General features: G+C 37.3%; 1 protein-coding gene across 4 annotated transcripts; it reads left to right on the forward strand.

Moving 5' to 3' along the window:
* Positions 1-719: 719 nt before the first annotated feature.
* On the forward strand, positions 720-85,333 carry dzip1 (DAZ interacting zinc finger protein 1). 4 transcript variants are annotated; one of them, XM_051926777.1, is made up of 18 exons: positions 720-915; positions 4,258-4,836; positions 28,215-28,299; positions 31,572-31,702; positions 33,767-33,928; positions 39,324-39,473; positions 46,117-46,179; positions 46,351-46,479; positions 48,608-48,656; positions 51,515-51,571; positions 56,336-56,395; positions 58,762-58,907; positions 59,480-59,681; positions 70,733-70,862; positions 74,661-74,893; positions 75,761-75,891; positions 78,874-79,036; positions 84,893-85,333. In XM_051926777.1, exons 2-18 carry the CDS (start codon positions 4,357-4,359, stop codon positions 84,976-84,978), a joined length of 2,457 nt encoding a protein of 818 aa, XP_051782737.1. In that variant the 5' UTR covers positions 720-915; positions 4,258-4,356; the 3' UTR covers positions 84,979-85,333. The 4 variants fall into 4 exon arrangements, with proteins under 4 accessions (XP_051782737.1, XP_028655387.2, XP_051782738.1 ...); XM_051926778.1 differs by lacking the exon at positions 720-915 and adding an exon at positions 3,477-4,021; XM_051926779.1 differs by lacking the exon at positions 720-915 and adding an exon at positions 4,040-4,099.
* The last annotated feature ends 44,288 nt before the right edge of the window (positions 85,334-129,621 follow it).

Below are 129,621 nucleotides of genomic sequence, written 5' to 3' on the forward strand. Positions count from 1 at the left end.
CCTGCAAAAGCATGACATAAAGCTGCAGCATATGTAAAAACTAATAATTAAAAAATTTAAATCGATCTGAAATTTAAACAAATAAATAATTATTCGTGTAGTAAATAATGACTTGCAGAGGCTGCATGGACAGCGTGTATGTTCATGTACAGTATCTCTGTTTTCTGCCCTCAACGTAAATTTTAGCAAGCGCCAGAAAAACAAAAATCTCGCTACTTCCATATTCCGGCCCTACGCTGCTCCCTAGTGATTGGATCTATGCTGATAATATTCCCAAACTCTCACTTCTGATCAAAATTCCTCTATTATCCAGTGTATTTCAGAACCTTTTTGCGACTACAAAAAACAATAATGTGTTTTTTCAACAATGGGCACAAAGTTTTGAATGAGAACGTCACTTTTTTTAAACTGTTGCTGACCATAGGAACGTACACGTAAAAAAGGAAGAGCATGAAAGTCTCATACTGGAATCGTCTGTCTAAGACAACTATATTCTTCTCTTAAATTTAAACAATTGAAAGGAAAAAAAGTTTACAGAATTTTCTTGGGCTTTTGAAGAGTGCACTGAAAAACTGATCAGTTCAGGTCTACAGTCCTACTGCGTATAACTGCGCGAGTAAAGCCCACTCCTCCCCCACCTAGCAGGCTGCATTTTACAAGACGTTCAGGCAAAACAAATGAGCAGAGGGGAGCAGAGGGGAGCAGCGCCTCTAATCCTCCCCCTCTGCGCACGCCTCTCCCCCTCCTCCTCCTCCTCCCTCCCTCTGCGCTGATGTGCTGCTGATGAACAGGTTTTGGAATGTCTACGTCACCCGCTTTCTCTCTCGTTCTCTAAAAATACTCTCAAGAAAGAAAAGAAAAAAGTTTGAAAACTGCACCTACTAGAAACTTCAAAAAAGGCCTCAGTGGGATGGGGTAAGTACTATTGCCACCCCAGTTCACAGTTCTTCTCGTAGTGCTCGTATTTTTTTTAATGCATGCCTGCCTGGTGCTTTCCCGTTAGTCGAAGATTTCCTTTTTCTCAAAAGAGCTTGCCTTACCACGGTGAGAAGGAAAGAGCAGAAGTCCCGATCTGACGATCGTGTTTGCTCCACGCATGAAATCTCTTTAACCTGCGGAGCCCTGCAATACGAGAAGAGTTTGGCACAGCGGATGATTATTGGGGACAACGACACTTTGGACTTTTCATCATGTGGGGTTGTTTCAATTCTAGTCTTTTTGTAGGGGCTTGACCGGTCGCAGTAAACTAGTATTAACATTAAAATGGTTTGCACGACTGGCTCGCTTTGCGATGTTGCTGAAATGAGTCATCGAGTGTGAAATGATCTCTATAGCTAAGCATTTGGTAAAGTAGCTGTTTATTGGCGAAATGGCGTGGTCTCGTCCATTCCAATTTTTTCATGTTTTTGAATGTTTGAACTAAAACCTTGAGGGATACACACTGTGGGAGGTTAAATATCTGTTCTAGCTGTCCATAACTTGACTTTCTTTTTTATACCACAAGTCATGTTTTTCTTTTTTCTTTTTCTTAATTTATGGCCTGTTTTATTTGCAACCATCTGAACGCAATTGTTCTTCAGTGTTAGGAAGTGTACCGGTTATCTTTTTTATCCCTCAAGGCACTACAGTGTATTTTTTTCTGCCTTTTCCCACATTGGTTATGGGAGTGATCTTCATTTTTTAGATAACCGACTTCTCGTATGTGTCATGGGCTTTTTAATCAACATGCCCTTGGATATGTTCATGTGAAAACGCTTGAATGCGATGCTCAAAATGCCCAGTTGTGGACATATTCTATACTACAGGGTATGTTTTTGCTTTGCGCACGAAGCTGTTAGGATTGGCTCCGGCCACACTGTCTCCAAGAACTTTGGATCAGGAAAAAGGATCGCAAGACCTTAATAGTAAATTGCTTTGAGAAACATGTTTACTTTTGTTTAGGGTACAAGAAATGTCGTTAGTGTGTATTGAAAAGAGTCTCTTCTAGTCATTAAAATGTCCACGATAAAGTATATAATCATCCCTGAGTTAAACTACATTATTTAAAAGGATATACCAGAGTGACGAAATATTTAATTTAAAAATGCTAATTTTGCAAAATTATCATATATGATACAGTATTAATCCCAGAGAGGTATGCGAGGAATACGAGATGCGCGAAGGAAATGAAAGGAAACAATGCATACCAAGTATGCAATAGCGGATGTCAATACTAAAATCATTGCAGAATATCGGATGTAAGGGTAGATTTTTTTTTATTAGGCATCGTCAACTGTGCCCTTCAACAATTTTTACTGTGATACTTTTAAAATTATATTTGATGTCAAAGATGCTATATTAAAAAGACGTGTTTGTTATGCTTACTTGATGTGCATTTATACTAATCATTAAGATTTATTCAATTATCACTCTCTTGTTATATTCCCATAATACTAAAGCAATTGTGAAATTAAACAAAACATTACATAGCAAACATATTCCCCACATAATTCAATTCAGAATTCGGATCCCCTTCGGATGCAAGGCAGGAACCCACCGTAGACTGGGTGCCAATCCATTACAGGCCCTAAACAAACTAAGATGAACATCAACCTTTTGTATAGCGCCTTTCACACGGAGCTCCAGACGCAGTGCATACATGGGAAACGTTATGATTACATGGAAATGACGGGGAAAATAACAATTGGCATTCATTTGACAAGAGAAGACTAAGATATACTGTAGTTATACAAGATACAAGCACAAAAATAACGATATACAAGCAAGCACTTAGCAAAAACGTTTTGGTACTGTGCAGTTAATCTGTTTTGAGTGGCTTGCTACAGAGATAGATTACATTGGGACGAACACAATCTGAATAAAATAGAGGACACTCGATCTTGCAGTAGACATATTGCTAGAATGCATGTAAATAACAGCCTAAGTTTGCTGAACAAATTGCTGAATTGCAAATATTTTATATTGCTCAGCAAGCTAATATATACAGTATTTTCCTGTTACGGTACGTTAAACCTATTAAAGCAGTTCGTAGTACCGGTACTGATTGGTATGAGTTAGCATCTAAGAAGTTGTTTTTTTTAATCGAGAATAGTTCATTCATTCGTATCTGCGTCGTTATGGCGCCTTTAGCAGTTGATTCACACAGTTTCGTGTGTTTGCTCCATGAACTCTGATATTCCTTAAAAATCCACAAAGGTTAATAATTGTGCTCATATAAACAGCTGGCGTTCCATCCAGAGTCGATCCCTGCCTTTACACCAGGCGACCCTGAACTGGATTAAGTGGGCTGGAGAATGTTGCCCAATCCATTGTAACGTAATCCATCGTAAAACTGGCCTTCCGGCCAGGGTTTATCCAGTATCATTGGTTTCAGCCTAACTAATAATGAAAAAGACTTTTTTTTTCAGAAAACGGATGAAAGAAAGGGAATTAACTTCTGTTGTATTGAACACTCCCTACATGCAACTCCAACTAAATTGTCATGTAAATGTATAGATCCTTAGTGCAATCATAATTTAATGATGGCGATCTCTATTTAATTTCGCGAATTGACGTTTATCACGATTGCAGTACATTCCCGATTATGCTGTACAAATAAATAAAGTATAACATATAAAGTGTGTTGAGTTACTACGACGACGACGAAGGGAGAAACCCAATGCCCCCGAGTAACAGTGAGGCCCAGCACGTGTGACTCCAAGCTGCTTCGGTATTTTACAAAGAAGGCCTCCATATGTTAAATCCTTGGCCCTCCGGCGCGCGTGCTCTTAGTCCGGTGCCTAAGGCCTGTGAGCTTAGCCCCAAGACGTGACTTCACAGTACCCCCACCTACCGTTTCTAGCATGCACTTCAAAGGTTGCTGCTAACACCTTCTGCTGAAGCTCCGTGCTGGGATGCGGCGCGCGGTAACCATGGAGACTCTTGGGACGCCCCGATCGCTGCTGCAGTATAAAGCCAGAGGAGGAGACTCGGCTCTTGTTTAAATATCTGACCGAACGGCCCTTTTTTCAACACGGAGAAGGTAAGACGAGTTCCAAAAAAGAAAATGCAATGCGCGATGCGCCAGGAGCATGTCTAGACTGATCAGTAAGAGATGGTTGTCAGTGTCAAATCTACATGTTTCATCTTGCACATCATCATGTCCCTCAGAGAACGCGCATCATTAGTGCAATGGATATGGTAAATGTGTTGCTATGTTGTTTGTAAAGAGTCTTGTGGGCTTCGATTCTAATTTTCTTTGTTTTTGCTTAATTCCAGGACCTGTCTTATCCACCGTGCCATTTGACATACATGGAACTTGATTAGTGAATGATCCACCTTTCTGTTTAATTCCTCCATCTTTAGCCTGTAGCCTACATGCCAGAAGTCCCCACTGCTTCAGTGATGATGGGAGCACAGCTCCCAGCTTTCAAATTTCGCAGCCGGCGTGAGGGTGTGGATTACCGACGGATCAATTCAATTGATGTAGACAGGGTGGCCAGTGAACTAGACTTAAACACACTACAGGACAACATCATGTGTGTGACATTTTGCAACATGGATGGGGAGAAATGCGCATACTGCCACAATCCAGTTGATTCAGTTCTTCTAAAACTCTTCCGACTGGCACAGCTCATGCTGGAGTATCTGTTGCATTCCCAGGAATATCTTACTTGCAGTTTGCAGGTGGAGGAGGGGAAGGTGCATGCCCTAACCTGTGAGAAAGAGCAGATGATGAGGGAAATGGAGAAGCAAGCAGAGGAGATTAAATCCCTGAAGGAGGAATGCAGAAAGAGGAAGAAAATCATTAGCACTCAGCAGACAATGATCCAAGCTGGTGTTGCTAATTATCATAAGGTATGAGAAAACAAACATTGTCATTTGTATAAATGTTGAGTCCCTTATGCCCTACAGTTTCCTTTATGGAGCATTTTATAGGGTCATCTTTGGGTGGTTTTCAGGGCACACTGTTGCTTCATATAACTGTTACGTATGTTTACTCTTCATGTTTATTTAAAAATGGTTAATATACAGTTCATTAAGAAATATAAGTATATTTTTGTATCATCAAAGAAAAAATATATTGAAATGCTTTAGGAAGCATTTTCTATTTAAAATTGAACATTCTCTGTAACCCAATTTAATAGTTAATTCCTGGAAAATTAAACTTTCTATCCAGGATCCCCCATTTGTTGCCCTTTTTGAACTAATTATTTAAAACCACTATATATGTTCTGAGCCCACTTCATCCGGTGCAGAATGCATAGTTGGTGGTATGAGAGTGAGCCCATTTGGGTAGTTTTAAGTATAAAGCAGTAATAAACCCTGAACTGAACTGAAGTTCATAAGATACTTTTATTCGGACTAACACACATTCGAGGCCAATTTAATGTAACTAGTTAAAAATACAAATAAAAATAAAATCTAATTTTATTTGTTACATACAAATTTTACATAAAGTACAACACATAGTATAGTTGCTCAACTGCACATTTAAAAAATAATAAAGTGGCAATAATGCATGATTTTATAAATATAAATCATTAATAGAATTTTAAATATGTGATAGTAATAAATATTAACTAAATTAATAACTTAAACAACTTAATGTTAGAGTGTTAACAATAGGGCATCATGTAGATTCTTCTTCAAGATGAGGATGGACTGTGGGAACAAGCTCTCAGTCTTTCTGAAGTGGGCTGTAGGCAGTAGTAGAATTTACCTGAATCCATCCATCCATCCATTTTCCAACCCGCTGAATCTGAACACAGGGTCATGGGGGTCTGCTGGAACCAATCCCAGCCAACACAGGGCACAAGGCAGGAACCAATCCCGGGCAGGGTGCCAACCCACCGCAGGACACACACAAACACACCCACACACCATGCATACACTAGGGCCAATTTAGAATCGCCAATCCACCTAACCAGCATGTCTTTGGACTGTGGGAGGAAACCGGAGCACCCGGAGGAAGCCTACGCAGACACGGGGAGAACATGCAAACTCCACACAGGGAGGACCCGGGAAATGAACCCAGGTCCCCAGGTCTCCCAACTGCGAGGCAGCAGTGCTACCCACTGCGCCACCGTGCCACCCCATGGCTGGAATCATTGATTATTATTTGCTGTAGCCTTACATCATTGGTGTAAATGTCCTTGAAGTTAGAGAATGAACACCCAGTGATGTGTTCAGCTGATCACACCATGCTCTGCAAAGTCTTGCAGTCCTGCTGCATGCTGTTCCCAAACCTGTCAGAATACTTTCAGTGGTGGATGTGTAGAAGTTCTTTAGTAATTTGCAGGGCAGTTTGAAATCCCTGAGGCATCTGAGGTGGTAAAGATGTTGTGGTGCCTTCTTTACCAAGGTGTCAGTGTCTTTGGATTATGTTAGGTCCTTTGTGATGTGGACTCTAAGGCACATGAAAATTTTCACCCATTCCACCAGGGTGATGTTAATACCGTACTGAGGGAGTGGTAGTGCTTCTCATGTTTTCTCCACAATCAGCTCCTTTGTCTTCCTGAAATTCAGATGTAGACTGTTGTCCTGACACCAGTATGACAGACTGTCCACTTCATCCATGTAAGCCTGCTTATCTTTAAGATATAGCAATCAATTGGAGTCTCCATAGACAAATTATGTAAGCCACTTAGAAAGTACAAACTTCATACAGCTAGTGACCCTGGAAGTGAAAGGCAGAAATACTCGCAATGGTGCCAACTATGAATCATAAAATGTATATTCTCCAAGGAGAAAAAAGTTTTTTTTTTGATTAAATCTTTACTGAAGTTGTCAGCAAAGGAGAAGTTCAGGCAGAAGGTAGAAGAATTTTTGGCAAAAGGTAGCTGGTTTCACATCTGTGTGCAGCACTGATTTTAGGGCCTGGTTTCCTGTTTAGGACGAGTCTCCCTACTTTGAAGTTTCCTTCATGAGATGTTCAAAGCAGTTGCCCACAAGTCCTTAGCTGGATGCTGCATTGGTGTAACTTGTTTCTGTAGATGAGATAATGGCCTTATTGTGAGGGAAGAAATTTTTTACTATTGTTTGTATATATGTGCCTGTCAACTTTTAATAATAATAATAATACATTTTATTTTCATTTTGCCTTTCCCTGTTCATAGTATTCAGCTTTTAAAGAGAGAGTGAGTTTAGTACTTTGATAGGAACCACTCACCTTGTATTACTACAGAGATACGTCCTGATTTAATTATGAATGGTGAACTGGTATCCGATTCCTTTGCTCATCTGGATTATCAATAATAATCATAAGATTATTAATCAGTATACCTTTACCATAGGTTAATGATCAGATTTGCAATCATGTCGTTTAATCTGACCCCCTGTATTTTGGACACTAGACCCCATCTATTAAACAGCTTCTACTGCATCATGGGGAGTTCTGGGACTGTAGAGGGTCCAAGGGGAGCCTGTTCAAGACCCCAGTAATATGGCCAGCCACAAAGATCTATAGGCAAAAAATGATTGGGTCTTTTCAAAGCTGCAAACCTTACTCTTACAGGTTGGCAGTAGCAGTCAGTGAAACTGTCAATTTTAAGGAAAAAAGAAACCTCTTCATATAACGTTAACATGCAGGTCTCTGGATTTGATTCAGAGTTACCAACATGAAGGTCCATGTGTGGCAGGAGTTTAGTGAGGCCAAACAGAATTACTTTTAGTTGGCATCGAATATGTTAAACTATTCAGTGACTAAGGAAAGGTAAGTGGGACATCACCGACACTGTTTTCAGCAAAAGCGGGGAAAGTCAGTCTCATCTGGGGATGATATCAAGTAATGAAGGGAGTACCTCGAGGCTGTGCCGAACCCAGTAGATACACCCTTCTAGTAGGATGCGGTGTCAAAATCATCAGGTAAGTCCTCTTCTGTGCCTGAGCTACCTAAGTACAATGACAAAAAAAAAACAAACCATAGTTGCATCAGTGATCCTTATGGGGTGTATCAGATCCCTTAGAAAATGCAGGAAGCAGACACCACTAGATGTTGTCTGGGTGTCACCATTAGCACACATTTTTGAGACTTGGCAATTAGGACAGGCATCTATTTTTTTAAAAGAAGGGAACCAGAGTGTGTGTTCCAGTTACTGCAGGATTACAGCTCTCAATATCCATGAATTTGTTAAACAAATGTATAATTTTATACTTTGTGGCAACTTTTAAGTTTCTAAAATATAAAATGTTTCCAGAGCCATTGATATACCAATCATTCCCTGAAGTTGCAGAGTAAGAGTTATTTTTGCATTCTTGAACCTAATATAAGTCCAATAAATGTGGGCATTTGAAAATCTTTTTAAATATTATCAATGTTTCCACTTCAAATAATGACTCAGTAGTTTGCACTGATTCCAATGACTGTTGTAAGAAGTGCTTCTTGACTTCAGTCTTTGGGTTGGCTTATACTTCACACTCAGAACACTTATGCACATGCATCATGGCTGCCACGCTTTCCCAGCATTGTTTTGACACGGCCTCTGAGCACGTCATCAGAAAATAACACAACGCATGCGCAAGTGGCAGTACCACCAAAAATCTGGGTGGTGTGTTTGTTCATGTTTTGGTACATGACATCAGCATCGTTGTTTAACTATCAACATATGACAGCAAGCTGCATTGCAGCTCCAACAGGATTAATCTGCGTGCTTCGATGTCTGATGAATGGTTTGATGTGGTGAGTCAAATCATCACACTTAAATGCTGACATGTACAACAAGTATTCATGTCACTTTTCTTCATCCATTTCTCACATAGGCAATACAAGTGCCACATAGTCCCCATCGTAATTATACATTTAAAGGTCTCACATACCATCTTCTGTGTCGCAGTTGACATCTTTTTTTTTTTTTTGCACCCTCACAAAAGCATCATAGTGCAAAGAAATTTTATCTGTAACATCTTTCTTCACTCAGCTCACAACACAGTGAAAACAGATGTTGTTTTATCACTGTGATGACTTCTCACACTGCCATCTGGTGGAATCCTAGTGGGTTTACATAAAGTACGCAAGCAAATACAGTCAGTGCACTACTTTCGTAGCAGCAGCATCCGCAATCTCACATAGTATATCAAATGCATTTCCCCATGATTTCGAACAGTGCCTTTGAGTATATGACTTACTTTTTTAATTCTTTTGAATGACATTTATGGATCATACTGTCATATCCTCACGCAGTCTTCTCTGTTCAAGATTAAGACTCAGAGGCTGTCAGGGTAGGACATGCATTTTAGTGCCAGGATCCAGTAGGTTTTCTCTTCTTAGCACAGCTTCAAGAGCTGGTATGTCTTTTTTGTAGCATGACCAGAACTACAGTAATCCAGGTTTAGTACCACAAGCACATTATGCAGTTTGAGAATAAAGTCTCCTTATTTACAGTATATAACAGTTTGTAACAGTTTTAAATTGCTTCTGTGCAGTGCCTACACAATGAGAATGTTGTGTCAACATTAAACTCCAAAAAGAGTGGTTTGCTGTTTGCAGGCCGGTGCATGAATATCTGTCCCAGTTGGAGCAGTCCAGATGCTTTAGTGTCTTGGATGTGAGTGAGGGTGATTGTGAGACTGACCAGAACTGGAGTTGCAGATGTTGTATTAGTGGTTACAAAGTAGCAGCTCACTTCAGTCAGTCAACATCCCGTCCTCACCTTTATTTCCAGGCTCTGTGTAGAGACTGAACAACAACAACATTTATTTATATAGCACATTTTCATATAAACAGTAGCTCAAAGTGCTTTACATAATGAAGAGAAGAAAAATAAAAGACAAAATAAGAAATTAAAATAAGACAACATTAGTTAACATAGAAAAGGAGTAAGGTCCGATGGCCAGGGTGGACAGAAAAAACAAAAAAAAACTCCAGAAGGCTGGAGAAAAAAATAAAATCTGTAGGGGTTCCAGGCCACGAAACCGCCCAGTCCCCTCTGGGCATTCTACCTAACATAAATGAAATAATCCTCTTTGTAATTAAGGTTCTCACGGAAGGACTTGATGATGATGATCATGCAGACTTCTGCCTTTTAATCCATCACTATTGGAACATCGCGGTGCTTTGAGTAGATGGTAGAAGATGATAGAAACAGAAGAGAGAGTAGGGGTTAGTACAGATTTTAGAGCCACCATGAATAGTTATTATAATGAATTGGATATACAGTGTATCAGGATTAAATTACAGTGAAGTTATGAGAAGGCCATGTTAAAATAATGTGTTTTCAGCAGTTTTTTAAAGTGCTCCACTGTATTAGCCTGGCGAATTCCTATTGGCAGGCTATTCCAGATTTTAGGTGCATAACAGCAGAAGGCCGCCTCACCACTTCTTTTAAGTTTTGCTCTTGGAATTCTAAGGAGACACTCATTTGAGGATCTGAGGTTACAATTTGGAATATAAGATATCAGACATTCCAATAAATAAGATGGGGCGAGATTATTTAAGGCTTTATAAACCATAAGCAGAATTTTAAAGTCAATCCTGAATGACACAGGTAACCAGTGTAGTGACATCAAAACTGGAGAAATGTGCTTAGATTTTCTTTTCCTGGTTAGGATTCTAGCAGCTCCATTCTGCACTAGTTGCAAATGATTTATGTCTTTTTTGGGTATTCCTGAGAGGATTGCGTTACAGTAATCTAGGCGACTTGAAAACAAATGCATGAACTAATTTCTCAGCATCATGAAAGAATTATGTTGTGAGTACAAGTGATTGAAATCATTTTTCAAGATTCTGTGACTCAGTATTTTTGGTAGAGTTAAGACTTAAGCAATATGGGAGAACTTCAGAACTTCTACATCGCAGAATTGAGAGGAGTTATTTTAAATGTACTGAGGTGCCTACACTGGGAGGTATCCCAATGGGAAAGAGACAGCCTAGACATGCTGGAGATATTGCATTTATTGCATTCATTGGCTGACCTGTGAGTGTTTACTGTATAAATTTAATAGACAGAGCTGGAGATCAAATATCTGTGAAGGTTTGATCCAATAAATGCAAACATAATCCACACTAACACAGATAAATTTGAAAAGACATTTTTTTCAATGCGTTTTGACAACTTACATTCACACTGAAATGGTATTTTTAACCACAGAAAGTGTAGTGTTTAGAAAATGTTCTCCAAAATGAGTAAATTTGTAAGTACTAGGTCTTAACTGATGGATAGGAAAAACAAAGCTTTTTTAAAAATGCTAATGTATAATTGTCATATGATCAGGCACTAAGTTCAGTTTGTCCTGATAATTCTATCTGTGATCTTATTGTTACTGGGTAGGGTAGTCATTCCTTAAGTTCTATGCGTTAAATGATGGGTACTGTATCTTGAAACACTCAAATATTTTCCTTTATTTATTTCGACAGAACTCCCAGTTTATATTTTCCAAAGCTTTGGCAACCTTATACTCATTGGTAACCTTTAAAAGCAATTGTATTTAAAAGTTTGTCCACTGTCCAGACAAATACATCAATTTTGTATTTTCCTTGTTCTTTTAGCATTTCGATTTACTTCCAGTTTGGCTGACAAACTGCACATGCCCACTAGGCAAGACATACATGTTTTTGCCATTTCAGTGTTCATTAAAAACCTTTATAGAACCATCTGAAAATGTTTGTGTTGCCAGAATAACTTCAAAATGAAAATGAAGTTTTTAAATTTATCAGTGTTAGTGTGAAATGAGTTTGTTGCCATCGTGTCCTTTACCAGGAAAAGCAGACAAAATATTTGATGAAATAATCAGTTTTAATTTAGGATGAAGTGGTTTATTGCAGAGTTTGGCTCACAATTTATGTTTAGTTCTTAGAAAAGGGTTGGATTTGTTGTGGAGGGTGACTTTATAACATTTATAAAATCAATAATTATCCTGCATTATATCAAAAAGGATCTGAAGAGATTGTGAGTGTGCTCACCTTGGAAGCTCTGATTTGCTAGACTGTTGTAACTGGATCAGCATGGGTCACATTTAGGGAATGACGTAGGTGAGATTAAAATAAATATGGTCTTGTTAAATATAATGGGTTTCAGAAAGATAGAGGAAAAGGCACCCTGCAGGGAATGCTAATCTCATGAAGAAACTGGAATATCAGCAGATATGCTGCTCCATGGAGGCTGAACATAATCATAATCATGAGAGTGATGTACATTTAAGTCCAACTTTATAGGAATAGACAGCCATATGACATATTTGTAATTCAGACAGCAAGAGTTTTAGCACCATAAGAGCGGAGACTGTGAAGAGTGAGCTGTATGTTTAGCTTTGGATATAGAACACATCTGGATTTTGACAGGTTGCCCATGAAGCATATCCCTGTCAGTTCTCAGAAAACGTTTTAAAATTAACCTTAACACAGAGAAATATTTCAGTCTTGTGCTACATATGGACTAATTTTTTTTGAGTATAAAAAATAAAACATTCACATTTGATCTTCCATAGAGAGAGGCTGCATGGTGGCACCCTGCCGCCCCCTGAGCAGATGTGTTACCATTAGTCTTTAAGCCCTTCAGCTGCCTCGTATTCGCACGTGTGTGACACAGTTCTAATGCTGAAGTAATCAGAACTTGACATAGAGGATGCATTTTAGTAGCCACTAAATTGAAAATAAATGGGATGAGTTATTTTATGAAGATTCAAGTTGCATTTGTGTAATTATTTATTCTTTCAGGCCTTCAATTGGCTTGAGATATTGCAGTTTAAAGAGACCAAAGAAACTAATGCTGTGACTGTGAATTTATCTTTTGGCAACTGAAACCTCTTTTTCCTATCTGGGAGATGTGGTGGGAATTCAAATCTCAACTATGTCAGAGTTATGAGCTTTTGTGGCCCAAAACCAAACAAATGCAACACATGAGGAAATGCCATTGACATACTTACACAGGAGGTAATTACAACAAAATATCTGAGACTTTATTTTGAGTCCTACTCAGAAATTTGCAAAGCTCACAAACTGCAGCTGACCATGTTACCAAAGCCTACAGGCCTTCTAATAAGTAATCTATTGAATAATTGTCCCATTTTTTATGTCTCCATCTCTATTTCATTTCAGGGTGTGCGCAATAATAGCAAGCATAAAGTGAGATCCAGCAAAGAACTGAGAAACAGTTAATAGGAGGGGAACCTTACAAGCACTCACCCTGGGCCATTTTACAAATACTGACAAGTCAGTTATATACATGGTGCCTTTCAGATGTGAAAAGAAAGCCACAGAACCCAGAGGAATAACTGCTAAAGATACATAGTAATTGTAAAAAGTCACTAGCCAACTGTGGCTGGGCATGGAATCCAATCTGGCTCCTGGAGATGTGTGACAGAAGTGCTAACTACAGTGTCACTATGCTAATTTTCATCCATTTATTCATCTGTTTTTAAAAACTATTTAATTGATTTATCTGGTTTCAATCCAGGACAGGCCCAAGGCAGAAACCAGCCTTGGACTCAGCATTTTCACCATGTACCTAAGGTGTGAGCGATTGATTATCTGATGACTTTAAATTGACCTGGCATGAGCAAATGTGTATTTCTTGAGGGTGGCTTTAGCAAAAAAAAGTATGACCATGTTTCATTTTAATGGAGTTGTCCCACTTTACTCTAAGGATATTTTATTTTAAGGGACACTTGTACTGGCTTTCTCATCCTGCTACATTGTTGAAACTTCTTACTAGGGTTTGAAACCATTTTTGATCTTACTACATCAAGCACTACCTTTTTCACTTCTATCTTTTTCTTTGACTCTTTCTCATATTCTCACTGTCCTTGCATGGTAGTACTTGTCCTACTAATCTGCTACCTCAGTGGACCACTGACAGCATTTAAACCTCGCCCAGAGCTTACTTCTACTGCAATTTCAGGAATCACATTTGCTGTAGGAACACCTTTTGAATAACCTGGTCCTTCTCCTCAGCATTCCCTTTGGTGGCTTCAGGAATGCCTGAAGTCCTAAGCCTTAAACTATAATTAAAGAGCTGAACATCCTTTGTAACTCCCAAGTGGACTGCCTTCTATAATACTGTATAACGCAATGCTGTAAGTCCTATATCTGTTATTCTTGGGGGAATTCTCTGGGAACCATACCAGTACCCTATTTATCACATTATTGTTACTTCTAGAACACTATTTTAATATGTCACACAGCCCCCTGGCAGTTCTCTTTTAGCGCATTCATTCTTCTTTCTAGTAGGGTCTTGATTGACCATGTGTCCCCCTACTGTGACATCATCTTCCTGTAAGACAGAACAACTCACAATAATTTCCATCCCACCTATTCATTTACTAGGTCTTAGGGATCAGTGCCTATATTTATCAAGCATCTTGGAGTTGGAAAACAGTCCTATCTGGCTTTAAAATCTCAGAGTGATGTAAATCTGATCCTACTCTTAAGGAGCAGGAGTAAAAGCATTTTATCAGTTTACCTTATTTATGACACTGCTCGTAACTTAACCAGGATTTAGGTGAGTTCATGAACTAGGAACTGCCAGAAGATGGCTTTCGGGCAGAGACTGACACATCTCAAGAAAGGCGTAATGTTTTGGAAATGATGAACAACAATGAATTTTTAAAATGATATCAATTTGACAGAGATGGAATAATATTTGTAACAAACTTTGTACATTATGTGATTGCTCCATCTACACGGAGAAGCCATGTACTGTTTATTGAAATGACAGTGTTGGTAATGTTACATATAAAACGCAATATGCAGATTAATACATTTCGCCACCACACCATGTGAGGTGATGTTAACGCAAGCTGCATTCATGCAGATCACCCTGCTCTTAAAAATCATTGCCCCAGCTGTGGATTAGCACACATATGTGAATTCAAAAGCAATATCATAGTATCAGCACACAGGTGTTCATGGCTACAAACTATACTGTTCTAACCAGTGCAGCAAAATAACAGCAAAATCTCACACAGGTACACTGAGCTTTACATTCTACAAACCCTGGAGTGCTTGCATTACACTTTACTAGCCCAGGAAGGTTCAAGAAGACATATGGGGATTCCTGGGGCATTGGATATATAGATCTTCACAGAAGATAAAGGGGATCACGAAAGTAAACACAGCACACCACATTACGCTGTAAAAATGAACATGACTTATAGCCACGGCTAGTTTCAGTATAACTGCTACTTTATGAGACACTTCCCATGGTCATGACAGCGAGGAGGTGATTCTTCTGAAAGCATGGCTGTGGATTATTCATCATCAAATACACATGCCTATCATTAGGCTTCACTCTTATTCGGTACATGTGTCTCAGTCTTTCCATCTTGGCACTAGTTACAGTGTTACTCTTCATGTTTTTGCAAAGTGGTAACAGTTAGTTGCAGCTTACTGTAATATCCTACCTTAATATGTTTTCCTTATTCTTCTTATTTTATTATTATTATTATTATTATTATTATCTTTGTGCTGAAGTCATAGCGTTAGTGTCAGAAAACTAGAAAGAGACTTCATGATTTCCAGTGACACTACAAAACATCATCATGAGTGTCATTTTGGGGTTTGGGCTGCTGTAAAATTATGATGTTTTTCATTCTCAAATGTGAACTCCTACTCTTCACTGGGCATAGGTGTAGGGACACTTCATGAATACTTCTCTATTAGGAGTGGGAACTTTTCCCAAGAAAGGTGCTATAAAAATTACGTAGATATTGACCACCTTTTTTTTTTTGATCATTTGATAAATTACATTTTGAATGTTTCTAATACTGATAATTCTCAAATATTGCTAAATAAATATTTCCAACCTTATTACTTGTGATGATTCCTGTTCTACATACATTTAGATAAAGCAAACCCCTACTCAGAGGTAGAACAAAGTGTTTATCCTAGTACATGTTTTAGTGCAGTTCCTAGGAGCAGTTCTGAGATGCTTGATAAATATGGACCCATGAGACTATCTCAGCAGCATTGTGTGCAAGGCATGAGCAAGTCTAGGATGGTAAACCTTTTCCTCAGTGGCCAGATATTTAATATGTCAGCTTATCCTGGTACAGTTTAATTCTAGGTAGAGTGTATCAAATAAACATGAACAGATGGTGTCTGCTGTTGGTATTTGAAGGCTTAATCCAACAAAACATGCAAAGGCCATCCTGGCGGAGGTGGAATCAAGAGTATTTCAGCTAATAATGCAGCTAATCTGTGAGATCAAAATAGGTGATGTAACTCCTTGTAAGCCATAGTCACAGTGAACTGTACTGTTGCTGCCTTATTGGATCATTATAAAAAAAAAAAAACAGGAATACATTGTTTTGGGTATAAAGCTGCATCTGAAAAGGGTCCATTTATTAATTAGGTCTTTTATTAACCTTTAAGCATTGTAACCTTATTTTCCTTCTGGTACATTTTTTTCTTTTCATTAAAAGATTATTAAAAATAAGTAGAGGCTCGTTAAACCTTGCTTAAAAAATGTAATTATGTAGAAACTATTTAGATGTTATTTTCTATTATTGAGCTGCCATTCTGACTTTGTCTAGTGACCGTGAAGTGAGCAATTATAATTCAACTGGAGGTACTTTCCATTTTGTCACCTGGGAAACAGTGGGGCCTTTGACCAGTGGAGCTTTACCGTTGCCAAGAGCCGTGTGACAAGTGAGCAGATTCAAAAGGTGCCATTCTTTCCAGTGCGTATAAGGTGGCTGAATAATTAAAAGAATGTAATAATATATTCTGAGAATTAACACTGGATAGCACAAGGTGGAATGCCACAGCCCATCTTGTTATTGATTTTACTAGACGTAAAGGTCACTTTCTGGCAGAAATGAGTAACTAACACATTCGCTGCTCCTGCTGTAGTTTATCTAGCTGACTTGTTGGTATCCACAGTGACAAGAGCGCAGAGTGATAAGTTAATGCAAAACTAGGAATAAAGCAGCATGAATTGAGCAATGTTGCTAACAGTGTGGCCTGCATGGTTTGTCATAAAGAAAGGCTTACAAAACCTTCCATTTATTCAGAAGTTAACTGATGATTACTTCAAGCTATTGCTGCTAGAGACAGTTGTGAAAGCCACTGAGCCATGGGGTGAATGGCTGCCGCTTTTTATATTTTATTTTATTTTTGAAAAACAGAATAGTAGAATGGCATGTTACTCAATCAAACATATAATAATAACATAACAGATACAACCATTTAATAAGTGAAGGAAAAATAGACATACAAAGGGACAAAAATAGAAATAACCAAAGCAACAAAAGACAGAGCTTCTGCTTTTTAGCTTATCTTTCATTAAGTAAAAAGAGAAAAAATAAATAAATCTGCAATGTTTTGCTTCTTACCAGAGATTTGTTTTCTGATTTTAAAATTTGTTGAGGGCTACATGACTGTTAGTTACTTTCTGTTATGTATCGTTAAAGTAAATCCTTGATGCTTGCCTACAGAACAGGAGAAAGCAGGGTGAAATGACACCTTTTATTGGCTAACTAAATAGATTACAAATGCAAGCTTCCGAGGCAGCTAAGGCCCCTTCATCAGACAACCTTCTCCTGTATCAATCTATAGCTAACACAGTACAATACTCTACTGCTATGCCTACAGAACAGTCAGCACACTTATATATGGAGACACTTGTGGGGGTCGTATGCATCATCTTGTCCACTCATACCTGCCCATGGTGATGCCATCTCTGCGTGGTATCCAGTCTCTTTTCATGCGTAGCTCCTGGCTAATGGAGTGAGCTGCCCATCCTCATTCAAAACTCTGACTTTCTCAAAGTGTTCAAGAAGCATTTGAAAACTTTTGTTTGGTGAATTTCTATCTTACTGATAGCTGTTAGGTTTTGTAAATTTGGGAATTGTAACTAGCTTATATTTTGTTTTGAGCTTCTCACTTGTGGAAATCAATTTTGTAGCCTTGGCCTGTAACACATGTTCCCAAACAGTTCCCAGACTGATGTTACTCGATTATGTTGACCTCTTAAGCCACCTTGGATAAAAGCATCTGCTAATCAAGTAAATGAAAATTAATGGAAGAAAGATGCATGACTGTATATATTTCCCTTAAAAAGTTCTCAATTAAATTACACATTTTTACTAGAGTGAGAGTATCTTTTTATGTCTTTGTTTTAATATATTCTTTCCAAGTTGCAAACCCAATCATTCATACCACCTTCAACTCATTATCTTTTAGCACTTGAGGAAGGTAGAAAATAACTCGGTATGAACACAGCATGCTGAGCAGTTAGCTGGTGTCCTCATCAAAACACCCCAACATGTCACTTTGTAGAATTCAAAAACTTCTTTTACCCCAGCTACAACAGGACAGCCATTCTTCTACGCAAATGAGAAAGGAACAAACTGCACTACAATTCATTCAAACTTTCCTGGGGATCCTTTTCTAAATAAAATGATGATGCTGACGAATGTGGGCATAAGTAATATGAAAATGGTAACTTAAATTTGGCCTCATATGAGTCAGTGCAGTTATCAGTGAGCATGCTCAGTGATGAAAAAATGCCCCATCCAGAGTTGCTATCTGCCTTGTGCCTAATGTTGCTGGAAGAGACCTCGGACCCATGCTACTCAAGTGGACTAAGTGTGTTGGATATTGGTTAGATGATGAAATTAATAAATTCACACTTTGAAAGACAAATACAACTTTAATGGTGTGACTGGTTACCTAAATAACTTGGTTAGTTGAGATTATTCAACAGCTGTCTTGCTTGCTTTCTTACTTTCTGGAATGGAAAAGCTGGAAAATGAAAAAAGTTTTAAAAATGTCCTCAGCTGCACCAAATTTCCCAGAGTAACAGACACCCTGTAAGTTTCTTTATGATCAAGTTGCCTCCAAGTGCATTAAGATAGCTTGTTAACTGAAGTTTATTTTTAGCCTTCATGTTTAAATGTGTTCATTGAAGCGTACGACAGTGCAGTTCCCAAACGTTTATGATCATCTGCCTGGAACAGACTGCAGAAGCTAAGAAATACAATGATATAACTGTGAAGTATTTAGAGCTCACCGTAGCATTTTAGAGAATAAAATACATTTTTCATATTACTAGTGTAATTCACTGAAACATGCATGTTTTATAAGATGAGCGTATCAAAAGCAGATCAATTTTGAATGAAGCATTTGAGTCATGCCATTGGGTTGGCATATTGCGCGTGGAGCCTGCCTAAAAGAGCCAGCCTTCACTTGTGCTTGTCGCATCAGTTCAGCAGGGTGGCTTGATGAGCGGCCAAGGCTTTAAAACAATTCTGAAAACAGCTTTCTCATGAAACTCATACTATTACCCTAGGGTTTTTTTGTGTGTGCTGTCTATGGGAAGAATGTGCAATGAAATACTTGCGTGTAGGTTTGTTTTTTGGAGTGTAAAATTACAGTACGCATTCAGTTACTGTAAATGACATGGATACATGCCAGCATCTGTCATGATCTCCTTTCTTTCAGGATGCAAACCCACAAAAGTGCATTCATGAACTCTCCAGCATAAAGCAGTAACAAGCATATTGTCTACTTTGCTAAAAGGAAAATAATCAGTTGATTAATTAATCACTCATTCTGTCTATGAGGTTAAAATGTTTTATGAAGTTGTGCAATGCAGTGGTGAAGTTAATTGGCACCGCTGCCTCACAGATTCAGATTGTTGTTTTCATATCCCACACCTTGTTATTATCCATGAAGTGTCTGCAGATGTCTGTGTTTGTTTTCCTCCAGGTATTTCAGTTTTGCTCCCACATCTCCATTTTAGGTTAATTAATAATGCTAGGTTTTCCTGTGTGTTCATGAATGAGCCCTGAAATGGACTGGTGTTCTGTTCAGGACTGGCTTGTGCCCTGCGCCTGATCCTGCCAGTGTCGGATTGCCCATGGCAGCACTTAAAGGGGTTGGATAATATAAATATATAGAATAGAATATAAATAAATGTTACTTTATTGAACTGAAATGTTATTGAGTATAGTAAATATATGATAGCACGAGACAAAACCAGAATACCTGTAAGACAGCACCATGCCACCTATAACAGTCCTGTTATATACTGAGACAATCCTTCTAATATTGGGTGAGGCTTTTTGGAAATGACAGTCTCATATAGGTAGCACATAAAGCAATTGGCTACAAATTTACTTAACTTTTATTTCATTTTGTGGATTTTTCAACTTAACTGGGTAATGTGACTGCGGTGGGCTGGCGCCCTGCCTGGAGTTTGTTTCCTGCCTTGCACCCCGTGTTGGCTGGGATTGGCTCCAGCAGACCCCCGTGACCCTGTAGTAAAGATATAGTGGGTTGGATAATGGATGGATGGATGAGTAATGTGAGTAAGCTGGTCATATGGTTATCAACAAAGCAAAATGTCATAATAGTAGACAAAGAAAAAATCCAGGCAACACCATAAAGCCCTATGATAATTTAAAAACCTGTAAAACTTACTATAAATAATTATGAATGTGTTGTCACAGTGTTACTGCTGTCTCACAGCTCCAGAATCCATGATTTAAATGGTGGCCTGTTCATACCTGGCTGGCACATACCCCCTGTGTCTTTGTTGTTTTTTCTCAGAGATTTCTGGTTTTCTTGGCAACTCTAAATTGTCAAGGTAAGCAAGGGGCAACTCGTAAAGCTTTTTAGTGGAATGACCAGATAGGGCCAGTAAATATCATGGGGTGGTGCACAGCATAGACAAATTACAATGTATAATGGTTATTAATATAATTTTAGGATTATGTACAAGTAGTAGGGATGTTATATTAAAGACGGTAGAAATTAGTTCATTCATTGGCCTATTAAATACCAAAATGCCAAATTCCAATTTGTAAAAGTATCTTACTGGTGGTGAATACTTAATCATTATTATCTAACAGCGGTATGTATTCTGTACATAATTATTATATAATTAAGAGTGAGGCACCACAAAGGAGATTTTATTTTCAGTTTATTCCACAGTAAACTAATCCACTTCAATCCACTGTTGTGCAGTAAACTAAATTAGATACAGCTACATTGCATGCCGTGAAATAACAGACGCCAGTGACTTCCTACAGGGCACGTGTGCACTTTAGCACTCCAGTTTAGAGTCACTGAAATGATTTCTTTGTGCTTACGAATCCGTTCATATGACTCACTGAAAAGAGTTGTTCAAAAAGAACAAATCATTGGCTAATTGCCCATCACCAGTTCAAACTTTAGCAGCCAGTGGAGGGGCCAGTATTTTTGTATGTTGGCTGCAGCTACCCCGTGCCACCCCTTGGAGGTGCCATTGCATTCACTGAGGTTGTAGTTGTCTGCTTGAGTGTGCCCTATAATAGATTGGTGCCCTGTTTAGTGTTGCACACAATGCTGATGAATCAGGCCTCGGCTCTCTGTCAACTACTGTAGGATTATTTAACTTTAGAAAGTGATGAGACAGAAAAGTGCTGAATTATTACTCTCTATTAGGAGTGGGAGCTTTTCCCAAGAAAGGTGCTATATAAATTAGATACTGACCACCTTTTTTTTTGATCATTTGATAAATTACATTTTGAATGTTTCAAATACTGATAATTCTCAAATGTTGCTAAATAAATATTTCCAACCTTATTACTTGTGATGACTACTATTCTATGTAAATTCAGATAAAGCAAACCCCTAAGTATTTCTGCTTAGCCAATAATGTTATTTATATTGCCTTGTAAAGGATTCTCAAATTACCAGGAGTGGTTCACTGACTCTTACTGCTATTGTTTGTAATTCATTAATACAGTTTTAATCAAACTGAATGAAAATAATACTAATAATAATACATATTATTTATATTGCAGCATTCCCGTGTGCTTGACAAACACACCTTTTTTAATTAATTTTTATTGTAATATCTTTTCAAGCATTTTGAGTCTTTAGTAGGACTACTTCTTATTAAAAGCAATCTTTAGAAATGTTTTCCTTTTTTTTTTTCATAATATACTAGGGGGCTTCGCACCCTGCTTGCTTCGCTCGCCAACTTAAGGCCTGCTCTATGCCCTAGCCACTTCGCATCTCTACCACTCACGTATGTAGATTTCACTTTTCACCAAACAACAAATCTTTTAATTCTCGCCGATATGCCTCTTCATTGGGAAAAAACAATAGTTTTCCCTGATGGCAACACGAATTACACAATCTATAAGTCTCCGACATAAAGTTTAATTCCGAACAATATATTCAATCTCTTTTCGCTGTTCTGTTATTTCAACGAGTAATAATTTCAGTTTGGTTGTTTGCGTTAATGCGATCTTTACTATCATTTTTTTGAGACTTTAGAATTTTAGTACTTCCATTATCTCAAACCTGCTCTGCATGTGTATCGCGCCAACGTTTTTGAATTCTTTACAACGTTCTATTTTGTCGTCTACTCTTTGTCTTTTATTTCCAGCCCCGGGCGTGGTTAAATCTTTGGGCACAAAGTCTTGTCTCGCGGGACATGAAAGTATCTCTCTGAAAAAGTCACGTCTTGTCCCAGGCTAAAAAGTCTTGTCTCGTCCCAGGATTTTTTTTATTATAATAGATAAATATTTAAGCATTAAGTAATTAAATGCTTGGCAGCACAATGGCACAGTGGTTGGCACAGATTCAGTGTTCTCCCAGTGACACTGTGTAGGTTTTCTCTGGGCACTCTAGTTTTACTCCAGCATCACCAACGACATGTTTGTTAGGTTAGTTAGTGCTTCTAAACTGCCCCGATGTGGATATGTAACGGAGTTTGTCCTGCCATGGTAGGCCATCACTAGAAAGCTGTGTTCAGTTGTTTTAATAAAAGCGTCTACAGCATCAAACAATTAGTTAGCAGTGCCTAGCAACACTGATACTGAATTTCAGAAGTAGTAAAGTTGAGGTACAAACATTAGATGGACAAGTCAGTTGTCTGGGCATGTGGGACTACTAAACTATAGACTCGAAAAGCCCAGTGGAATACTGGATATTTCATGTCTTTGGGTCATGCAACATCTTCCTAATGAAAAACAATTTGATAAAAACAAAAGACCAAAATCTTCACATATGATCTTTAAGTGGATGTTGCTTTTAAAGGCAGCTTTATATACTCCACCCAAAAAATTATTTTTTAATATAGTTCTTTCCCTCATGTGTTTTGTTGTGATGACTGAGGAAAATTTTTAATGGTACGTTTTTATGGAGAACAAAGATAAAAAAAAGTTTATTATGTAATGGTGAACAATGGTGTACAAAAGCAAATGATATGAAAAATGTCTGTGAAAACAAATCTCACTTTACTCATATCACATAATCCAAATGTCAGTTATCCAGTATCCAAAAACTCTTAAAAATGATGGTTCTTTATTTGCACTGTATAGTTTTTTGCTGGGTTGTATGGTTCTTCATAGAGCCATTGCTTGACTAAGCACCACTTCTGGTAATGGTTCTTTGCATATGAAGTTGATTCTTCCCGTTTGGAAAAACTTTCTAAAATGTAGAAAAAATCTAAAGTCATTAATGTTTGGTAGGTTACCTAGCAGGACACTAACAGATTAAAAAACCCTGGACTTAGCTTGCGTTATTATATGCATGAGCTGTTTGTATTTCACATAATCTGTTCCCATCTATTCATGATTATTTACTGTATGGAGCAGGTTACGGATCTAAATAAATAAAAGGTTCTTTGTGGAACCTTCGTGAAGACAGGTTTTTTGGGAACCAAAAATGGTTCCCCGATGGCATCGCTCTGAAGAACCACTCTAACACCTTTTTTTTGTTTTAAGAGTGTAGATATCTCTGAACAGTCAGGATAAGCAGGAAACACTATTAACATAATGCTGTGCTTTTGACTTGAAGTCAGGACTCTTGGCCAGTGATTAAGGGGGAGAGGTGGACCTTCAATTCCAAAGCTCAGCAGTATATGATATGTGTTTCCTGTTCATGATGTGCACTGATTTTTTATTGTGCAGAAGTATCTAGTTAACCGTATTTTAGAAAAGCATTCATGTTTTGCATGTCCTTAGCAAACAAGTACAGTATATAACTCAAGAGAGTCAATGTTTTCTATTGAATAAACTGATCCTGACACTGGAGAAAAAAGATTTTAAATCCTTTTAGTAGAAGTCCACTCAGTAACAAGAGCCTAGAATATGGAAGTCCTTGCCAATTAATTGTATTCTGTATTTTTATTATTATTCCTTATTTAATTATTGCCTTTATCTGAGTCATACAATATGAGTGATTCAAAAGTATAACATTCACAAATTATTAGGCTGCACATATGAGATTGCCCACCAATCCTAAAAGATTAATTGACTATATCATTATTGTTTCTACTATATCGGTGACTTACTTACAGTGGTGTGAAAAACTATTTGCCCCCTTCCTGATTTCTTATTCTTTTGCATGTTTGTCACACAAAATGTTTCTGATCATCAAACACATTTAACCATTAGTCAAATATAACACAAGTAAACACAAAATGCAGTTTTTAAATGATGGTGTTTATTATTTAGGGAGAAAAAAAATCCAAACCTACATGGCCCTGTGTGAAAAAGTAATTGCCCCCTTGTTAAAAAATAACCTAACTGTGGTGTATCACACCTGAGTTCAATTTCCGTAGCCACCCCCAGGCCTGATTACTGCCACACCTGTTTCAATCAAGAAATCACTTAAATAGGAGCTGCCTGACACAGAGAAGTAGACCAAAAGCACCTCAAAAGCTAGACATCATGCCAAGATCCAAAGAAATTCAGGAACAAATGAGAACAGAAGTAATTGAGATCTATCAGTCTGGTAAAGGTTATAAAGCCATTTCTAAAGCTTTGGGACTCCAGCGAACCACAGTGAGAGCCATTATCCACAAATGGCAAAAACATGGAACAGTGGTGAACCTTCCCAGGAGTGGCCGGCCGACCAAAATTACCCCAAGAGCGCAGAGACGACTCATCCGAGAGGTCACAAAAGACCCCAGGACAACGTCTAAAGAACTGCAGGCCTCACTTGCCTCAATTAAGGTCAGTGTTCACGACTTCACCATAAGAAAGAGACTGGGCAAAAACGGCCTGCATGGCAGATTTCCAAGACGCAAACCACTGTTAAGCAAAAAGAACATTAGGGCTCGTCTCAATTTTGCTAAGAAACATCTCAATGATTGCCAAGACTTTTGGGAAAATACCTTGTGGACTGATGAGTCAAAAGTTGAACTTTTTGGAAGGCAAATGTCCCGTTACATCTGGCGTAAAAGGAACACAGCATTTCAGAAAAAGAACATCATACCAACAGTAAAATATGGTGGTGGTAGTGTGATGGTCTGGGGTTGTTTTGCTGCTTCAGTACCTAGAAGGCTTGCTGTGATAGATGGAACCATGAATTCTACTGTCTACCAAAAAATCCTGAAGGAGAATGTCCGGCCATCTGTTCGTCAACTCAAGCTGAAGCGATCTTGGGTGCTGCAACAGGACAATGACCCAAAACACGCCTGCAAATCCACCTCTGAATGGCTGAAGAAAAACAAAATGAAGACTTTGGAGTGGCCTAGTCAAAGTCCTGACCTGAATCCAATTGAGATGCTATGGCATGACCTTAAAAAGGCGGTTCATGCTAGAAAACCCTCAAATAAAGCTGAATTACAACAATTTTGCAAAGATGAGTGGGCCAAAATTCCTCCAGAGCGCTGTAAAAGACTCATTGCAAGTTATCGCAAACGCTTGATTGCAGTTATTGCTGCTAAGGGTGGCCCAACCAGTTATTATGTTCAGGGGGCAATTACTTTTTCACACAGGGCCATGTAGGTTTGGATTTTTTTTTCTCCCTAAATAATAAAAACCACCATTTACAAACTGCATTTTGTGTTTACTTGTGTTATATTTGACTAATGGTTAAATGTGTTTGATGATCAGAAACATTTTGTGTGACAAACATGCAAAAGAATAAGAAATCAGGAAGGGGGCAAATAGTTTTTCACACCACTGTATATGCTTTTTATTTGATATAGCACCATTCACAGAAAACTCTGGATGAAAAGCATACTTCTTCTTCTTCTTAAGCTTTTTCCACTTTTGTGAGGGGTCGCTATATTTGACCAACCCTTTCCATTCTTGTTTGTTGTACACTTCCTCACTCGATGCACCTTTGTCCCTTAGAACCCCTCACACAGTTCATCCAGTTTCACTTTGCTTGTCCTCTTCTCTTTCGTCTCAATACCTTCATATCCATGATGCTTCTCCCCACATTACATGTCTGCACCACATAAACCTACTTTCTTACAGATTTCCTCATCTTTAAGTGTACCTCTGATTCTCTCATTCCTGTTCTTATCACGCTTTGTTATTCCACATATCCATCTCAACATCTTCATTTCTATATCCAGTTTCCTTTCATGTGCCTTTTTAACTGCCCAGGTTTCTGATCTATACAATAGTGCTGGTCTGACCACTGTTTCATATACTTTACCCTCCATTCCTTACACTAATTCTTTGGTCACATAACACTCCTGATATCTTTTTCCAGTTTTTCCAACCTGATCGTATTCTGTGGTTTATTTCTGAAAGTAGCTCTCCATCCTCTGTTATTGTTCATCTTAGATATTTGAACTTTTCCACCCGTTTAAGCCTTTCTCCCTGGAGGTTAATTTTTCCATTTTGTTCTTATTCCTTAAATCTTAGACATCCTGTCTTTTTCCTACTAACCTTAAAGCCTCTATAGACCCTATGTACCAGCAGGAAGGACTTATGGAGCTAGCTGGTGGTCTAAGAACCAGTCTCAGATGTTTGATGCATGATAAAAAGCCTATAAACACCAAAAACAAAAAAAGCAATATCAAAACACAATGTTTGATAAGTGAGCCAATCAATACATGGATGGCACAACACTGAAAACAACTATAACATTAAAAAGTAAATTTAAGTGTAACAGTTTTCTGAGTGCAACACAAAAGGAACAGATTTCAAATCCTTCAGGTTTTTGGAAATGTCATGTTCTCCCTGTGTTTTACTCCGACAGGCCAATGAGTCACTGTCAGTAAGATGGACAACTATATATGGAACCAATGTGATTGGGTGAATGGATGTGCCATGAAATGTGTTTATGTCCAATCCAAAACTGATTCCTACCTTGCAGCCATTGTTATGGTATGCTGTAGGCTCCAGCTCCCTGGATTAGGATGATGTTAATATAGGAAACACAAAGGAGTATAGATAAAAAAGGAATGGGCAGGTGGCAAAGTGGTTAGAGGGACTGGAGTTGCAATCCAGGCTCTGTGAGACTTTGTGTTGGGTTGCATCTGTAGACATGTACTGGACATATTAGGATAGTTTATAGCAAGAAATTGACCCACTATGACCAAGTGGAGCGTTACCCTGTGCAGGGCTGGTTCTTGTAATGTGTCTCCACTCGTAAGGTGCATTGAAAGAATCCATGTGTGTAATATGTGTTTTGAGTCACACTTAGGACATTTTGTTAGCGAAATCGTTAGATCCTCATTATACTTAAAATGTGGATTGATTTCATAGAACCTGTGCAGATGTGAATCAGTTTTTATCCATCCGATCACATATGGCTATCTCAAATTTTGAAATTTTCATAAGAAATCCTGGTCAGCATTAAACAAGCATGCTAGACGAGGAAAGGGATGCCCATAAATCTTATATTACCAAATGTGACTGATTCTGTGGCTGTTCTCTGAGTACATACACAGGAGAAGGAGATATTTACTTAAGTCAAGAGTTCACTTCAAAGCAGTAATTAGCTGCTACTTAGAAGATTTGTTGCAATGAAAATCTGCAGCCACACAAGGGCTTCTGTACTGAAATAGAACACCCTTAGTTTAACTAATTTAGTAAGTTTAGTTTAGTAAATGCAGAAACTGTTAAATGAAAGTTAATTAAATATGTACTTACAGAAAAGAAGCAAACCATCTTCTGATTAATGATAATTTGATTGCAGTGAAAATACGTGCCCTTTACTGGAACTGACCCTCTTAGCTATATAAATGTAATGAATTATAATTATTATTATTAACATTAAGAACTTAAACTGCAATCTTAAAGTTTACCACTAGAGGGTAGTGTGCACTTTAAAAAAAGCAAGTTCCTTTCAGGAGAGACCTTTTTCATTTGCTAAATTTACTGGATCAGGTTTCAAATGCAATAATGCCTCATATCTAAAATAATTAAGTAATCTAAATAAAGGATATTTGTTTATATATCTTTTACTAAGCATTTAATATATCTTTTCTTAAGCAACTGAGCAAAAGCTGTTTCTGATATTTACATATAAAATCTATCAAAATCAGTGTCCTTTTTAATTAATGTGTGTTAAATTCCCATGAGTCACACATTCACTGTCTTATTTCCTACAGTGTCAGTGTTGTGAGAAGGCGTTTATGAACTACTCTTTTCTACAAAGTCATATACAGAGGCGCCACCCGGAGCAGTACATCAATGGTAAGGACTTGCCACCTTTAAACATACTACAAAGTGGAGTTGAAGCAAAACTGCTTTCTTTTATAGGACTAAGTATCATTTTATTTTCTTAATTCATTAATTTTTGGAATATTTGTTGTAAGGTTAAAGCTATTTTCTTCTTTTTTTAGCAATCTGGTTTTTAATAATTCACTTTAAAGAAACAAAGTAGGCAACCGCAGGTCAGCTAATTGAATATTAGTTAGACCTCTGTGAGTTCATCATGCAGTATCTTAATACACAGAATATTGAAATACAAGACAAAAAAGCATGTTTAAGGATTAAAAGGTTTTAATACAAATGTTGGATTATACAATCCACCAAAAACTATTGTTTTTACATAGTGAAATAAGTATGGCTTGAGATTTCTGTCCCAGTAGACTGAGGAAAGAAACAAGTAACCTTAGAAAGTGGCATTCTCGTTTACAGCCAATACAGTTCTTTTGATAATAATAAGGTCTGAACCAATGGAGGCAGGCTTTCAGCCACCCAGAACAACTCTGAGGAAGCTGATCAAGGTGATATGGTGGTGGAAGTACTGCATGGGAGGTGGAAGAGGCAAGGTGTACTGTCACCCCCATAAAATATGTGATTTGAGCAAGTGAGGCCCCATTGTCGGGGTTACACAGTTGGAAGAATATCAACAAAACCCCCAAAAGCTAGAATGCTGACAATAGAGATTACATTATAGCCAATTTAACAAGGATTGTACTTACATCATCATTATCATAGGGAAGTGGACACCTGAGAAGTATTTTCCAGTTTACATAAAGTATGTGATATTTTTTTAGACCAGTGCTGAGGATTCTAGACTTTACTGGAAGATTTTTCTGAAGTCTAAAAATGAAAACAAAGGAAATGGTGTTTAAAAGATGCAATACACCAACTTAACCTGGCCAATTTACTCATCCACACCAAACCCTTTTACCATGTACAATCCCAACTTGAAAAATGTAAATAAAAACAGTAAGCAGTGATTTCAAAATTCACTTTGACTTGTAATCCATCATAAACAGTAAATAAAGTTATTTAAAGCTTTGTCTTATCAGCTTCATTTTTTCATAAATATGCATCTATCCATCCATCCATTTTCCAACCCGCTGAATCCGAACACAGGGTCACGGGGGTCTGCTGGAGCCAATCCCAGCCAACACAGGGCGCAAGGCAGGGAACCAATCCCAGGCAGGGTGCCAACCCACCGCAGATATGCATCTATTCTTGTCATTTTAGTCCTGTAATAATTCCAAAAAAAGTTCTAATGGGACAATATAGGGTCAATAATATGTTAAAAAAATATAAAATAATGATGTGCATAGATACAGAAAATGTCCAACAGACAACTATATTCATGTTTTGGTATAATAGCTTCATCTAGGAAATGCCTAATCCTAATCATGAGCTAAGATGGGCAGAAAATCAACAATTTTCCCACAAATGCATGAGAAAATCATTCAAAAGTTTAAAAACAAAAGTTTCTCAAAGACAGATTAGAAGGTATTTGGGTATTTCACCCTCAACGATGTATAATATAATTAAAAGGTTCAAGAAATCTAGAGAAATTACAGTGCGTAAAGGGCAAGGGCACAAGCCTAAGCTTACTGCATGTGATTTCCGATCCTTCAGACGGCACTGCATCAAGAACCATCATCAATAAGTGATATTATCATGTGTGCTTATCATTACTTCGGCAAACCTTTATCAACTAATACAATACATGGTTACATCCACAAATGCCGATTACAACTGTACAGTGCAAAAAGGAAACTGTATGTTAATATGGAGGCATCTGGCATGGACCATCACACATTGTAAATGTGTATTGTGGTCAAACAAATCAATATTTCAGGTCTTTTTTGTAAAAAATGCACATTGTGTTCTCTGAACCAAATAAGGAAAGGACAATCTGAACTGTTACCAGCTACAAGTCCATAAGCCAGTGTCTGAGGTGATTGTGTCACTGCCCTGGAGAAGGATAATTTGCTGTGAATGCCAAAAATGACATGGATTTTAGAGCAACATATGCTGCCTTCAAGATAACATCTCTTCAATAGACATCCATGTATATTTCAGCAAGACGATATAAAACTACATTCTGTGTGCAATACAAAGGCATGGCTCCACACTACAAGGTGGTGGGTGATCATCTTCCCTGCCTGCAGTTCTGACTTGTCCCCAATTGTAAATGAGTGTCGGGGCTCATTTTGAAATGTAAAATGCAACAACAAAGACCACCTACTGTTGCACACCTTAAGGATTGTTTGCAAGAAGAATGGGACAGCATTACACCTGAAACACTCAATAAATGAGTTTCTTCAGTACCTAACGCTTTTTGATCTTGTTCCTTAAATTCAGTGTTGTGAGAATAAAAGGCACATTACAAAGAAGAAACTTGAATATGTTGTAATTACCAAATCATAATTAGTGTTTATTAAAAAAACAATAAAATACATTAGTTGTAACATCAAATATCAGGCTGTTAATTATTTTCAGGTTATTTACTTATTTAATAATTACTGCTTTCTCATTTTATTTGCATTTTCGATACTGTCCCAACATTTTCTGAAATGGATTTGCAGTACATGTGGTATATGTTGTTGTAAAGGAAATCTACCATATTAGCATCCATCCACTTTCAAAACCAGTTAAACTGTTTGGGGTCAGAATGTATATTAACATGTTTTTAAAGTTTATCTAACAATTTTTTTTTAAGTTATGCATTATTGAATCATGTGGGAATAACTTAATTAAACATATTTTAGCTAACCCAGATTAATGTGTAAATATTTAATAATATATGTAGATATTTAATTTACTGTAATTTATTTAATTTACTGTTTAGAATTTTAGTGTTATTCTGTATTGTTTTCTATATACCTGTACGCTGTAATATGTGTGGGTATTTGAATGATGTACTTACCCTTGGGGTTAATAAAGTATCAAACTATCTATCTTTCATAAAGTGTCTATCTATCTATCTATCTATCTATCTATCTATCTATCTATCTATCTATCTATCTATCTATCTATCTATCTATCTATCTATCTATCTATCTTAAGAATGTTGTGTTGCAATATACAGAACGCTTATGTATGCTGTTGTAGCCTACTTCAAATTAATTAGCCTTGATTCAGTAATAATTATTTATTTTATATAACTGTTCCTCTGACTCACTAATGTAAAATATTTTCTAGACAGTTTCTAGGTGTATATCTGTAATGCTGTTTGATGATGTTATTTTTGGTTTCATCCACAGCTGTAGAAAAGCAAAAAACGGGACAAAATAATAAGTTTCAAGAGGAGATTAACAAGCTCAAGGAACAATTAGAACTGACAAAATCCCAATTGGAAACTGAGCAACAGGTATACCGGACCCGGCTTTCACAGGTAAAGTTTTATTTTGCTACGTAGTTTCATGGGTCTGTTGTCATAGTAGTCTGAATATACATTACTTGTATGGGCAGGAGCATTAGTATAAATTCACATTAAAAAGCCCCACAACTATAAAACAAGTGTACATAAGCTTTTCAGGAATGCTTTAATACTGTACATGCCATGGCATATATGAGTATTATATACAGGGTCTATTATTTACTGGTGCATTGCTACTAAGGAATTGTAGTTTTTGCACAATACCGTAGTTACTGTGTATATTACTTGATGAAACAAAGTGCCATATTTTTTTTATAAACCAGTACTACCTATGAAAATATCAGTAAACATTTTAAAGAGTAGGTTGGCAATTTAATTAATATTTCTACCAAAGTGAAGAGCAAAAACGTAAAAATAAGAAAAATAAGACAAAGTATTCTCAGGTTATAAAGTAAATAATAAATGCAGAAATAATGAATTTTTTTTCTCAAGTATGAAAATGAGACATACAGTAAATACAACTATAAATATCACTGCAACGTGAGACAGTACCTTAAAGGTTATTCAAAAAACAGTTATACATACAAAATGTGCATAAGCATGTATTTAAAACCAATCATTTTAAAATGAATGGTGTCCTCTGTCCGCTCTTGATTTGCACCACCATGCTGCCAAAATAGGTCTAACCTGTTTAATGAATTTGTTTAAGTTGGTCCTGAAAACAGATGGACTGATGAGTGCTTGTATTATTGTATTAATGAGTTTTTTCATTGTTGTGAAAGACAACAAAATATTAAGACTTGAAGTTTATCATAAAAAGTGTTTAGCTTCCAGTTAGATGAGTGAAATTATTTATATGTTACACCATTTGTAATTTTGTAATATCAGGCAGCCTGATGTGTAACTGTTCCATAGCTGGCAAAACTAGTTGGTATATTACTTTATTTAGTGATATTATACACTTCATCACTAATTATCATGTTTCATTTCTGCCATACCCTTAAAGAAAATATGTAATGATGTGCTGAACAATTCATTGACTGACACTCCTTTGATTAATTCACCTGTCTCACATTATAGTACTAGCTCTCCTCCCAGCAGTTGAGATTCTTTTTAGTTTCTTTCCTCTGCCAACCTTTCTATTCTGTGCACAGATGTTGAGGAGAAAATTGTGGGATGAGCATACTGACTGAAGATATGTAAACATTTCTTGATGTTTTTGTCTCATATTTTGTTATAATAACATAATTGTTATTATATGCCATCTTCTCCATTTATATACAATAATTACAGTACATTGGTTATTCTGTCATATCTGGTTGCTTGCTATTTGTTTGCTCACTCAATCCATGGCTGCCTGTTACTCAGAACTAATTTTTCTCTCTTACTATGACTAATACTCATGGTGTTGACATTGTTTCATAAGGAAGAATCCAGGGGTTTCAAGATAAGGTCCATGTTTGACTTGTGGTATCATGGCGTTGGAAATTGTCATCAAGGTGTATGTTAGTTAGACATGCGAAAAAGAATTTCACTGTGCTCTTTAAATATGAGAATAAATTTGAACATGAATGTAAATCAACAGGACTGTCCATTAAATAACTTTCAAAAATATTAAGATAATAGATTTCTCTTATATATTTGAAAGTACCTGAAATTTTTACCAAAATTTCAGAATGGCACATGAACTATACAATTTCAAGCTATCTTTTTAACTTGCTCGTACTACTAAAGTTTTACATAGAGCCAAAGCCTGTTGTTAAGGATTAATCTTGGAGAGGATGCCTTTTCATTGAAGATCAAATTATCTATAATGTTGAATTTCATTAAAAATATTTCATATATAACATTAGTCATGCAGATTTATTTTCAAGCTTAATACAAAAAGTGTAATTAAGTTAAGCAACTCATATTTTGTGATTTTTTTTCTTTTTTTGCTGAAGTATCAAATATGTCAAAACTACTACATTGGTCTACTCAAAGTCTTAATATATTACTTAAAATTGTTAAAAAGACTATATCCAGTAATCCACTATATTTGTATCATGTATCTGAAATTTTTGCATTCACTCATTGTAGGAATATGAGCATCTTAAGTCAAAAGAGAATGAAGCATTGGATCGATTTGAAAAGTGGAAGAAGGAAGAGAAGGAAAAACTTGATGAAGAAATAAAAATAATGAGGGAAACATTCACTGCGGAATGTAAGGCCCTAGCAGTTAAAAATTCCACATTAGAAAGTGTAAGTTTTCCAAGTAAACAGAACATTTTTTATATGTTGTTCTGCATGCATGTACATTATTATTGGGTATACTGTACTTAACCTTCCTAAGAAATTGCCTGATAAACCAGTGAAATAAACGCATTGATACAGTATATGCCGACAATGCTTTTTAAATCAGGGAGGCAGTGTGATGGTACAGGTCAGCCCCACGCTACTGTTTCCTTCCAGGGAGCCTGTTGACCCCGCTACCATCTATAACATACCGAGGACTGAGCCAGTGGATGAGGACACTAACACAAAGCACGGGGTAGGTGCATAAAAGTACAAAAGTTCGAAAATCAAAACAGTGTTCAATAAGTGCAGTGCTCAAAATGTTCAATAAATAAATAATCAAATAAAAGAAGTTTCTGAGGAGGAAAATCCCAATAAATAAATTTATTAAATACAAGGTTAAAAACACAGGCATTCTGAGCCAGGGTGCCTTCCTTTTAAAACTGACATCTCTCTGTCTTACCCTGATTGGGCCCTGTAGCACGGAGAGACGTACATCCAACAGGGGCAGGCAACCTTTTATTCTGGCTTGTGTCTCGGCCGCCAATCCCACAACGATCCACAGGGAGCCACCAAGCCCTACTCCACTTGCACTACTGCCAATACCTGGCTCCTCCAGGTGAGAGAGCGATATCCTCCCTCCGCTGCCAAATGCTTGCTCCTTATGGCGAGAGCACACCCTGAGCATAATGGTCGCTCCTGTTAAGCAACCAAGTAACAGGAGCAACCATTATTTTCAGGGTGTGCCTCAGCCCCCTCCTTAGCGCTGGCCAAACTCTCCTGCCTGGGGCTTTCTTCCATCTTGCACCGGCTCTCTCTCACTCACTCCAGCCTTTCTCTCAGTTCCTCTATTTAACCTCCTTTCTTCTTCCTATCATTTCTCTCTTTCTGTTTTTCTCGATTCTCCTCCCTTCTGTCCCATGCAGGCTCCTTTATCTTCTGCTTCCTAATTGGGTGTGGGTGCGAGGAGCCGGTCCCACCACAGCATCATTTAGGTGCCTGACTAATATGCATGCCTCCGCATGCATATGCAGTGTGGTCAGCCAGTTCCCCAATTAACTGCGGATCGAAACGCACTCATGCACATCCACACCCAATTGGAGCCTGCACAATAAGGGCACGCTTATTTATTTAAAAATTCTCCAACTTATTCTGAGCTGCGGACCCACACCGTCAAATTTGGTGGCAGCGTTGAGATGAGCCAAAGCAGTGAGGATTGAAGATTGGAGAGGCTCCCTAGGGAAACTGGGAAAGTGGAGCAGACCTGTACTGTCACAAACAGATACCAAAAGAATGTATGTGTATGTACCATTTACAGGGGCAGTGGGTAAGATTAAAGTGCTTTTGAATCTGGAATACTAGAGGCCATCACACATTTGTGTCACACGAGAACAGCAACCTTGCAGAGGTTTTCATGCAGATTATTGTCGTAGGTGTTTAAAGAATATGTCAATCACTTGATCAGCATCCCAATTATATGGTTTGACATAGGCTGACAACAATATTACAAAGTTAAAGGTGGGTCACAGTCAGTCTAGAAACATATGACTGCAGCAGTGGTGCTGAAAGAATCATATCAAAGTGCACGATTTGTTTAACCTTGCTATGGATGGAGTGTGGCAGACCCATAAAATGGTTTGGTTGCACTTAACAGGGGGATCTATGCATTTGATATTGGAAACAGTATTGGAAACAAAAATATGGCATGATGTAATGAATACCTCATCCTGCAGGTTATGGCGCAAACCCAGTTTGTCCATTACTCCATCTTGTAAAGTGTCAAAAATACATCCTGGTGGTGTTGTAATGATTTAAGGTACGTTTTCATGGTACACTTTGGGTCCCTTAAAATGAATACCACAACAAATTTGAATATTACTGCTAATCTGTTTTAATGGTAACATTATAGCCAGTAGAACTTTTTTTTTTGATGTTAACTTGTTAAGAATGTCCAGTTTCACATTCATGCATGTACCCAGGACCATTCACACTGAATCAGTTTAGAGTCTTCCATTTTGGAGATGACAAAAAACTAGAGTAACTTTAATCAAGCCAACTATTTAAATTAAAGAGTGTAGTGTGTTTCAGAGAAAGAAAATGAAAGAAAACTAGAGTAACTTAACCCAAGCCAACTATTTGAGTTAAAGTAAAGCAACACCTAAACAAAGGATGCACTTGTTGCACAAGTTATGTGACACCAGTGGCAACATTGTGCATATACAAATGGACAAATCTACATTTTCAACTAATATTGCGTAGCCAACAGGGCTTTACAATGGCACTACCACACTGTGATACAATCTTTACAGGTCAATCAAGATCTTCTTTAACTCACCCAGTCAGTCATTATTGAAGTCACTATAGGTGAGAGCCTGAGGAATGGGATTTGGTAAATACAACATGAGTTACAATGTTATTACATCATAAATGCTACTATAGCATTACTATTTTATGTAATCTTAAACTATTTTACTGTATGTAATCTTGCTGTGGTCTCCTTTGGCTGTACTATTTTATTTATTGTTAAGTATACAGCCACTGCACAAGAAAGACAATACCACAGAAGAGTAGAAAAAATACACAATTTAAAGACACCACCTTCTGCACAACATTATGTGTCAACTGTCCCAAAAATGTTTAGTGCAGTGCACTGTATGTTTGAGTATCCGTATTCTTTGTTCTTGTTTGAAAACACCAAATTTATAAATAAGGAATCACTGTTTTAAGTGGTTATGGATTTTTTTTCTCCAGATGTTTATGTTATCCTCTCATATCTCAATGACTTGAACGTTAGAGTAATTGACAACTCCAAACTGGTCTATTATGTGTTAGTGTGGGTATGTGCATGCCCAGCACTGGAGAGGTATCACCCCGATACTTTTAAAGGACAATTTTTATAAGAAATTCTCCACTCAGCTAGCTCCCCTGTTATTAGCAACATTTACAGAAGCTAGGGACAATAAAATTCTACTTCAAACATTTTGCCAAACATTAATCACCGTCTTTCCTAAACAAAATAAGGACTTATTACAATGTGCATCATATAGACCAATTTCACTTCTGAATAATGATGTTAAGATACTCTCCAAAGTCCTAGCTAGAAAGATGGAGAAAGTGCTGCCTTCGGTAATATCACAAGATCAAACTGGATTTATTAAAGGCCGACACTTAGCTTCCAATCTTCAACGCCTGTTTAATATAATATATTCACCTGCAAAATCAAACACCCCAGAGATATTATTATCGTTGGACGCAGAAAAAGCATTTAATATGATTGAATGGAACTGCGTTTTAACTAAATTGGAGAAATTTGGGTTTGGCCTGAACATATGTGCATGGATCAAACTACTGTATATCAATCCAGAAGCTTCAGTTTGTATTTACAACATTAATTCAGACTACTTTAAACTAGAATGTCGTACCAGACAAGGATTCCCCCTTGTGAATTCTTAAGTACACAATATTAGATTGGACACCTTCCCTTTTATCATCGCAGATCAGTTTAAATACCTAGGGGTAAACATCACAAGTAGACATAAAGCTCTCTATCAACAAAATTTCGCTGTCTATATGGAAAAAATAAAGTAAGACTTGCATAGATGGTCAACCCTTCATCTCACTTTAGCTGGAAGAATTAACATTGTTAAGATGAGTATCCTTCCTAAGCTTCTCTTTTTATTTTAAAACATTCCAGTATACACCAATAAATCATTTTTTAGGAAATTAGATTTAACCATAACCTCATTTATTTGGAATTCAAAACATCCACGTATCCAAAGAGCGACCCTACAAAGACCTAAAGTGAAAGGTGGCATGGCTCTACCTAACTTTCAGTTTTATTGCTGGGCAGCAAATATACAAGCTATAAAAACCTGGACATTGACACAGATGAACAGACACAGGCTTGGTTTGCAATAGAAATAAAATCCTGCAGTACTTCTTTATAGTCTTTGCTCTGTACCCCAATAAATGCAAGTTATCACCAATATACTAACAACCCAATTGTGCTTCACTCACTTAGAATATGGAACCAATATAGGAAGCATTTTAAGATAAAGAAGCTTTTATCTGCGGCACCTCTGCACAAGAACCACCTTTTCCAACCTCTCAAACATATGTAGTTTTTAATGTCTGGAAAACATTTGGGAGTAAATCACTTAGAGATCTGTACATAGACAACGTCTTTGCATCCTACGAACAATTACATTCTAAATTTAACTTTCCAGCAACACATTTCTTTCACTACCTTCAAATCAGAAACTTTGTTAAACAGAACCTGCCTAATTTTCCTCATCTCCCACCTACCACTATGCTAGAAAAAAATATTGATCAGAGTCTTGATGACTCAGACAGCATTTCTTCAATATATAAAACCATTTTACAGTCCCTCCCTTTCAAAGATCCAAGAGGACAGTGGGAAAAGGATCTCTCACTCAATAGCTTAGAAAAGGAGTGGAAGGTAGCAATGCAGACATTACACTTGAGCTCCATATGCACAAAGCATACAATTATTCAACTCAAAATTATATATTGAGCACATCTGTCTCACTTAAAACTGTCCAAAATGTTTCCAGGGTAAGATCCAACCTGAGAATGTTGCAATCAAGTTCCAGCCTCACTAGGCCACATGTTTTGGGCCTGCACCAAATGAACATCATTCTGGACCAAAATTTTTAAATGCCTCTCAGACAGCTTTGGTGTCACAATCCCTCCTAACCCATTAACAGCTGTGTTTGGCGTACTTCCAGATGGGCTTAAAGTGGAGAAGGACAAACAAACTAATTGCCTTTACTACACTATTGGCACATAGACTTATCTTGCTCAACTGGAAGAACCCTAACTCTCCTATTCTAAGTCAGTGGGTAACTGATGTTATACTGTATACTACTTGAAACTGGGAAAAATCAAATTCTCACTTAGAGGATCTATGCAGAACTTTTTCAAAACCTGGCAGGATCTAATCAATAACATTTTAGAATAAGCTTTTAAAGCACCGAGGAAGCAGATTCTCTCCCCTTTTTTCCTTTTTTTTCTTCTCCATTTATCTTTATTCACTTATTAATTCATCTGTTTACTTAGTTTTAAGTTTTATTCTGTTGGCTTAGCTCTCTTTCTCAGGGGTGGGTGTTGGTTTGTTTTCAATCTTATTTTTGTGAAAATTGATTTATTTGTATGGAATGTTGTGTGATTTCAATAAAGTCAATAAAATAAAAAAGGATAATTCCTGTCTTGTACATAGTAACCTCAGTATATTTTTGTCTGCCATGAAGTTTATATGATTCTATTCATAATATGAAAATGTAGACAGTGAAGTATTATAGACATTGTCACTTACATCCATTTTTATATTCCATTTAATTAGCAACTTTCAGAAATGAAGAAGTCCTATGTGTCACTGAAGTCCAGCTCCAGTCCTGTGAATGAAGATGTTACCAAGTGCAAAAGTAATAAAGAAGAAAGACAATGGAAACATAAAGAATGGCAGAACCTGAAAGAGATGCTGAAGGAACAGGTACATTAATTTTCATGCACAATAGCTACTAAACAACCAAACTATTCAAAAGTAATTGATTAAAGAACAAAAAAAATTAGGGGTCGCAAAGAGAAATAGCCCATACTAAGTAGGAAATACCCACTGTGTTTTTTCACATTCTCTTTTGCATTCACATCCAAACCATTTTATCTCCCACCAGGTAATTTTTCCATCTGCTTCCTACTTTAGGTTTGCTATTCTCATAGAAGGAAGTAGCCATCCATTTGTAGCTATCCTTAGGTCACTATTGGTGTTAAGCACCACACTAACATTAATTTGCCTCCCATAGGGATTACCCAACAGTGTTTCCTACAAATATATGATAAAGCATCTGAGTCATCTCTTGGAAAATGCCACAGATTCTGCGATTTCTTATTGGTTATGATGATTATTTCATTGCTTAACGCTAATCTTGGTAATTAAAAAAAAAACTTAGAAAGTAACTTAACAAATAATAAGTAACAACAAAAAACACAGAAAAGGAGTTGTCAATTAAAAAATTGTTAAGCTAAATAAATAAAGATGAAATAAGAATTTAAATATGACCCTTACAGATAAAAAATGTAATGTACAGTATCTGAACTCATTGCTGCTTTGAGGTGCATCAACAACCATTCTGTTGTATATTATAGCACAATGACACACTTTTCTGTTTCACAGTAAATGCTAACTTGCAACTCAAATTAATCACATAGAAAGTGTATTTTTCTGGTGATGTTTACGCATAAACCATACACATACTGTATATATCAACATATCACTTACCTTGACAGAGTACATAAACCACCTCCTCCACATAGATCATCTGCACAATTTCCATTATATACCCTTCACTCATTACAAAATTATATGTATAGATTACATTAATCTTCTCTCAACATAAACCATTAATCCAAAAAGAAATAAAATCTGAAATTGTATGACTACCTTAATTTTATCTGCCATAAAGCACTGTACAATTGCACCTATGATGACGCACAAAATCTGAGAGCTAAGTATAGCTACATGTCAAGGGTAACTAACTAGGTTGTCAATTTAATTGATACTGTAGTAATATGTCACAGTCAGTAAGTTTACATGTGCTTCAAATACCCGGTTATTCACAGAAACCTGATTTCTAAAATGCCATGTAATCCCTTTTTCTGGTTAGAGAAATTGGGTCATTGGCTTCTGAGAAAGCTGGTTAACAGAGGCAGATTTCTCCACAAATAATCTGATTATGTGGCTGTGTAAACCCTTAACTGGGTTACTGTTACTGTCAGCAGCCACAGGTAGGTAGGCAGATAGAATTTTATTTGTCCCCATGGGAGTCCACAAAATAAATTTCCAGAGGCATACTGAAATAATCTGTCTCAATATTTCAGAAATTGGTAAATTTATGTTGATTAGCCAACATACAATACTAAACTCAGCAGAAGAATTTCAAGAGCAGCAGGGTAAAAGTAACGTATGTTACATAGTCTGATTACTTTTTAACAGTAAACAGTAACCTAACACAATACTTATCTTATTGAAAAAATAGGCCTGTGTTATTATTATTCTTAGCACTGGGTGTAAGCCAAGAAGCACACATATCAGGGGCCTCATGCATAAACAGTGCATACGCACAAAAATGTTGCGTAAGCCCGTGTCCACGCTCAAATCGCGATGTATAAAATGCAGCAAAATATATTTATTACGTTATACAGATAAAATATAAACGTCATTTAAATAATCTATATTGTTAATAGTTAAACATGTGAGGACACGGTGGCACAGCACTAGCAATGATCTGGCGCCCCGATTATTCCTGCCTCGCGCTGTATTCTTGCTGGGGCTAGCATGACACTGCAGAAAGACAGATGGATAGAATAATTAAACATGTACTACGAATATATTTCAATGTTCCTTAAACGTTCTGAAGAATCGGCATTCTAAGCTTACAGATGGCATAACATCTATTACAGAGCTGATTGTGTGGCGAATGGTTACTTGGAGAAAGAAAAGGAAGGACATGAATTGGGGGTTAGTACATTTGAAAGAAACAGTACTGCTGCAATAAATTATTTCATCGAAGATGCAGCAAGCATCTTGCGAGAAGCAGGAACAATCTGTGGACAAGGCGCCTGCTCGTCACTATCACTGCGCCACCATGTTCCCATGTTTAATAACATGCTTTAACTCCTTATCATCATGAAAATGATATCACTTATGCATCTCAGTATTTCAACTATTTAGAGAGCTGTAATATTACGAATGTAATAGATTCTGTGTCCTGTCAGAGGAAGAGAAAACCCGTTTAAGAAACAGGTAGTGCACATAGAGCACATAGAAGATCAAATAGAAAACAAAGCATTTAACATGCTACTTTAGTTACGATGGGGTTTGAGAAACTAGAAAATTAAACAATTTTAAGATGAAGTTCATGATGTTCTACTTTAATGACAAAGTGAAGTACGTGATTAAAGTGGAAATTTCGAGATTAAAGTTGACATTTCGTGCTTTTTTCCCACTGTGTGTCTATTTTTTTTTTCTCTGTACCCTAATAAGCTTTCATATGACACTCAGACGGTGGGCTGCGACTCGCCTTTTCACTGTGACTTTGATATCTGACTGCTTCTTTTTTATTCGGGCACTGTGCGACTTTGTGAACGTGAACTTTCGAGTTTCTCCGACACTCTATGTCACTCAATCAACTTCCTTTTGTTGATTATATCACTGTTTAAACCAACAAATAGTAAGTTTTTCCTTGCCTTCACTTCACTGAAGTTCTTCTATTTTCCCTCGTGCTTTTGCCATTGTCTTTTTACAGAAGGCTGAGCTTAAGAGCTATTTATATTGATTTGCATATTCAAAGAGGCATAATTCTGGGAGGAGTTGGGGCGGGACAGCAGGTGCACGTGCGTTACTTTTCATGCTGACCGGGATTTATGTAGCTTAAGATCGTGGAAGTTGGTGTACACACATATTTATGCATCTTGATATTTTTGTGCGTCAGCACATTTCCGCTTTTGTCCGTATGCCATGTTATAGTGTGAATTCTACACATGGCGTTATACATGATGCCCAGTCACACAGCCATGCAGAAAAAAAGTGTGTTAAATGCAGTCCGGTACAAGAAGCCTTAAATAAAAGAGCCATTTTAACTAAACATATTTATAAAACACAGGAAAATTATCACAGACATGATGCTTATTTATTCACCGTGGCTAATGATAATATTTAACTCATTTTTGCATAGTTTAATGACGCTGGGTTGTTTTGACAATGAAGAACTCTAAAAGATTACTTGGCCATGTAAACATGGATTTTTAAGAAACCAAGGTTCTGCCTTAACCGGACTAGTCACTGCAATCCAGTTATGTGTGTGCATGTAAACACACTCACAGAGTCTTTTCTTTTTCTTCTTGCAAACACATCATGTACATTAACTACCTCCCTAATATTTTAATGGGCACTGTTGGAGTAATGTTAAGGTTAAACAACGTAATAACATTGTAGCAGGATTCTATTAAGAAAAAACATGCAGTACATAATAAATGTGAGATTGTGTATAAAATATGCCACTACTTAAAATTGTACAGTTGTGGTTTCTGAACAGCCTGCATTAAACCCTATAACACCTCAAAGTTTATGTTGAATTTATGATGTGATTTAAATACCAGCAACAAGTCAATAAAAAGGAAAGAGAATGATGACAGTACTTACTGAAAATACAATATATAATTGCATATCCATTCTCATTCTGAAGTGCTATATGGGAAATAGTTATGGGTTTTCATTATTTATACGGTATACTTTTGTAGCAGCAGCAGCAGTGGAAAATTACATTGATGGCCTGCCACAAAATTTTCTATATGGGGGAATCTCTGAAGGCATGCAATCAGGTCAGATAATTTAAAATTTACTTCAGTAGCCCAAGACCCGTTGCATTGTTTAAGGGATTGTGCCTTCTGTTGTCAGACCACAACTTTAGTTTTTTTCTCAATTTTACTGGACTTCATCTCCTGGCAGAAATTGCACTAGATTTTACATATTGCTCCCTAATATGTAGCGTTGAGCTTTGTAAAGGGTAGCCAGTAATCTGAAATAAAAAAAAAACTTCTGACCAAAATAGACTTCTTAAATTAATGAATTTAATAATGAAGAGTTACTAGAGGGTTCTTAGAGGAGGAATGGTGGGTTTAATTATATGCCATCTTCAGAAATGTTTCTGAGCTTAGTGGATGCCTTTTTCAAGGGCGAGTGCCTTCTGACATATTTGTATTATACACCTGTCTCTTTTTTGACACAACCTCTGCTAATGATGAATTACAGGCTGTCCTGCAATCTTATGGATCCAGTGTCCTGGGTTTGGACTCAATATCGAGGTGGAGTTTACATGTTCTCCATGTATCCCTGTGGGGTTTCCTCCTGAGACTGGCTTTCCTCTCACATTTGTAAAAACATGCAGGTTAGGTTAACTAATGATTCCAAAACAGCTGTTATGGTCCTGTTATGGATTGTTTTCTTGCATGTGTCCAATGCTGATGGGATAGAATCTGGCACCTCATGACCCTAACTTTGTTTACAAATGTATGTTATTTTTTCTTGGTCAGTGCAGTATTTAATAAAGGCTGAATCGAAGCATGGAGTCAGATAGTAGTCATTGTTTCTTTCGAGTCAGTAACTTATGGGCTATGAGAAAACAAACAGATGAATCTCTCTTACCATTCTGCCCATAAATCCAATGGAATGATCACATCCATAACTAATTTCTTTCATTACATCCTTCTGTAAGAAAATCGATTCAATGTCATACCACCTATGTGCAAATTAAGTTATCGTTGAGTGGCACAAAAACAAAAATAAGTCTCTAGTATCTCTGTATTTAACTCAACAGTCTGTCAGGTAGCTTGCAGTGCTGCACTAATATAATGACAAAATTCTACAAAACAGAAGTGTAATGATTATCCCTACCCATTATTCAAGTTGGCGATTCTAAATTGGCCCTAGTGTGTGTGGGTGTGTTTGTGTGTGTCCTGCAGTTTGCAGTATCTTTGCTAATTTATGCAAAGAACACAATATAACCACCCATGTAATGCACAGTGTCAGTTTTTAAGCAACGTAGCAGCTACGGAGATCTTTTTTAGTGTGCCAGGAGAAAGGTAGAGAAGTGTTTTCCAACTATTTTTCTGTGGTGGCACACTTTTTGTAACCCAAAAAATTCAAGGCACACCATTATTCTACCAACTACATCAACAGTAAATGTCATACACATGACAAACGGTCTGAAAGGTCTTAACTACCGGAGATGCCATCAGAATATCAGTTTGGAGATTGTCGCTCGCAGACACAGTAGTTAGTGAGCACTCGTATGCCCCCTGTCCCTGGTAGCTGTTACCCCTGACATGTCTCCTGGCTGTTACAAGTGCTGCATGTGTGACACAACAATCGCAGAGCTGCTTTTATGTCAGCTTCTCCAGGTAGTCCTGTCCCTCTCAGACAGATCTTGACCACCTGAGGAGTGTTTCTCTCAGGACCCAGGGGCACTGCACTGTTATTTCCCAAAGCACCAGTTGAAAAATACTTGTGTAAAATATAATTCGTTGATGATGATGAACAATTGAGGATGGTATCTGCACAGTTTTAACAGTTTTTTTTAAATATGCCCATTTAGGAGATACTTATACTTTCAACTAAATCAGTCTTTATTTCAGTGCATTCAAAATCTACAGTTGTTTCAATCATTTAGTTTTACTTTGAAACATCTGTGTTTTATATACTGTACCGATTTAAGAATTATCACAAGATTTTTTTGCAGTTATTTTTGTACGTGCTTGTAATACATTGGCCTCGTTTACTTATTGCTTTCTTTTCAACTTACCTTTTAGGAAGGCATTCAAATTCAGTTTGTACTTGCTTAAGTAGCATTTTGTTAAAAGTTCAGGTTTAAGGTCATTGTTTAAGTTTAAGCTATGGCATTATTTTTTTTAATTCCTTTGACTCTACATTATTTTTGTGATTCAGTGTGTATTTACTTCATGATTTAAGTACTTATTTTATGATTATGTTTTAATGTCTGCAGTGGGCTGGCACCCTGCCTGGGGTTTGTTTCCTGCCTTGCGCCTTGTGTTGGCTGGGATAGGCTCCAGCAGACCCCCATGACCCTATAGTTAGGATATAGCGGGTTGGATAATGGTTGGATGGATGGATGGATGGATGCAATTAACTACAGTGGTTAATTTTTTTAATCGATTCTAAGACCTAATTTAGCATAAAAGACAGGTAATAGAATACATTTTTTAAAAACTGATACTGTATCTCTTGTCCAATGTGTACCTACTGCACATTTTGTCTGTATCCTCGTGCGTGTGAAAAACCTGCTTATCAGATTCTGTTATTTCAAGGTGCCTGACTTGTCTCCTGTCTGCTCTTATACTTACCATCTTTGAAGGCAACTCTCTTGCCTTTACTCCTCCACATGTGTCTCACCTTCACACTTGGTCTTTCAATCACATCACCAAAGCCAAAGTAGGGATTGGACACATGCACAGATCATAGCATTTTATTATATGGTATATAATATAATGTAATACAAAACATACGTACAGTATACACACAGTATATATGGTCATTGATTGAAATATTTCCTTTTATTCAGGAAGCAAAGTGGGCAGTTAAAATGGAGAAGCTCTATGAAGAACACAATCTGGAAAAGCATAAAGTAAGTAGTTTCATTTCTGTGACACCGTAATATGGTATTTTTTATGTAGATGGACAAAAATTCTAGGAAAAGGTTTATTGCATGTTAAGTTTAATGTTGTGCAATATCTGCAACCATCCAGTTTGTCATGTGTTTTACATGGAGTGTATATTGTTGTCTGTTCTCTTATAGCTTCAAAATGACTTGAAGAGACTCTGGTCTTTGGTAGCCAAGGATAAAGATGTTTACAGAACATCGGTAGAGGAGCTTGGCGAGAAACTACAGCAGCAGAATGAAATCATTATCAAACAGAAGCAAGAGGTTTCTGTAACTCTGTTTGAATTATGTGAATAATTTAAAAGAAAAGCTTTCTTTTCTATTATTTTGTTTGTGATGCTTAATACAAATAAATATAAAAATGTATAGGTTTACATGTATGAAGGTAAAATGTTACAGATGAACATTACTGTATGTGAAACTTGAATGCACCTCTGTTACTTAGGGCTCATAGTAGACTTGTCACTCTCCACAGCTGGACAGTTTAGAGAAGCAATTAGGATAAAAAATAAAACATTGGGTTATGTAGCATGTTGTGTTATTATTATTATTCTTAAGATCTAAAATGCAATCTAGGATACTGTGTGAAGTTTTGCTCTCCATTTTACAAGTTGGACAAACAGGGTGTAAACAAAATAGAAACCACCTTGTCTGATTAGTCTGAAGGAAGCGGAATGTTTTTGACTACGCCAACAGAAGACAGGCACATCTCTTCAGTGTCTTGTGTTTGCTGTACCGTAACAGAATGGAAAAAAAGACAGGCTGAGACTGTGAGTGAAAACATTTGTATTGCTGGCATTGTCTATCTGGCACTTTGTAATTGGCTGTCAAAATGCTCCAAGCTTGCAGTACTTCAGAAATTGGAAACTGTACTGAAAGTTTTAAATGAGTCATGTAATCCGTCATCCCCTGTAATCTAAAATCCTCAAGGTGACATGATCCAACAGCTGCAAACATTATGTTTGACATGTTCTCCAATTTAATGTTGTCGAGTGTGCCGTCAGCCTTAGACATCCATATCTTGAGATATTCAGAGCGGAATCAATACATGGCAAGAAAGCACTGAATTTTATCCTGATGCAATGTTGTTACAGAACAAACTGACTCTTTTGACTTTTGCTATTATCTTATATTGACTAAGTTGACTGCTTAAGTTACAAAATACAGATCATTCCTGTAGAGGTAAAGACTGGCAGTGCAACAAATTATCAAAGTTCAGTCAGAAATGATTTAAACACCACAGACACTCCCATTTCTCACAAGAGCAAATAGACAAATTCCAGGAATATAAGATATGAGCTATAAAGAATGACTGACAATGTTTAAAAATTTTCTGTTTAAACTAAAGCCAGTGGGACATTACATGACTTCTAGGTGGGCTAGTATGTCAGACTTGATGACTGAAGCTGCATGGCTAAAAACTGAATTGGACAACAGATTTGACGACTCAGTGTCGACTTTCCAGCAAGCTCTCCCCTTTTTCTGACAATAATGATTTGCTTGGCCTTGGCAAAGATGGTACTGTACGAATGCTTTTCAGGTACAGTGAGTATAGCCACAATCTCAGCCTTTTTTTCTTTCTTTCTTTCTTTCAATTCTATCATGACACATTAAATAAGAAACATCACACAAGCCTCTTTTCTGTTTGCTAGGTCCAAAACACCAGCGTTCTGTATTCCTTGTTCCTGCATTATATGTATTGTAATTCCAAGTGAACTCATACACACACACATACACAATCCAGCACCTGTGACTTAAGATCATCTCAAGCCTGTTTGATTTTGTGGGGGCAGCTGGACTGAGTTGCCAAGTATACCAGAGTAAATGATAAGTTGTCATGAGAGTGTACTGTGACTGCCTCTGATGCACTTTATATTGAGAAGAAGAATTAGTAAGGTACATGGTACTTGTTACATTAAAACTACAGTGTGTGAAACACTGTATTAAAAATAAGCTCAGGCACTGCCTGGGCAGTTTGTATGACCACCCTTTGTCTGAGCAGATTTCTTCCAGGAACTCAGATTTTCCTCCCACATCCCAAAAATTTCAGGTTAGGTTGGTTGAATTGGCTTTGTGTAAGTGTGAGTGTGGGTTGGGCATGAGTAGATCCTGTGGTGGACTAGTTGCCCCAGGTTTGGTTTCCATACTGTGACACCAGATGCTGCCAGAATAAGCTTTAGCCACTGTCACTTATCTGTTTTAATGAAAATTGTTTAAGTTCCTGTGGATGATAGGATGACCATTGTGATCTCTCTCTCTGTTAAAATACAGTTTACTATTGTCATTATTATTAAAAGAAATGTGAAAATATTTTTGGTAGCACTTTGAAATGACTGATTATTTTACTTCCTATTGATATAATATCATATCTTTTTAATTCTCATTTATTTAGATTAAGCAGCTGTCTTGTAAACCCCCAGAAAAAGAAAAAGAAGTCAAACGTAAGTTCATGCACTATAATGTAAAAAGTTATATTTAATTGCTTGGTTAACATGTACTACTTAAAGCCATGGAGATAAACAGCACACAGTTAAGAAAATTAATTTACATGGTAGCAAAAAAAACTGCCTTTACAGCATTTTTCAGATTGTTTAAAGCAGTCAACTGTTCTCAGTAATCACATGTGATTTTTTTGCTAATCAGTCTAACATTTGAAAATATTTGTGCAGAATAAAAATTATAACATGCCTTATCTCGAATTGAACATTATTATCTGCCTTGGCTACACAAGAGGGCGCTGATGGTAAAGAATATGTATTTTACAAGGGACATGTTAACTGGAATACTTACCATACCATACCATTTTCTAAGCCCACATAATCCTCAACAGGGTTGTGGTGGGGCAGGAGCCTATACACAAAAAACATAAGGTGCAAGGGCAGGAACAATGCCCTAGACAAGGTGCCAGTCCATTGCAGAGGAGCTGGAGTGCTTTCTCGTTCTAAATAAATACATCAGCTACAAAATTAGTACAAGGCCATTTTCTTAGGCTAAATAAAACTCCTCTTGCTACTAGAACAAAGAGGAAGCCTTCGTATTTTTGCAATAAGAGCAGTTTGCCTGAACTGTCTCTTACGGATTATTGTTCAAAAAGACAGGTTGGCCCACTTAATTATCCGAGAGTGCTGTGCATTTCCTGTTTGCACGGCTTCATCTCGGCTCTGACAAATGTGCTGGCTGTGCCAGTTATACCATTTGTGTAGCTTCCGTTGCAAACATTGTCTGCTTGAAATCATTCATTTAATTACTACTGTGCTTTCATATTTGATGGACCATTTGGCACTAAAGCAGATGCATCATCAGGATTCAACTAGTGCAGTGGATACAATGAAATGCTTATGAACATCTTTTACTTGAAATTAGAGTATTTCTGAAAATTAGTAACAATACATAATGTATTGTGGAAATTGGGAGGCTGAAAGAAATGCAATCAGTGTGATATGGATTTTAAGATTTTTCATTAGTACAGTGCTTCAAAAGAAACTGAAAAACAAGAACATCCAGATGATCACTTGCTTTGTCTTCCAGTTCTCTCTTATATTTGATTTCTCTTATAGAAAAGTCCATCATCTCTGTATCGTGGGCTTCAGACAGTAAGCGCAGCTTCTGGCTTTTATGAGTTAGGCAATTCTTCACTGTCTAACAATCAGACGTTTTCCATAGATATGGCTTCGTCTTGTATTTTGTGCACCAGTGCCCTAGAAACTAAGTTACCCAAACAACTGCAATTGTTTAATGCTCTGATGCTGATCTTTCCGATTATAAAATAGGTCATTATGATAGCAATTGATGAGAAGATTTCACAAATAATTACAGAATTACAGTATTTGACAGTTCCTTTAGAGTGCCTCCTTCTCTTGCATGATTTTGCTCAAAATCTGATCAGCACATCATCATCTCATAACAGGCTTAGGTTTCAAATTTGGTATTTTTCCACCCAGCTGTTTTAGCTGTAGACCGTCCTCAAGAAACTGTGACACACACACAGACACACACCCATCATGAAGATATCTGTGTTTTCAGGATCAGGGGACCCTAACCGGAGATCGAAATTTTTGACAAATCTAAAGCTTTCGCTCCTCCCCTATAGACAATAGGTTTTGGTGGGAGAGGGCACAAAGCAAAAACTGAATACTAAAGGGTGGCAGTTACTTCGGAGTTAACCCACTTACATCATAATCAGTATTGAAGAATCAGAATATTAAAAATAACAAAATATTAAAATTAAGATAAACAATGCTTACTTCATTCAGTAAAAATACTATAACCAGTTTGAAATATCTGGGTTGAAACAAAAAAAAATAGAAACTGGGAAGTAACAGTGTCCATAATTGCAGTATGAGTGTAAATAAAAGAAAAAACTAGTTGTGACGAAAACCAGCAGCTACACCAAAAGGACTGAAACTGAAAACCACCAGTCTAACCATCTGTTAAATTCAGGGTCACAAGGTATGACAAACTCAATGCACTGTTGATAAGTTAATACCCAAAAATATATACAACAAAACATAATGGCAAAAATTAATATCACATCATGTTTGGGGTTGGATTCTTTTTTTTGACAGCTAATCCACAACCCACAAATGAATCACAAAAAGAAATGAGCCTGCCTGAATGTAGGATTATAGTTTGTTTATCCAATAGAACCCTACCATCATCAATTCAACAAACATTTGATTGGAGCAAGTAAAGTGAGACAAAATTATGACACTGTTTTCTGTGCTTCAGTCTGTGATTTATATTGAGTTTATGTTATGTTATTTCATATTTATGTCAATTTGAAATTATTTTCTCAATGTCTAGCACTTATATTATCAAGAGAAAACAGCTACAAAAATCCACAGTTACCATTTTCATCTGTAGCTGCATTTTATCAATTGGGTTTCCATTATTGTTGCTTGTACTTAAAACGTTTTTAGGTTTTGTATCCATAAAACAGGGAAAAGGTGTGGTATAATTATACTGTTGTAGTAAAAACATTTAAATCACATTATTTTTAAAATCATTTTCTCTATATTCTCCCTATTCTATTTTGGGGCAGAAGGGTCTGTACTTTGGACAGAAAAATCAGGGAATATCTTGTTAATATTATATACTACAATATCATGATTCATAGTCCTTCTTTTAGTTATTTCACTTTCTGATTATCTGCGTCCATAATCTCATGTTTTAGCATGAGTATCTATGGTTCATCTGTATAAAGTAAGAATTAATAGTTTTGGTGCAATTTATAATTACATGTACATTTAGATTCTGTGTAATTATCAAATATGAAATATCATTCTTATTTTATTTCCAGCTCTTACTTCAGCACCTCAAGTTCGTCAAATCAATCCTACAGTGTATACCAGGCAAGGTAAAAAACTGAAAAATATTTCTTTTTTATATTTTTCACAAATGTGACGCAACATACTTTTATGTCTGCCTGGTTATACTTTATATTTTAAGCTTAAAATAACATTCTGATATGAACAATTAAGAGACAGCTATTCTGAACATGTTTCTTACTCGGAACTACGTTGTTTATATCCCTCTGCTTTTTAAACAGGCTATTTTTTCCAAATTGTGTCGGGAATATCTTTGATATGCCATTTAATATAATCAATTGAAATTTGTGTTGCATTGTTTATTACCAAAATATTAAAGTGTGTTTCATTTTTAAAACAATTGGGGTGGCGCTATCATGGCATGCTAGGTCTGTTACGTTGCCTAAATGATTGCATAGTAACGACATGCAGTAGGTTCAGATACAGTGAGTCAACTTATGAAACTTGTAGGCGAAACCAAGAAATGACAAATAGTAACAATTCAGAAGGGTATGGAAAGTCTGGCCAGACAATTGCGAAATGCAGTATAATGTATATGTGTGCATAAAGAATGTTCATAAAAAAGGATGTTTATAAATAAGATGAATGAAATCAATTCACATGAAGCAAACTCTGAAATATTCCAGGGGTTTTCTGTTGATGCTCTCAGTCTTTGTTTTCTTCACATTTGTATTAGCATGTGCAATGTATATGGTATTAATGTAGAGTGCAGCCACGTTTTAATTGTATTTACTTCCTTTCAAAACATGTTGCGTAACCTTCCCAATAATAATTATAATAATATAGCTCTAACTTTTAGGTGAGACCACTTTGTGGCTAACCTAAGACATTTTTCTTGCACTTAGCTCCTCACTTCATTCAGGCCATGTGTACCTTGCTTATAGAGATCTTTTTACTCCCATGAAAATGTTTGTCATAGGTAAATTTTTGGAATAAATCATAAAGAACAAGATAATAACAATCATGTGCAATTGTGTTACACTATAGCCAACATTGATCTGACATGTGGTAGCTAGTATTTGATTAATATACTAGAATCCACCCTAAAAGGATGTGTCTTTGTGTCTGTCTGTTTGGCATGTCTCTGTCATTCCAAAACATGGTGCATCACAAACATTTTAGTAATAAAATGCATTGCATCTCTCATTCCAACAGAGGGCACATCACAAACATTAACACTGCTATTATAAATCCTAAAGCAAATCTATATATATGAAAGTCACTGTATGTGTGTATGTATATATGTATGTTCCAGCATCACTTCCAAACGACTGGAGAGATTTTCATGAAACTTGGTACACATGTTTCTCATTGGTCGACTAAAAATAATGTAGGGTGAAATCAACCCTAACTCATCCCCTTCTGGGTAGGGTGGGGAGTGATTTTGCAGTCTTGTATGCATATTATCATCCAGTTGACACTCAGAACGACCACCAGAGGGCGAACTGGAGGCATTCTTTATGTTTGAGCACCACCGTGCCTCTGTTGCTTTTGAAATTAAATAGAGTTGGGCAGATCTGTGCGTCTTCTGGATGATAACATACATATAAGACCACAAGACAAGCACATTAGTGTGTCTTCATTGTTTGTTGATTTAATTTTATTTTTAAAGATTTTTTTTTTTAATTATATTTTTCTCAATCAATTAAAAAAAAACAAAACTTTATTTTCCTCCCGGGCAACGCTGGGTGTTTCAGCTAGTGACATATAACAAAGACATTGCATGGTACACTGCAAATGTTAACACTGGGGCCTATGTTGATTACTTTATTTCAGCCTGCCTTAGATGGGTTGCACAGCTAATTGTATAATAAAAAAATAGGTTTTGATTATAGCGCAGCATACAGCAAAATTTATCTCAGCATTCAAGAAGTGGAATGCAGATGGGTGCACAATTGGGTTAGGCACAGAGGCACAGAAGATAACAGATTATTTTGTCATGAACGTTTGGGTGTAAACTGATATATCATAGATTTCAGTGATGAGGCCATAGGTTTTAATTTATAGCTAAATTTAGATAAAGCTATAACTAAAGTTTGTTACATTTAAAGATAATACTAATCTACATGATTCAACAGATTATCTAAAAAATATCTGGCATACATAATAATTATGGCATATATTAACACCAAGAAACAGAAAATAAAATAAATGATGTGTTCAATGCACAACTGTCTCTGTATAAAGCTAGTGTTGTAAAATTGTGGACCTGTTAGCAATTTTCCCAATGTATAGGTGTAGTATATTTAGTTGTGTCTGCATTAAAAAATGTACTGGAGTGATTTTGTTCAAGATCCATAGGCGTCTAGCATTTTACAATGGTAATAACTTTATGAAGTTTAATTTGGGATGAGTGATTCTTTTTTGATTTACTATGACCACACAAAATGATTGCAGGAAAAAAAGATGCATACAGCACAATGCTTGTGAAATTGTAGATATATTTAGCTGTATGGAATATCATTGGGGTTGCACGGTGGCGCAGTGGGTAGCGCTGCTGCCTCGCAGTTAGGAGACCCAGGTTTGCTTCCCAGGTCCTCCCTGCGTGGAGTTTGCATGTTCTCCCCGTGTCTGCGTGGGTTTCCTCCGGGTACTCCGGTTTCCTCCACAGTCCAAAGACATGCAGGTTAGGTGCATTGGCGATCCTAAAGTTGTCCCTAGTGTGTGCTTGGTGTGTGTGTGTGTGAACGCCCTGTGGTGGCCTTGCACCCTGTGTTGGCTGGGATTGGTTCCAGCAGACCCCCATGACCCTGTAGCTAGGATATAGCGGGTTGGATAATGGATGGATGGATGGAATATCACTGCTTGTAGTTGAATAAATTCCATTCCTTAAATAAGGTGTTACAATTTTCCAATGATCTCGGAGCTGAAAGTGATTAAAAACAAATAAACAAATATTGTAGAGTAGGTAAATGGTTCATAATCTTCTTTCCCCAATCCTGCACTTATCCTCACCGAGGAAAACAGTGGCAGAGAACTGTAGATATGTGGGTGAAGTTGCCATGTAGCACAACTGAAAGTAACAGTTTGAAAAAATCCCTTGTAAAAATCTTGCCACTCAGCTACTATTCAAGACCCCTTGTGAAAAATTCCTAGGTTTCTACTACAAATACCAGTAATGACCAGATGCCAGATTGTTTTCTGGTGGGTGAATCTATTCAGCTTAATACACTTTATTATGTAGGCCTTAAATGAATGTGTAAAATCCCATACTCTTACTACACTGTCAGATACTGTAGTTCCGCACTTTCCCCTTCCTGTAAACTGAAGCAATAAGAGGGAAGACCATCACAGGCAGGAGAGACATTACGCATTTATTCATGTATTATAGATCAAAAACATTGTGGACACCATTGAGCCTGGTACTGCTTGGTGTTTAGTCTTTCGCAAGTGGCCCATTTCTTTTATTGCTTGAGGTGTCAGCAGTGACTCAGAGCATTCTTGACATGACTTTTCCCTCCTCCTTTCTTCCCTCTTGTACTGATTTTATAAAGCTGAGAATCTAGGTATGATGTGGCCATCCAGTCTCCACGACAGCTTTGCCTTTCTTTACAGTTAAATTTCTTGACTCCAAAGTGTGCCTTCAGAGCTCATAGTCTTCTGCTATTAGAGTCAGGAGGCTATAGTGAGCTGTACTGGTGTAACTGTGGACAGGGTTTATAAGAAGTGCCCTTGTACACAACCAAACGTTCATAACACTTAACTTGTGTTTCTCAAATCAGCAGCTTTAGCTCATTCTTCTGACATCATAAATGGCAGCCAAAAGCACTGCATGATCGTTTAACTCGGAAACAGCTTTTGGTAGAGCTATTTGCACTTTCTACTTAAACTAATTATCAAAAATTTAGGTAATTCTTAAGCAAACATCAAAACATTAGCAGACAAGATACATTTTTAGTAGCCAAGTAAATAACCAGTTGTTTTAACACAAAAGTAAAACATCTTTAGAAATAAAATATCTTGAAATGTCTTTGTAAAGGTCCACTTTTTGAATACTACAAGAAAAATTCAACTTACTTGTCCAACACAGATGACTATACATTCTCAAGAGGTTACACCTATGGACTGATTAGTTTATAAACAACCTTAAGGTAGTTTTCATAATTGAGCACAGAACTTCTCCTTAAGCTCTGACTTCACTACAAGTCCCATATCTTGTTGATATTTTCATGTATCTATATAGTAGTCATTTTCTCTTCTCTCATCTCAACCTCTATTGCACACTGTCCTGGTGAAAATCAAGATTTCCTTTCCTGAGTAGCAATAACCTCCAAATCCTTGTCAAGAGCCACCCCTGCATCAAGGTCTTAGAATGCTGGTCAGTAGTGAGGACTAGGTGACCCATATACTTCAATCTGGCTCACTTTGAAGAAACTGCATGGATCCACCTTGTGAGCTTACCAAATTGCAAAGAAAAGATTTGCAGTCGTATTGAAGGCTGTTAGATAACACAGATTTGGATGAGTTAGTAATTTAATATTTTACACTGTGCTTAACAATTTAAATAATATAGAAAAAGTGATTTAATAATGTTGTGGTACAGCGCTGTAGGATAACTAACATACTATTTAAGGTTATTTTAATTTTGAAGAATGTTGGGTTTAAACACTTTGTGCAAACATAATTATTGCAAAGTATTAAATAAATTTCAATATTCTTTGAAATAAGCATGCATTAAATGTACAGTATTAGCTTGAATGGGTGAATGCTATTCTTATTTTCTTTGAAAAAAGGCTTACTCTTTCTGCTTATATCCTTGCCTTTCTGTTGTCTTGTGTTTTCCTAATTGCTAGCACATGTAGTGTCTCAACATATACTGGAGCCTATAGAAGAGCTTTCAGATGAGGATGAAGGTAACATTAATAATAACAAAAAAAAATTATAATTTTTACAGTCAGTGCCAGGCTGCTTTTGAGAAGAAAAAGGAATGCTGCACCCAAAAAATATATTATTTTTATATATTACTTACCCCATGTAGTTTGTAGTGATGGCCAAGAAAAAAATTTAATGTCATGTCTTTGTTTAAAACCAACATAACGTTTTTGATAAAACGGCAGCCAATGACAATCAACACTGGCCAACAGCAAACCATATAAAACGGTAGTTACTTGTGTTGTATAATCTACTGTATATGTCATGTCATTTTTTAAATAAATACCTCCTGAAAATTAAAGTAGTGCACAGGCAGGAGGCCCCTTCACATGGAATTGCACTTCTGAATTGAAGACAGGACCAGTGATTTGATAGGGAGAGGTTGAGCTTCAGTTCAAAAGCATGACTCTGTGTAAAGGGCCTTTTGGTTCTTGGACGTACTTTCATGTTCTGCAGTTATTTATCTAACAGTATTTTAGCAAAAATACATGTGTTTTGCACTTTGTGAGCATACAGTTGGATGACTTGACATGTGGATTATGTGACATGAGTAATGTGAGATTTTTCCCATGGACATTATTATATTGTTTGCTATTGTCCAATGTTGGACACCATTGGCTCCTGCTCTATCAGAAACATTGTTAATGTCCATTCTCCACGAAAACATAAAATTGAACATTTTCTTGGCCTAAATGCTAAATGTGGTAAGCAACATACACAAAAACATATTTTTGTGTGGAGTGTTCCCTTAAGTGGTTAATTATTTTTTTCTCATCATTTACCAGATATGTCAGTTATCTTTTGTGGTTATGTACAACACGAGCATGTTTGTGCTTTAATTTAAACAATAATTCATGGACATGTTTCTTTAGAATCATTTAGACATGCAGTGTTTACTTACCCATATTAATGACACTACATAGGGCACTAAACAAATTGTTTTGTGTTCATGCCATTACTAGAGTGTCAGTAGAATCAGCACAGATGTCCTGCCTAATTCAGATTTGAGGCTGCTTTTCAAGATGAGCATGTTTGTGATTTCTAAGTTGGCTTATTCAGTTTAGAATCAAGAGCATGTATGCAGCAGTCAAAAACAGGGCATTCACAGGAGAATAACAAAATATATTTCTTCACTAAAACGCATTTATCTTTCCTAATTACTACATTCTACATGGTGCTGTGTAGCTGCTTGACTGGCAAAATAGGCTGGAGGGTAGCAAAGAACTGGTTTAAGAAGAACAAAATTTGTCCTTGGACAGCAGGCATGACACTTGTGGTAATGGAGTCAGAAATATAGAAATCTTGGTCAGCAAGTGCAGCACTAGGACTTTCTTTGTATGTGTTCTTCACCCTGGATCTAGTTCTGAGGATGTCCCCTAGATAATGTTAAAACACCACATCAGAGCAGTGATAACTAACCTTAGCATTGTTAGGTAAGTTAGGACAAGGTCTCTTCTAACAGGAAAGATGGTGAGTGGGGGAATACATTTGTCCCTTGTGCGTAGATTGTTTTTGATGGCTGACAAGTTGCTAAGTGAGCCTGCCTGGCCAAACAGGACACAAATGCTGCTTAGTAAGGCTCCATTTCTGATTTCTGTTTAATTTTATAGGTTGTGTTCTCCGTTTGTCTCTCCCTTTCTGTATGTTTTTGGAGTGATTATTGACTATTTTGTAATTGTGTTTGGTTAGGTTGGCATCTCCCTTTGTAAATTAGTTTGCATTCATGTCATACAGTATGTATTAATATTTAACATGTACACTGTACAAAGATTACAGAAGTTTCCCAGAAATTATGTGGGGTCCCGGAAGCGTAAAACCCCATATGTTAAGTTGTTGCTGTAGACAGAATGGTGTGTTAGCACACTGCCAACAGCTACTGCTGCACGTAGTGAAGGCAAGAGCTGTGGTTGGTTAGACAAGACGTTAAGTTGGATTTATAGGGATGGATGAGCAGGCAGGATCAAATTAGGACCAGAAATGTTTTTCCAGTACAGCAACTTCCTGACTGTGGAGGAAACAGACAAATGTGATACCTATAGTCTTGGCCTCAACCCCCTCCTGTATCCCCATAATTTAGTTGTTGTAAGAATAGCAGAATGACAACACTTACTGCCTCTCCACCTCTCTTACCATCTTTTTCTGATTTAACTCTGAATGTATGCTCCCCTCAGAAAAAGTACACACAGAAAACATTCAAGTATCAATTTAATGCATGTTTTTTTCCTTTGTTCATAATTGATTTTGGGTAAATTTTAATTGTCATTGCCTGGTGTGTTTTACAGATGACATGCTTTGTATGTTTTTTCTCTGTTTTGTATCTGTTTTTAACAAACCTAAATTCTTTCAGATTCTCCTAATATTTCTGAAAAAAGGAACAGTAGTAACAAGCTTCTGATTGACACCTTAAGAAAAAATCCATCTTTAACTAAGGAGATACATTCTGTACTGGAGCAGACTTTGGAAGAAAAGCTGGAACTCTTAGGTGTCAAATCAGTAAGTAATAGTCTATTTCAAAACAGGAGAACAATTTGTACCCATCAACAGCCTAAGTTGTTTTAAAATTTTAAAGAAATGTCTTTGTTACATTTTATTACAGTCATACAAATGACAGAGTAGTGTTGAAAAATGCAACAGTTCTTGATAATCCTTAAAATCACAGAAAGTACTTTCAATGTTTTCATAATTGCAATAAACATATACAGTGACCCTCAAATTTTAAGTGTGCACTGACTACAAACCAACATTATTCTCTGTGACCTTTCATTATTTATTTTACATGCATTGAAGTTTGTCACTTAACAATAGTTTATTTATCCTGATTCAATTAATAATCAGCAGGAAGAAATATTTTTCTCTTATCTAAACTATGTAATGCTATTCATATATAAAGTAAAACGTTGTGATTGGTTGCCTAGTCTTAATGTACATTAAATCCTAGTTTAGTTTTTTTATTTTACAAAATGTATTGGAAGTGTCATGATAAAACATAAAAAAAGAAACTGTATATGTAACACCTGAATATACTGTTTTTATGATGTTGTTAGTAACTTTACTGCCTTTTCTAGGGATCCAGAGGCATCTCAAATGAACAACTTAACAAAATAATGAGCAAAATGAAAGTATATAGACAGAGCAAAGAAAAACAGATGCCCAGCTTTCACAGTATTAGAGAACATCTTGGCAACCAAATGAATAAGAAGGCCGAGGAGAGAAATGCGTCATTAAACTCATTTGTGCCGAGCTTTGACTCTCATCAACCAATATCAGGTATGCGATTTAAAGTTTAGGTCAGAGTCCATGATTCCCCCTAAATTCTTTACCTCCGTCTTGACTTTTAAACCTAAGGGATCAAGTTTGTTTCTAATATCCTCACTATTTCTGTTTTTTTCCTTATTTAATTTGAGAAAGTTTCTACTCATCCAATCTGTAATACTGCTAAGACATTGGATCAGTGATCCAAGAGTGTCATGGTCATCAGGCTCTTTCAGTAAATAAAACTGTATGTTACTTCATAGCAGTGGTAGCTCACCTTATGCTTTGAGTCTGAGCTAATGGAAGCATGTACTTTACATTGATAAAAACAGAGAACCCAGAATTGATCCTTGTGGTACTCCATATACAATATCATGGGTCTCTGATATGCAGTCACCACAACTAACAAACAATTTTCTACCTGTTAATTAAGACTAATTCGATTTAAGACACTGCCGGAGAGGCCCTCCTATTGTTTATGGTGATTCATAAGAATACTGTGGTCTGTGATGTCAAATAATACAATCAAGTCTAAGAGAACACGAAGAGATACACGGCCTCTGTCCACATCAACCCTTCAAATCATTTCCTAATTTAACCAGTGCAGCTCCTGTACTTTGATTTGTTCTGAAACCTGACTGAAACTTGTCAGGAATAGAATGTTTATTCAAGTAATCATTAAGCTGCATAAAAACGGCCTTTTCTAGAATTTTACTTAACAAAGGAAGGTTAGAAATTGGTCTAAACTTGTCAAAGACAGAAGACTCAAGATTACTTTTCTTGAGCAGGGGCTTAACAACTTCAGTCTTTAGACAGTTATGAAAGACCCCCATATCTGTGGCTCAACAGGATTAACTTTGGGGGGTATGTATGATGTTATTTCTAATATCATTTATTTTGCTTTAAAAATATACTAGAAGCCTCACAAGTTTCACTAGTAGTTTTTAGGAGGCATTCCATTGAGTTAGCTGGGTTTAGAAGGTGATCAATAGCTGAGAATAAAACTCTTGGATTAGCAGCAGTATCATTTATAATTTTATAGAAATAGGACTTCCTCTCAAGGCGGACTGTGTTGTTATTTTCAGTTATTTTTGCCTTCAATATTTCATAGTGTACTATTAGTTTAGTTTTTCTCCATTTATGCTCAGCTGTCCAGCATGTTCTTTTTAATTCAGACACTCTTTGGTTCTTCCAAGGTATGATAGTGCTGGGGGATTTCTTAACAGTCTTTTCAGGGGCCACTATGTCAGCTGCAGCTCTCACTTTAGCATTAAAATGTTTCACCTTAATGGTTACACTATTAGCATTATTGAGGTAAGCACTACAATCACTGATTGTTTAGAATATTAGCAAACACTGAAGCTGCAGATGTATCACAATAACGTTTTCTAACAATATGCTTCTCATTAGGTGTAGTTATCAGTATTTCTACATTAAATAATTTTAAGAAAAAAAGGTCTAATATACCAACATCCACAACCTGCCTCATATCAACTTTTAATGCATTTGAAATCACTAAATCCAGCATATGTCAGCCTTGTGTGTGTATTGCATTTTTGTTGTACCCAAAATGCAATAAAGAATATTGAGAACATAATGTTTTACAAGATTATTCAATTTATATAGAAGCATTTATTTTCCAAAAATAAATCTAAAAGTGTTTTTTTGGTGGGCAAGATTTACCATCTATTAATGATTTTCTTTACAAAACACTACATATATGAGGTTTGCCTATTAAGTAACAAGATTGTGTTTCTATTTCTTAAACAAAGCAGTGAGAACTAAATATCTGTGTCTAAAAGGAGATTAACAGAGATGGCTGGATGGTATTGAAGGCACTGGAGAAGTCAGAAAACAAAATCCTCACAGTGCTGCCAGCTTTGTCCAGATAAGAATAAAAGCTTTTGGAGTATCTTTGTCTGATAGGCAAATTGCAGTGGGCTCAGGTGGTCTACCACAAGAGGACTAGTCTCTACCTGTATGCACTGCAACCCACCATGAGAGCAGACTGTTAATCAATCTTATTTGAGAGCAATCAAACATTGTCCATTACAGTGGATGGCAGACCAGTTCTGAATGCTTTCCGCCTTGACATTACTCATACACCAGCTGTTTGCCCTCTCCATCTTTGCAGAAAAAGTTCTTGCATTAAAGTGATTTATTTTCTCACATGCCTCTTACATTCCCAGGTGTTGCATATATAAGGTTAGCCTTTGGCTTCTCTTTGTAAACACCATGGTTTGTGTGCAGATCATTGGTAAATTGTAACATCCATTTTTCTTATTTCTAGTGGCTACTATCAGTGACAAGCCAGAAGCCAGATCAAATCTAAATCTAATCAAAACTACTAACTAGTTAAACAAACTCAGAAACAAAAAGAAAAACAGTGAGAACACGGAACTTCTGTTAAAAGGCTGCTGCTTGCACAGTGCCTGGAAGTCAGACACATAACATTCACATGCCCATTTGGTCCAGTTCATGTTTACAGATTGTATACTGTATATGTTACCGTCAATGTGTGAAATTAGGTATTGTGTAGGATGCCTAGGAAATCTAGCCAAGGAAAATGGGACATCAAAATATGAAACGATTAAAATGTCAAACATTTCCTAGGCATTCTGTGCAATGCCAAAAGGCAAACCGGCAAAGTATAAAATACTTCTGCTAGTGACCAGTGTTTCCTCTAATTATTTTCATAGAACAGAAATATGAAGTGCAATTCAAAAGGCCATTCTAGCCTTTCTTGCTGCAACAAGTAGTTTGTTTAATAAGGAAGTCCTTTACTTTATTTTGTATTTCTTTTTTCCTTTTCATATATGTCTTTTCAAAATCCCTTTTCATGACTCATTTTTCATACTTTGCTTAAATAGTATTTGTCGTTATGTATAATGCCTAGGTATTATATACAATGCCTAGGAAAATTATATGGGATATTAAAGTAACAGACATTTCATGCTTTGCCTAAAAACGCATTCTAAAGATTTCCTAGGTGTTCTATACAATAACTTCTTTTCACACATTGCCACTAACATATACTAAATATCCTAGAACTGTAGATAGATGTAGACATAGATATAAAAACATATTTATAACAAAAGGTTTATGAGGCCATTATTGTTATATATTTATATCTGTATATCCATTTTGCTTTGTGGTTATTTTTTATATGTGAATCATTTAAAATATAATTAAAAGGGAAGTACACTCCCTGGGTCACCTTATCCGTGCATTAAGCAGATCTTCCTGTGGTCGTATTCCATTAGTGTTCAAAGGGCTGTGTCACTTAACTGCAAATCAGAATTTTCAAGTGAACATTTTTGGAATGCCCTTTAATATAAAGTGTGCCTCTTGGATTGAAGACAGGCTCTTTTCTTTGTAGCATTTATTATGCCCAGAGAAAAATATGGTTCTTATTGCTTTTTTTCCCCCTTTTTGACATTTTACATTTAGCTTTTTTGACATTTACTGTATGAATTATGTGAATTTAATCACTTCTTTTAGAGTTTTACATGTAGCTTATACTATCATCAATCTCCAAGGGAGCGGAGCCATCGCTGTCATCACTAGCAAATTGAACACAGAGTTTCTTTTAAATGTTTTTTTAGGCGCACTAGTAAATTAGGCAGGGATAGGGAGAAGAAAGTTAAAAATTCAATTTAATTCTATGAACCTTCATCTTAATCACATTATGATAAGCAGATGTAGGAAGGTGGGATGTGTTTTTGGCTACTGTTAAAAAACAGTACAGAAAAAACTGAAGGGCACAGAATGTCAACATGCCAGTTAAAGTGATGATATGTTATTTAATAAATCTGTTTATGCATTTCGACATTCACAGCTCGAGGGAAAGTTATTGAACCCAACAAGAAATGTAATTAAAAGCCAAAAATATTCTGTATGCTAAGTTTATTCTGACTGTTACAAGTTTAAATATGTGTGCATAAAACAATCACAATATAAAATATTGTATGCCTCCTTTGAGAAAGTACAGTTACGTTGCTTGCACGGTTTTGTATAGGGCTCTGAATCTGAAACAATGTGATCAGCTAATGTGTATATAGCCAGTGAATGCTACTGTTAAATTTACTGTCACAAGGGCAGGAGGAGATAAACAAAGGGAGAGTATGCTCCCTAATAAGCACATGTGTTGAAAGAGATAAAAGAAATGGATCTGCCTCCTTAGGCTCCTGTCTTCTCCATATTACACACTTTCCAAGCTTTAAAATATTACAGTGAATATGCTGCTCTACTAACCATCCCACACCTTTAGACTGAAGTCTTAAACTCCACTCAGGTTAGATGTTCTCCCATATCAGCTGCTATCTGGTTTGGCTGATGTTTATGCCACCAAAGAGAAAGTGTTCAAAATTATGCCTTTGCTTTTCATGGCCTTAAGAAACACACATTTATTACATGATGTTGTAAAGTGTTCACACATCTGAGGGATGTAGTGTGGAAGATGTTATAATGATTCATAAATTAAATGTTGTCTATGTAATTGCTCTGAAGAGGACACTATTGGTATTGGTTTATCAGTTGCACCTTCTTTTAGTCCATAGTTAACATCCATCAATCCATCCATTTTTTGTTCAGGGTCAGAGAGCAAAGTTTATATAAAATACAGTATGCATAAGAAAAAAAGAAAGCATAGAAAGATCCACAGTATTGTATGACACAACAAAAACACCCACCTATTCATATTAGGCCCATTTAGTGATGCACACTAACTTGAAAATGTGTTTGGTGAAAGGGAGAAAAGCATACTTTGAGAAGAGAACCATCTCCCTACCACACATAAGGAGAACATTTAAATTTCATACACTAGGAGTCACTGCCCAAAGTCTAATTCGGAAGCCCAGGTTTTATGAGGACATAGCATTGCACATTGTTCACCTGAAATTGAGGTAAGTGCATTTAAAACTGAAGCCAGGCAGCACATCTCTTTTTAGGAATCTGGAAGAAATAAGTGGTATAATTGAACCTGTGCCAATTTTTTAAAAATGATGAAATGATGGGACGGGCTTAGCTATTAAATAAACAAACAGAATTAGTGGAGTGAATGGCATCCTGTCAAACATCTTGTGTTCTAATGTTCTTAAACATTTCAGTCAGAACATTAGATCATTCTTCCAAAATGACATCAAGTCTGGTTTTGAAGGTCTCTGAAGGCCTACTCTACCACAGCACTCTGTAGCTTATTCCATATATCTATTGTTCTCTGTGTGAAGAAAATGTTCCTAATGTTTGTGCAACATTTACACATTATAAACATGCCTCCTCTCAATCTCATTTTGCTTAAACAGAAAAGGAACAACTCCTTTAATCTTTTCGCATAACATATCCTCTGTAGACCTGGAATCAGCCTGGGTGCTCTTCTGTGGACTTTTCCAACACTGTTATGTCCTTTTTGTAGCCTGGAGACCAAAACTGCACACAGTACTCTAGATGAGGCCTCACCAGTGCATTATAAAGTTTGAGCAGAACCTCCTTGGACTTGTACTCTGCACATTGTGCTATATAATAATAATAATTCATTACATTTATATAGCGCTTTTTTCAGTACTCAAAGCGCTATCTACACAGGGAAGCGAACCCACAATCTTCCACAGTCTCCTTACTGCAAAGCAGCAGCACTACCACTGCGCCACCTAACATTTTGTTAGCCTTCTTAATGGCTTCTGGACACTCTCTGCGACTTGTTAGTGACAAGTCCATTTAAGTTCTTCTCATGATGGGTACTTTCAATTTTCAGACAGGGGTACATCTGTATATTTATGCCAAGATGAGGCTGAGAAACGTGGCTTGAGTCAACCTGTGATTCATTTATTTTGAGGCAAAATAGCTTTGGCAGACGTGATGGTACTGTACATGGTGGCTATTTTATTGGTAAGGTAACTGGCTGAACCATGCAGGTGGCCTGTTTTGTTCATTGTAACAGCAATCATGCCCCAGGTAACAACAGCTACCTGTTCAGGCCCTGGCATCTTATGCCTTTTCCTGATTGTCAGAAGACAAAGGGGAGCCACTATAATTCTGCACATGATCTTGCACTTTCAGTTGTGGAGTACAAGCAGATGCTCTTGAATACAGATGGTGGTGGTGTTTCCATGCATCAGGTGAGAAGCTGCTCTACCTGCCAATGAAGGTCTGCAGTATTGTAATTGCATAGGTTGATTAGCAAAACTATATATGGATGTTTCAGGTGCATTCACTTATGCACATTTACAAAATGATTATCATTTATAAAGGTTAAATTGCCTATAGATGGGCGTACACCAGGTTTTATGAATCTGAATTACTTTTTTTTTTTTGCTGTATGCATTTTCCTGTTTTTTTTTTGGTGTGTGCGTATTTTCACACGGGAGTCTTCACAAAGTTTTATAAATGCGTGCACGAAGATTTGTTTTTATTTCAGCCTATTTAATCTAAGCAGCATTTCTCCCTCTACAATTTCCACATCACTCAGTGCCTCTTTAGCACTCCTTATAATTATCGTCGTAAAGACTTAGTAATTCTTAAACCCTGTGTGCATTTATGTTTGTGTGTACATATGTATGTATTTATGCATATGTTGTGAATGGCAGAGGGTGCCTGGCAAACCAGAAGACAGGACACAGATGGTATTAGTTCAGGCTAGACATGCTGGAAGTATTCTTTTCACATAAATAAGAAGACTGTTTGAAATCCCAATTGGGATTAAAATTCTAAACAAATTGTAAGTTAAACCTAGACTTTATTCTTTTACTGAAGTACCCAGAGCCTCCTCACATGTCAAGATCATGCCTAACCCAAAGTTTACAACAAACTTTGGATTTTCTTTCTCAGAGTTAAAACAATTACAGCAATGTGTATTTTGATGGACACTCAGCTAAGCAGAGAGTATATTATTTCCTTTTGTCCACTAAGGTACTGAACCAACCCTTAAGATGGCAGCCTTCTCTCTTTAAATAGCTAATAATAATGGGTCTCTAGTCAAAGAATTCAAGAAATGTATGTGAAACAAGACCATCTACCTAATATAGACTTACAGGATTACCCAGGTTCAGCTGAGTGCCACTTCCTTTTTCTTTGTTTCCTTTTTTCTGTTTTTGGAATCTTGCACTATGTGTCCCTCAGATTTCCTGCACTTCCCTGACAGCATATTTAACTATTAAGTGAGACTTTATACCAAATTCATGTATTATTTTGAAGCTGCTATCAAAGTTCTGTTTTTCTTAATAAAAGTAACTTCAACCTACTGCAGTTGCTGAATTATGTAAAATAATTCTTAACCATGTAGGATCATTTTCGTATTGCTTCTTTTCCTTCCGTATCCCACACTAGTCCTCCCTGCTAGTCCACAGGCCCTACAGTACAAAACTATTTCTTTCTTTACACCATTTCCCCTCATGTAGGATGAGAGTCCAAGGTGGTAAGTGGATTGCAGTTGTTTCATTGTATAATGGTACGACTAATCACCTGGCACAAGATAACTCCTCAAACTTTTATCTGGTCAGTGCACTATTAAGCAAGCTAAGATGAAACACTCCAAATTAATGCTAGGCCAACAGGCGCCTAGCAGCGAAATCGCATGGGAAAAAGCAGACTAGATTATCATTTGGCACAAAGGGTTGATAGTTCAGCATGATTTTTTTTTAACCGTTGCCTGTTTGCTAACTAAACTCATCAGTGAAAAACACAGAAGAAGGCCAAGTCAAAAATTTCAATCAAAATTAAGATTAACATAGGCAGAGCCAAACTCAAGGTCAAGAATGGGAAAAGGGGGCCAAATACAGGAAGTGCAGAGTTATCATTTGTGAAGCTTCAGTCCCCACTCAGCAGCTTGTTTGATACTAACCTATCATTAAATCCACAGAAGTCTTTTTCTTTTCTTAAAATTAGGTTAAGAAAAATACACTACATAGTTTTTATCTTTCTGGTTCTTATTGATTATTTTCACGTTTTTTCTCTTTATTATTGTTTGCCACTAACTTAGAGTCACTCCTTCCACAAAACATACTTTAGATCTAATCGCATGATTTCATCACCTATAATGTAAAGCAAAAGTAATCTTGTAGTGCATGGAGATCCTTCAGCTTAATTTGGGCACTGAAGCCAACTGCTTTGAACTTGGTACAATTTTGCACAGTGGCTTTTGCATGGTAATGTTGCTGGGATTATTCATAGCTGACCATATACAGTTAGGTCCATAAATATTTGGACAGAGACAACTTTTTTCTAATTTTGGTTCTGTACATTACCACAATGAATTTTAAATGAAACAACTCAGATGCAGTTGAACTGCAGACTTTCAGCTTTAATTCATTGGGGTGAACAAAACGATTGCATAAAATGTGAGGCAACTAAAGCATTTTTTTAACACAATCCCTTCATTTCAGGGGCTCAAAAGTAATTGGACAATTGACTCAAAGGCTATTTCATGGGCAGGTGTGGACAAGTCTGTCGTTATGTCATTATCAATTAAGCAGATTAAAGGCCTGGAGTTGATTTGAGGTGTGGTGCTTGCATGTGGAAGATTTAGCTGTGAACAGACAACATGCAGTCAAAGGAGCTCTCCATGCAGGTGAAAGAAGCCATCCTTAAGCTGCAAAAACAGAAAAAACCCATCCGAGAAATTGCTACAATATTACAAGTGGCAAAATCTACAGTTTGGTACATCCTGAGAAAGAAAGCAAGCACTGGTAAACTCAGCAACGCAAAAAGACCTGGACGTCCACGAAAGACAACAGTGGTGGATGATCGCAGATTCATTTCCATGGTGAAGAAAAACCTCTTCACAACAGCCAACCAAGTGAACAACACTCTCCAGGGGGTAGGCGTATCGATATCCAAGTCTACCATAAAGAGAAGACTGCATGAAAGAAAATACAGAGGGTGCACTGCAAGGTGCAAGCCACTCATAAGCCTCAAGAATTGAAAGGCTAGATTGGACTTTGCTAAAGAACATCTAAAAAAGGAAGCACAGTTCTGGGAAAACATTCTTTGGACAGATGAAACCAAGATCAACCTCTACCAGAATGATGGCAAGAAAAAAGTATGGAGAAGGCGTGGAACAGCTCATTATCCAAAGCATACCACATCATCTGTAAAACACGGTGGAGGCAGTGTGATGGCTTGGATGTGCATGGCTTCCAGTGTTTATTGATGATGTGACACAGGACAGAAGCAGCCGAATGAATTCTGAGGTGTTCAGAGACATACTGTCTGCTCAAATCCAGCTAAATGCAGTCAGATTGATTGGGCGGCGTTTCATGATACAGATGGACAATGACCCAAAACATACAGCCAAAGCAACCCAGGAGTTTATTAAAGCAAAGAAGTGGAAAAGTCACCTGATCTTAACCCAATTGAGCATGCATTTCACTTGTTGAAGACTAAACTTCGGACAGAAAGGCCCACAAACAAACAGCAACTGAAAGCCACTGCAGTAAAGGCCTGGCAGAGCATTAAAAAGGAGGAAACCCAGCATCTGGTGATGTCCATGAGTTAAGACTTCAGGCTGTCATTGCCAGCAAAGGGTTTTCAACCAAGTATTAGAAATGAACATTTTATTTCAAGTTATTTAATTTGTCCAATTACTTATGAGCCCCTGAAACGAAGGGATTGTGTTAAAAAAATGCTTTAGTTGCCTCAGATTTTTATGCAATCGTTTTGTTCACCCCACTGAATTAAAGCTGAAAGTCTGCACTTCAACTACATCTGAGTTGTTTCATTTAAAATTCATTGTGGTAATGTACAAAACCAAAATTAGAAAAAAGTTGTCTCTGTCCAAATATTTATGGACCTAACTGTACATCCAGGTATTTATCACTGCCATGGATTTCTTTTACATAAATGTTCCAAAGGCACTCTGCAAATAGTTCAGTGAATGTATATATTTATTAATTACAATTCAGTGGAGTGGCAAATGAACTCTCCATTTTACTTTAGCTACTCTAGCTAGACAAAGACAATTGCTAGCTTAAACAGACAGAGTTAAGCAAAACCACTAACGTATTAAATCATACTTTAGACTGTGGAAAGTTATTAGGAAAGTTAGAAACTTATCACATGATTCAAGATACGCCATGTTTTAGCTGAGGCTAAAGGAAATCCTTTGTTCAATGATAGTAATGAGCATACATATGTCTACTATGTGTAAATATTGCATTGTAGACAGCTTTCCGCTTAAATTGCAAAAGTTAGAGTATGTGGAGGGTTGTAGCAGTAATTCTGGCAATCTGTTGGAGCAGCACTTTGTTTTGCTGGTTATTTGCAGATGTTGGATCCCATATTTTAATTCTTGGATCAGCTTTTATTTGAAGTTTGATTTTGCCACAACTATTTTATACATTAAATTGTGATGTTTTGTTTGTTTGTTTTTTTTGTATTTTTTAGTTTCATGTCTCTTCTGTTTTTATTTCTTACTGTTATTTACTCACATATGGATAACCATGTGGTTTGGGCAGCCATCTTAATTCCAGTATCCAAAATAGATCATCTTACTTGCTATGAAAAAAGTCTTCCACTCAAAACTGAATTTTTTCATTGTTTGGTGTTTGTTCTCCTTCACTGTTCAAAAACATGCTGTCAATTAGAGAACCTTTATCAAAATATTTTCAGAGAAAAAGTAACAACTAGGGAAAAGTAAGTTTTTATACTTCAAAAAAAAAAGGTATACTTGTATTACGGTCTTGCCTAATTAAACTGACTAAAATTGCACTGATTTTTTTTTCCTGTTCTTAGGTAATGCAATAAAAATAATACCTGTTTAAGCTAGGAAATCATTTACCTGTGATGTGCACATTGTTTGTCTTGCATTGAAAACCAGAAACTGCCAAACAATAATCAAAACTAAGAAAAAGCATTGTGCAGTTTAAAAAATCGTGTTCTGTGCACTTATTTTTTATTTATCAATATTTCTGTTACTCTTACTACTTACTACAGTCCATATGTTATATTTTTCATTGCTTCTTTTCAACTGATTTGAAAATATTTATATTCTGTGACACAACAAATATATTCTGTATTATAAGATAATGTAGTATTGTACATGTAACTGTGGTTTAATTTTATTTTCAATATAGGAAGGCAAAGAGCTCAAAGCTTATCATTAAATGAAAGGCCACAGCTTGTAAAACAAAAAGTGAAACAGCAAACGCCACAGCCAGCTCCGCGAACAACAAGCATCAAAAACTTAAGGACTTCAACACCAAGGTATGCTCAGTTAACCCAAAACATTTAAACATTTCTACTTTTTCCTCACTGTGAACCACCAGATGCATAATGCAGAAACACTTAAGGTATATACTCATGTATAAGTCGGGTCTTGAAACCCAAAAAATTGATCATAAAATCAGAACCCGTCTTATACGCCCGTTCAAAAATGCAACACTACAATTTTTTTTACATCTTCTTGCCTCCTCCAATCTCGCACCAGTTTCTCAGACACATCGAATTTTGTTGCAGCAGCACAGTTACCAATTTCTTTCACTACTTCAATGACTTTTAATTTAAAACCAGTTTTATATTTACATCTGATTGAATGCTCCATCGTAGATAAGTGGTGTAAAGGTGGCTTCAGAATAGTCCGGGTATTACAGTGTGGTTACGTAGGCACAAGAGAGAGAAAGAGAGAGAGAGGTTAGGAGCACACGCTGATACAGCGCATTGCCACACCACACAGAAAAAAGGCAGTGTGCTCTGTGGTTACTCTCTCAGGTGGGTGTTAGCATATCATAATCCCATCCCTTGTACCAATAGCGTGAGTTTTCCACATTCGATTTATACGACCAACATTATAAAATACCAGAAATTATACTGTAAACTCAAGTCTCGTCTTATCTGCGGGAGAACTTATCTGCGAATATATACGGTACTCTGAATAGTGTACTCTTTACATGTGTTATTTTGTTTCTTAGATAAAGTTTTGTATGTATTTACAGTTATGTGAAATGCAAGTGCTTTCTGTACTTTTATATATTAAGACATAAGTGACAAGCATGTAGTCCTCACCAAGTTCTGAAGTAAGGTAACCCATATCTCAGGGGATTCCTTCAATATGATGTATTTAGCTCTGAGAATAATTCTGGTGACTCTTGGAACTTCTGGTTAGCCTGTGCTTTCAGCTTTTCAGGATGTCCAAACAATGGTTTTGTTAAGTAAACCAAGCTTCTTAGTACATATTGGGTACTTCTGAAAAAATATTTTTGTGTTTTCAAAACAACACTACAGTGCCTTATCCTACTTATTTATGGACATGACAGTGTAGTGTTCATGTTATTGAAAAAGCTAACAAAAATCACCATTGGTTAACAGTTATACTGATGTTGTCTGGAGGAGTATGTGCTAGACTTGGGGTGTTTGTGTTGTATGTTAAGGTACTGTTGTGGCTGGTTGTTCTACTTACAAAAAAGTTACTGCTGTAACAATTACATAAAAGACTGCATATTTGTACTGCTTATAAAATGAATCCTAACACAAGTACAGTCAAAACATTTTCAAAAACCTATGAGATGTGGATGAAGACAAAGAAGCAGAGGGAATTAACAGAGCAAAGCATTGGGTTTATTCTATGTGTCTGAGCAAACTGCTCATGTTAGAGAATTGAAATATTTTAGAGCAATGCTGCCAAGTAGCCTCTTATACAAATTTCTGGCTCTTCTTTATCATTTGGTTTGAAATGAAAATAAGTCCAGACTGCAGAAGTTATGCTTGGCTTTGAAATAATATCCATCTTCAGGGATATCCTTTGTACTGTAATTTCCAAAGTCATTAATGGCACAGGATCTTTTTTTTCTCCAAGGTACTGTAACTGCCTATAGGCTGCTTAGTCTTTTAGTGTTTATTGCAGATGTATTGTTGTACCCCTGCTAATTTTAGAAATTAATATTGTAATCTCTACTGCTTGATCATGTCTTACCAATGCAGGGTTCTCTGAGTCATTGTTTGAAATTTGCTGTCCAAAAAAAAGCTAATTCTGCCTGTCAACTCATATTTTACATGAAAAAGTGTTGTTTACTTTTCATAAAAATGACTGTCATTGATTTAAACAATAACTGAAGTCAACAGTTATTGGTCTAAATGCTTTGATCATTTTGTAAATAGAATTTTCTCTGTCTCTCTCTCCTTTTTAATGCATTTTTGCTGTAAAAATTTTGCTTAGTCAAAAGTTGTCCATAATCATCTAAAGCATAAAGTTAATCTCCATAAGTTGCGTTTATTTTTATAGGAACTGATACATGCAATACATAAATAAATTGTCTAAGATTCCTTTAGATACTTCGATGTTAATGTTAGGAGTTTGGATTCTTCTGTGAGTATATTCTGGTCAGCACATTGACTGAATTTTGTGGAAATTTGAACTGTTGATAGAGCACCGGTGATCATCAGGGGTTCATAAAATTGTTTATTAAATTCATAGATTCAGAGATTAATTGATTCATTCATTCCAATGCGAAACTATACCAAAATTGAAAATGGCACAATACCACATTCTGTTCTAGTTAGGCTGAAAATAAACAAAAAATAAAAGAGTTCACCTCCACTATCATCTCCTCAAAAGGAGCTCAAGTTTTCTCCATCAGTCCCTGTTCTTTTGCATTCAGAATGGCTGAAAGGTGGTATTGTGCTGAATTTTTAGGCAAGGCTCGTTTCTGTGCAAGGAGGCAATCGTGCTACACACAACTTCTGTTACCATGTGACCATTATTTCTGTGTTATGGTATGTCATCATAAACATGGCTACAAGCATTTCCATTAATTTTCAGGTTAGATATCTGGAGAATCTGAATGGCTTCTTAACGTTTTTTTTTTTTATGTCAATCCAGCATTTTTTTCTGTATCAACTTAATACTGTTACTGCATATCGAACTGCTGCCATCCCTAGCCAAAGTTGCTTAAAGTTCTTCAAATGACTGCTTTATGTGAAATCAAACTACCATACATTATGGAATGGTTATAAGCAAAACATATAAAAGGAGGGAAAATAAAGGAAGGAAATTGTGTGTTGGTTTGTAAGGCCATAAACAACTTGCTTCATGTGTCAAGGCAATTATAATTTTTGCCAGAATAATTTTTGGCATCAAAGCGTCATTAAACTTTGAGATTGAGATACTAAAATGCCTAGCAGTTAGAACTGCTCTTGAAATTCTTAAACTTACAAATTGCGAAAATGCCTGTTAAAACGTACTACTTATTTTTTTGTATAGTGCTCTTTACTGAGTGCAGGCACAGAGAGCTATGAACAATTCTCAGTTAAAATACACGTATAGATTGTACTAATTACTAAATATAAAACTGGTACACATATAAATACAGATTTGTTATTACACATGGTAAACAAGGTAAAAACAGAATTAACAAAAAAAAACATTTGTCCATTAATTAATTGATGAATTATGGCCAGTTGACAATGGAAAATATTAGATTTGTAAAAGAGAGAGTCAAAAACAAAGTCACAGTCCTGGATACCTCAGTCACCTGGCCGCCTACCTCCCCTCGGTATTGTATAGTGAAGTCTGTGCTGGCCATGAAGTCTAATGAGAGAATCTTTCCATCCGATTAATCTAACGCTCCTTTATCTGAGATGACTTTTCCATACACGGGACAGCAGCCTGGCAGTAGAGCAGTGGCACCAAGTGCCATATCCAGGTACCGAGAAGAGAAACAGAATAGAGGAGGGTTAGTAAGGGTTTATAAATATTGTATTAACTTACGTTTTTGTACAAATGACTAAGAAGCATAAGTGCAATATGCACAGCTAATCGGCAGCTCTAGTCAGGCTATTCTTATTGCAGAGGTCTTGCTATTGTCTACTAGGTATATCTGGGGGTGTCTTAATTTCACACCAGGCCTGTGGAACACCAACACAGAACACTTTGTAATTACAGTTAATAATTAGGGGTCTTGCCTCCAGCTTCTTCTCTGTCTGTCTCACTGCAGTGGGGTTTCTTTATTTTTCAGACCTTCCATATACAATATATTAAGTAATGTGTATATTTCTTATTTTATTTAGGACTCCTCCATTCAGCTCTGAAGATGAATCAGATGAAGAATATATGAACAAGGTTCCCATTCAGGCAGAAGCTATGTATTCAAAAGTACACTATCCTGAAACATCAAAAGCAAGTGTGAATTCTTTTGAAAGTGATAATGACTGGACAGATGTTAGTGAAATGGAAGAGATTGATCCTGGGCTTTTAAGTAAAAATCACAAACAGAACAAAGGTGCAAGAGAGGCAGTTTCAAGTAAGTTTTACTTCTTTATTCTTAAATACAGAATATCAAAATAACGTTATCAGTGTTTTAAGACTACATCTTTCTAAAAATAATTGTGAAATGGATGACACAATAATATTTTTATTAAGGGATCTCTCATTAGTAAACTGTCAATTGGCAATGGCATCTTAAGTGAACCAGACTCATTCTTCCTGAACATTTGTCATGACATGTCACCAGAACACATCCAGCAATTGTTGTTGCCCTTAGTGCTAACAATAATCTGGCAAATCTCTCCATGAAAAAAGCATTGCTTTTTGCTCCATATTTACAGGATACACTATGGTTCTTCATGTACCTTTTTCAGATTTGCAGGTTTAGAGAAGTGGATGGATGAGTAAAATACATTTAACACAAACAGAAGGTTTTAAGCAAGATATTTTTTCAAGAGACTGCATTTTTGTATATTTTACGTTGTTTTGAAGGGTGGCACAATGGGGCAATGATTAGTGCTACTGTCTCACAATATTCAATGTCTTGTGTTCAATTCCTGATTCTGACACTGCTTCAGGAGTTTGCAAATTCTCTCCATATTTGCATGGATTTTTATCGGGTACTGTCATTTCAAGGACTCCAGTATTAACATAACTGGTGATAGGATCCCAATGCCTAAACTCCCTATAGCTCTCAGGTTATGCAAGTATGTTAAGAAAATGGATGGGTAGATGGAATGGTTGATGGAAGATTGCTTAAGTTGCACAAATACATATTTTGTTCCATTGCAAAACCATTAACTTAGGTTCTGATTTATTTACACTATATTGCCATAAGGGATAAATATAAATGGCAATATATACTGTAGTATAATAAAGAATTGATTAAAGTGGTATTTTAAAGGTGTTACTGTGAAGGAGCTGACAGATACTATTGAAAGACAACTTGCCAGTCGAACAGCTGTGACCAAGCCTGTGGGAGGTGTAGATGTTGTGAAAGTACCTGAAAAGAAAGAAGTAGCAAAAGAACTAAAGGTAAGAAATACCGTCAAAAATAATCATTAAAGTGGTTTAAGTTGTTACATTTAACATATAATATTTTAATGATCTTGTGGCCAATAGGGGGCACATCTGAGCACTCTGACTCGAAACCTATATAATGTCAAGGAGGATAAATGCATACAAGAAAAACGTTTATTATATCAACAACAATGCACAGAAATATACAGGATGTTGGAGACTACAACACACAACAATAAGGAAACACAACAAACCAAGACTTTCTGGGCCTACCTAAACAACAGTACAAGCCCAGTCAGTTTTGTAGGTTGGCTGGCCCACATCGCACCCAAATGGCTCCTTGATTATTCTATTCCTGCTCACTCCTTCCACCTTCTCTTGTTCTTATGGTATCTGCTTCCTCCTCTAGTTGACCTCAGAGCTATTACAGATCCCCTAACTGCCAGCTTAAGTGAGTGGTCAGAAGGAGCTTTTTAAAGCTGGGTCAAAAACTACTTCCAATGAAAGTCCAACAGTCACCTCTGAGGTGAGGAATAGTGTTTAGGAATTTCTGGAACTGTCCTACCAGAATTCCTCTGAGCAACACCAGGTGTCACTGCAATCCTGGACCTTGAGTTATCCCTTGAAAGCCCAGACCGGGCTGTCTGTCCTTTTGAAACAGGAGCAGGATACACAAAGGCTAATGGTTGTCCCTACTCCCATCTTTTGTCACTGGGGATTCCTTATATTTCTTGCTATTCACCACTTTTTCCATCTACATCTATGCCCTGATAACCACTGGGGATCTATCTATTACTGTATGCTGTGACACAGAACTCTATGTTGGTGATAGTCTAATGTAGCAGTTCTCAATCTAAATACACATACTCAAGAAATGTAAAAAAAGGTAATGAAAATTGGGAAAAATATTCACATTCAGAGAACACTGATGGTAGATGGCCCTTAAAAAGACTATTTGTTATACAGCAACCAAACCATCTCCAGCCTTGGTTGAGCATCCACTCTATCACTCTGTCCAACCCATTAATAGTTTATTCATTGGCTACAGTGATATCAACATTACAGAACATGGTCTGAGAGAGGAATACAATTAGAGGAGAAAAACGAAAGAAAACATCATCAGGTGGAAAGTACACCTCATATTTATGCATATCCAAGATGCTTCAACAAGCTGAAGATCAATTCACTTGTGCAATTTCACAAATGGCTGCTGAAAAATCCTGAAGAACAGTAATTTTGGCGTAATAACAAGGTAAAGGGTAGCCAGTGAGTTAGGAGAGAGGAGGTGGATCTTCAATTCAAAAGCTTGTACTCATATGAATGTACTTCACTGTTGTGCATGAGGGGATTTTCCAGAAAAGGTTTATTTCGTAGTATTTTATCAAAACATTGTAAGTATATGTCTGGATATCTGACATTTGGATTATGCAAGACAAGGAATTAGAGATTTTCTTATGAATGTTTTGATATTGTTTGCTGCTGTTTAAATTTGGTCCCCTTTGGATCAAGAATTTTGTTATCTTCTTTCTTCGTGAAAAGATTGCAAACTTTTCTTGCCAAATCTAAAACTAAAACTGTTATTCAACATAAAGGCTCTGTGCCATGAAGCAGGCTCAGCCTTTGCATATTTGAGTTATTTTTCTGCTTTTTTCTTACCTGAAGTCCCTTTTTTTCCCTTTTAATCTTGTGTTAGTTATGAGTTTTTATCCTTCTTTTGATCTGAATTCACATGTAACCCTGCAATTTTTGTATTTGAAAAGCATTTCTGATGTTTATTTCATATACCACAGTACTGTCCCTAATTAGTTAAAAGAAAGCATTAGGCATATATAGGAAAATTTAAATGATGCACCCTCACACAAACTATCCATAATACCTTGTTAAAGTTCACAGTAACAGTATTTGATAAAAACGTTTTTTGCGTGGGGTAGACTTTAGTTTTGCCCGAAAACAGTTCAGCATTTAACATTTTAAGACCGAAAAAGTGGTAGTACTTTGTAACATTTCAGTTTCTGGAGGTGGTATGTTGAGAAAAAAAGTCCAGGTTTAATGATAGTCCGTACACATCCAACTTGGGCATCTTACAGTTCATCTACATCCTCCACTTCATGGAACAACTTATCTCAAAGTCAGAGTCAAAGCGGACTTTATTGTCATCTCAACCATATACAGGTATACAGATAGACAAAATTGCGAAGCTCAGGGTCCACAGTGTAACAGCATGACGTGCAAATAAAAAATTAAATTAAAATTAGAATTAAAATTAAAACTTAAAATTAAAATAAAAAATTAAGATTAAAATTAAAACACAAACAAGACAAGACATTGTGCAAAGACAAGACAAAGAAGTAACAGCAATATTGATGTGTAGTAAGTAATATGAACATTGATGCAATGTATGGTATTGTGCAATCTAGATGCATACTGTAAATATAATCAATAAATATGTAATATAATAAATGAATAATAGATATAGATAATACAGCACAGTGTGAGGTAGTACAGAATGGCAGCATGACTTAGTGTATGCTAATAGTTGTTTAAGACGTGTAAACAATGACAGGTCAGAATGTTTCACAGCAGAAGGATATCAAAGAATGTCAAAGTGCAGTGTGCAGAATACTTAAAGGTCAGTATGAGATCTTCAGTTCTTTTTTGTCCCCCATCACAAGCATAAATGCAACATAAGCGATTGACAACACAAAATAAGTGTTTCATTGCAATGATATTAATTGAAATGTATAATCATAATTATAATACTAAGAACAACAATTGGCAATTATGAATTTTATGGTAATTATGCATCCCTACCTTGTATATAGAAACAAATGGTTTAAGTATTTGGACTTTATATAGTGTGTTAAACAATGAACCCTTTGTTACATTAATGATCATTATAGTTTTAATGACTAAATGAACAGTTTTAAAAGAGAAGGTCCTTTAGAACATTTTATTGCAGGAAAATCCTGAAGTGTTTTTGTTTGTTTTCTTGATAAGCTTTCAGATGTAGAAGATGATGACTGGGATATATCTTCAATAGAGGAAAGCAAACCTTCAGTACCAGAAAAGAGCCAACCTGTCTTCAATGCCAGAAAAAGTACAGAATCAAATTCGTCTACCAGCATCTGGGGAACTTATACAGGAAAGGGAGGTAAAGAACGTGAGTAGTTTGTGTTTTTTACTTACTTTTACATCTTTATAAATGGGCTTCATGTATGCAAGTTTAGTTCTTGGCCTGGGTAATCCCTGTGTGGCATTGGCAAGTTTAACTGGGCTCAAGTGATATGATAGTGTTACCAGATTAACACTGACAGATGAAAACCCCAATATTCGTTTGGTGGTGAGCAATGTGTCCATTAACTTGACTTTCTAAGGCAGTTGTTTATCAAACATCAAGTGGCAAGCCTGAGTCCTTGTCCTGTCCATAGAGGACACAATCCATGGTGAGCCTACTAACCATGCAAAATAAAACCCATAATGTTGGTGTCATTCCCCATATTTGTTAGATTAGCAATGTAAGAAAACACTTTGCAAAGGAGGGTGAAACCCAACAATGAATACTGTAACCAGGCTGAAGTGAAGTACACCTTTTAAGAGAAGTCAAAATCCATTGCTTTGAATGAAAAGAGTCAATTTCTGGCTTGATAGTCTGTATCCTTGAGTGGGATCTGAGAAAGTAGGTATTATGGGCCTTCCCACAGATCACTAAGATATGTATGTTTGGTTAGTTGGCAACTATACAGTGGGAAAAAATGTCTGAGATATTAACAATTTTTTTCACTAACTGTAAAATATAAAAGCGAGCCAAGAGATGAGTCCTTGTCAGTCGGGGCCTCAAAGCCCAACCAATTTCTTAGTTACAAGCCGATTCTTGTTGGTAAATAAATCCATTATTTAATTCCATGGTTTGTTGGTGTTCTCATCCTGCCACAGCAGACGTTTTTTTTCTTTTGTCTAAGGGCACAATATATTTTTGGACCACAATAGGTTAAAATTACTCACACCTTCATCTTTCTTTATTCTCCGATATTTATATGATGGACACATGTTAGTTGGTCATCTGTTAGCTCATTTTACATCTCATTATTGTTTGACTGCTAATTAGGGAAAAAATAAACAATTAAACTGACTGAGTCTTTAAAAATTAGGACTTAAGATTAAGGCAAAGTAAGTCAATTAACAGCAAAAATTGCCCACTAATTAAGAAAATGGTAGGAATGAACACCGTCAGCCACTGCAGCCCTCCAGGATCTGAGTTGGACAACCCTGGTTTATCTATAATAATAAAAGGCAAAGCCCTCACTGACTGACTGACTGACTCATCACTAATTCTCCAACTTCCCGTGTAGGTGGAAGGCTGAAATTTGGCAGGCTCATTCCTTACAGCTTACTTACAAAAGTTAGGCAGGTTTCATTTCGAAATTCAAAGCGTAATGGTCATAACTGGAACATATTTTTTGTCCATACACTGTAATGGAGGAGGCGGAGTCACGTATCGCGTCATCACGCCTCCTACGTAATCACGTGAACTAAAAACAAGGAAGAGATTTACAGCACGAGTCACACACGGGAACGAAGGTAAATGACGTTAATTTTTGACTGTCTTTTAATACTGTGTAAGCATACATATTAACACATGTGCAATTAAACGTGTGCATTTACGGGGTGATTTCTCAGGCTTAAAAGCTCACCTTTTATCAAACGCGGGAAGAAAGGTAACTGACGTTGTTCACTGTCTTTTAATACTGTGTAACCATACATATTAACACATGTCCAATTAAACGTGTGCATTTACGGGGTGATTTCTCAGGCTTAAAAGCTCGCCTTTTACTAAAAAGGTAAATGCAAAACTATTTTCAATCAGTTTATTGAAACGCTCCCATTAAGGATTGCAATTACATATTCGCGAGATAAAAGAACGAAGTAGGGGGAAATGGAGGAACAGCCGCAAACAGCGAAGAGCAAAAAATTAATTAAACAATTGAGAACGGAGCGAGTTAAGCATACAAGCATGTTCATAAGGGAAACAAAGCACGGTGTAAAACGTAAGTTTAAATTAAGTTTATAGAAACGCTCCCGCTGCGGATTGCAATAACATATTCGCGAGATAAAAGTTTAATGAGAAGACACGAGGTATAAACGAACCACACGCCATGGCGCAACGTTAGGGGCAACAGTTTCAACCATTCTATGATCTGCTTCTCGCAACTGAAAGACGGCACATGGCGGATGTTAGCCGACTTGCTGACCGCAACGTTAGGGGCTTCAACTATGGCGCTGACGCCACATCTCAGTGCCAACACTTTGCAGACTGTACTTAAAAGACACGCCCTCCTCACTGGACAGTTAAAAACACCAATCAAACTAACGATGACATCAAGTATTACCCAATCAAAAGTAGGAAAGGAGGCATCTTCATAAAATGCGTGTGGGATGATTTGCATGAGACGCTGCTTTAAAAAAAAAATTATAAAAAAAATATGGGATAAATCCCGTCCAGTATTGATTCAAAACGGGACGCACAATTTCATTCTCAAACGCGGCACGATTCCGTATTTTAAAGGACGGGTGGCAACCCTACAGTGCCAGGTAACCACCCATACAATCAGATTGTGATTCAGACTAGGAATGCAATGAATGTAATTACCCCGATCTACATACAAGGCGAAAGTCTTGCAACATTCAAAGATGATGGTTTGGGATAAGTACACCATACAACATAAAAGAGCTTATGAAGCCTTGAACCGAAAAAAGCAAGATCTCAGAGATCGTAAAAAAAAAAATAGGAGGTAATGTCGTTTTACTCGCTGTAGATTTTAGTCAAACATTACCAGTTATTCCACGAGGGAGACCAGCAGATGAACTCAACGCGTGTTTAAAATCCATTCTTCTCCCACGCTCGGTTATATGTCGCGTGTTCTCGGGTAGGTGCACCAAAAAATGTATACATTTAAGCATGTAATGGGCAAACAAAAAATGAGGTATACCCGAAGGCACTGCAGTAGTACTTAATGTAACTTTACTTCTTAAATGTTAATGTTTTACTGTTTAATAATTTATACGCTTCTTATATGTTGTTCAAATTCTTTTATCAAAATACCACTGACAGCGCAATGCACAATAACATGGAGTGAATACACCATACGCATCCGCCCACGGCTGCCCTGCTGTGCGCAGATAGGAGTTGATTCTACAATAAAATAAAATAAAGATAAAAAGAGTAAAACAATCATCACCCATAAAGCGTGTGTGTGTGTATATATGTGTATATATATATGTTGATATGTGGATGTGTATATGTATATATATATATATATATATATGTATATATATATATATATATATATATATATATATATATATATATATATATATATATATATATATATATATATATGTAGATATGTATATATATATGTATATGTATATATATGTTTATATGTGTGTGTGTGTATTTTATATATATAAAACACAGCAACACTCATAACAATGACAACACAATTACATTGACAATCATGTTACGTTATTTTTAAAATGTTTCCTTTTTTTTTCATAACCTCTTTAACACACTACTTCTCCGCTGCGAAGCGCAGGTATTTTGCTAGTATACAATACAGCAAAATAATATAGCCACCTTCTTGGTCATGTTCCAGCTCTTGGGAGCTGAAGCCTATTCAGGCAGCACTAGGAGCAAAGCAGGAACCATCTGTACATGGCAGGGCAGTATATACTGTACATAAAAATATATACAGTATAATATTACAGATATTGTTGTATCCTTTGTACCTATACTGACTCCAGACAGACCAAGAAATACAAAAATAAAGATTTGTTTAAATAATTAAATATAATTGAGGGATTAACAATAAACAAACTAAGAGGAAAAGATAGGTAAAACGAACTTCATTCCTTCTAGTCCTAATTGTGGAGGTACTGTACCTATCCATCTACCCATTAATATACTATTTCTGATGAACTTTCCTACTCTAACTCTGTCTGCTTGTCTGGTTCACTTTCTCTTGGCTCTCCAGTTTGCCCAAATGGTCGGGTTCTTGCCCACACTTCACCGCCTGACTCTACGCTTTATGAGACATTGGCAATGAGGTGGTTTCAACGCCAAGATTTCTGATGCTACAGTATTAAGTGTTGATGGTTCCTCACATTCTTTTCTGGAATGGTTGTGTCTTCTGTTGGCCAAGAAGCACCTCTGGCATTTCCTCGCTGGCTCTACTTTCTGACTAAATGCTGTGCCTTCTGTGCCTGCAAGAATATCTGTAGTGTTTCAGTTGCCAGTTTACCAAGAAGTTCAATGGTCAAGTTAATGTTTGGCATGTTTACACAAGAAAGCACGAAAGTTGCCTTCTCAGTTGCATCCAATAGCAGACAGAATTCAAATAAAATGAAGAAATAGAGACAAGACAGGTTAAAACTTACACAGAAATTCCAAAATATTTACATCAGTTGAAAAACTAATTCTAGCAGTCTGATAGTGTGTTTTTACCTAATATGGCTGCAAAATACATATGAAAACTTATACACTTCAAGATTTTTCTGTTTTTTTAGTATTCCTGATAGTCCTTATTAAAAAGACATATGGCACTGGGAAGAAATGAATTTCTGGAGCGATTTGTGTGGGTTTTTAGAGCAACTCTCCTCCCTGATTTACTGACGTTGTGTTCTGTGTGTAATGGATGTCTGTCACCAGTTGAAATGATATCCAGTTTTTTCAACATTGTCCTCTGACGCACACTTACCAAACCATCTACGTCAGCTGCAATAACTTTAGCTGCATGTTTGATGATCTGCTGGAGCTTTTTAAGTTTTATTTTGTCAGATAACTAAACCAGGCAATGAAGTTGAAAGTGATGACAGAGTGGATCACACAGCAATAAAAGAACAATGAAGTCCCTGTCCGTCTGAGATTATGGAGAAGAAACATGCACTGATTACAGTTAGAACATATGTTTTTTGTATTAATTTCAACCTCCTCCCCCAGAACAGTAATGGGTAAACATCTGGTTTTGTGCCTCTTAAACGCAAGATATAATTTTATGGTATTTTGACATTAATAGTAAGATGGTTCTTATTGCATCAACTTACTAAACCGTTTATTTGACCTCTTCTGCAGATATGTGTCCTATCATCATGGTGCCATCAGCATAGTTGATAAAGGAACAGTGTGGACATTGTTCTGTCTCAGGTCACTTGTGTACAGTGTAAAAACTAATGGGGACTAAACACATCCTTGAGGAGCCCCTGTAGTTGAGAGAATGACTTTAGAAAAAGTATCCTGTACTTTGAATGTTTTTGAACAATTTCAAAGAAAGCCTAGAATCCATAATGTAATAAATGGGGTAACATTCATACTGTTCAGTTTCTCAATCAGTATGTGAGGCTGGGTGGTACTGAAAACTCCAAAACTAATGAATGTTCTGACATATGAACCAGGCTTATCAAGAAAAGTTTAGATTTAATGTAGGGTAAACAGCAGAGCATCTCCTACAATTCTGTTATTATCCAGCCATTATCCAACCGGCTATATCCTAACTACAGGGTCACAGGGATCTGCTGGAGCCAATCCCAGCCAACACAGGGTGCAAGGCAGGAAACAAACCCTGGGTAGGGCGCCAGCCCACCTCACAATTCTGTTATTACAGTAAACAAATCAGTGGTTATCTTAAAGTGACTCCATCTCTGTCATTAAAATTTTTTTTTACCAAACGTTCAAAGCATTTCATTGGAATGGAAATGATGTGTGTGCCACAGGTCTATAGTCAGTCAGACTGCTTGATTTAGAGACCTCAGTAGACCTATTGCACTTAGGTGGTGTGCTGCATACTCATACCAAGGAATATTTGATAGAGCTGTTAGCGATGCAGGGTTCGATGTACAACCAGAGCAGCACCACCTAGTGGCTAGTCTTGCAGTTTATTAACGGCAACTTACATTTAATTATCACATAACTGAAGCTATAGCAAGAAAAACCATATGCTAATGATTAATGTTGTTTTGACAGGCCTTCAAGAAGGTGATGCTTCAAGTACTCTCAAAAGCAGTCTGGTGACTGTAACCGACTGGAGCGATTCTTCAGACGCTGATTAGCTCTGACAGACTGGAACAAAGAAGAACTCTTAACGTTCCTGATGGAACAGGCTAAGCTCAAGCAGGGTGACGCTTTGTCTTGTCTCGACAAAGAATATATGGAAAGTATAGAAGATCATGATCCTGTTGGTCAGTTATTGAAGGCATAAAGAACCATTTCATTTGTAGAACTGACTTCCTACAAGACAGTGGACTCTGTTTTCATTAGTTGGTCAGTTTTTTTTTGGAAAAATAATTATTAAATAAGATGTTCTAACATAAATATATATATATTTTTACAAGACTAAGATTATATGTCTTAATGTAATATTACAGAGGAGAATTATATTTCCAATAAAATATAAGTGATACATTATGTTTTGATTTAATTTTTTAAAAATTCAAATAATATGGTTTTCCACCTTTTCATGAAATGAATAATATTGTGGTCCAGTGTGAATTTTGAAAACATTTGAAATAGTTGTATTCTTAACACTGTAAAAACATAATTTTCTGTATTCCCAGGGCTTTATGTGCAGTTGAGTACTTGTAAGGTACGTTGGCCTAACAGTGGTAGAATTTATTACCGCACTCACTAGGTATTGGTGAAATTCATTGGTAGAACAATAATTATTACATTGAAACAACAACATGTTCATAAACAACATCAAGCTCATCATACATAGGCCCCGTAAACACCGTATGATAGTAATAATACTAGTAGAGGTATTGACACAAGTAGTAAGAGTCGAAGTAGTACAAGTAATAGGATTGTCTAAGGGCAGTAAGACTGTTTTGTGCATGTCCGACCCACACTCCACACGTCTCCAGTGCCAGGACAAACTGTTTTTATTTAATTATAAAGCAAAATTTTATGCATTTTTTTCCACAACAGCACACAAGACACATCTTTATAAGATCACTAGCCACATGTCATTTTATATTTTCATACATACCATATAAAACTGTGTGCCTTATTTCTCAGAGATAAGTCTAATAAATTTTAGTGATTGCTTTATTGGTCTGAATTGCCCTTGTGGCACATTATAAACAGTAGAGTTCTTTGAGATTAGCAAGCAGATTCTGAAATGAATAACATTCAGTCATCTTGAGATCAGGAATCAGCCCCTACTGACTGCTACTATGGCATTCACTGTAAAATCAAGTCACTTTACATTCAGTCTGCATGTTAAACTCGTACATGTTTCCTATCTGTTCATAGCTACTACAACTGACCACTTGTCTGTATTTACTTTGCCAGCAAATGACATTGTCAGTTTATACACTGTTATATTACAGCATAGCGTAAGCCTGGTATCTTTTATTTCATCCAAGTTTTCTAGGACAAGAGGTGTTGGATGTTTGTTTATCAGTAATGATGATGTGCATTTCGTAAAAAAAGAGTTAATTTTGAAGAAATGTGATGTTTAAATACGCGTATTTAGTAGCAGTTTAAAATCATGTCACAAATAATAGGTGATACCTGTTCTGCTGTCACTTGAGGAAGGGCAGAAGTGGTACTTCTATATTGTCATATATTCCTGGCTTCTAAGACAAAGCAAATATTAAAAAAACATCACTTCTACAGCATAAATGAGACAAATGCCACCATATTACAATCCTTTTTCTGATTCAAGACGGGTCCAAACAAACCTAATATTTTGTGGACTGATATAAATTGAATGAAATACCAATCACCTAAATTTGAATTAGATAGATAGATAGATAGATAGATAGATAGATAGATAGATAGATAGATAGATAGATAGATAGATAGATAGATAGATAGATAGATAGATGAAGTCAGAATGACTATTAAAATGATGATTAAAAAGCAAAGAAAAAGTCTGACTTGGCAATCACAGTCCCAGTGAAGCATTATACAGACGTAATGCTGTTGGTATAAAGGAGCCTCAGTAATGTTTCTTGACGCACTTCTGCTGAATAATTCATTAGCTGAGAGTACTTAGTATTAGTGTGTCACTTTGCTGTTACCTCCACAGGGCCCAAATTGTATCCCATAACTGAGCCTGCAATTTTAATTAGCTTGTTGATTTGGTGGGCCTCTCTTAAAGTGATGTTACCAGCCCAGCACACCACAGTGTACAAATTTCCACTGGACATCACACAGTTGGAGAACATGTGAAGGATGTCACTACTGACGTTAAAAGGAATGCAGTCTCCTATGAAAAAAGAGCCTGCTCTGTCCTTTCATAATTATATAGTCACTCTGTATTACGAGAGCAGTTCAACCTGTCATTGATGTGGACACCCAAGTAGCTGTAGGAGTGCACCACCTCTACATCTGCTCCTTGAATATTGACGGGACAATAGAGTACTATAGTGTGTGGTGAAAGTCAATAATAAGATACATGATTTTGCTAATGTTAACATGCAGACCATTCTCTTTACACAAAGAAGCAAAGTTCCCCACCTGACTTCTATACTCTGTCTCATCCCTTTATCAATACACACCATAAGTGCAGAATCATCTGAGAATTTCTGCAGGTGACATGACCTGGTGTTATATTTAAAGGCAGAGATGTATAGAGGGAAGACAAAATGAGACAGGATTGTTCCTTATGGTGCTTACAGTGTTGCTCACTTCCGTATCAGAGACACAGTCCTCGAGTCCAACAAACTGCAATCTGCCCGACAGTTGAAAAAATATAGAAAAAACTTGGGACGAGACAAGACTTTTTGGGTGACGAGATGTGATCTTTTGAAGAGAGACACTTCAGAAAGACACTTTCACATCCTGCGACACACGCGACACAGTCAAGTCACGTCATACAGACATCCACATCAGACAGATTTGAAGAGAGACATTTGAAGTGAGACAGAGAGACTTTCACATCCCGTGACACAGAACAAAGAGCAGCTTAAAAAATGATAAGTTAAAGATGACACGTCCATGACTAAGCAAAGCAGAAAGAGCAGCACGACGAAAAGAAACACAAAGTGATGGAGAGAAAAGAATGCAAATTTGGAAAAATAGAAATAAAAGCAGACTTAGCGAAGGAGAAAGATCTGCGTGTCGAAGACACCAAAAAGCGATGGTGAGAAAAAAATTCACAAAAAAAGCAATAAAGAAAAATAATAATCTATCTGCAAATTCGGAAAATAAGGAAAGTAATAATCAGTCCGGACGAAGTAAATTTGAAAAACGAGTAGGTCCAAATGGGGTCACAAATAAAAGACAATTATTAAAAGAGAAAGTTGAACTTCATAAACAACTAAGCGAAGGAAAAAAGTGAAGTCTGAGTCAGAAATCAAAGACAAGTAAAAGACAAAGCAGAACTCCAAAAACGAATAAGCGACTAAGCAAAGAAAAAAGAGCTGTGTGGCAAAAAGTGACACAAAAGCGTTGGAGAGAAAAGAATGCTACAAAGAAGGAAAAAAAGAACAATAAGAATCTATGTGCAAATTCATAAAATAAGGAAAGTAATAATTAGCCCGGAACAAGTGGAATAGAATAACTCACAGGTCCAATCGGGGTCAGAAATAAAAGACAAAGTAGAACTTCATAAAGAAGCTTTTGCAATGAAAATTAACAAATCCCAAGGACAAACATTTGAAAAACTTGGTTTATTTATAAGAGAGAAAGAAATGATATTCACTCACGGCCAGTTATACATTGCATTATCACAATATAAGACCAAACAAGGAATCAAAATTCAATGCAATCTTGAAGAAAAGTTCATTCCAAAAAATTGTTTTTACTGAAGTTTTAAAGTAAAAGTGAATGTAATGCATATGTAACAATTACCAAGAGAAAAAGAATCTCTTTAAAATGTATTTCAGGTTAACCAAAACCGGGGGTTGGTGAGCGAAGCAAGCAGGGGGCAGAGCCCCTTAGTACCCAAAAATGAGCAGCTATTTTTTTGCATCTGTAATAAAGGAGCTGCAAATTGCTGAAGATTAGCAAGGTCTTCATATTCTGTGTCACTGGCATTCTGGAACTTTTCTAGGACTTTATCAACCATATGTTTTCTTTTTACTTTCAAAGAGGACAAACGTCAAGTATTACTACATGTCAGCTAAACAATCCCCATTCAGCTGTGACATGTACTGTAGATAGAATTTCATTTAGATAGATAGAACTTTATTTGTCAACAGGGGGAAATTTGGCTTTTTCCAGAAGCTCTTTGAATAAATAAATGCATAAATAGATATATAAAGCAAATATACACATACACTTTGGTCTGAACACATACTGGAAAGACAATAAAGCAAGACAATTCAAAAGAAGGAACAGTTCTGACTTGGCTGTCACCGTCCCAGTGAGGCATTATGCAGCCGTATTGCTGTTGGTATAAAGGAGCCTCAGTAGCGTTTCTTAATGCATTTCTGTTGAATAATTTGTTGGCTGAAAGTCCTCAGTGTTAGTGTGTCAGAGAGAAGATGTGCAGCATTGTTCATAAATATTTATGACCCATCATGGACAACTATATATCATTGGAATGCTCTGATCCTCAGCTATCCAATGGTAAGGAGTCTGTCACGGTATGCGGCTCAACACAGGTGGGATCTTTGATAAAAACAGATTCACTCAGCTGTGACGCACCACTTGCCTTCGCATGTACGTGTTCAGATCACATATTTCACAAATTAAAGAGAGCAGACAACATGGAAACATACAGGTTACTTGAAAGAAGGCACCCTTGGGTATTTAAAAATCCCACTATTGCTTTTGATTGACTTGTGGATTTATTGCAGTGTACACAAACGACTTTGAAATATGGCGGTGTCCTCTAAAAGGGCAGCAGTGAGCAGTCAAGTGGACCAAAAGCAAAATTGGGATATGTTCAGTTTTGTTTTGTATATTCATTTATCATATGACACTATGTAATCAGATTGGTGACGTCCTTCAGCTTTTACATTTCCATATATTTGGAGCTAATCCAACATAAAATTAGGTGAGGCATTACACAGCAAACAAATATAATTTTTTGCACATATGAAGCAAATATTTTAAATTTGAATTCACAACAATGTTTTGAAATTTGAAAGTACACCTTATGAGAAGAACTGAGGAGTCGTAGCAGACATTGTCCACATCCAAACTATGTACAGGAGCCATTAAGAGGTAATAGGATGTTAGATAATGTAACATGATGTGTAGTGCACAAGTCAAGGGAGGCTGTAAATAAGATGCATAACATGCTAGCAAGGCCTCCTCCAGAGTTCTGTGTGTACAGTTTTGACTGCCATATTACAAAAAAGACAAAGTCCAGAGAAGAACAGCTAGGGTGATTCTGCTACTGAGAGCTGTGAACTATAAGAAGAGACTCGAGGAGTTAAACCTTTCAAGTTTAAGCACATGGTGATTAAGAGGAAACATAATTGAATTGTTTAAAATTTTGAAAGGAATTAGTTTGGTGGATACTAGCTGTGACTTTAAGAGAAGTTTTTCAACTTAACATGATGACATCTCCTTTAAGGGTCATTTTCACTCAAAAGAGACTAATGTGAGGGTCGTAGATAGTAACACTTTTTTTGGTTTTGCTTTTTGCCTCATTTGGACTTGTTTGCTTTGGTTTGCCTTTTAGTGAAATCCTTATTTTTTTGCCCTTTTGAACATTTGTGTTTTCTTTTTTAATTTGTTGAAAACAAAAAAAAATTCAAGAACAACAGACAAACAATGAACTGCTAAGGTTCTTGCTTCCCAATCTCCATTTTTAGGCTGAGGATTGTCCCTTAGCAGGACGTAAGAGTGGTCTTGCCTCTTGGGGTTCCCACTACAAAGTACAAATAAAATCAGGGAATACATAATACATTGTGTGGCCACCAGGGGGCTCCCATAACACAATACAAACAGACGCAAGTGCAGCACACACAAAGCTTTTTATTCGGGAAACTCCTCAAGCAAGAGTTTCCCACAGCAATAAGCACAGTCACAATAAGCACAATAATACAGCACTCAGCACTTCTTTCTTGGTGTTTTTCTCTCATCTTCTTTTCTCTTTCTCAGTCCACCTGCACTCCTCCTGGCAAGCCTCATCCTCCTATTCTCGACTCTGGCTCATCCTTATGAGGCAGGCAGCTCCTTTTATCTTCCACCCGGGTGTACTTCCGTTCTTCCATACAGGTGATCCGAATGTACTTACGGGTGAGATGGAAACCCCATGACGTAGGGCTCCCTAGTCTCGGCAGCACCCTCTGGCAGCATCCAAAGATCTCAACAGGGATGAGTTGAGGAATTCTATGTCTCATGCTGCCCTGTGGGAATCCGAGGCACCACTACAATCAAGGGGAGGGCTGCCATCTAGCGCTCCAGGGGAGATGTACACTATGTACACTCTCTCACCCAGTCCTTCCATTCCAAGGGCATCCCAGTTGTCCCTCACAGTAGATAATAAATAATACATGAATGGAACAACATTAACACAGATTACATAAAGAAGTGGAACAATTTAAAAATACAGTGGAACCTCGGTTTGCAAGCATAATTCGTTCCAGAAATCAAAGCGAATTTCCCCATAAGAAATAATAGTAACTCAGATGATTCGTTCCACAACCCAAAACTATTCATATAAAAATGATTAATACAAAATATAAAGTAAAAATACATAAAACAAATTAACCTGCAATTTACCTTTGAAAAGAATCATGGCTGGTGTGAGTGAGTTTCTAAACTCTTGTGGGATTCCACCCAACGGGACGACACGCGAAAGAGCGTCCCAAAGCAATCGCAGTCTCCCAGTGCTGTAGCAGTTTGCCGTAAAAGCGAATACGAAAAGATCGCGGACCTGCTATAAGCGCCTGCCATCAATGGCTGATACAAGAAACAAGGAACATTATAAATGCGCAGGGCACAGTACTACTTGGCCACGACCCTGCCTGACTGCTGTGTCTGTGTATAGGAGAGTGGCAGATCCCGCTACAATAAATAACCGCGCTGTTGCTGTTTCAAGCTGAATAAAGCTGGTGTTGCTAAAGTACTGAGACTCAGCTTCGTGTTTTGGGGTGCCTTTGAACCTCAGTACTGTGCTCATCATGCCAGTTCTAAGTCTGCATTCTAAAAATCACTCAGTGGCCCAAACTTGTCACAGATTTGATAAAAAACGAAAAATGTCCAACTGTCCATATAGAAAAACAAAACGTCTTAAAGAAGTAAATAGTAAGCTACAAGCGCTGTTACACGTTTTACTTGGGAATAAATGAGTTCATTCTGGAGTGACTTTCCCTCCCATACCCTCTACATTCCATTGAGGTGTTTAGCTTGATATTATTGATATTTTGGCACAGAAAACTGCACAAGGCCAATTAAAATTGATGTCAAAAGTATCCCAAAAGTGGGCATATTGCATAAGGTTACTTATATGTTTTTTTATTTCAAAACCTTTCTTTCTATGCTATATTTGCATGCTATAGCAGCCAGTGGAAAAACAAACAAATCAAACATTGTCATTATGGGGTGTTGTGTGTAGAATTCTGAGGAAAAAAATGAATTTAATCCATTTTGGAATAAGGCTGTAACATAACAAAATGTGGAAAAAGTGATGCGCTGTGAATACTTTCCAGATGCACTGTATATATATATATATAAACAGGGGTTGGCAAAAGTAGGTTTACAGTTGTTCTCATGGAAAAGACATGAAGAATAAAGCTGGTTTTGCTAAAGTGCTGAAACTCAGCCTCCTTTTTGGGGTGCAAGACAGTGACTCACACATCACAATATATATATATAGTCATCAGTTGAGGGTATGGCAGGAGTCAAGAGGAAATGTAAGTTTGTACACTGGGCCACCCTGTTTATTCAAAATTATAAAGTGACTTAAAGTAACAAGCATTCAATGGTGCGATAGGGAAAGAAAAGAAAAATATAGCTGTTGGCTGTGGTTTAAAGGCCCTGGAGAGTGGTCAGGGTTCAGGGTCAGAGCTCAGTGGGTGGGTGGTTCAACTTCCGAATGAGATGCCTCCTTCCGGGAGTGCCTTACTTTTATAGCTTCTGCACCAGAAGGGGTGGCGCTAGTGGCCTTCAATGGGCAGCTTCTCTGAGCCCTTGGTGACAAAAAAGAAAAGGGTCAGCAATCATGCCCTCTGGTGTTGCAGGGCAGTAATGCCTACCTCTTACTTCTGGAAGGTGACCCTCTGACATGCATGCGTGACATGATATATATATATGCAGTATATATAATAAAAGAGGAGACCAACAAAGATAAAGTGTTAGGGCACCACCTGACCGTATAATTGAAGGTTTTGAAAAAGGAAAAATCATGCAATAACTGCAGAGACATCTTCTCAGAAGCAAGTTCAGGACAGAAGTGGAAATAAAGATGGCCGGTTCCCAGGTTATATACTCCTGTGGCAGGAAAGGGCGGGTCCAGGCGGATGGACAACGGAAATTACATCAGCAATGGAGTGCTGGCTGTCAGGGGAAGGAGAAGTGTAGGCATTAGAACACAGCACCAACCCCCTCACCAAAGCCCTTAAGCTGTCCCCAAAGTGGACATGCACGACAATATCTATGTATGCTGTAAATAAAATAATAAAATCTGTGTAATGTCAAAAAGAGTAACACAATATATTTAATACTCAATATAAAATACATGTCTTGTCAAAGAACATATTCATCCATTTTTCTAACCTGCTTCTCTAGGGCAGGATTGGGGTGCAAAGCAAGAACAACACTTGGACAGGGCAGCAGCCCATCACAGGGGGCACATACATACACACACGGGTTAGCTGAGCAGTACCAAGTCACTTAATCTGTTTTTGGATTATGGGAGGGAGCTGGAGCTCCAGGAGGGAACCCACACGGACAAAGAAAAGCATGCAAATTGCATGCAGGGAGCACCCAGGAGGTGAACCCTGATCTTATTGTGAAGTAGCAGCATTATCAACATACCATCTTATATTATATATATATATATATAGTCACACATGTGCGAGTAGGAAGCAGCTAAAGGGCCTGAGTAATTGTAATAAAACATCCGACCAGGGGGCAGCGGAGTGTGCTGACTGTCTTTCTCAGTTCCCTACAGACCTTTCTCGGGAAATCCTGTAAGGCTCCTGCCCTCAGAAGACACCACTTCCAGTGCCAGCCCCTTTGCTGACATCACATCCGGCCCAGAAGACATTACTTCCAATCTGGCCCTTTTGATGAAGTCACTTCCTTTACGGGCCTTTAAAGCCTCCATCTTTGTCTATTATAATGAGTTCTGTTTTGGACTCTATTCTATGAACATCGTGCTTAAAAAACTTAACTCTTGCAGCTGGGAAAACAATATACAGGTGGCTGCCCCAAATCTTTATGATGTATGTGTTGCTTAATTATCACTATATTATATTTTGTACAGTATATGTACAAAATCATGGATATACTATATCTGAATATATAAATATGGATATATATTAACTAGGACAATATTTTTAAAAAAGACCAAACTGATTTTGGACAAATTACATAATCATGTTTACTTTATCCTCAAAAACATTAATCATATGACCTTAATAAGAAGGACACATTTTTGAGCTACTGGTATAAAATTGTTTTTTCCTGACCATCCTAGGAGGAATGTCCAGTCCTGACAAAAGATACATTTTCAGCAAATGAAAGGTTTTCTTTGTTAATGTAGAATGTCTGATGTTATCCCTTCCTATAACAGGTGCTTTACAAAGTTGCCTTGTGTCTCATTGTCATAAGAAGACAGACACAAATAAATGATCATCCATTACAGATGTAACAAAGTGCTCTCTGATTCTACTCTTTAAAATTTTTCCATGACAGGAAAATTTGTAACAAATATGCATTAAAACTGCACTTAACAATGAGCAACCCAAAGAAAGCATGAGGATCAAACGAGGCAAAGTCTGCTCTGAGAGCTTGTGGTAGTCAGCTAGGATATTTTAAAAAGTCTTACAGAACACAAATTTGAGGGCAGAAAGCCATTCTTGGCTATGCAACAAAACATGCTTTCTTTGTTGTTTTAATTTATTTATTTTTTTGGAGACCTGTGTCTTCACTTGCGCTATCTGTAGCTTTCATCAACCTGCAAAATATTATTCTGTTTTTTATAAATTAATCTGTGACTATAACCTTTTCCATTTAGAATGTCAGGTATGAAAGATAAAAAGAAAATACACATAGATGTTAGTCTAAATCCTTCACTTCTTAAAATAAATTGCAAAAGATAAGGCACTACATAAATAAATGTTTGGGGCGCCTGACAGTGTTCCCTTATATTGAAAGAAAAAGAGATGTGAGACCATTAATGTGACTGCTGCTCTGTGTTTGTCATGGCCATTATGGAGGCTCTTCCCACGGAAGGGGTGGGGCTTCCTGTAAGAGTGGGCGTGCCTTCATGAGTCATCGAGTCTCAGATCCTCTGGTCTGTAGATGAAAGTGGAAAAAATGTGAATGACAGCGCCATCTCTTGCCCTGGGGTGGAATTACAATCAGTGTACAAACCTTGAGAATGCCCCCTACTTGTGCATGTGTGACATTTATTTATGAATTTTAGTTTAGTAGTTTTGCTTTTTTTAATTTTTTAACTTTATTGTCATTTGTGTAATTTATCATTTCTATTGATATATTTTGTCATATCATTACTGGTGTTTTGCTTGGCATTTGTCTGTGTCTAAAACAATAACGGTGCAAAGTCAATACTGATTAAAAACAGACAAAGGTAAATATAGATTTCACAAAATTGAAACATAACCACCATCTTCTTTATAGCAGCAATGTCCATTCCTACTCATGCTTGTGTTATGAAGTAGCTTCATTTTACTATTTTTTTCTATCCATACTCCAGGTTTTGTAATATGTACTTTTCCTTAAAATTAAACTTAATACAGTTATAATATTTTTGTGTCTTTCTTTTACAGCAGGGATTCTTAAAAGTTTTGATCTGGGGATCCAAATAAGAAAACTGGTACCGAACTGGCGCCCAAGATGAGGATTACAGTGGTGCCTCGTACTTTGAATGATTCTAACTTCAAACGTTCCAGGGTTCAAACATAAATTTCGAGAGAAATATGATCCAGAGTTTGAATGATGTTTCTACTTTTGAACTGCGCACCTCTGTAAAAAGCAGATGAGTAAGCATGGTGGGATGTCTGTGACCAGAATGAACTTGTAGCATTGCCACATATTTCTTATTGCGCAGTATGTTTGTAGTTAGTGACAATACTGGTAGTACGGATACTTGGGATGGAAATATGGGGTCTGTGTCTTTAAACAGGTTTGTACAGACGTGGAGTGCCTTGTGGGAATTGTTGTTTGTAACTGTAGGCACTGCACGTATAAAACCAGAAAAGAAGGACGTAGTTGGACTTTTTGACTTTTTCACTCTCCACACACTTGATCATCAGCAGAAAGAAAAACCGTTGTGTACTGGCTATTGCGGCAGAAGAGGATCAGTGCTGCCATCAGATAGATATACGGACGGCAGTGGGGATTTTTCCCTTTCTTGTCTTCACTTGCCCTTCATGAAAGAGGCACACCTCTGAAGATTATTCACCTTTTGGAAACTGGTGGTAGGACTATGATATATTATTCATTTTTCCATGAAGTAGTTTACAAAAAGGGATTATCCTATCCCATCTTCAGTTCAAGTAGCTGTTGTTTCTATTCAGGATCCACATCCACCATTTACAGAACTGTATAAATCATCTGTGGAAGTTGTTCATGGTGTACGTTTTATATGTTTGTTATTACTTTTCGTTGCTGTGTTTGTAAATAGTTGTATATAGTAGAACATTGGAAAAATCTAGACAAAAACAGGCCATTCAACCTAACAAAGTTCACTGTTCCTATCACTTAATTCTTTTAAAATAACACCAAGTCTAGATTTGAAAGTCCTTAAAGTCCTACGGTCTACCACACGACTTGGTAGAGTATTTTATGTACCTGTGGTTCTCTGTGTTAAGAAAAACCTCCTAATGTTTGTGCAAAATTTACTCTTAATAAGTTTCCAACACTTGCTGAACTAATTTTAAAGTCACATTGCACTAATTCCCTCCATAATTTTAGAAACCTCAATGATGTCTCCTCTTTATCTCATTCTACTTAAACTGAAAAGGCTCAGCTCTTTTAATCTTTCTTTATATTTCATCTCCTGTAACCCTGGAATGAGTTTAGTCGCTCTTCTTTGGACCTTTTCTAGCACTGCTATGTCCTTTTTGTAGCCTGAACTAATAACAAGAACAAATACAAGTAAGTAAAAGTAACTTTTCCAAACGCTTCCCCAAACACTCAACTACTTTTTCCTTGCACAGGAGAAAAAAAAAAAAACAAAAAAACCTTCTAAAGGAAAAAAGCTTCAACATTCCCACACAGCGGCAACCAAAAAAAGGTTTAGGGGCAAAATTTGTTTTTTAATTAACTCTCAAATCTCAGAAAACAAAACTTTCAGCACTTCTACTTCTTAACATCTCACTCTTCAATCTCATGTCACTGGAATACATAGCTCGTGCTTAATATATTTAATTTATTTTGACACTAGGGGGCTTACCTCCTGCTCGATTTACTCGCTAACCCCTCTGACCTGCGTTACGCGCCAGCTGCTTCACGTCTCTGTCACCTGCGTTGTGAAGAGGGGGGCTCGCGCAGCACTTTGAACATTTAAAAGCCTGTACAGCAGCGTTCTTTGTCATCTACACTTTGTCTTTTATTTCCGGCCCTGGGTGTGATTAAATCTTTTGGCACAAAGTCTTGTCTCACGGGACATAAGTTCTTGATATATTAGTTTATATATATTAGTTTAAATTTATATATTAGTATATTAAAGTTCAATAAATTCTGAAAAGAATGATACCAAACATATAAATGTAGGTTTTAAAATAAGCCTGATTTAAAGCGTGACAAAAAACATCACATAAAAAACGTTGCATAAAATCGTTGCACAAAATCGTTACACTTTAAGGCTTAGAATTTTATATATATAGGGTAGATTTTTCTGGGTCTTCTGTTAATATTTGCATAGTAGGGTGGAAAACTGTTGTAGGGCTTAGGTGTTGGCTTAATTTTACCTGTCCTTCATTTTACAAACATAGTGGCTCAAGCGCTATGCAAATCTTTCTGCAATCTCAATCTTCTCTGAAAGTCAGGGTTCGCTACAAATTGATTATGCAAGATATCCTACTCCATTACAGCCGTAGGGTCTCTGTAGACTGATCTTGTAGTCTATTTGCCAGAGTGTAATCATTATTTCCCATAATGCTATGAAACATTTATGAGTTAAGCTGAGATGGCCAGCAAAATGCACATCACGGCCTATAATGATTGCTACCTCATGGAAGTCCTCTCTGGCAGACAGATGTGTGTACACAGTAATGGTGAAAGTCCAGACACAGAACTGCAGTTGATCGCGGGCATTCTGTTTTAAATGATCAAGGATCTAGGACTGCTTCTGGGCTGTATGAATTTTTCCAATATATAAAGTGGTGTCAGAATTCTCCTACAATCCCCTGTAAAGGGAAGACAGCTCGCCCACTGTCTTCATACTGTAAAGGAACCCACATTACCTCCATAACACCTCCATATTGAAGATTTACTAGCGGTCACTTCCACATTTTCATTCTTATTCGATTTATTTTTGTATAGCACTGTTTTTTTCAGTACATGTCTTGGGTACACATTTAGAAATATATTGTACTAACAGTAAATTTCTAAACATTTGATTACATCTTGCCTGAAGAAAGGGCCCAAGTTGCCTTAAAAACTTGCATATTGTAATCTTTTCTGTTAGCCAATTAAAGGTGTAATTTTGTTTGACTTCTCACTACATCCATAATGGCTAACACGGTACAACACCCTAGTACTATAAACATTTGCATATAAATGCAAATTACATTACAACACTATAGAAACAGAGGGTCACACCTAACCTACTCCTAACATTTCACAGGCTCCTGAGGATATTATATTGGAGGGTTTGGCAAAGCAATATCATTTTCCTTCCTCAGACCACTTTCTGTAAATCCATGAACCCATGGACATAATTTTATGAATGTGTAAGACTTCATAACGTGGTCCTTATAATCCTTACCTCCAGTTATTGTTTTTGGGGGTTTCACCTTCTTCCCTTTATCCCTTTCAGTGGGTCTAATTTTTTGAGGTGTTTGTATTTATTCCCATTGAGTACAGTACAATATCAGATCTTTTGTATAAAGTATAAATCAATTCTTCTCAAAAAATTATAGGGGATATGCTTAGTAATTGGTTTCGCTCCTGTTCAAAAATAATGGCTGAAGAAAGTGTTGGTAACGTGTCCCGTATATCTGCCATACTATGTCTCTGAATGGCCCCAATGCTAGATAATGCATAAGATCTCTTTCACTACTTTCTTGGCTTTGCATAGCAGAAAGCAAGTCTGAAAGTATGTCAATAATAAAAATATGCCTATGATTTTTTTTTCTTTTCATGCTTTGAATTATTTTTCCTGTTAAAGTCCCAGCAATTTCAGAAATCCTGTACCATAAAAAAGGCCATAGAAAGTGAAAAATGGACTTGGTCGTTCTCAAAGTGCCTCTGTACTTTTACCATTGTGATTATCAAGGTAAAGCAGAAGAAATCTCAGCTCTGTTTTTCTTGTTACTTTATAGAAGATTAGATGCGCTTAGAATTCCTTCATGCTATCTTTGTAGGTTACCTTAAGCGGACTTTACATGGAAATGACAAATTGGATTAAAAGAAATATTATGGCCAAAAAGAAGAGTGCAATTCATGAGAGGATATCATGTTTTCAAGGACATTATGGATTACAGCAATGGTTTAATTTTTAAAATGCAATCACTTCTTGACATTTGTGTGGTGTTTACATGATCTCCCCGTGTGTGGATTAACTTTTTATCATTCACCCCATATGCCAACAACACACATATTGGCATAAGTGGTGAGTCTGAATTAACCTTCTTTGAGTGAGTGTGTGTGTGTGTGTGAGCCAGTGTTTAATATAAGGGACTGGCTCACCATTCTGGATTGATTCTTGCCTTGGGTAAAGGCTACGAGGAGAGGCTTCAGCCCTGCTCATCCATCATTCTGTGTTAGAAAATGATTGGATCTGAGTGAAAATAAACCTTGTAGTCTGTAATTTAATTTTAATAAAAACTGACAAATACACAAGTTAAAGGTGAGCACTGAAAGAAAATTTCTGCAAACATCTCTTTGTCATATTTATAGTTGTTATATTTAAATTTCATGGACAGCCTCTGCCTTTCCATGACTTTGACTGAAAGCAGCTTACAAATGAATTCATTGGTAAGTAGCCATTTATTTATTAATGATTATTCATAGATGTTTGAATAAATCAATTTAAAAATGAGAACTATATACAGTTTATATATATTGTAGGAGGAGAATGGGCATCCCAGCCAGGGAGGAGCATGGATTATTACCTGGTTGGGACGGCCAAGGGGAACGATGGATGGATTGGCTGGCTGAGGAGAAAGATAACTCTGTGCCTAGCCAGTATAAAATAATTAGTGAGCAGTAGTATGGTTTCATGCCAAGAAAGACCACCACAGATGTGAAGTTTGCTCTGAGGATGTTGATGGAGAAGTTTAGAGAAGGCCAGAAGGAGTTGCATTGCGTCTTTGTGGACCTGGAGAAGGCATATGACAGGGTGCCTCGAGAGAAGCTGTGGTATTGTATGAGGAAGTCGGGAGTGGCAGAGAAGAAGAAGAGTTGTACAGGATATGTATGAGGGAAGTGTGACTGTGGTGAGGTCTGTGGTAGGAGTAATGGATGTATTCAATGTGGAGGTGGGATTACATCAGGGATCGGAGTCTTTTCTTATTTGCAATGGTGATGGACAGGTTGACAGACGAGATTAGACAGGAGTCCCCGTGGACTATGATGTTTGCTGATGACATTGTGATCTGTAGCGATAGTAGGGAGCAGGTTGAGGAGGCCCTGGAAAGGTGGAGAAATGCTCTAGAGAGGAGAGGAATGAAGGTCAGTAGGAACAAGACAGAATACATGTGTGTAAATGAGAGGGAGGTCAGTGGAATGGTGAGGATGGAGTAGAGTTGGTGGAGGTGGATGAGTTTAATTACTTGGGATCAACAGTACAGAGTAATGGGGATTGTGGAAGAGAGGTGAAAAAGAGAGTGCAGGCAGGGTGGAATGGGTGGAGAAGAGTGTCAGGAGTGATTTGTGACAGACGAGTATCAGCAAGAGTGAAAGGAAAGATCTACAGGACAGTAGTGAGACCAGCTATGTTATATGGGATGGAGACGGTGGCTCTGACCAGAAAGCAGGAGACAAAGCTGGAGGTGTCGGAGTTAAAGATGCTAAGATTTGCATTGGGTGTGATGAGGATGGACAGGATTAGAAATGAGTACATTAGAGGGTCAGCACAATTTGGATGTTTGGGAGACAAAGTCAGAGAGGTGAGATTGCGTTGGTTTGGACAATCAGAGGAGAGATGCTGGGTATATTGGGAGATGGATGCTAAGGATAGAGCTGCCAGGGAAGAGGAAAAGAGGAAGGCCTAAGAGAAGGTTTATGGATATGGTGAGAGAAGACATGCAGGTGATGGGTGTAAAAGAACAAGATGCAGAGGACTGAAAGATATGGAAGAAGATGATCCGCTGTGGCAACCCCTAAAGGGAGCAGCCGAGAGAAGAAGAAGAAAGAAGAATCACTACATCTCAGATTTTTGATTAAAATTGATGTGCTGAATTACACAATAGTCAGTCAGTCATTGTCCAACCCACTATATCCCAACACAGAGTCACGGGGGTCTGCTGGAGCCAATCCCAGCCAACACAGTGCACAAGGCAGGAACAAATCCCTGGGCAGGGTGCCAGCCCACTGCAGGGCACACGCACCCACACACCAAGCACACACTAGGGACAATTTAGAATCGCCAATGCAGCTAACCTGCATATCTTTTGGACTGTGGGAGGAAACCAGAGCGCCCAGAGGAAACCCACGCAGACATGGGGAGAACATGCAAACTCCATGCAGGGAGGACCCGGGAAGCGAACCCAGGTCTCCTTACTGTGAGGCAGCAGCGCTACCACTGCGCCACCGTGCTGCCCAAATTACACAATATTATTAATAAAAATATTTTTTAAAAACCCCTTCTTATACAGTAGGCACGTACAATTTTTAAACAATGTGGACTAAAGTCTTTTCTAGGGCCCAATTGGGATTAGAAGCCCTGAAGCATAAGCTTCATTAGTTTCATTGTAGATCTGCCCCTGTCTCAGAGAGGTTGTAGTCCAGGATGTAAAGATACACACAGAACGATAGACAAATGGAATAAGTTGGTTTGGTAGAAGGAAGACTTTAGGGACCGTCAGACCTCAATAACTGATGTTATTTTGGAAGAATTAAGGTGTTAGGACTGGTGAGCTTTGCTGGGCTGAATGACCTGTTCTCGTCCACATTGTTCCAATGTTCTTATATAGATTACCGTATATACTCATGTTTAAGTTCCCCCACGTATAAGTCGGAGCTTGATTTTACTGTATAATTTCTGGTATTTTATAATGTTGGTCGTAAAAGTTGAATGTAGAAAACTCATAGTATTGGTCCAAGAGCTTATGATATGCTAATGTCCACCTGAGAGAGTAACCACGGAGCACACTGCCTTTGTTTTCTATGTATTGTACCTACGTGACCACACGGTAATACCCGAACTATTCCAAAGCGATGTTTGCACTGTTTTGTGTTTTTCTTATCTCACACCCACATACACCTTTATCATAAGAGCATCCCTTATCTACGATGGAGCGTTCGATCAGAAGAAAATATGAAGCTGGTTTTAAATTAAAAGTCGTTCAAGTGGCGAAAGAAATTGGTAACTGCGGTGCTGCAACAAAATTTAACGTGTCTGAGAAACTGGTGTGAGATTGGAGGAAGCAAGAAGATGTACAAAAAAATGAAGTGTCATATTTTTGAACGGGTGTATAAGTTGGGGTCTGATTTTATGATCGATTTTTTTGGGTTTCAAGACACGACTTATACATGAGTATATACAGTAGTTTGGGCAGGGCTAAGCACCCAGCAATCTGCCACCTTCTTATAGTTCATTTTCACTATTATTTTTACAGTGCACAGTTATAGAGATTTTTATCCTGGATAGTACACTTCGTGCGTCACAGCTACAAGCTCTTACTGTATTTGATTCCCAGGCCTGTCACTGTCTGTATGTTGTTGCATATTATTTCCTACATTTTCAAGGTTTTCTTTGGGTACAGTTTTTGTTATTTTAAATTCCAAAGGGCCAATTAATTTCGTAATTTAAAATAAGAGTGTCTGCTTGTGTGTGTGCATTTGCCTTAAGGCATTTGGTGTAGGGTTGACAATGCAGCCAGGATACACTCAGACACCTCAAATCCCTGTACTGGAAAAATATTGTGCATCAGATGATAGATATTGTCATTTCTTGGGGTGATAGTCTTGGTTTTGAATTTGGGCCTATCACTGTTTGTGTGGAGTTTGCATATTCTCCTAGCCCAGTATGAGAGATTACAGGAGCCTGACTGGTACCCATTTCACGGTTGTTATCTTTCTAGCATGTAACGCTGCTTTCATAGGCTCTGGCCAAGTAAAACAGGTGAGAAAATGAGAGGATGGATTTTGTGACTTTATTCACAAAGTTTAATTAGTGTTCAAAATAATTACAACGATTAGTTTAACCTATTTGCAAAATGTGGTTGTTTTGAAAGAGCTGCTGGGAAAAAGCTTTGGCTCCTGAATTTGAATTAAGTGGGTTTGGAAATGTTAGGTTATGTAGCCACATTATTTAGTCATCAATCTTGAGTATTGGAGAACTTGGGTGGTGGCCATTCACTGATTCACTGAATGAAACCTGGGAATGTTTGGTGACAAGTTCTCTGTCCCTGCTGTAAATGCAGAGCCGTAGAGCTACACTTGGTTTAAATATAAGTCAAAATAAATAAACAAATAAGGTGAAACTGTGCTTAGCTGAGTGTGGCAGAGTTGTTTGCATTAAGGTCGCTGTTTGTTAATCATTACCCAGCATTTTACAGCTTATCCTCTTCAGCAGGAAAGGCAGACGGAAGTCGTTCATTTGAATAAAACAACCTTCTAACTCATTTAGAGATTTTTAACCATTTAAAATATTCACATGCTAACGAAAGATTGAGGACTTCATTAGTAGGCAGTTGAGAAGTGGCACAGTGACCAGTTAGTAATAGAAACAGAAACGAGAAGAAGAAGATCCACATGCGAAGTCACAAAATAGACAGCAGATGAAAGTGAAATGGAGCAGGGTGACGGGCAGAAGAAGTATCAATAATAATAATAATAATAATACATTTTATTTATATAGCGCCTTTCCCATGCTCAAGGCACTTACAGAATATAATAAAGAACGGCAGAATATACAGTATATAGCATTGTACAAACCAGATAAATAAATAAAGAAGATTAAGACAGTAAATTCTGAAAAAAACAGACAACATAATTGATGGTCTAGCACACACATACAGGTTACATTGGCATCTTGACAGAGATGTAAACTGAGAGAAAGGTAATAAAGTCAAATAGAGCTAAAAGCCTTCCTGAACAGATGAGTTTTGAGTTGTTTTTTAAAGGAATTCATGGAGTCAGCTGACCTGATTAATTTTGGTAGGTCATTCCAGAGTCTGGGCGCTATACAGCTGAAGGCCCTGTCACCCATGGAGTGTAGATTAGTGAGGGGCACAACAAGATTACCAGAATCAGAGGACCTTAGTGGGCGGGCAGGCACATAGTGATGGAGGAGGTCACTGATGTAGTTTGGTGCGAGGTTATTTAAAGCTTTGTAGGTTATTAGTAGGATTTTATATTCGATTCTGTAGGACACAGGGAGCCAGTGAAGACGGAGCAGGATGGGTGTGATGTGCTCGCTGCTGCTAAATGTATGTCCAAATTGTACTTATCATGGAAACCCTTTCTGCTGTCCTTATTACTAATTGATTTTTGATATTTTAGAGCAGTGCTACTCTGGGTTTACTGGTGGGTTGCATGTTGCTATTGTTTTTCACGGTACTCACAAACACGCTCAGTCCTCTCCCCAGCACCCCACTGACTATCACACTCTATTCACCAAGGGGGAAAGAACTGACGTTTATGCTCTTTTCTGAGGGTGACCCTCCTGCTATGACAATTGCTCTCAATTCATCAAGGGGGGAACCCCTCCACCTTGGTGGGTTGTGAAGACACTGACATGGGAAAGAGTAGGTAGTGACATGAGAAAGTTTGAGAAACACTGGTTTAGAGAGAGCACCGTAAAGCATGACATGTGGTGTATCAAATCACAAGGAGCAGAAGCAACCACTAAACGTACAGGTCTTACATTTACACTAAAATGTATTAAATCAGCAGGTTGTGAGTCCATACTTGTTCTGAATCCAAATTCTGAGTTGTTGATTTTTTTTTGCACCTTAACAAAGTTTAAAATTTATTTACACCACAACAGCAGCCTAATTTCTCTTGGGTGCTGCTATTTTGTGGATTATGATGTGTCCCCTGGTTGCTTGGGGTGTGTTCACAGGGGTCATGACCCTGACTTTTTTAGGTTTAGGGTGTGGACGAAAAAGGCACACTGACAGCAGGCAGGTAATATTTCTTTAGTTCTCTTTATTATTCATTCGGAGCCACAGTCAGTAGAGATTCAAAGAGCATAACTTATTGCCGCAAAGCTCAGTTTGAACCCCGAATAAAAGTTAGGAGGGGTTTTTTATAATTCAGCATCTCGTGATTAATAAGACAGAAAAACATCCTTATCATCTAAGTAGAGTTAAACAATATGTCTGTTGAGCTAAGCATTATCTGTGTTCTCAAAGCTGAGCACAGGAGAGACGCCTTGCATAAACTACATGTACTTTCTGCAGCCTTGTGACCTTGTCCCTGAAACATTCACTCTGAGAAAGGAAAAAACAAGGAACAGCTTAGATTTTATTCATGTGGACACTATTTCTCCTGAACTCTGGAATAACATATTTTTGTTAGTTCATAAGCCAAGCGTCTCTCACTGGCAAGTTACAAAATAATTGTTATAAAAATTCTAATTTACTAAACACACAAGATACATGGTGCTGAGGAGAACATTCTTCTTCTACATTCCTACTAAACACACAAGATACATGGTGCTGAGGAGAACATTCTTCTTCTACAAGGGTTTAAAGATTGGCTTGAGGAGCCATGTTTTATCTGAATTTTAAAGGTAATCTTTGAAGCACTGTGTGACAGACTGTGTGTTTTTGATTTTTCCCAATTAACAAATTCTTGTTTTTGCCTTTTTTGTCTTCAAATGACTGATTGTGTTTTGGTTTTGATGAGAGAAACTTTTTTTTCTGTCTTCTTCCGCTCTCAGTTCTGACTTCTGATTTGTTTAGTTACATTCAAGTTTGTTTGAAAGACAGGATTAACGTATGACTCTGACCTCAGCTTGCTTTTGGCTTTGCTTTTCTCCCAGTCCTTATGTTTTACTGTCTTTCTGCAGGACAGTACAACACCCATTTCATGGGGTGGCCTAACCACGTGATATCCTATCGACTATAATAGTAAACAGTCTTCAGGACTAGGGCTGTCAAAAAACAGGACCTGTCAAAGCCTATTGAGGTATACATTTGTGTAATTTTGGGCTGTACAAAAAATGAAGTGTTGTTGCTGCCTTCCAGATTCAAAAAAACTGGGAGTGCATCCTGGTCCTCTAACTATCTGTGCAGAGTTGACTCTTCATATTTTTCTCCGGGTATACCAAAGTTCTTTCACACATCTGTATAATGTTAATTTAATTGAGAAAGTGAGATTTGAACATTCCGAGTGAGGCTTGTGAGAGCCCCATCTTATTTAGTTCATGACTTGTGTTTGACGGTGCCAAAATAGGCTTGGATCTTCACAACCCTGAATTTGATTAAGAGGATTTCATGATGGAAGAAGAGATGAATCAACTAAGAATGATCATTTTGACAGGGAGTTACTTGTAGGTCAGACATGCAACTAAGAATTTAACTGTACTTTTTACTTTGTCTTGATTCTGTGTTCCCCTTGACTTTCTCGTATGCTGAGATAGATGAAAAGGTCATCAGAACCACTTCCAGTTGCGCAGTATATCATATGTCTTTGTTTCTCATCATAACTAATTGATAATACCAATACACCAAATTTATAACCAAACTTTATATTAAAATGATATTTAGGGAGGTTGAAAACGGTGGTGCAATTTTTTGATGATTACATATGCATTACATGGATTATGTGCAAAGTAAAAAGTGTTATAGTCACCTAAAAACATAGAAAAAGTGTTATTATTATATAATATTTGTTACAATAAATTGCTATAGGTACAACTGCATTTAGTTACATTTAATTATGATAATGACGGCAGAAATAAAAAAAAAAACAAAATTAAATGTATTATCAGGAACACGACGGGAACATAGTAGCTTATTGTTCCCATTACATCTTTATATTTAAATGGCATGTTCAATGTTTACATTGTGGACACTAGAGGTGCTGTTGCCCCGTTGAACCCACAAGACAGACGTCCAGGACACACGTTAAAAGCACCAAGAATAATTCTTTATTAATTTTCTTCAAATAAAATGCACAAAGCACCGCACACTCTACAATTCTCCTTAACAGATCAATAATACAATAACAATAACCAATCCTCCACTCCCAGCAGCTCCGTCACACTACCTCCCAACTCTGGCTCAAACTGCTGGGCTTCCCACAATCCTTTTAAAGTCCATGACCCGGAAGTATTCTTCAAGTATCCTGGAAGTACTGCGGGTTTCTGTCCTCGTGACTCCAAAGTACTTCCGGGTTAGCGTCATGATAATATTCACCGGGTTCTTGGTGAGCTCCCCCTGGCAGCACTCATGGCACCCAACAGGGCTGAAGAAGCAGACTCCATGTCCCATGCTGCCCTGTGGGAATTCGGGGAACCATTTCCGTCCAAGGAAGCTACCATCTAGCGTCCCGGGGGATGTAGTGCCCTGAACAGGCTGGTTTCTTCAGTTGAGGGACGTCCCAGCCGGACTGAAATGTGGGCCGTCCATCACAACATGTTATCATTAAAATGATGATGTATAAATTAAAATAAAATGAATAATAGTTATTAAAAGAATATATGTTATATTCAATATAGATTTTAATATCGCATACACTTTTATGTTTCCATGGTACAAAAAATTTGGATGGTTGTTTAAATAATGGTTGAGTAATTTTTCTCAAATTTCATATCTGTTTGCTTTTCGTCATTATAAATATCTACACAAAATTTGAAACATCTGTCTGTAATTATAATCATAGATTACTTGAAAATTCAGTTAAAGTACCACTTCTGCTTGCCAGAAATGGCCCAAAAGTTGATAGGATTTTTGATGTAAAGCAGGTGTACAAAATCTCATTGACCTTGGTCAAAGCGTTCCCGAGTTATTGTGTTTACCCACAGGCACACAGACACACAGAGAGACATAATTTCAAAAATGGTATTTTCAGACTCAGGAAGGTGCTAAAATGTCAAGATTCATCAAAATCGCGATTCCTATACTTTCTATGTATACGAAAAAGTAAAAACTAAAACAAAAACACACACCTAGTGCGAAAAGGGTCTGTCATCTGTAGGTAGACCATAGCATTGTTTCAACTTATGTACAGAAATCTACAAAAACTTAGAAGCACAATTTTTAAGGTGTCTTTGGATTCCAGGAATCATATATACAGGGGCTGAAAAATCACTTACCCATTCTTAATTCCTGTTTTATTTATCAAAATTCAACAACATCAGACAAACAGAATCTTATAGTACAGTATTTAACATAAAAATCAATTGTATTGAAAGCAGAGAAATATTAAGGACCTTCAGCTGCATGGTGTCCACTCTTTCTCTTTAGATTTAACAAAATCCAGTTATGTACTTTGAACTGCATGCCTCACTGTCTTGTTTCAGTTGGTATGACATAGCCTGTCGATGTTTACCATAAGAATATTGGGGCGTGCCTCCATAAATATTTTCAATACTAGTCTATTTGGCATTGTGTAGGAGTTAAATTTGTGAGAAGAAAAAGACTTCCATCTGTTTTAACTTTTAAAAGGCAGCCAATAAAGCAGCATAAGCAGACTGCAGCAGGACTAATTTGGTGAGAAATAGATGAGTGAATTAACTTCACTGGTATCTAATGGCCATTAATAAATATTTTAATTTTAGTTGAATTGCTTGTTGGTTAATTGGCAGACTGCCTCTGTACTTCAATTCAATCAAGATCAATATAATCTCCAGTTACTTCATCCATGTTTACTTTATATAGCAGTTTAAATAAAATGCACAATTAAAAAGTAAAGAACTGCATGATGTTATAAATAATTAATTTCATGTAAATAATAGCATCTGAATTGTGCTAGCTGGCACACACCTGTAAGGCGTATTGATCTTCTGCGGCAAAGACAGCTCCCGAAGTACAGCCATTTACTGTACCTCAGTGGGCAGAAAGTGAAGCCTTGCCCTGGTACTGTTAAGGTGAACTAATATTAGAAGACCAAAACTCATACCACCAAATAATATTTGAATTAAATGTTTCATTCAGTTTCAGTGTTTGGGAGATACTGTAACTCTGCCATAAGAACATAAGAAATTTGACAAATGAGAGGAGACCATTCAGTCCATCAAGCCAGTCTGTTTAGCTAATAGCTAAGCTGTCCCAATATCTCATCCAGATCCTTCTTAAAGGTTGTTAAGGTTTCTGCTTCGACTCCATGTCTCGATAGATTCCTACAAATCTTTGCGTAAAGAAGTGCTTCCTTGCCTCAAATCCTAAACGCATTTCCCTTTAATTTCCACTGGTATCTTCAAGTATGTGATTCACTGTTAAGTTGAAAGTCATATTCGTAATTAAATAAACAAAGAAAAGAAATAATTCTTTTGCTTTATTTTCTAGCCTGAAATTCAGTCAGAGAACAGGTTAAAAGTGTAACGTAAGCTTTTTTGCTTGTCCTATCCAGGGTGCTGTTTTGTTTGTCTGTATATGGCTACTGCCAGGAAGTGATGTGCCTGACAGAGACAAATACAAAGCAGATTGAGAATGGCAACCTGGGAGAAGCAAGTCATGACAAACACGGAGGTCAAGACATTTTTCCAGGTTGCTCAAGGGTGTGACAGCAAGAAGTTGGAGAGAACTATAGCAGAAAGATGACCTAATGAGGTGGAGGTGAAGTGTATCATGAAGAGCAAGGCAGAGTTACAAATATACAGACAGTGAAACAGTGAATGCTCTAAACTTGCATTTTTCTGAAATCTTCACATGTGAAGAAGTGAATAACTTCCTAGCAGTAACAGAGACTATGAAGGAGGTGCAGTACTTAGTGATGTGGAAGACACTGCAGAGAGAGAAGTACTGCTTTGATTCAATAGGCTGAGATTGGATAAAATTTATCCTTGAGTGCTACAGTATAAACGCGTGATACATACTTTCAAAGTCACTGAGCACTGTGGAAATTCATTAAGACTGGATGCTATCTAAAATGTCTCCATTATAGAAAAGTTGGGAGTGGTCTCCCGTAGACTTTCTTGTATACTCAGATATGGGTATGGATATTTGAGGAGTAAACCCCAAGACAATGCTTATATTTTAATTTTATGTACATTAAAAAACCATCAACAACAAATCAAATCAAATTAACAAAATACTGAATAATTATTATAAAAGTAAAGTTGAATAAATCAGACTCTGCAGCTGCATGAATAAAAAATTTGTCATGATAATTTTATTTTGGCAACCAATTCAGGTAAATTACCACTTTCAGTAAGTGGAAGTGGGTCAAACGTTGCAAGAGACTTTAGTAATGTGTGTAATATAATACTTGTACACAAAATTTCGCTTACGTAAAGTAAAAACGCAAAAAGACAAAAAATGCTTAGAATGTGGTGCCATAATACCGTATATTATGATATGATGTGAAATTATCAAATTTGTAATATTTTTGGGGAAACATTTCAAGTAAAGTACCAGTTCTGGTTAGCAGAAATAGCTCAGAAGTTGATAGAAATCTACGTTTTAAACCTAATACTTGTATGCAAAATTTGGTTGACGTAAGTGAAAGTGTTTACATACACACACACAGACACATTATTATTGGTATTTTTGGACTCGAAGGTCTAAAACGTCGAGATTCATCAAATTCTCGAAATCGAATATTTGGACAATTACAATACTTTCCCTATACCTCGTATACAAGAAAGTAAAACGGGCGATCAAGCAGATTCAAGGAACTATAGGCCAGCAATCTTAATGTGCATTGCAGAAAAAATAATGGAAGGAATTATTAAGGAAAAGAATGAGCAGAACCTAGTTTGAGATGTGGCTTAATGCCAGCCTTGAGTCAGTAGGATCATGGAACTTAAACTGCAATGTGTCACAATTAAATTCTTGTGTTATAATTTTAAAGTTTTAATAACATTTCCAATGACATTTTATGTTATGTTATGCTCGCTGATCTTTTGTGTCTCTCAACACATTATGTTACAATGCAAGTCATTTTGCAATGACATCATAACATATGCATTAGAGACATGGCAGCACCCAGGTGTAATGGTCTGATTTTTAAGACTGCAAAACATCCAAACTTTTGTGAAGATGTTCCTTTTCTCAATTTTTTCACTAAGAAAATGATTTCCATTGAATAAGAAACCTCACCATCCATCTATCTATCTATCATCATCAAGTCCTTCTGTGAGAACCCTAAATACAAAGAGGACTGTTTCATTTATGTTAGATAGAATGCCCAGAGGCAACTGGGTGGTCTCGTGGCCTGGAACCCCTGCAGATTTTTTTTTTTTTTTCTCCAGCTGTCTGAAGTTTTTTTTTGTTTTTTTCTGTCCTCCCTGGCCATGTTAATTAATGTCTTATTTTAATTTCTTAGTTTGTCTTTTATTTTTCTTTTCTTTTCTTCATTATGTAAAGCACTTTGAGCTACTTTTGTATGAAAATGTGCTATATAAATAAATGTTGTTGTTGTTGTTCTATCTATCTATCTATCTATCTATCTATCTATCTATCTATCTATCTATCTATCTATCACTTGTAAGGAAGGAAACAAACAGAAGGTTAGGGGTATGTCTGTGACCCCATATAATTCAAACAACTGACCATATGTTCATTTTTTTCAGACAATAGTTATGTCTTTTGAGATGGGAGTCAAATACAGAACTGAAGAAAATGGCCAAAGTTCTGGTCATATGAGTTCTAGGCAGGATGGGGTGGGTCCAAGTGCATTCCAGGCAACAGAAGTGACATCAGTGGTAGAATGGCCATCAGTCTTTTATATATATTGTAGGAGGAGAACAGGCATCCCAGTCGGGAAGGAAGATGTGTTTTTATCCAGATGGGAGGCCAAAAGAGATGGGATGGCTGAATCAACTATGTGTTGGATGGACCAGCAGAACTGAGATTCATTAGAGGTTCCATTCCCCATATGCCAGGTGGCAGTGGTTCTGCTATAGTAAGTCAGTTGCAACACTTGCAAGGGTGCTTGGGAGTTGGAGTCCAGAAGTGCAGCCCTGTCTGGGTCCCTGGGTCTCGGTAGAGGGTGCTGTCAGGGGGGACAGACCTCCCTACTTCTTTAGCCTGGAAGTGCATCCCAGAAGACATGGCATGACCCTGGAAGCATTCCCAAGTGCGCTGTCAAATATATATATATTGTGGAAGATGACCCGGACACAGACAAGCGGACACGTTCAAATCACCCACCGCACATTTATTTCCCATATTTACAAGTGCACCACAAACCCCAAAGTCCCCAAAAGTCCAGGCCCTCAAACAATGCCTCTTCTTCCTTCAGGCCGCCTCCTTGCTTCCTCCAAGACCTTGTCCTTCCTTCTCTCCCAACTCCAGCCCCCGAATGGAGGGAGGCGGCCCCTTTTATAATCACCCGGATATGCTCCAGGTGCCTCCTGACAATCTTACACCAGGAACTCCCCAGTGTGGTGGAAGTGCTGGCTGCGCAGCCAGAAACATTCTGGGTGTCCCCGATCCTCTTCCCCCAGGCTCCCAAGGCATTGGGGCACCCCCTGGCGGTGACCACAGGCCCCTACAGGGTTGAGCTTCAAAGCTCTGCACCCGTGGTCCCCAGCACCATTTCCCATTTATTTGAAAGAGCTGAACGTTTTTTCAGGATAGTACATCAAGGACAGTAGGTATCCACTAAGAAATGACATATCCATATTTAGGGGTTAAAAAAAACTACAATAGAAAAACAAAATATCAGAAAATCTCAAAAGCACTTTGACTGATTTGATTGAAATTTAGTGATGTTACAGAAAAAAATTTATTTATTAGGCCTTACCAAATTTATTATACCAAAAACTGTATGTAAGACCACACCATCCTTGTTCTTGCACCCACATAACATCACCATCAAAATTCCCATGTATTGCATGATATTTACACCTTAACCTAGGGTACCAAAACTTCTACTGCCGACACTGACAGTACATATACAGTAGTTCATAATAATGTCTTTTCTATAAGGTGCCATGTGTGACTTAATTAATTCTTCACAGTATATACTCTAAATACTGAAATGCTTACACTGTGTACTGAAATGAATACACTATATGGTAGAGTGAAATTTGTCTCAAACACTGAATACTGAAACTCTCACAGCATATACTGAAACTATTACACAATCTCTTGTGTTAATTAATAGTGAACAAACTATTTTATTCCTCTAGTAACGAAAATACATACAACATATGTTCATATTTTGTCTCATTTACAAATATTTTCTGACTTGATTGTAACAGAAATATAACAGCTAAAAAATGGAGAAGGTTGTGAATGTGTGTGTTTTATACTGGAAACTTCCTGACAGGCGACATCTAGGCGTGAGCATTACTCCAAGTCACGCTGTTGTGTGATGTGGTACTGAAAATCTCAAGATACACATTTATCTCCTAATAATAGGGAAAAAAATCAGTCCATTGGTATTTTACAGATGGGTTCCATTAAACAAAGAGTTGTATTCCATTACTTTGTTACATGTCATTCCATTGTCAAAACTGCTTAATCCAATTCCTGGCCTCCTGGCTCAAGGGAGTATATGTGTATTTCAACACATCATATGCGTGTTTTAGTGTATAATATAAGCACATCAGACATTTAAAGCATTGCATGAGCTACCAAACTGTGTTGCCTGTAAAGGTCATTGCTTTTTGTCATATGTTAAAATACTGTATAACACAATTCAGTGTTAGAACGTTGTTGTCTGGCTATGGCTATGGCTATGGCAAAACATGCACTGGGGCACTGGCATCCCCACATACACCACAGGGTAAGCGCCACATGCTGCCCTGTAGCCACTTTAATCTGTGAGTTTTATTCCACATCACACTTTTTTATTTAAGACGACTATCTGAGGCTATGAATAGGCACAGGTGAAGCTTTAAAGCCATTTAAGAAAACTGACAAGGAGAAGGCAAAACAAAGATAAGAAAATACAAATGGAAGCAACTCAAGCAGGCAGTTAAAATACAATACAATACCATTTTTGTAGAGCCCAAAATAACACAAGGAGAGTTACAATGGGCTTTTAAAGGCCCTACCAGCCTCGACTCTCTTAAGAAGACAAGAATAAACTCCCAAAAAAACCCATGAAGGGAAAAAATGGAATTAACCTTGGGAAAAGCAATTCAAAGAGAGACCCCTGTCCAGGGAGGATGGGCATGCAGTGGGTGTCAAAAAATGGGGTAAATACAATACAATACACAGAATTGGACACAAGTAATCCTCAATACAATACAATAGTAATATCACAAGTACAGAGCAAAATTCAGCAGTAGATGATATCAAATAATAGGATTCAGTAGGTGCAGTAGGAGCACACCTTGGTTTGACTGTCAATTTATGGTCAGCAGTTACTATGTGCTATTCTATAGCAAAAGATTGTATCTCATGTTTGGTAATTGTATGTTTTTATTTTGTAACCAAAGACCCTTGGCAATTGCACTGAAAATTGAAGCAACATACGGATATTTGGATGACATCACTCCTGCCTATGCCAAGAAAAATGCCTCCCGCACTATCCAAGTGGATGAGGTCAACTGCAGGAACCCCACAACTGCATCAAGCTTTACCAGGAGCTTGTTTCAAAAATTGTATTGTGAGTATTAAAAGAAGTTAAGTGTATTCTTTCTTGAATGTTATTTTTTTTTTCTTCATCATATACACTACCTGTCAAAAGTTTTAGAACACCTCAGTTTTTCCACTGTTTCTTCAAATTTAATCAGTTGAAATGCAACGAATGACCAAAAATGGTGAAAAGGTTAGCAGTAAACTGCCAGAAGTTTAAATTTAAAGTTTGGGTTAGCAAAAACTGAAAAAAGGAAATATCAGAATATTACAAATGGGCCTTCAGCAGGGAACAACTAACAGGTTATAACCTGCAATTAAAGTAAATTACACCTTGCAAGTTGAAGCAAACAATTTGTACAGGTGTCCCAACTTCTGTTGATTACTTAAAAACCCTTCTGTCTGTTTTAAAGCAGAGCTGGAACACATTGTGTCAATACACCCTATGAAGTAGTACTTAGATGATATTACACTGTAGAAGGTCGTAAATTCCAGTGATAATGACAAGAATATAGCAATTAATAAATGAAATGAGACAGAGCATTATTACCCTTAGACGTGCAGGCCTTTCATTTAGAGAAATTGCAAAAAAAAAAAAAAATCAATCAAAGTGTCAGTGAGTATGGTGTCCTACACAATCCAAAGACAATTGGAAACTGGAAAGACTCTGAAAGGAAATCAGAGATCTGGCATACCCAAAGTCACAACCCAATCAGAGGGCCACCAGCTTGAATGATAGGCACCTCACAGCACAGCAGCTTCAGGCACAGCTTAACAGGGCGTCGAATAAAACAAGTCTCAGGGTCTGCTGTGAAGAGGAGACTTTGTGCTGCATGTTTGACAGGGCGAGTGGCAGTAAGAAAGCCAACGGACAAAATAGGGCCTTGAAATACTGACTGTGGACTCCTGCAGACTGGAAGAATTATCTTATGGACCTTTGAAATCTTCAGTTCATTACGGACTGGTGTTTGTACACTGTCAAGTTGGTGACAGGATGGTTCCTCAATGTGTAACAGTAACTGAAGGAGGAAGTGTGATGATTTGGGATTCTTTAGCTGGAGGCAGCGCTGGTGATATGCACTGGCATTCTGAATCAAAAGTGTTACCACAGTTTGGCTGTTCAATCAGAAAAAGTGGCTACTTTGATTAATCAAAATTTGAATAAAATTTTGTACACTTAATGATTTCTTGACTTATTTTTTATTTGGCACTGTTTATTTGTTCTATGCCTTGATTTCATAAAACATTAAGACATTAAATTGCATGCATTTCTATATATACTGAAAAAACAAAGGTGTTCTAAAACTTTTGACATGTAGTGTATAAATATTGAGTTTTGGTTTAGTAAAACCAAAAGAGCAACCCCTGCTACATTGATGGCTTCACCCACACCTCTTCCAGCAGCAACCCAGGCTTTTCCTAGATGGTCTCCCCTCCAAAGGGATGGAATCTCACATAGGCAGATAAAGACAAGCTATAAGTTTGGTTATTTTACTGGGTATTAGCTACTTTATCCATCCTACTTAGTCCTGAACAGGGTCGCAGGGGGTGATATGGCGCAAGGAAGGAACAAACCCCGGACAAGGAGCTTTTATGTTTAGCAATGTATTATTCAATAAACAAATGATCTGCGCAAATTTATCATCCCTGTCATTATTCTGGATAAGAAAGCTGCTACAATAGGGTCCAGTGTGCACAATATGTCAAAGAATGCAAGGATAAGACAAATGAAATAAATATCCAACTTGATCTTACTTTTATATTTATATCAATCAGCACCCTGAAGCAAGAAATAAACTTGCATCCAGCATTTATGAACTGCAGTCACGTGTGCTAATGTCATACTATTGTATAATTTGACAGAGGGCAAATAGAAGTTTCAACTTCAGTATCCGAAAGACAAAGTAAATGCCCAATTGTCATCAGCATGTCAACTGCTACAAGTAAATTATTTAAACAAACATAAGGACACCTTAGCAAACCCAAATCAAGCATGTTTAATGCAAATACCTCTTATTGTTAGTATGATTAGCACAAGCAACTAAGTATTTTACTGTATTTCATACCCATGACAGTAATGACCCTATAAACCAATATATTAATCAGTTTATTACACTTAGCTCCTCAGCTCAAGATGTTACGTTCCTGCATCTCACAGCTTGTGGATAAGTACTGCAATTGAAATGTGGTTGCCTTTCAAATGGGATTTAAATGTTTGGTGTGAAGAAACTTCCCAGGCACACATGAGAGGACAGCCTAGCAGCTTAGCAACTTTCCCATAATTTATGTGAATTCAAAGCAGAGTAGTGCAGGTTTTATATGTAAAAAAAATGTATTCTGGAAACCTGATACTTGAGTATCTCAGCAGGACTGGCTGCACAAGGAATATTAAAGCTGAGCCAGTTTGATCAGGGGCTCTGTATCATCCAACTACGATGAAAGGTTTGAGGTAGAATATTAGGTTTCCATTGATCAGGAGGTGGAGATAGACATCAGAGCGTAATAAATAAACGGATCTCAAGTTTCGAGTTGAGAAAAGGTCCTGGTCACCTGTTGTGATCCCTTGCAATAGATGTTTGTTTTTCCTTTGACAAAAATAGCCAGTTTGAAGCAGTTTAAAATTTTGTCCATCTTTCACTCTTGGATTTATTATGAAACTCCGGTCTTTTGACTTTTATTTATTCACAAAGCTTTCCATTGAGAAGTCAGGGGCATTCAACAAAACATATCAGCTTTCCTATTGGAAAGTATCTGATCATCTTTTTTTTTGAAGTTCATAGCACCTCTTTATTTTAAAGAGGGAATCAGTTGAAGACAGTTTACGTTTTTTTATCCGTCTTTCATTATATCAAATATTGTAGAATGCCGACACATTCCTTTCCGAATGACTCATTAAGAACTTCAAGCTTCATTTCCCTGTTGAAAGCTGGTAGACAACTTAAGTAGATTCATTTTTAATGGTAAGTCTCCATTTGTAGCTTTGTGGGTTCACCGGGGCATATAAGAGGGAAATAAAAAAAGCTCAAGAAGATATGGCATCAATTTTTTGACTTAATGTTTATTATGCATAATGTCAATGATGATGATGTTGACCCCAATATGACAATGGTCCACTGTTCAGTCCAATCTTTTTTGAGGAAACTAGGAAGTCTGCAGCAGAGTGTCAAGCAAAAATACTTAAAACTCTCAAAGCTGAGTTACAGGTACTGTTTATTCAGATGGCTAGCACACTGATTATCCTCCTCAAAATGATGTTTCATGATAGAGTTTGTAGTTTCTTTGGTGGATACAGCCCTTTGCAGACATTTTCATGGTGTCTCATGATGACTCATTTAGCATTACATTGCAGTCACAGAAACTAACCAAAAACACACATTTAATTGCCATAACTTCAACATTTAAACTGAATTTAATTTTGTCAGGATCATTCAAATAAAACATCATTAGAAATATATAAGATGGTAGCCCAGAAGCAACTAATTTGTTTGAACCAGTCTTCAAATTAGAAGGTTCCTAAGTTTGAAATATTATGCACATGTATCTTGTGGACGAGTACTAGGGTTGTTGTCTCTAATGTGGCTGCCTCCTGTTCCCCTCATATATGTGGCTTTATTGAAAGTCAATATATGGGCATTTCCCCCTTGGGGTTTTCACACAAGTTGTATGAAAATAAGGAATAAATCACATTGTCTATCAGTTCAGTATGAAACACAAGTTCTGATTTTCAAGTTTGGCTTCGTTTTATTCGTAATTAAGTTTAAGTATTCTGCCTTGAAGCCGAGTCCTTCCAACAAAAAATTTCGTTTTGTGTATGCATGATGACAATAAAGAATTCTATCTATCTATCTATCTATCTATCTATCTATCTATCTATCTATCTATCTATCTATCTATCTATCTATCTATCTATCTATCTATCTATCTATCTATCTATTCTGGATTTTACAAGACGGCTGGCAACCCTAAGTCCAGGGATGATTGAGATAAGCCATTACCAGACATTTTAGACTGAAAAGGCAACATGGATCCAAAGGTTCACTCAGCTAGCCCCTAGTTCCTGAACGTAAACTGCCCAATATCTGCAGTTCATTTCCGTTTGCCTGGGGAAGTCACATATTTAATAACCCTTCCACATTATAATTAGAAAATGTGAAACTGTAAGAGTTCTGATACATTCTATTCCTGATAGTCTTACACTTTTTCAATAACTCTTGTTATTTGTTTTTCTTGACTAAAGGAAAAAAATGATTAAGAATTTCATAATAAAGGAATATTTGTCTATTTCACTTCTCGTCTCTCTGCTTTTCTGTTGGCAGCAATCCCACATTATGTGATTCACCGTGATCATCTTAATGAAAAACAGGATCTCTCTCTTACGCAGTACAGCAGGTATGCTGGGAACTTAAAATCGGAAAATATCAGCTTTTGAAACAAGTGAAGATGAAAGTGATATGACTTATTATGCAATAACCAAGAACAACAAGGGCATGCTGATAATACCTTAGCGGCCGCTTCATCCAGCTCTGCACTCACAGCTAAATATCAAGCAATATCCCCTATCGGATGGAAACAGATGATAACTAATTTAATTTACTTTGAGAATATACTCTGTGACTTTGATGTCCAGTATATGGTTCAAGAAAGCAAAACTATTAATCTGTGTTTTAAATAAGAAATTTAAATTTAATTTCCATCCGTATCAATAATGTTACTGCCAAGTGATTACAAAGAGCTCACAATGTAATTCTTCTGTGTTTTTGATGAAGTGAATAATGTCAAATAAAGAGGCTACCCACTTGACTAACAGTATGTGTAAACTTCAACCTAATACCCTTTCTAGAATAATTTCATTACAAACTAAGCAGATTATAATAGGAGTTATACCGAGGAGAATATAAAGTATATTTTTTAGCCATATTTTTGTGACTTAGGCTCATATTACTGTCATGCAATTTTATTATAGTGTAGCATGCTTTCATCATTCATCTGTTTACGTGAATCTCAAGAGCACAATATTTCCAGGGTATATTAAGTGCTTTTGCCTAACAGCTCTCAAAGAATAAGTTTAATTCCTGACTTAGTTGCTGTTGGTGTGGAGTTGGCATATCTTTTCTGTTTCTGAGTGAGTTTCTCTTTTCTGGGCATATTTGTTTTTGTCCCATATCCCAATGATATGGCTTAGGATAAGTAGAGATCTGAATTAACACTGTTTGGGTCATTGTGTGTGTGTGCATGATACACTTCAGCTTTGTCTTGTCTTGTACTTGATGCTGCCTGCATAAGCGTTAGTCTCTATATAAATGAGACAACGGAGAATCGCTCAATATTTCAATCTGGGTGAAGTACACAAAATAAACTTGAGGATAACTACACAGCTTGAAAGTCAAATGTATTTGACAATTAGGCAGTCTATAATGGGTCAATAATTTACAGAATTTCCTCAGCTCATCTGCAGTAAAGCAAATACAAAATCTGACTTACAGGAGGCATATGACGTGCCAATGAGTTTCCTGAATTTTCAAGCATACATGATGTAAAATTAAAGACTGAAACAAAAACAAGTAATGATGGCCTTAAGGAAAACACTGCAAAGTTGGCATAACTCGCCTGTCTTCCATAGAGAAATGTAAGTGACTGATGTTCATTAACTAGATCTTAAAGAGCAAGCAAAAATATCGCAGAACTAGCAAAATCAAGAAAATGGAAAAACAGACTGCAACAAATAAAACAAGCAGTGGATCACGCAAAAACAAATGTGGTCCACAAACACAGTGAAAAATAAAAATAATGCAAAAAATAAAATGGTGTTGCATGTGGTTGGGCATTTTATCTAGTCTGAGGCAAGAAGTGAGACCTTCTCTTCCTTGTCAGGATTCTGTTAGGGCTTTGTCCTTACCTTTTGTTCCTTTTCTAATCATTACGTCCTTTTCCTTGTTTGTTCCTGATTTTAGTACCCGAATCATCTTTCATTAATTTCTTTATGATTAATGAATTATGTTCCTTAGGATTATCCTATTTAAGAATCTTTCTTGTTCTGTCAAATTGCTAGGACGCTGAGCTACTGTTGTGTTTATTTGCATCTACTGATCTTTGGGTTTGGGTTTTCTCTCTAGAACAAGCATTACGAAATATTGTGTTTAGCTCCATTTAAACTAATGTCCTATGGGTATTCTTATTAAAGCTGCTAGCATCTTTTTTGGAATTCCAGCCCTGCTGTAAAGATTGATGGGTCTTGGAAAACGTTTGTTCTTTGGCTTGGAAGTTTTTCCCTTTTCTGTGATTCAGGCCTATCCGACAAGGCCTGAACACTTCCAGAAATGCCTGAGGCCTATAGAGGTACACTGTAAAAACATCTGAGGAATAAAAATTATGAAAGGAAGAGTGGAATAATCAAATCCCTGGCTTACTGTACCTTAACAACACCTTGGATTGAACATTTTAAATAGTTAATTTTGTAAGGCTGGGTGCATTTATTGTGGGGGTTTTGCCAAATTGTTAAAGTTAAGGTTTATGGGTTAGTTACGAAATGTTTTGAAATTGCATTCAGTTTCTGTTTTCTTATTAGGTATATGTTATTTCATTTAAATGTGTGTAAATGTGTATTGTATGCTTTGACAAGTATAAAGTCAGTTTCATTAGTGCCCCTTATTAAAGTCCTATTAACTGAATCATTAGGGTTTTTTTGGGGTTTTGAGTCTTTATTTTCCTTACTCCCAGCCTCCCAACAATACCTATACTGAAGCATACAAGAAAGGCTGAGACGCCCTCCTCCCACGCTCTGCCCTTTGTCTGACTCACCAAGACATGGGGTTCCTGTAGACACATTTTCATCATCTAAGCAATGCGCAGAAATTATTAAAAAGGCAAATTACATTACATCTTGCTTGAGGAAGGGGCCTGAGTTGCCTCGAAAGCTTGCATATTGTAATCTTTTTAGTTAGCCAATAAATGGTGTCATTTTGCTAGGCTTATCTTTAAAATAGGCAAATAAAGACACGAACAGTCTGAATGATTTCCGCCCAGTGGCACTCACATCTGTCATCATGAAGTGCTTTGAGAAACTGGTGCGGAGTCATATCATCGCCTGCCTGCCAGCAGACCTGGACCCATTTCAATTTGCTTACAAAGCAAAGAGATCCACGGAGGATGCTGTGGCCACAGCCCTTCATGCTGCCCTGACCCACCTGGAGCAGCAGGGGAGTTATGCCAGACTGCTCTTTGTAGACTTCAGCTCGGCGTTTAACATCATCCTCCCACAACGACTGGTGTCCAAACTGGCAGATCTGGGACTTCCATCACTCACCTGCAGTTGGATACTGGACTTCCTGTCGGGTCGCTCCCAAAGGGTCAGGCTGGGTCTCCACACATCCACTGCTCTCAGCCTCAACACTGGGACGCCGCAGGGTTGTGTGCTCAGCCCGCTCCTCTACACCCTCTACACATATGACTGTGTCCCCACTCACCATAGCAACAAGATTACAAAGTTTGCGGATGACACGACGGTGGTCGGACTCATCTCGGGCAAGGAGGGTGAGCTAGCATACAGGGACGAGGTGGAGCGACTGTCAGAGTGGTGCACAGTCAATAACCTGCTCCTCAACAACAAAAAAACAAAGGAGCTTGTTATTGACTTTAGGAAAAACAAAACTGACATCCAGCCACTCATCATTGGTGGGGCCTGTGTGGAGAGGGTCCCGGTGTTCAGGTTTCTGGGTATGGAGCTGGAGGATGACCTGACCTGGAGCGCCAACACCAAGGAGCTGCTAAAGAAGGCGCAGCAGAGACTGTATTTTCTGAGAATTCTCAGAAAGAACCACCTCCCAAAAAATCTGCTCCTTGCTTTTTATCATTGTTCCATCGAGAGTGTGCTCACGTACAGACTGTGTGTGTGGTACGGCAGCTGCACTTCCTCAGAAAAGAAAGCGCTCCACAGGGTCGTTAGGAGAGCGGAGAGAACAATTGGTTGTACCCTCCCCACTCTGGAACAAATCTACACCTCCCGAAGCCGCAAAAAAGCTATAGACATTTCACAGGACTCATCACATCCCGGGCATTGCCTCTTCCAGCTTTTGCCATCGGGCAAGATATACAGAGCTATGAAAACTAGGACAAACCGCCTTAAAAACAGCTTTTATCCGAAAGCAATCATGGCCCTGAACTCAGAATAAAACTGCTCCATATTATTCTTCCAATGTGCAATATAGACCTTAAGTCAACAAGTGCAATTTGTATATTTATTACTATTCGGTTTGTTATTATTTTCTCTCTACTTGTCTTTATGTCTTTTTAACTCTTATTCCTCATACTGAGTCGATTGCACCTTCAATTTCGTTGTTCCTTTGTAAAAGTGACAATGACAATAAAGATCTATCTATCTATCTATCTATCTATCTATCTATCTATCTATCTATCTATCTATCTATCTATCTATCTATCTATCTATATTGTAACCTAACTATAGGTTATATAATGCACTAGTGAGACAGCATTTGGTGTACTGTGTGTAATTCTGGTCACCATGCTACAAGAAACACAGCAGCACTGGAACAAGTGAAAAGGAGAGCAACCAAATGAGCCCAGAGATAAAGGACATGGCCTACTATAACAGGCTCAAGAAGTTAAACAGAGGAGGCTGCATAGGCACCTAATCCAGGTCTTCAAAATGTTTAAAGGCATTGATACAGCAGATCCAGAAGAATTCTTTCGACCAAATGGTGAAACAAGTACTTGAGGAAAATAACGGGGAGCCTGAAAACAGGAAACACTTCTTTATGGAAATAGTTTTGGGAAACAGGAACAAAGTACCAAAACATGTAGAAGAAACAGAAACCTTGACATCCTTTGTGAATTTCCCCCTGGGATTAATAATCTATCTATCTATCTATCTATCTATCTATCTATCTATCTATCTATCTATCTATCTATCTATCTATCTATCTATCTATCTATCTATCTATCTATCTATCTTTAAGAGGTATCTAGATGATACAAAGGAACAGCTATTACCTGAACAAGCACACTTGATGGACTGGATGATCTCCTCTTGTTTGTCAAATTTGTTGTGTCCCTTTGGGCTGGCACAATGAAGAGTCATATCTCTCATATTCTTGCTCTCCCACTCACCATGGCACATCATGGCACAGGAATGAGCAAGACAACTTTCTGCTCTGCTATAACTTATGTCTATTTTTGCATGTACAGATCTCATCTGGCTAATGTTTTGTGAAACATAACTCGGTTCTAACTTTAGACATATTGAAAATAACCAAGGTGCTGTGTCTGCCTCTGCTGTAGTCTAAGTTGTCCTAAAAACAACATTTTATATAATAATAAAATAATTATACCTTGAGGCAAAATACAGGCTGTCCAGAGACATTTCACTATACACAGTTTTGCATAAAAATGTAATGTCTATGAACTGAGCCCTTGAATAAGATGATATGGCAGGTACAGACTGTAAAAGTCCTTCAAAAGATGGAGTCTGGCAATTCAAAAGAGATAAGAAACTTGTCATGGTTTCAAGCCTACTTGCTTCTCAAGTGTCGCCTAAATGCAACATCATAAAAGCAGTGGCCTTCATGGATCTGTAGAACAATGTAAGATCAGCAACCAAACAATACAAAAAGAAAAAGAAATTAAAGGATGGAAAGACACAAAAATACTACAAAATGCACTCAGGTGGATATACTGTAATAGATTAAAGAGCTGCTAATGTTTGTGTCTCTTTCTGGGGGAAGTTAGAAGAGCTGTACTTTTTCATAGTTTCCATAGTGTTAGTTTTAACCCCCAAAAAACAAGTCAAACATGTTGAGTTTTTCAAAAAGAAATGAGAAGAATTCATTGTTAATTGCAGAATTACGGTATTTGAGGGTTCCTCTGGAGTGCCTCTTGCTCTTGCATGATTTGGCTCAAAAACTAATCAGCACATCGTCATCTCATAACAGGCTTAAGTTTCGAGTTTGGTATTTTTCTGTTCAGCCATTTTAGCTCTAGATCGTCCTCAAGAAACTGTCTTGAGTTATCAATATTTTTGGTATGAGGAGACCCTAACACAGATTCGTCGAAAACCGAAGATCGAAATGTTAGATGAATCTAAAGCTTTCACTAAATTGACGACAGGTGTTATGGTGGGGAATGGTGCAAAGCAAAAAGTATTTTTACGTGTAACAGAAACATATAAATACCAAAACATCAACATAAATACAGTAGGAGAGTTACAGTATGTGTAATGTTCACTGCTGTACTGATGCAGATTTCGTACACGTCTTTCATGCAGCATGTTTTGAAACAGTGCAGCAAAGCACAGCCTGATGTTGCCATCAGGACAGTAAGAGTTTGTTTCTTTACTTACCTTTTCTATCATTTTTGTTCTGTTGCTTGAGCATAACATGGTAGAATGACAGTGCCTGATCTTCGTGATTGTATTATTTAGGGCTACCATAGCCCAAGGCTTAGTGACTTCCATATTTCCCCTTAAATGAACATTGACGGTTACTACATTGTGAACAGTGTTTAGATGGCTAACATTTGTTGCCTTTCTACTTGATTGCAATCATTTTGCCTTTTTGCCACACTCCTACTTGCACCATGGTAAATCTTCAGGTGACCAAATTCACCAGAAATATCAAGGTGCTTCGGTCGTACAGTGCCATCTTCATCAGTTTCACTATCGGTGTCAACATCTGATGACCAATGCCCATTGCCATCACTAGTGCTGATGCTCAGTTCAACTAATGGCTCAGTTTCAGTTTGTTCTAAAACTAACATTTCAGTTTCTCATTTACATTCCATTGTGTTTTTGGTTGAAGTCTCCACACCTCATTAATATTGATAAGGTACCTTTGGGTGACAAAATGTAAGTAAATATTCATGATTTATTGCAGCATAATGTTATTTTATCCACTAGAAGGGTGAATCATTACAGGACATTAATGCTTTGTGTTAATGCCATGGATGTTAATGGTGTTTTTTTATTTGGTCAGAGAAGGAAGAAGGAACCTAAGGCAGAGTGATGAGAGCCTGAAGGAACAACTGGCATACTGTAAATGGAATTCCAAAAACAGGTGAAACAAAGAGTTCAGCCACCTTTATGAGACCTCCTTTCATCAAAACAAAATCAAAGAGAAAAAATGATGTTAAACAATTTTATTACACTTTATGCACATTAACAGTGTTAAAACATGAGAAGTGATGATTCCATCCATTATCTAACCCGCTATATCCTAACTAGAGGGTCACGGGGGTCTGCTGGAGCCAATCCCAGCCAACATAGGGCGCAAGGCAGGGTGCCAGCCCACCGCAGAAGTGATGATTCTGCTTTAGAAAAACACTACAGTATTTATCCCAGTTTTCACAATTTGAAAAATACATTGTGTTATTTTTATATTCTTATTGCTAACCATGTACTCTAGGCACATAGGGTCAATATTGTCACATAATAATAAAGAGTAATACAGTGTACAGCACTGCTCTGTAAAATGGAGCATACAGTGTGTGACATCATTGAAATGGACACCACATATCTGAGGAGCACCTCCCCATTACCTCAGCCAATCAGACAAAGCAATACATGGTTGTCCAAACAACAACAGAGCTATTTCCAGCATCTAGCCTTGTGGACTGTGGTCTGCAGTTTACACAATCCCTAAAATTATGATGACCCAAATAGTACATTGTGGATTCAGTAGGTGGCTTCATCCGTATCATAAACTGCTAAAATAAGACAAATTCTTTTAAACATGTGCTACTACTTAAAAAGATTTCATCTTGATTGGGCACTCTGATAATCTGATGAATTAGCACTGCTATCTCCAAACACTTCAAGGTCCAGGATGGAAATGAAACCGCAACATTGTATAATGCTGCCCTCTAATGACTGGCATCTCATCTGAGGCTGATTCAGTTCTTATGCTCACTGCTGACCCAACAGTTTCCCTTTAACAAAATCATTTCAGAAAGTGGATAAATGGATTGTTTAATGTACCCCTTTACTGTAAACTTACTTGGTTCTTCAGCCATGGCACATGAATTATTAAATCATTTCATACTGCAATTTCAGCAGATTCTTATAAAATTGTAAAGAGTCATATCTGTCATTTTTCCAGACTAATCTAATTAATTACTACATAACTCTCCACTGTAAAGTATGCTTTAGTTTAACTCTCTTTAAAAGGATACCCATAAAGCATCACTTCTGCCATACAACTGCATCCAGATGGCATAACTGCATGGGTGACCTTCACAACTCTTCTTTGGAAAGGATTTAATATGAATGTTGGACTGTCATGACCAAAAACGAATTGAAAAGATTTTTTTTCATTAGTTTAATTTTCCTCTTTTGTAACGGCTGGCAGGAGGTTGTCAGGGCCACAGGGCTGGCACATGGCAGGGGATAGGTCCTGTACTTCAAAAGAGTATCCCCTTCTGTAGACTGAGTGCCAGCACTTTACAGTATACACTTTTAGTGAATGAACTGATTTGTCTATGGGCGCTGAAGGGAAGAAGAGGTTAAGGGGGACTGGAGACTGAAGGCCATACTAGGCCAGGTGAGCTTCTGCAAACTGCTGGGTGGCAGGAGAAGGCTTCCTCTTGGAGCAGATGGAGTGCCAGTACATTAAGTGGAGAACAGGGAGTTACTAAGGCCCTTTAATTAAGTATTTGGGTTCAAGAATGCAGGGAGGAATGGAGTTCACTAGAAGCATCTCTGGTGATACAGTTTACCTTTCAGGGCAGAGCCGGCCTTAGGGCGAAGAGAACAAAGCAACCACTTCGGGCCCACAGCTGGAGGGGGCCCACTGCGCCCAAGGTTTTTTTACGTCTAAATAGTCTGGCATTTATTTCAATTGAGCAAGAGATAGTCGAATCTCTTGATTATTCTGAACTTATTCATGAGTTTGCCAGTGCCAAGGTTTGAAAAGTGTCTTTTGTGTGAAATAGATTTCAATATCTGCTGGTAAGTTATTGTTATTTCATACGGAAATCTGAATATCTCGAAAGTATGAAAACAAGCTTTAAAACCGAATAAAAATGTAAAAACAAAATAATGTGGATCTTATCTTCATAAAATAAAAAAAATATATAAAAAATATAAAAAGCAAAAAAAAAGTGCTTGGCCTAGCTATTTACCTCCACGTGTTGCCTGGTGGAAACAGCAGAAGCTGGCTAAAATGTAGCTTTATCTGTTAATGTATCGTCACTAAAGATATTTATGCAGGCCCACTCCGACCTCCATCACTCATACCCTTCACTCAGGGCCTTGTACGACAGTCTGCGCTGACAGCCTGCAAATTTGGCTCCTGTCAGTGTGTTACGGTTACGGTTGTCAGTGTCAAACGGAAATCATCAAAAAGTGATGGTTGTAGATGCCGGGAAAATGCATTTCTGCTGCTCAGAATGCAGGAAATCGCTTGGCGGCCAGAGCTCTGCTCCAGACCCCTAGCTGCAGGGGTCAGGCCCCGTAAGTATCAGTTGGCTTCAGGCCCGAAATTGTCTAGGGCCGGCTCTGTTCAGGGAGTGTTCTTGACCCATAAAGTAACCACTAGGAAGTTTATAAAGGATAGCATTCCAGTCAAGAAGAGATCTGGAGCAAAGCAATGATGTGGTGAAGTTTGATTTTAAATATTTCAGTCCTGGAGCCAGCAGGCTCTGAACAGATGCTGGTGTGAGCATGCCAGCGCTGCTGCAGGGTTTATTGAGGTGCTTGGATGATCACGCATTCATGTGCAAACATGAGTGGATCAGTCAGGTGCCCCATTGACACCTTGGAGTAGGCGGAGGATCACATAAGCAGCAAATCGGGCAGGATATAAAGGAGCTTGCATGGCAGATAAGGGGATCGGATGAGGAGAGAGAATGAGATTAGCTGAGAAGACCGTGAGGGAGCAGCATTGGGTACCTGAGCAGAGCCAGCCTGAGACCGAGAGAGAGGCAGAGTTGTCATTAGCTTCGCAGAAGAACGAAGGATCGGTGCTCTAGGGGCAAATTGTCCCCACTGATTTTGCAGCAGAGCAAGTCCAATGGTCAAGAGTCCTCTTCAGGGATTCAACAGACACCAGGTGTGCGAGAAGGAAGATGGGTGGAAAACCAACTCCAACCAGTCTGGCAGATGCCAAGATGGGGGTTGGCTACTGGAGTCTCTGCAGGCTGAGTGAGCTATGGGTGAGTCGAGGAGAAAGAAAGGGAGTTGCGCTGGGCTCATTTTGGAAGAAAGAGAGAAGATTAAGGACCTGATGGTTGTTATACTGGTTTTATGGCTGGATTTTAACTCGTGGACTATTCATTGTTTATATGAATTTTGAAAAAATATTTAGGAAAGATTGTTTTGCACTGCACTATATGATGCTATTTGTTTGTGGAATTTTAATAAAAGCATTTAGCACTTTTGCACCAAAACCTTGCCGAATGTGTGTGTCTTCATTTTCCCAGGTCATCTCGGTTCATGACTGTCAATGGTTCCGGGTTCAAGAGGCTCCTGGAAGCAACCAGAAACTGAGCAGCCAACCCAGACCATCACAAGGTTTCAAACTGCATTAAGATTTAATTCTATAGGCGCAGAACATTTGTAAAGTGTAGATGTGGGCCAGCTAATCCATCTGATAGTCAGGAACAAGATTCAGGCCTGGT

This window comes from Erpetoichthys calabaricus, chromosome 4 (assembly GCF_900747795.2).
Source record: "Erpetoichthys calabaricus chromosome 4, fErpCal1.3, whole genome shotgun sequence".
Classification (NCBI taxonomy): Eukaryota; Metazoa; Chordata; class Cladistia; order Polypteriformes; family Polypteridae; genus Erpetoichthys; species Erpetoichthys calabaricus.

Coding starts and splice junctions, on each gene's coding strand:
- dzip1 (XM_051926777.1), top strand. CDS start 4,357: ATGCCAGAAGTCCCCACTGCTTCAGTGATGATGGGAGCACAGCTCCCA. Junction 48,657..51,514: donor AAAAGAAAAAGAAGTCAAAC/GTAAGTTCATGC, acceptor TTTTATTTCCAG/CTCTTACTTCAGCACCTCAA. Junction 59,682..70,732: donor CTCTCATCAACCAATATCAG/GTATGCGATTTA, acceptor TTTTCAATATAG/GAAGGCAAAGAGCTCAAAGC.